Source organism: Apodemus sylvaticus, chromosome 5, assembly GCF_947179515.1.
Source record: "Apodemus sylvaticus chromosome 5, mApoSyl1.1, whole genome shotgun sequence".
Lineage (NCBI taxonomy): Eukaryota > Metazoa > Chordata > Mammalia > Rodentia > Muridae > Apodemus > Apodemus sylvaticus.
This window is the reverse complement of record NC_067476.1, coordinates 144139890-144269487: the sequence shown is the minus strand read 5'-3', so window position 1 is coordinate 144269487 and position 129598 is coordinate 144139890. Positions and strand designations below refer to the sequence as shown.

General features: G+C 49.3%; 2 protein-coding genes across 5 annotated transcripts; both read right to left on the bottom strand.

The window, feature by feature from the left end:
• Positions 1-8188: 8188 nt before the first annotated feature.
• On the bottom strand, positions 8189-27570 carry Fam83d (family with sequence similarity 83 member D). The gene is made up of 4 exons (XM_052184166.1): positions 27034-27570; positions 15627-15794; positions 11761-11885; positions 8189-9529 (listed from the first exon to the last, which is right to left on the bottom strand). Exons 1-4 carry the CDS (start codon positions 27505-27507, stop codon positions 8539-8541), a joined length of 1758 nt encoding a protein of 585 aa, XP_052040126.1. The 5' UTR covers positions 27508-27570; the 3' UTR covers positions 8189-8538.
• Positions 27571-29273: 1703 nt separating this feature from the next.
• Ppp1r16b (protein phosphatase 1 regulatory subunit 16B) lies at positions 29274-128072 on the bottom strand. 4 transcript variants are annotated; one of them, XM_052184163.1, is made up of 11 exons: positions 127964-128072; positions 98698-99046; positions 54448-54518; positions 48522-48667; positions 46143-46246; positions 44218-44342; positions 40215-40340; positions 39594-39669; positions 38319-38448; positions 38061-38229; positions 29274-34034 (listed from the first exon to the last, which is right to left on the bottom strand). In XM_052184163.1, exons 2-11 carry the CDS (start codon positions 98945-98947, stop codon positions 33522-33524), a joined length of 1710 nt encoding a protein of 569 aa, XP_052040123.1. In that variant the 5' UTR covers positions 98948-99046; positions 127964-128072; the 3' UTR covers positions 29274-33521. The 4 variants fall into 4 exon arrangements, with proteins under 4 accessions (XP_052040123.1, XP_052040122.1, XP_052040124.1 ...); XM_052184162.1 differs by lacking the exon at positions 127964-128072 and adding an exon at positions 127542-127654; XM_052184164.1 differs by lacking the exon at positions 127964-128072 and adding an exon at positions 126577-126739.
• Between the last annotated feature and the right edge of the window lie 1526 nt (positions 128073-129598).

Here is a 129598-nt window from a genome sequence, read left to right as displayed (position 1 = left end):
CGCTTCCCTGGCGAACTGAGATCCTCGTGTTTACACGCTGTCACAGCTGCGTCTCTTTTAGTCTCCTTATTTTCATACTGAGAGATAATAGTGGTAACGACCTCCTGCGTCTGATGATTCAGTTAATACTGCTGTGTTCCCTGGAACTGTAGCTTCTTGTTTCCCAGGCGAGGGTGGGGCTGGGTAAACTGTAAATGAACAAACGCTGGATAAACAGAATGATGCTTATTATCTGCAAGTACAACCGAAATGATAACAGGCAACTTGTGATCTTCGGAGAAATGTCGGGAAATGAGAACGCAGGAGCATATTGGGCTGGAAACTGAGACTAGAAATCAAATCAGGCCAGTGCATTCACCCAGCATTCTCTCCAAGTCAGCCGTTCATAAATCAAATGCTTTTTTCCTATCTTCTCCCCAACCCCCGACCCCACCCCACCCCCGCACGTCAAGTCATTCCAGGACTAGATGTATCCTCTCCCACTGAGGCAGCCCAGTTAGGGGAACAGGATCTACAGACAGGCAAGAGATTCTGGGACAGCACCTGCACCAATTACTGGAGGACCCGCAAGAAGACCAGGCTACACCAGATAGAGCAGTATGGTTGGTGGTTCAGTTTCTGGGAGCCCCCAAGGGTCCAGATTAGTTGATTCTGTTGGTCTTCCTATGGAGTCCCTGTCCTCTTCTGGGTCCTCAGTCCTTCCCCCAACTCTTCCACAAGACTTCCCTCCCCACCGCACCCCCATGCTCCATGTAATATTTGCTGTGGGTCTCTGCATCTGTTTCCATTGGCTGCTGGGTGGAACCTCTCAGAGCACAGTTATGCTGGCTCAAGGATGCCACAAATCAAGAGGCTTTAGAATCTATACATCTTTAGAGATCTGAAGAAAATGCTCCATTCTTTGAGGGAAATGGCAAATTATGGAAAGCTTTGGAAACAAGTAACCCTGATTCAGAATCCTTACTTAGCTTGACCATCACCTGACTGACATTTAATCTCAGCTGTAAACTGAACTTTAAAGCAGTGTTAAATGAGATGAGGTAGACTGCCTAACAAAATAGAAGACATTGCATGCACTAGGTCCATATTGGCTCTCACTAGCTTGACTCCTAGGGGAAATACACCACGCTAGCAAACTGAGTTTATGTCACATTCATTTCTAGATTTGATTCGTTTCCTTAATAATTAAATGAAGTTCAACACATGCTAATCCTTCTGTGGAGAATGCTTCACCCCTGCTTTAAAGCCTCCCAGTCTTTGAAGGAGCATCTCTAGGCTCTCTACTTCCACTATCAAACATTCCCCCTTAGAGAGCTAATCTTACCCTAAGACTTGTTTAATTGAACTAAAGTTAATCTGCCTCTTTTTATGCTAGGAATTCTTATGTATATGAGTGCCTACATGTATGTGTCTCTGCACCAAGTGTGTGCCTGATGCCCATGAAGCCCAGAAGAGGGCACTGGATCCCCTGGAACTGGAGCTACAGGCAGTTATGAGTCACCAGTGGGTGCTGGGAATCGGACTTAGATCCTCTGGAAGAGCGATGCTCTTAACCTGTGAAACAACTCTCCAGTCCAGTGCTGAGAACTTCCTGAGGGCAGGGTCTTGTCATATTTTGCTCTGTGTCACCAATTGCTGAAAGTGACTATTGAGCAAGTCCGTATTTTGAACACTATGTTTCTAAATTGTTCTAGCAATGTTGGCAGTCTAACCCAGAGCTCCATGCCTGCTAGGCCCTCTACTATTGAGCTATAATTCCAACATGGATTCTTCTTTTATTTTTTCCCCCCAAAACAGTGTTTTTTTTAAAAGATGTATTTATTTTATTTATATGAGTACACTGTAGCAGTTGAACTTCATTTAATTATTAAGGAAACAAATCAAATCTGGAAATGAAGATGAGATAAACTCAGATTTTGAGACACCCCAGAAGAGGGCATCAGATCCCATTACAGATGATTGTGAGCCACCATGTGGTTGCTGGGAATTGAACTCAGGACCTTTGGAAGAGCAGTCAGTTCCCTTAACCACTGAACCATCTCTCCAGTCAATTCTTCTTTTTTTAATTTATATTTTCATTAAAGTTCTTCATATAGAAAATAACATTTATATATGAAAGATGCCTTTGTAGACATTATAGATGCAAGTGGTAGAAAACCAAATTCAGGTCAGTAGAAATGCTATGTGCAGCAGGTGTGGTGGCTTGCACCTGTAATCCTAGCACTTGAAAGGCTAAGGCAGGAGGATCCCTAAGAGTTTATGACCAGGTTGGGCTACATGGTGAGATCCAAGCCAGCATGGGCTACAGGGTGAGACCAGAATAATGAATAAAAGTAGTTCATAGATTTTCAAAAGTCCACAAGTATCTGACCTAAAGACATCAGGACATGTGACATAGCCAGAACTCCGTGTTCTGCCACCTTCTTTCTCAGATGTAATGGGGGTGACAAGATAGCCAAATCAATGTCTCAAATCTTTTAAGCATCAGGCATTTCAAAAGAAAATTCCCTGGCAAATCTCAATCTCTCTCTCTCTCTCTCTCTCTCTCTCTCTCTCTGACCTGTGTGTCCATCCCTGAATCAATCAGTGGGGTCAGAGACTATGATGGACTAATTTGCTTAGGACTAGATCACATGTCCCAGCCCCAGGGCCAAGTCCAGCCAGCCTCACTAGAACCATGAAGGGCGCTGGGGACCGGATGGCTCCTCACAAATCTTGTTGTCTAAGGCTTAATGGATGAAGCTAAAATAATCTAGCACACCGAACCGTGTATCCTTGCACTATGGCGGCTAGCTCCTAAAGACATCAGACCAGACAGATGTCCCCTAAAGACCTGGTTCATAGCGTTGTTTTACACAATCGTGCTATGCCGGGATTTCCTGCTGAGCCTCTAAGGGGGTGTCTTCTGCAGTTGTGGCCCCATATACAAAGGTGCAGGGTCTCTTAGCTTTGTACACCAGGGATGATGCTCGCATTCACATTACCATAAGCACGTGTTCACCCACTTTAGGGATCTGAGTGCCGAGTGGTGGAGAGAACCACGGGAACCAGGAACGGCACTCAGCTAGCAACCCCAGGGGACTGCATTGTGCTGTGTGCTGGCTAGTCATGCGCCAACTCAACACGAGCTAGAGAGAGAACTTCAGTTGAGAGAATGCCTCAATAACAGGCATTTTTTAATTACTGATGGATGGGGAGGGCCCCGCCCATTGTGGGTGGTACCACACCTGGGCTGGTGGTTCTGGATTTTATAAGAAAGCCAGGAGGAACAAGCCAGTAAGCAGCACTCCTCCATGGCCTCTGCATCAGCTCCTGCCTCCGGGTTCCTGCCCTGCTTGAGTTTCTGTCCTGACTTCCTTTGATGATGAACAGTAATATGGAAGTGTAAGACAAATAAACCCTCTCTTCCCCACGTTGCTTTGGTGTCTCATTACAGCAAGAGAAATCCTAAGTCATGATGGCTTCGGTAACCTGTGATTCAGGGGAGCTGGATGGGTTGGGAAGGCCTCCTTAGGCCTGCAAGATACTTTCTGACTAGCCTCAAAACTGGGACAACACTCCTGGAAGGGAGTGTTACAGAGATGGGACCTGGGGATAAGAGGCGAACAGGCAGTGCCAGGCAAACTGGGGCACCTATCTAGGTTTGTAGCCCAGTGAAACCAGGTTTACCTGAATGCACTCAGTACAAAGTTCATTCATACAGAACCCTTCTGGGTACATTTACCTCATGGCTTCGCAAAATGACCCCTTTGGAGTTCAGAACTAACGTTTTTGTTTGATTTTGAGATGGGATTTCATGTAGCTCAGGCTGGCCTCCAGCTCACTATGTAGCCAAGGATGGTCCTGAACTCACTATCCTTCTTCCCTCACCTCCCAAGTACTAACATGACAGTGTGTACCACCACACTGGATTTATAGGGAATCAAACCCTGTTTTTCACGTGTGTTACATGAGTGTTCTACCAACTGAACATCTCCAGCCCTCCACAGCAATGTTTTAATGAGAAGATCCTTGTAAGAAATGTGTATTCCTTCAATAGCAGGAATAACTGTTTTCCTTCATCTTGTAGGCACTGAGTGGTATCTCTAAGCCAGGTTCCTATGGCTTGGCTAATGGAAAATTTAAATTTACATGTTTCCCTCCATGACTCTGGAGAGCTTCAAGCATGACTCTTAGCTTCAAGCATGACTCTGTTTTGTATCCCCCTAACCTTGACTCTTTTGTGAAACTTTCGGGTTATAGGAACCTATAGGTTATTTTTAAAATTACTTTTATTTACTGGGAGCAAGCACACTTGTGCCTCGGCATTCCCGCAGATTGTTAAAAGGACAAATTGTAGGAATTGGTGGGCTCCTAGAGTAGAGCTCTGGTAGTCAGACTGGGCAGAAAGCACCTTTATCCACTAGGCCATCTGTGCCACCTAGCCTTGGGTTTTCTTGTTTGCTACTTTAAATCCCTTCGTTAAAAAGCAACTCTAGCCACACTGCCCACAAAGGTGGGGTAGCCATCTTAATGAATTCTTTATTTTATGAGAATATGTCGATCCTGAAGATTGGGTCTAAAAACTAACTCAAGTCATCAGTGAGGAAAAGAAATTATGCTGTACTTAAGCATTGGGTAGCCATTGCAATGGATTCTTTATTTTATGAGACGATATCAATCTTGAAGATTGGATCTAAAAAACTAACTCAAGTCATCAGTAAGGAAAAGAAATTATGCTGTACTTAAGCATTGGTTATTTGACAGAGAAGTTTTATTTGTGTTGGTTAGGGATAATAGTTGTATTGTGGTTGTCTTTTAAAGGTATTATGTGTACTATGTGGGTGCTTATGGAGATCAAGAGATGTTGGATTCCCTAGAACTAGAGTTAAGGATGTTTGTGAACCACAATATGTAACCAAGTCTGGGGTCTCTAGAAGCAACTGATGCTCTAACCCCTGAAGCATCTCTCTGGCCATTTTTTGTTGCTGTTGTTGTTGTGATGTTTGCTTTGTTTTGTTTTGAGGACGTTATCTCTTAGAGCTAAATGCTAGCTGAATATGTAGCTCAGCAGTAGACCATTTGTGTGGCATATGTGACCTCTGGTTTGATCCTAGCACTGGAGGAAAGATTTCAATATAGCCTAAATATTTGCAGCTCAGTCTGTACTGGCTGGGCAGGACATCAGATATATGACAAGAGAAGTCTCACCTTGGTACTTACCCTCCTCTTCTTTGGGACTGAAGCCAATAATCAGCTATTGTGGAGGCGAGCACATGCTGGTTATTGAGCCTAGAGCCTTGCGCATGCTAGACCTATCGTTGAACTATACAGTCACTCCTAAGCACGAGCAGGCTGATGCAGGTAGTTCAGATCGCACTTAGACAGCGTTGGTGGTACTTTCCGGGCTGAAGGCTTGGTGCATCCTGAGACTGAACGATTTTCTTAGGATCCCATCTATCTCTGGTTCCTATATGATTTCTTCTGAGAGAGGACAGTGTGCACAAGTGTGTTTGAGGCCAAGTACTCCCTATCCAGAGAAATTCACTGACACTTATGTAGAGGATTGGCCTAATGCTACTTGTATTCTAATGCTAATTTGGGACTCCTAAGACACTGAGTGACCCTGCCCCAAGTTAATTACGATTGGTAAATAAAGATGCCAACAGATAATATCTGTGCAGAAGAGACATAGATGGGATTGAGGTTTCAGTCAACTTCAGAAGAGAGGACCACAAGTAGAGGAAGGGGAGGAAGCACTTGCCATGGGATAAAGGTCAAGAGGCAGTGGCCCTAAGGGCTGCCCAGTTGGAGCTAAGAGCAGCCCAGAGGAAACATAGTAAGTATAACTTGGGGTTATCTATAGGAATATAGATTCTAACAGCATGGAGGGTAGGTAGCTGCCCAGCTGTTGTGCTACATAAGGCATATTAAAAATATGAAAACTGTGTGTGTGTGTGTGTGTGTGTATGTGTGTGTGTGTGTGTGTGTGTGTGTGTGTTTATCCAGGAACTCAATAACCAAAGGTGGGATAGAAACCCCAGGCCAGGATTTTTAATATTTATTACAACTTACCTCAAATGGATACTCTGAATAAAGAAATTTCTATTGGTTTAGAATTTCTCAAAAAAGTGTGTGTGTGTGTGTGTGTGTGTGTGTGTGTGTGTGTGTGTGTGTATGTGTTTATTTGTATGCAGGTGGGTGTGCACATGTAAGGCACAATCACTGGCTTGGGATTCATCAGGTAAGCTAGGCTAGCCAGTCAGTAAGCCCCAGGACCCAGCTGCCTGCCTCACCAGCACTGGGATGTCATGAGCCCATCATGACATTTCTGTGGGTTCTTGTGGTTGCAAAGCAAGCACTTTAATAACTAACCTATAGCTCATATTTATATGTTATATGTACATGTGCATATTGCTGTGTGTAGATACATCCATGGGAGGGCACACAGGTCAATGTCAGGTTCCTACTTTCTGTTTTTACAATTTTATATTTTCAGTATGTGCCATCGCACACGTGTGTGGAAATCAGGGGCCTTGCAGGAGTCAGGTGCCTCTTCCCGCCACATGGGTCCCAGGGACCAATCTCTGGTGGTCAGGCTTGACAGCAAATGCTTTGATCTGCTCAGCCGCCTTGCCACAGTTCCATGCACGATTGTTAGAGACTGGACCAGCTGACTAGGGTTGGACCAGCTGGCTGTCAAGCCCTGGGACCCGCCTCCTGTCTCTATCTCCCCAGCACTGGGATTCTAGGTGCATGGTGCCATGTCTGGCTTGTCATATAAGTCCTCATGCTTAGGCAGCACTTTAGCAAATATGCCATCTCTGAGCCTATGATGACTTAAATGAACAACCTAATAGAACATGGACTTAAAATGTCAATAGAGTTGAAATGCATGACCACAATCAGGGCTTTGTGCCTGCAAGCAAAGCAAAGAAACATACAACAGAGGATCTGGACACCTGTCTTTTTATGTCATCATATACCAGATATATGATCTTGGGTAGGCTAATTAATTTCAGCCTGTTTCTACATCTGAGAATAGGAATGCCAGCTGTCTAACCTGTAGTCACTGGGCTAGCATGAGATTTAAGGCAGCACATAAAGTGATCTAAGTCTGCACACTGTATACTCAAGGTTTAGCCCAGAGGATTCACAGCCATGCGCCAGTGCCCTGGCATGTACTTGACAGCTGCAGCCTACAGCACTAACCCAGATAACCTTGTCATGAGAGGAGCCCTGGAACACTCATGATCGTCCACAGGGTACGTTCCTGATCTGCACCCGTCAGCATTCTCCCCACAGACAACACCCCACTTATTGTAGACTTCTGGGCTAGCAAGCCAGGAAGAGGAAGCTGAGGTTTCTCTCTTCCTTTTGTTCTGTTTTCATGAATGGGGCTTGACAAAACCAGGATTCCATGGCCGTACCAAGCCTGATTAGCAGGATATAAGAAGCAGTCACATTGCCTGAAACTGGACCAGGAATCTGGGATAATTATCAGTGTCCTTTCTTGCCCCTACTCTGGAATAGCAGCATGGATTGCTAAACCATCAGCAATACGCCCATCTGATGAAACTGGGTCCAGTGGAGCCCCAGAGAGAATGTAAACCCAGCCAGGCCCTCACCTCAGCGGCTCAGGCTCTTCTTTGAAAGGGGCACACACAAAGGCCTGCTGTGCTGGCAAGTTTCCTCAGGCATACACTAATTCACCAAAGCCAAGGATGCTTTGACGCCAGTACCAGCTCAAAGTCATTTAACTTTATCTTTTGGTTTTTAGACAGGGTCTCCCTGAGTAGATCAGGCTGGCCTCAAATTCAGACGTTCTTGCCTCTGTGTAAGTGCTGGGATGGGAGGCGTGGGCCACCACACTTTGCTTTCTTCTAACTTTCTGGTTTTTCGAGACAGGGTTTTTCTGTGTAGTTCTGGTTGTCCTGGAATTCACTCTCTAGACCAGGCTAGCCTCGAACTCAAAGATCCTCCTGTCTTTGCCTCCAGAGTGCTGGAATTAAAGGTGTGCACCACCACCCAGCTTCTGTAGTGAATACATTGCCCCTTTACAATTTGGGTCATCTATTTCCCAAAACTGCTTTTAAAACAAAATGGTACATTTATTTATGACACACACACCCTTAGAGATAAAGATAGGGTTGCCCGAAAGAAGATCAAAATCCAGGCAAACAAAAAGTTATCTATACTTATTTAATAGAACACAGATATTCAAGAGAAAGTCAGTTAAGAAACAATGGTGTTTAAATATGATTCTGATTTTAAAAACAGTGGTTACTCAAAGCATAAGACAGAGAACACACACATACAAAACTATATATCTCAAACCAACCTTAAAACACCTATGTAGTGATAGAATATTAAAATTGTGCAAATGGGAAAAAAGTACCGATAGTGTTTAAACCAACAGATGGTTTCTATAGAACAAAAAGCAAAAATATCAAACAATGCTGCAGACTCAAAGGCAAAGGTGGCCCAGTGTCAGGTGAACGGGGGTAGCTGGGGACATGCGCGTGAGGTTCTCCTGCTGGAGACAGGCTTACCCAGCAGTCACTGGTAGGGAGGATAAAGGGGTATGTCCCTCACGGAAACCAGGTTCGTGGAAGCTCTGGTAAAGCTCCCGGGGCTGTAGCTGAGGTAGTGCTCTGTGAAGAGGGTTCTCCTTGAGAGCACCGTGAGCATCTGGGTGAGGCGGGACCTGATGCCAGTGAAGTGGACCTGCCGCTCTTGACTCAAGTTTCTGAACGAGTCCCTCAGGCACAGATCCAGGTGCGGGGTACCCAGACCCAGGTACTTGGGGTATCCAGGAGTGTGGAGATCAGCAGCCGTCGGGGAAACATGGGAGCTGACTGAGCTTGCCAGTGACCCCTGGGAAGACACAGAAGAGGATGACCTCACACTGGAAGACCTTGACACCGACATCTTGGATGCTGGTGACCCTTCTTTAGACTGGGTACCCTGAGGAAGGAAGCTCTCGTCAGCTTCAGTCTGCGTGGTAGTGGACTTGGACCACACTGAGGCCTGGGAGCTCACGGCCCTGGTGGCAACTGTGGTTTGGGTCCCAACACACATCATGCTGGAACTAGTCTGTGTTCCCGCCTCACTCAGGCTTACTGCAGCCATCTCTTCTCCGGGCTCTGTTTGGGTAGCAGCATCAACTGCCTTGCTATCCTCTAGCTGGTCCTTGTGGCTGTAGAAATAATCTTCATCACTGATGGTGGACGCCTCAGAGTCATGGCGCTTGGCTTTGGCTCTGTCTTTGGGTGGCACCTCTGGGCCCAGGTTGGTCTTCTTGGGAGTACTCGAGAGTCTGGCCAGCCTGATGCGCAACAGATTGCCCAGTGTGGGCTCCTTCGACTGTGGCCTTCGGTCAGCCAGATGGTCAAACTTGCTGTTGATCTGGAAGTTGGACAGGAGTTTGGGGCTGATGGGCTCTGACTGGGCGTACAGGATCCGGAACTCCAGATCAAAGTGCTCAACCACTTGGCCAGACAGAATTACCAAGTTACTGCTGTTTAATTTGCCGTCAGTCCAAGTAAAACTGAAGGATTAAAAACATACAAACTGGTAAAGAGAAGGGATCTCAGTTCCCTTGCTCTCAGTAGCTGCCATGTAAGAGCAACAACTTTGGTGCTAACATGAAATAACAAATACACACTTCAAAAACCAACACACACAAACCCAATCCTCAGGCTCAGCCTTAAACCCCAGCAAGCAGGTATGAACTATTTAGGCCAGCAGCCTCATTTTAAAGCTTAGAGACCAGCTGGAGAGGCCCCGGGGAAGCTAGAGGCGCTCTTCCAGCTTCTCTAGTAGGATACTTACTCCACCAATGATGCCAGTGCCCAGCACATTTTATAGCTGACTCATAAACCTGGTCTCCTCGCCAATCCAGCATCCCTTCCTCTTCCTCTGGAAACAGAACCCACACCTATCTCTACCCACAAAAGCTTTCATGCTCACACCCTCTCTAGTCTCAATGGGGTGGCCATGTGGTCCATGTCTGACCCCTGGAATTCATCAATGTGCATATGTGACCCTCCCAGGGCCAGGTGAGTCCTCAGAGATGTGTTCCCGCTTCAAGAGTCTCTCTCCATTTGGGAAACAGCTGCTACAGGCTGGGTAAGTAAACGAGGGTCTTTGCCCTCAAAGGAAGAGGCTAGGAGAATAAAGAGCAGGGCAGAGTGGGAGACAGTGTTCTAATAAACCCCCCAGCACCCCAGGCCCAGGGAGCTACAGTCAGATGCTCCTTCCCACCCTAGCACTCTCCGGGACCTGCGGCCTCCCTCTGTGCTGTCTGAGTGAGCCTCCTGACACTGAGTGGTGGACGGGAAGCAGGCAGTTTTAATGGGAGACCCTGAAACTCATTTTAAACTATTTCTTGCAACTAAGAACCATGACTTCAGGTAGTGAGTGGCGCACGCCTTTAATCCCAGCATCTGGGAGGCAGCAGGTAGATCTCTGAATCTGAGGTCAACCTGGTCTACAGATCCAAGTTCCAGGGCCCTGTCTAGAGAAAACAACAAACCGGAACTATGACTAATAGCACATGCTGCCCAGGGACTGCTGGGAGCCCGAGAGTCTTCGGACTACCCACAAAGGGGAAACAGAAACAAAGGGCCTACCTGACCCCAGGCTGCAGTGCACTTCAACACATCGGCGGAATATCAGTCAGCGCTTTGTAGAGGGCAGTTTTTATACTACAGATTTTTTTTGGGGGGGAGGGAGGTTCTGATACAGGGTTTCTCTGTATAGCCCTGGCTGTCCTGGAATTCACTTTGACCACCAGGCTGGCCTCGAACTCAGAAATCTACCTGCTTCTGCCTCCCAAGTGCTGGGATTATAGGCATGCGCCACTACTGCCTGGCTATTTACAGATTTTTAAATAGCCAAACACCACTCAGTCAAGTTTCATCAATATAGATAAATACTAAATCCCCTTGGTACTTATAAGTGCCGAATAAAAGGAAGCCTCAAGAACATGTACTCAGTCTGAACAATGGTGCTACTGGTTGGGAAGAAAGGAACCTAGCTGCTTATCACAGTACTTCACCGGCCACAAATCCCATGGCTGGCACAAAACCAAGGGATGTGCTCTTCAAAAACAAGTTCTTCTTTGCAAACTCTGTACTTCACGTACCATTGGACAATGTAGTAGAGAAAAAGCCAAGCACACAGCACAATAAGGCATGATTAAGAATGCTGTAACTTCCAGGGATTAGCATCACCCACTGTGACCTCAACCCTGCACTCGAAGCTTCCTCTCCACACAAAGATGCGATTGGCAGAGTAGACTTCCAAAGTGGGCCTGGAATATGCCCAGTGCTTTCTAGACTAAAGTACCCATTGCAAGAACTGTAGCCACCTATTAGCTAAGTATAAATGAGCAGCTTCAGTCTTCTAGAACATTTGCAATGTCCTTACATTCAAGTAAGCAGGGTAGGTGTGGTCCAACTCCCCAGGGAACCAGGCTATAAGGCCAATTACCCTCCAGTTTTTCCCCAAAGACCCAGGCCAGTACTTGAATGCAGGACTCTGACTATGGGGATCTCAAGCTTAGTTTAACTTGTGCTTTAGTTTTGAGGACCACAGGGAAAAGAAAGTGGCTCTTGCCCCGTCTACATCCAACAAAAGAGGACTTTTATGAACCGATTCACACACACAGGTGCGAACTCCTAGGGGACTCTGTCACAGGGCTCTGACTGGCAGGAGCAAGCATAGATTCCTCTAAAGGGTTTGGACTAACTGCTGAGGCACCCATTCAGAACATACCTGTAAGAGCCTGTTGCCACCCGAATTCCATCAATCAGTGTGAACTTTTCATGAACCTTCCCAACAACCTTTGTTCCTGACCTTGCATAGTAGATATTTCCTGTAATGGTCCGCACCGTCATCAGCTGTTGGAGAAGGCGTGGGAAAAATGAAGGTCAATGGCCAGCTCAGTGGGCTGGGCTTACTGTTCCCAAACATATGCATCTGCAGTGGCTTAGGGTATGGCCGCCATTGAGTGACAGCACACATGATACACTAGACAGATACTGCTCAAATAATGTAACTTCTGCATCCAGTCCATGGCTTCATAGGAAGGGAAGAGGCCTGACTTACCTGACTGCCCAGGCTGGCCTTGGAGTCGCACTTCCCTAGCCCCAGCCTCCCACGTGCTAGGCTCACAGCCTGCACCACTACATCTGGCTTGTATTTCAAATGTAGTATATAGGAATATAAAGGAATCTTTGCTTTTTGGAGGAAACGAATAGAATCAAGAAATGATTTTGAAATAAAACATGGAAGATAAAATAATCAGAGAAAGAATGTTAGGAATGAATAACATTTGGTGCCGGGCAGCAGTGGTGGCACATGCCTTTAATCCCAGCACTTGGGAGGCAGAGGCAGGCAGATTTCTGAGTTCGAGGCCAGCCTGGCCTACAGAGTGAGTTCCAGGACAGCCAGGGCTACCCTGAGCCAGAGAAACCCTGTCTCAAAAAAAAAAAAAAAAACAATAAAAAACAAACAAACAAACAAACAAACAAACTTTTGGCAAGGGCTGAAAACCAGAGCCGGCACTGCTCCTGTTTTTCTGTCCACTGTATCAGTTAGGAATGACAGCCGGCTTCACCCCACCCTGGAAGGGGTTTGAAGTGTAATCAGAGGGCAGGCCTCCAACACACCACATGGGAATTAATCAGCCAGTTCACATCTCCCACAGATACACAGTAACCAAAAGGGTGCGCTGTATACACTTGGATGGACAATTATTCCCATGATGACACACACAAACGCATACATAATGTCTTCTGTTTAAACCCTTTAAAAATAATTTAAAAAAAATTTAAATTGTGAGTATCTGCGTGTGAGTATGTGCATGTGAGTGTGTTAGACACCCTGGAGCTAAAATTATATGTGTTTGTAAACACATGTTAGGAACCTTAGGAACCAAACTCGGATATCCATCTCTATAACCCTTTATAAATCTTAATTTCAAGGTAAAGATTTTCTTTAAGGAAAAAAAAGATAGGAAGGAAGGAAGGAAGGAAGGAAGGAAGGAAGGAAGGAAGGAAGGAAGGAAGGAAGGAAGGAGGAATATTTCACAGATGAGCGTATGGAACTGGCAGGATAGAGGAGGTAATGATTGCCGAACAAGTCAACACAAGATTACCATAGAAACACGGCCAGTGGGTTAGGGATAACTCTGTGTCCTTCCTGTTAACACACATCTGAACATCTGGAAGCCTGTAACTGTGGACACAGCAGTCTGCACACCTGCCTGTGCATATGCAGGCAAATTCTTGCAGACAGGGTAATTGGATATTCTGAAGCAGTCAGGGGCAGGCCAGGGATGCCTCTGTGAAAGGCTCAGACCCACAGCACAAGCAAGTCTAGGAGGAGCCAGTGGCTACAGAGGAGGGAGATAACCACGGTAAAGACAAACCGTCTCTAGACTTCCTGCGGAGGCCCTGGACCACCATGAAGGCAGCAGCCACCAAGTCAGCAGTCTCTGCCTTGTTGACGAAGCAGAGGGAAAGGCTTTGGGAGCACCAGTTCTGTCGGGGTTTTCTGCTGCTGAGACTCAGCCTAATTACCCAAGAGCATCTTGAAATTATACCCCGACACCGTGCACACTTCCACAAAGCAGCTGTGGCCTAGATACCTGGCTCAATACAGTGCCCTCTCCATGCCCAAGTGGCATTTTCCTTGAGTCCTAGACTCACTGACTGCTAGAGCACAAGGCTGTTTCAATTCAGTCTGGAAGGTCCAATCCTACCACTATCATGAATTTGCTTTGTGGCACAAAAGACCAGGTGGTAAATCATCTAATTCAGCCCAATCCTTAGTTTGCTCAAAAAACAGCCAGCAAACACTCTGAAGAGAGACCAGTGAGATGAAATTCCGGAAAACACACTGCCTGTTTACAAGGTACCTCTCATGCAGAGGCCTGAGTTGCAGGAAGCCTGGCTCCTGCTCACGGTGCCACTCCTCATGCCAAGTGCCTGGAAGCATGAGGTAAGGCAGGGACCGGCTTCATAAGTTGCTCTGTTCTTTAAACATGAATTCTGTGACAAATGTCTCTCTTACCTCATTCCCAAAGAGACTAAGCTAACTCTGGTCTTGCACAAAGATACCTGAATTATTGTCATGCCTAGAGAAAGACATAAAGTCGGGTTCTGTCCCGAGAAGGAAGCAGCAGTAGGTAACACGACTGCACACAGGAGATAGCGACGGAGAGACAGACAGACGGAGTCAAGCAGGGCGTGTTGGAGTTGTGGACTGCGAGGCTTTCCATCTCACCATTTCCTGATCCAAAGCATCAGGACCACTCTGACAGGGCCACCATGAGAGTTAGCGATGTTGCATTTGTCAGAGCAGTAGGCAGTACCAGGGACAGAACAAGAGCTCCAAAATGGCCACTGTAGCAAAAAGTGGAGGCCCCTGGAGCCATGATGGCATCAGGCACCAAGTGTTGGCTTAGCCAAGGGCAGGTCTGTATGCACTGCTGAGAAGCCTGGCAGCCATTTTGCCTTTTCTCATTGATGGCTTTCATATACCACATAATTCACCTGCTTAAAGTACAAATTTGCACCATTTAATGATTTACAGAACCATTTGCATAATTGTAGAACTTTCTCATCACCTCAAAGACAAATAAGCAAACAAAGAGCCTGAACCCTTTAGTGACAAACCCTTTAGTGACAAACCATCCCCCTATCACACGCTCGCAGACCTGACACTAATCTACCTCCCTCTACAGCTGGCCCTGCTGTGGCTTCCACGTATACAGGATCAGACTGCATACAATCATTTGTATATGACTTCCCACGCTTATCACAGTGTTTTCAGGGTCACCCTTGTGGTAGCCTATGTCTGAACTTTAGTCCTTTTGAAGAGTGAATAATAGTCTATTGTTCTGAACAGACAGTGAATCCACTTATTAGCTGATGAAACGTCCACCATCTATAAGCAGGCAGTGCTTTCATTCCTCTGGGTAATTACCTAGGATAGAACTGCAAGTTCATAGGTGGAGGTCACCTTCTGGGAGACTTCAGTTTCCTCACTTGTTAGTGGGGAGGGAGCCCATCACCAACCAGCACCAACATCAGCCCCAGCACCAGCATCAGCCCCAGCACCAACATCAGCCCCAGCACCAGCATCAGCACCAGCACCAACATCAACCCCAGCACCAACATCAGCCCCAGCACCAGCATCAGCACCAGCACCAACATCAACCCCAGCACCAACATCAGCCCCAGCACCAGCATCAGCACCAGCACCAACATCAACCCCAGCACCAACATCAGCACCAGCACCAACATCAGCACCAGCACCAACATCAGCCCCAGCACCAACATCAGCCCCAGCACCAACACCAACATCAGCCCCAGCACCAACATCAGTACCAGCACCAGCAGCAGCCCCAGCACCAACACCAACCCCAGCACCAACATCAGCACCAGCACCAGCACCAGCATCAGCCCCAGCACCAACATCAGCCCCAGCACCAACATCAGCACCAGCACCAGCAGCAGCCCCAGCACCAGCAGCAGCCCCAGCACCAACATCAGCACCAGCTCCAGCAGCAGCACATACATGGGTACTCTGCCACGTTACCGACAGTGGGGAGACAGAAATGGTGTCCCACAAACCTTTTCCTGCTCAGGGTGAACTTTCAGATCCATGCACATGTCCAAAAAGTGGGAGAGCAGAGCCCGGTCCAGAAGGATGTACACAGCCACCCCGCGCTTCCTACAGATCTCCTGCAGGTCTCGGAAGATGTCGATGTCTGAGAAAACGTCCATTACCACGGCAATCACCTATGAGGTAAGGCAGAAGGAAAAGTAAGGAACGCTAAATCCCATCTTCAAAGACATGCTCTTCTGCAGCATGCCCCCGCCATTAGCTCTTTGCCACCTCCAAAGACACCTGGGCATCCGTGTCTGACAAGTCCTGGCCTGGCCCGGCTAACTCACCCTCGCCACTGTCTTCCAGCCAATGCCAACCCATTCCACATTGGCAAGCTTCTCGTTTAACTTCCGGGCCACCGCTGAACCCTTCCTTCCGGGGTCAGTTAGGACCAGCAAGCTGTCTGGGTTCTTGGACCAACACACTGAAACCTCAGCCACACTGCTTTCCCAGTCTGGCTTCAGTCTATAAAGTTGATAAATAAAATCTTGGGGCTAGCAAGATAGTTCAGCTAGTAAAGGACTTGCTACCAACCAGCTAACGTATTCAATCCCCAGAACTCACATGGTAGAAGGAGAAAACCAACTCCTGCAAGCTGTCCCTCTGACCTCCACATGTATGTCATAGCACATATGTACCACACATAAATAAATACACTTACGAAGACCTTCTCAGATTCTCTCTGAAGCCTCCTTTGGCTACTATTATTCAAGGCCACAGTTTTTTGAGTATTGTCAGGTTCTGGATTGTGGTCTGAGTATTTTCACCCTGTTTTAGAAAGACCCCATCCATTACCAGTTCAGTGCTTGAACTGATCAGACGAGGCTCACAGTGGCCCCGCCCCATCCTCTGTTCCCAACATCACGCATTCCCTACCAGTCAGGACAAGAACATGGAAACATCACCTCAAGATTATGCTCTTCAGCTCAGCTCTGTTCTTTCTTCTCCCCAGCAACGTGTGCCCCTGATGCAAACTGATTTTCTACACCCAGCCCAGACCACAGCTAAAAGCCAATGTTCCCCCATGCGTCCATGGGCAAAGTATCACCATTTTGAATGTCTGCTTCCTAAGCTACAAGAATGGGCCTGCAGTGAAACCTAAACAACTACATAGGGTCCAAGAGACCACTGATGTCTGCCCAACCGCCCCATCGCTTGTGTGGGGCTGCAGCTGCCCAACAGTCCCTCACGGGGAGATACTGACAGTCCCAGCTTCCTTCCATTGTTTATAGAGGCGATTACAGCTGGCAGCAGAGCCTGGTCGCCTGCTTCAAGGGCCCTCAGAAATTCCAGGCAGGGGGGCAGGGCTATAAAAACACCCAGGCTTAGAACAAGTCCCTACAGATCAAGTCAGGAAGCCAGCATTTGGGAGCTGTTTAGTAATTGGGAGTGGTCAGGGCTTCTTCATCTCCCAACTTCAACAGTAGAAAATCCCTTGTCTCTGAATCACATTAACCCCTCTGCTGAGACCACAGCTGCTTCTCAGTCTTGACGCCCTTCCTTCTACTGCAGCAGAGCCCTCCAATGGAAGGATTCATCTCCATGGTGGAGACCTGAGACAGTAACAGACAGGCTTGAACCCCCTAAGCGTCTGTAGGGTTAAAAAGAAATCCTGAAGCCAGCTACAGGTTGGCAGCTTGAGAAGCTCAGAGGCCCTGATAGCTTTCGCACACTGTTTTGAGAGTTGTGTCTACCCCGTTCACTTGAGGCCTGTGACAGGGTTTACAGGCAAAGGCAGGACAGGAGTTCAGCACAGCCCTTGCTAGCTGTGTGGCCTGGTGCTTGGTCTCTCCCGGCCTTGGTTCCCTTCCCCTCCAGAAGGCGGGACTCTGAGATGGTGGAGGGAGAGCGAGTCTGGCGTGGGCTCGGCTCAGTCAGGCAGCTGGCGCCTCTGGGTCCAAGGCAGGCTGACCTACACTGGGCAGAGATGGCTACCCAGGCCTGACAGCACCAGGATGAGGAAAGCAAAACAAGGCATGTTCTGCAAGGAGGCAACAGAGTCTCTCAGAGAGGAGGGAGGCTTCTTGGAGAGGTAAACAAGAGAGTTGAACCACAAATAGATAAGATAAGAAGCCAGGCCGACGACACAGATTTGTAATCTTAGCTCCCTGGGACAAGACGCCGAGGGAGAAGTGAAGGGCCCTCTGACAGGAAACCACATGATGACAAACAGGAGAGGCTGGGAAGGACAGGGTGCATAGCAGTGTGGCGGGAAAGGGAGCCGCGGGAGAGACTGGTAAAGAGGGATGTATGAGATGGTGGAAGGCTACGGAGTCCATGTCAGCCCTTCTTGCCCACCATGCCTGCACAGGGAGAACATACAAGAAAGACGACGCTGCTGCAGGGAGACCTGAACCTACTTCCTCTAACCCGGGACTGAGCCCCTCTGGGTCAGCAATCCACTGGGGGATGGGCTAACAGACTTCTGCAGATATTTTGGAGGACTAGGGAATGAAAGAGGAAAAGTCCCAGCCAGGAGCTATGAGGCCACAGGGGAGCAAACGGAGCCATGGGAGAGCCCAGCAGTGGGCACAGGGCCACAGAAATACACATAAGCTGGTGAGAGACCTTCGGGCCCGGCTCTCCAGAGTGCACCTGAGAACTGGAAGAGAGCTCCTGGAGGAAGGGGAGAGACACCCGTGCAGACCTGCTGGTTTCTCCCATGGTCGGCAGAACCCCTGTGAGCTACACAGCTAGCTGATGTGTAGGTAGTCAAAGGAGAAAGGAGAAGCCAAGAGCAGCAGAATGATGGGCAATGAACACACCCTAGGGGCTACTCAGACAGAGACTAGGAGCCCAGCCCAGTTGGCGGAGTTGAAGAAAGCTACCAGAGGCAGAGTGGGAGCAGGGCCCAGAGCACAAAGGCCTGCCAACGAGCTCTGATTGCCCAATTAATAAAACAGGTGTACGAACAGCACCTGTGGCAGCCGATGGGTAGTAACTTGCAGTTTGGTTCCTGTTTCCTTGATTTTAAAGCCTCAACCCTCCACAGGCTAAATATGAAGGTATACTCATGGTATCTGAGGGAGAAGGAATGTTTTACTTTCCTGATTCTCCTGCCTCCAGCACACTCTATCTTACTAAAGTAGGGCCCTCAGAAGACTTATCTATCTGGAAACCAGCGCAGGAAGGCTCTCCTTCCCTCAGGGCCTGCCCTCCCTAGACCCTTATGCCTACCTCCTCAGCCCTGCCCTCAGCTATCCAAGCCCTACAGAGCTGGAGCAGGCCTGCAGCTTGTCGCCTCTCAGGAAGAACAGTCCTTTATGGACCTGGCTGGCCTAGCCTCGGTTTCACCAAGCCATCCCTGCTTTCCAGGTGGACACATCCACTTAGTGTCAGGTTGGTGTGGCGGGTTCTAGCAGACCAGCAGCGTGGCACAACGCCTCCCTTGGCTAAAGAGCTCTTGCTGCAGACTGCTGAGCCACAGAAGACCCGGACTAGAAAGGCAGCACAGACCACTGAGCCTACCGTCCCTGAGCCTACAGTCACTCTCCCTTTAGGGGCACCAACTCCACAAAGTGTCCACAGCTACCCTAGGCACCGCCTTCTCTCACTCTGAGCTGCATGGAGCTGGCCCATTCTTTCCAGGTTAGAAGTATGGTAACTGTAGAGTCTATTATTACAAGGTCAGACTTATCTGCCAGACACCCATGAAGGATGCATCCAGCGGCCAGAAGCTGGGGGAGGGGCTCCATACCACACTACCTGTGTTTCTTCAAGCTGTACCTGGATGGGCCACCCATGTGCCCAGTCCCCCATGTTAGCCTGAGTGACAAACCTAAGCCTATCATCGGCCCCTTACTAGACCCCCTTGCTGTTTACAACAGTCTAAGGAACAGAGAGCACAGGTCGCTCACTGTCTCCCTACAGCAGAGTGGAGAGCCTCGTTTACACTACTCATCAGCAGAACTGGAATCTCTGCCCCTGCCACTTAGCCCAAACGCTCAAAAAGACCACTAGAGCTTTTAAAACCCCATTACCCATCATGCTCAGATTACAGGCTTGGAAGGGTTAGACAGTGGGGGTCAAGGGACACACCTAAGTAAGGGGCTGGAATGCCAGCCTGTGTCTGTACCTCCAAAGCCCACATTAGAAGCACAATGAGCTAAATATTGTTATGGAAAAGTCTAATGTGGGTCTCACAATCACTAAGAACTCGCAGTAGCCCTGGAGGACCAGAAGAGTATCCCACAAAGCACATGGGTTCAAGGCCACCATAAAGGACATCTCATAACCATGACGACTGTCTGTCAAGGAATCTCACAACTCCCCAGCATGCTGGCACCCTCTCTCCTGCAGTTCTGCTGACAGAGCCAGAGCCAGACTGATCGGGGCCTTGTGAAGCTCTGCTGTCAGGTGATCGGACTGCAGAGCCAACCTGGACTCCTCCTCTCTGCAGAACCGGGTACGCTGTCACAGGTTAGGTTGTACTGGCTTCTAGAATGCACACATCATAGCCCACCTCATACCCTTTGGTGAGTCAGCCAATGAGAAAGCCCTCAGTAGCAGCTACTGTATTCTGAGTCTCGACTCTGCCACTATCCCTGGACGAGACACCTAACCTGAGGTTTGGTGTCCTTGAAACAAGGCCTTCCTGCTGCCACACAGCCCTGTGACCAGGCACACGCATGGCCTGAAGGGGCCACTCGAAGCCAGTTGTTCCTGTTCTCATTCTACCAGGAAGCACATGTCAATCACCCCTTTCCTGTGTGCCTCCATTTCCCTCCCTTCCTACCCAGAGTCATAAAGGCAAATCCGGTGTACAGAATGCTTGGAATTCTGCCAAAGCCTTGTGTGAGGTGTCAGCCTGGAAGGCTGGCCACTGCACCCCGTGCAGAGCACGTAGTCATCAATCACCTAGACCCCATTACCCTTGCGAAACCCATCAAATGTACCATTTACCCCAGGGTGTTTCACGGGTTTGTTTTTATTTTTGTTTTTGTTTTTTCTTTGAGATAGGTCTTGGGTATTAGCCCAGGCTAATCGAAGTCCCAAATTGAAGATATTCCTGCTTCAGTCTCCAAAATGCTAATTACAGTCAGGAGCCACCACTTGTTACATATTTTAATGGGAATAAAATTGACCATTGAGACTTCTTTGAAAAAAAATTCTTTAAAACTACATTGATATAGTCTTCTGAACAAGAGAATGTAAACTACCAGAGCAAAATTAAACTTTTTAGCAGCTTCTCACTATTGCCCCAGCAGGAAGAGCAGTGGGAAAAATCATGCAGCCTTTCTGGGGGGAGGAGGGGGAGTTTTAAGTGTTTAACTATGCAAAGCATTCTCCTGTTCCAAAATACAATCTATAAAACCAGGTATGTCCCCTCCTGTTTTCATGCCAATAATAAATCACTCCAATAATAAATCACTCCAATGGTTTGGCTTTGGATTATTCTTCTGCTGTTAGGATAAACAAGTACATGTGGGAATACACAGTATCACATGTTCACATCTATGCAGCATCATATGTTCACATCCATGCAGCATCATATGTTCACATCCATGCAGTATATGTTCACATCCATGCAGCATATGTTCACATCTATGCAGTATCATACATTCAAATCTATGCAATATCATACATTCACATCTATGCAGCATCATATGTCCACATCTATGCAGCATTATACATTCACGTCTATGCAGTATCGTATGTTCTCATCTATGTAGTATCATACGTTCACATCCATCCGTAGATAAAAGGCTGGACAATAACACACTCTGGACAGTGTTGCCCATGAGAACCTTCTGAGATGACAGAGGAATTAAGATTTCAATTTAGCTTTAATTTATACAAACTTAAATGACCACATGTACTTATGCCTTGGCCTGTGCTATTCTGGACACTGAATCAGAGCTTGTCCTCATATGTCTTGAGAGTCGTGCGGTCCTCCATGGCACACACATGCTGATTTCCTCCCCAGTCCCCTACTATGACATGAGTTCTTTCTGGGCCTTTGGTAGGAGCTACAAGTATCAGTATGCCTCCAGTCCTGTGTTTGCCAGTGTTTCTGTGGAGCAGACAGAAGTGTTACAACTAGGTCAATGGAGAGAATCCAGAAGAAACTCTCCCTCTAGATGCTGGTGCCATTTATGCCAGGACCTCGTTAGTTTGTTTATTCAAGACAAGTTCCTACTGCATAGCTCAGGCTAACCTCCAGTTCTGGATCCTGCCGTCTCAGTTCCTCCAGAGCTAGGATAACAGGCATGTACCACTAGACCCAGCACATCCACGCCATTTAAAGCCAGCACACCCACTGCATTCTGATTGTTTGGCCGTAGCTTTTTTTCTTTGAAAAATGAACTCGCATGTATGAATGTCTCAGAGAATGATCCTGCAACTTCCTTACTGCCTGATACTTACTGAAAACAATAAGGAAACTTATTGTGGCACACAGGAGGGAAGTGGATTTCTGTGGGTTCAAGTCCAGCCTGGTCTATGTGACAAGTTCCAGGTTAGTCAGGGCTACATAGTAAGTCCCTGTCTCAAAAAACCCTCCCAGAATTAATAAGAATAACAGATGAAATGGCAGATAGAAGAATGGAGGGGACTGTGCAGGTGCTGTTTAGTGGTGGCATCCAATACATCCAGTGTTGTCCAACCATCGCTACCTCTCCAAGCTTTTCCCCCGGGCAGAGTAGAAATTCTGACTACTAAGCAGTAGCTCCTTGTTGTCCCCTCTGTAGACGAGTTTTGAAGGTCATAACTACTTGAAGGAGGTAAGTGCTAAGAGTGTGTAGTATGTGGGGACAGAGATCTCAGAGTCTCCCAGTGAATAGTACAGTGTCCTCAGGACAAAGAACCATCCATTCCAAACGCCAACGATGGCGAGGTTGAGAAACCCTGTCAGGCTGATGCCGGCATCTGGAACAGGAACTGATCCCATAGCACAGATTCTATCCTAACACAGGGGAGGGTGAGCAAGCGCGGGAGAGCCCAGTCCTTCCGAGCATCCTCATTCATGCCAGGGGCCTCCTCAGACTCCTCAGCTACTATTCCTCCCGGCGGGACTCTTCCATGATGCAAAGAGAGGCACCACCAACACCCTGGTCATCAGAAGGATGCCCAAAGATGTACTCACCACACAAGTGGCCTCTTTGGAACAAAAGCATATAAGGAACAGCAGCTGGTAAGAACAAGTGTGACAAGTGTGAGATCTCCAGGCAGAGCGAGCTTGGCCTATCAGCTCCCACCCAGAAGCCGAGATATCTGGGTACCATAGTGTCTCACTGCAAGGGAGGCTGAGGCAGAAGGATCTCAAGCTCAACTCAACTGTACATCAAAACAATCTCAAAATGAGGGACTTGGGGAGAGAAAGCAGGGAGGGGTAAGAACAACAACCAGCACCCTGGGACAAGCAACATCAGAAGCACCTGACCAGGGGGCACTTCCAGGCAGGGCCACAGCTCCGCCAAGTACTAGGTGGCAGAAAGAATCACCTAAACTACTTAGTTTCTCTTCCTACCTCTCCATTCTCCCTCCCCCCCCCCCAAACACGAGGCTGAATGAAAAGGACATGACAAGTCTCCACAAAAAATACTGAGCACCTACTATGTGTCAGCTGCCCAGGGAGGTTTCACACAGCCAGAGCTGCTGGAAAAACCCACCCAGAGCCACCCATTCAGAAAGATAATCCTGACCCTTGACCCCTGGCAAACACCCCGGTATCCTATGCCTGTGGTGATGTGGAGCCTGGGTATCTAGGCTCCTTCCAGATCCACCACAGAGTCTAGGCTGGTACACAGGTCTCCTCACTGAGGGCAAGTAAAGCTACAGGGATAAGCAGCTAGATCTGACCCCACTCCAACGCAGCCTGGTCCACAGCTCTGGGCTGACTACATGGGACAGTCTCCGCCCCACTGCAGGGAACTCAGGTTTCCTTCAGTCACCCTCTAGATTTCTTTATTTGTTTCAGAAACTAGAAATAGCTGGTCTGTCTTACCCAAGCCAGGCAAAATACATGGTAATTTATAAAATCTAAGCACCTACGTTGTCTTGAGGTCATAAACCAATTTCTGCACTTAAAGGTCTCTGTTCCTTTGATTCTTCTTCTTAAAACAGGCCATCCTATTCTCTTTATAATTAAAAAAAAAAAAAGCCAAGCAAGCATTTATTGATTGACTGACTGATAAATTGATTGACTGACTGATTGATTGATATGTAGCACACTCACAGCAACACTACTCACAGTAGAAGCAAGCACCTACTGAAGTGTCTCCTCAGCCCAGGCAGCTCTTGCTATCATCACTGTTTTTCTGTTTATAAGATATGCAGCACGGGAATCCAACGTCCAAATCTTTGGGAAACTGTTTAAAACCTTCAGCTGGCTACTGGGAAGCAGGGAGGCTGTGGAGAGGAAGACTGACTGTGGGCCCTCTGTCTGGCACGGGGGCACATTCCAGCCCTCAAGAATCTGAGGAAGAAGGATAGTGGGTTCCATGAAAAACCAAGCAAGCCAGCACAGTGCTGGCCCCGGAGGCAGACACACGCTCCGGCCTGAGCCCAGCTCTGCCTCGAAATGCTCAACAAGCTACCTGACCTCCATGCCTCTGCTATGTTCTTAAGTGTGGCTTCTTCTGGCCAATGGGAGGTAATCTGGGTAAAGAACTCAATTAGAGCCCCAAATGTTTGACATCACACATACAGATCAGGCATCTGGAAACACCTGACATATGAACTGTCACCTTCTTCCCTGTCACGAGCGATGCACTTCAAAGGACATGGCCAGAGTGACACAGCCACACCCAGATACCCATGCACATCTTTACAGGTGGCAGCATTTGACAGCCAGCAAATTAGTCCTCTAATCCCTCTGAGTAGCTAGTCCTCTTCTACCTGGGGACAGGACACTTCTCCCCACAGGGCTCACATAGTTAGTGGGGATTCTTAGAGTCTGCCTTGGGTGGAGTCCTGGCTCCATCATTCCCTAGAGACAGCCTAGCTTCTCTGTGCTTCAGTTCATCCTCTGTAAAGTGGACAGAATAGTCACAACAAATTCAAGACTACTGAAAATACTGTGTGGCAAAGAGAAAGCATTGTTTGTTTGTTTCTTTTGAGACAAGCCCTTCCCCCCACTCCCCTCATGTAGCTTTTGTTGGCCTGGAACTTGCAATTTAGACTAAGCTAGCCTCAAACTCCTAGAGATCTGCCTGTGTCTGCCTGCTGAGATTAAAGGCGGTGAGAAAACAATTTTTATTGACTCATTTTTTTCTCTTAAAGCAAGAGATGGTCTCATGCCTCAAATTAAACCTAATTCATATACACAACATTCCTTGGCCATCTTATTCCTTATTTTCCTTCCTGTATTCCGGTGTGGTCGCTTCACTGCCTACACAGGCTGGCAAGTCTCCGCCTTGGCCAGCTTGGCGGCACTCGAAGGCACAGCCTGGCTCTTCTCTCTGGGAACTGAGGAGGCAGAGCGATGAACCTCTTTCACTTGTCTCCTTTTCCCCTTTCCCCCCTCTGCGTGTGCTCGAACCCAGGACCTCCAGCGTGTTAAGGTCCGTCCTGCTACAGAGCCACACCTCCAGCCTTCGAGCTTCCTCCCTGTTCATATACCTCCTCCCCCCATCTTTCCAATCCAGTTCATCGTGTCTCAAATGCAAGGAACTCGGCCTAAAACTGTCTTCCTGCCCACCTTAATCCAGACTGGATTAAACCTCTTAATCCAGTCTCTTTCTTCTCACAAAGATGTGTCTGACCTCATAAACCTAAACTCCTTCACGTCAGACTTGCTGCTAGAGACACCACTCTGATCATGTTTCCCACTTCTGGTCCCTGTCCTCTCCACAGTTCCATCCTTTCCTTCTGGGTCCAACTCGGTCACCGCCACTCCAGATTGTCTTCTAGCCCCTTCCTTATTACCTGTGGCGGATCTTCTCATCCTCAGTCCCTCCCAAACTAACAACGAGAACCACACCCCCCTCTCCTGTGGCCCCAGCCCTGGCAAGTGTGACAACTGGGAGGCTCTGTGTAAGAATGCAGTTTGCCATATACGCTAAAAATGCTCATTGGATTTAAAGGAACATAAACTGTAGGAAGGCCCAGCTTCCAGTTACAGGGATGTAGGAGAAATGTAAAGTAGGTTCAGAGGAAAGCAGGAGGCCCCAGCCACTGATGTTTTTCAGATTGCAAGAAAGATAGGGAGTCTCTGCTGCGGCCATGATCCCTTTTAAGGCAAGCTTTTCTTCTGACCTCCAGCTCTAGTGCCCTTCACCCAAACTGAGCAAAAGGTTCGAGCAACCCACATCCCCGCCCTGCCTGGAGACCAGTTCTTTCCTTTTCAAGGTGTCCCGACTGCTCAAGTTCTCCTCCCAGAGCGGAGCTTTGGGCATGCACCCTTTTAGGTATCAAACGGACCCTCAGCCCACCCAAAGCTCCACAGGACTAACACGACCATACCGTTCCCTGAAGAGCAAAACGCTTGGTCACCTACACACAAAATCCTGCCAGTCAAGTACAGAACCAGTACCGGAACATTGGCTTCAGCACTAGGAAGGCAGAGGCAAGATGATTGCCTGAAATTGAAACTAGTGAGTTCTGGGTAAGCCTGGGCTACAGTGACCTTGTCTTGAAGAGAGGAAAACAGAAAACAAAAGACAAAAACAGAACACAAGCTTGCTCCTAGACTCAACCTGATCCTCACCCTAACATATGGAGGTAAAAGGCCTACTAAGTCTTGACATACTCTGAGGCTTTGCCTGTCACTGTCACGTTCAGGGCACAGCCATAAAATTCACCAGCATGCAAACTTGTAGCCACACCCTCCCAAGTGTAGCCCTCCTTCTCCCTGATCCCACTGCTGTGGTTTCTCTCTGGCAGGCCAGACTCTTTACCCTACACCAGGTCACACGGGCAGTCCGACACTAGATAAGATAAAAACCCGTGGTAAACAGTGGTCTATCTAATGCACAAGTATTTGCATTTTTGGTCAACGTTACCTAGAACAGTCCCAGGCACTGCAAGTTAAAAATATCTCCCACCAGACTCACACACAGAAGGGCAAGAGTTGAACTGACTGCTCGAATGTATCTGTCTACAACAATAAGAGGTGTGGCAAAGTGGCTATTACAGATCTCCCAATGGTCTCCAGGTATCATCTTTTGGGTAAAAGCTAAGCTTTTACTTAAAAGCTTCTGAAAGTGGGATCTAGTGTCAGCTAACGTCCCTGGAATTCTGCAATCCACTCTGAACTAACAGTCGCCCTGCTCCTGCCCTGCCCTCCTTCCCAATAACAGGAGTTGGAACTACGACACGACTTAATTTTCAGAAGGCCGATGCTCCTCCCTTACTCGCTGCCAAGGTGGCCAGGGAGCCAGTGCTGAGTTGCTACAAAGCCGAGTGGGGGACTCCGGGGGGTCCGCTCACCTCTCGGGCGGAGCGCAGCTGCTGGCGCAGCGCATCCTTGCAGCCGTACGGGCCTCCGGCACCCGCGCCGCGGGGCTGGAAATGAGCCTCGACGCGCGTGGCACCGCGGTAGGCACCCCTGTAGAAGGAGGGCCAGCCGAGCTCCAATGCCGGCGGTTCCAGATCCGATTGCTCCGGAAAGTAGGTGCCGGACGAGCAGTCGTGAGAGGAGCCGAACGAGTCCTCGGCCACCGCCGTGCCATCCTCGCCCGGCCGCTCGGCGGAGCCCAGAACCTCGCGCACCTCGTCGGCGTTGAGGAAGCGGCCCAGCCGCTCGCGCCGTAGGAAGGCTGCCCAGGCGTCGGGGCCGCTGGCCAGCAGTTGTTCGAGAGCCAGGCGCCGCGCCTCGCTGAATAGTTCCGTGGGGTTGGGCGGTCCGCACGGAGACAGGCAGGCCGCGGGAAGGTCGTCCAACAGCTCGCCGCGAACAGCCATGGCAGTGCCCAGAACCGATCCACTTAACTGTGGTGGTCGCCTGAGATTTTTATAGGCACCTTTGAATCAAACCAGCCCGCGCTATTGGCTCGCCGCCCCGCCCCGCCAATCCTATTGGCTGGCTGTCTCCCATGCATGCCAAAGGCTCTGCCCCCTCATTGCTATTGGTTGCTCCTGAGACAGGACCCGCCCACCCTCTGCTCTCACTGCGGGGTGGTTGAGCGGAATTTAAATCTGACTTTACCCCGCCCTAGCGGCTCCAGAACCTTCCCAACCGCGGACTGAGCCCCGCACTGTCCGAGCACGCCCCCTGCCGGCTGCCCCACAACGTGGTGCTTCAAGGCCCCGGACTAGGGGTAGAAGATGCTCCTGGAAATACTTATTTTGGTGTGGTCAACCTCAGATGCCAGTGCCTAGATGCCACCCTGCATCTAATCATTAATTTATTCCTCAAAACAGAGAGGGGGAAGAGGGAGAAAGAGGAGGAGAGGAGAGGGGAAAAGAGGGGAGAGGAGGGGGAGAGACAAAGAGACAGAGAGAGAGCCTGCAGCAATGGTTCAGCAGTTAAGAGCACTTCCAGAGGATCTGGGCTTAGTGCTGTTTCGCTTGGCAGCCCCTAACTGTCTATAATGATTCCGGGAATTTGATGCCCTGTCTGGCATCCACGGATACTGTATGCACATGTGGTGTGGTGTGCAAACATACACATTAAATAAATAAAAATGAATAAATATCTTTTTTTCCAGTGGTGCAGAGCCAGGGGTGGTGGCACACTTCTAGTACATGAGAGGTTAGGGTAGGAGAATCTGAGTTCAAAGCCATCTTATGCTGTGTAGCCAATTCAAGCCAATCCTAGTTTACAGAAGCCCTTGCAAACATATACATATCTATATACATATACACATACATATATGCATATACATACACATCTATATACTAATCCACTGTGGTACCCACTCCTTCACAAAGTGCTCTCTCTCTCTCTCTCTCTCTCTCTCTCTCTCTCTCTCTCTCTCTCTCCCTTTCTCACATCTTATAGCCAAGGATGACCTTGACTTTCTAATCCCCTGACTCCACCTCTGTAAACTTAAAACAAATCAGTACTGCTGTGAGGACTCCTCTCCCTCTCTATCCTTTCCTGGTCCCAGCCTACACAGGGAAGTTACTGAAGCCCAAAGGCAAGATCTTTGTGTGTCCACACTCTTGCATCCAGTATGCAGAAGACAACCTTCCTCTATCAAGACCAGTTCTTGCACGTAATAGGGCCAGGGGCCTGGCCTGGGGCTGTGCAGCCACACAGTGTGTCTTTGCCTCTCTTCCCTGGGTTAAAAGTGAGGTTAATCAGAGTTTTACGTAGGGTCCCATTGAATGACGGTAGAGCATTGCTCTCCACTATAAGCTAAATGAAAAAGCCCAGAGAGGAACACGGGTCCGGGACAAGCCAGGGTGTTCCAAGTGCAGAACAGAGGAGGGGGCACCCTTGTAACATATAAATATGTCACCAAACTGTTGCTGTAGAATATCACGTGATTTCAAAGGGACTATCTGACAGACTAGAGCCTGACACTAACCACCTATCTTTCCTTAAATTCGTAAGTTTTCACCACTATTATGAATTCCCCAAAGCTCCCCCTGCCTTAGGGACCTCCTAGGAGAGCCTTCTGTGTGCGATCATGTCTGGGGGCCTCCCTGGCATGATCTCTTGTGAAACTCAAGCCAGCCCCATGCAGACGAGGGCACAGCAGTAACTACAGCCGACCAACAGGTGTTATTAAAAGGAATTTAATAATCTTAATTAAAAATCCATAACAGCGAATTCTGTCACAGGCCTTGGCAGCTGGAGGAAAGTCCAGAGGCCCAGGCCCCTGGGTGATATGGTCAGACCCCACCTCGGAGGTGTGGAGCTGCTTCAGTACAATATCAAAGATCCATGAGAATATTGTTTTTTAAAAAAGTTTTAAATATATTAGACTCTTTTGATTGCCATTTTTTACACAAAGCTGCTGATACAGTATACAGAGTTTTAACTTTTTTCACATAAAATACATTTTTTTTTCTTAAGTGTTCTCTGTACATCAGTGGCTTCTGGTCTGGTGAATTATTGCGGAGGGCTGGGTGTCTGCAGACTTTTCCTGGGTGTGCAGAGCCAGGACCCGCATGGTGGCATTTGAAGTGCCCATGAGAAGCAGGCCCTCTGGTCAACCAGGGAGAGGTCTCAGGCTTTCTAGAAAAGTGGTGGGTCACTTCAGTGGAGCTGTCGTCCCTGGCCGTATGACCCTTGGCTTCTCTGGGCCCTGGGGAAGAAGGGGATATCACCAGGCTACAAACAGACAGTTCCGACATCACATAAGGATGGCCCCTCTGGAAAATATCTCGGTATACTGCTTTGGGAGAGCAGGTGGGAGATAACACCCAGGACCAGAGAGTATCAAACACAGAACCAAGAGTCTCACATTGTTACAAAGCCAGACTATTAACCCAACCCAGAGGCCATATTTTATTTACTTACTTATTTATTTATTTATTTAATTTATTTTGGGTTTTTTTGTTTTTTGTTTTTTTGAGACAGGGTTTCTCCGTGTAGCCCTGGCTGGCCTGGAACTCAGAAATATGCCACATTCCATGCCTCTGCCTCGTTTGTGCTGGGATTAAAGGTGTGTTCCACTACACCTGGCTGAGGGCCACACTCTGCCAAGCTTTCCAAACATCTAAAAGTTAATCAAACAGTGCAGAAAGGCTTCATTAATGCTGCATATTTGATAAAGAATTATATCCCCCAAGTCTTCAGTAGACCTGGGTTTAGGAGTCATTCCAATTCCCTGAGCTACTGGCCAGAAATTCACAATCTGGTGATAGCTACCAATTTCTAATAGTTTGGGGAACATGAGGTGGGTGCAAGAAACCACAGCTCACAGGGAACTGCAGGGCACCTGGTTTGGAAATAGATGTCTTCAGTAGGAGTGAGCCATCTGGTCAACCTCACCAGGCTTCCCCTAGCCCTTGGATCCACACCTTCCAGGGAGAGGCTGACACACATGGGAATGTTTAATTTGAAGAGAAGTAGTTGTTCTCCCTCCCAACATCCATTGGTGGTGTAGGAGAGAAGACTGTATGATTCATAAGCAAAAACAAGCAGGAGAGGACTGTAAATGTTAGGGATGTATTTGACAGCAAATTGCAAACTTCTGGTTCTTCCAGACACTAACTGGGTTATATTGTTCTCCACATGGATGCTGGCCTGAGGGCTACCTCTGAAGACTCTAGATTGACCAGCATAGTGTCTGCCTGGTACCTGAGATCTAGCCTCTGCACTTAGTGACAAATGCTATTTAGGTGTGGCCAGAAAGCTTTGTCCCAGCTAAAGAGATTCACACTCTAAAAACTGCAGGTGCTGCAGAGAAACGGGACACTGGTCTGGGATGGAGGCACTCTGATTAAAATAATGGCTGAGTCTGGGGATGCCCACAGTCCTCAGGAGATCAAAGTCTTCACTGCCTGGCTAGTCCATTACCTGCCGGAAACTAACAGCAGATCCAGTGTGTCTCAGCACCTCAATAGATCACATGAGTGAACGGGTGGGTGGCCCTGGCTCATGCACTGGAGACTGTTCCTCATTGTGGCTCTCAATATTCCAAAGAGTCACAAAGTGCCCTGGGGACTTGGAGCCTGAACAGGGAACATTTGTTTATCCCTGGTGGAAAACATGAACAAAAGCCCATGAATCCGCACTGTCTGGGACCAGTTCCCATGGAGGAGGCAGCTGAGTTTCCCACCCGTCAGGTAGAGAAACATGGCCCAGGAGGCAGGAAGAAGCTCTGGGTGTGAAGGAGAGACAGCCTGCAAGGCTCGGAGAAGGCAGGAAATGCCTTCATTCTGTGGCCCCTGAGCGAAGAGCTCAGAAACCCTGGGCAGCTGATTCCTAGGAGTATGTGGCTGACTGCCCGCCTTGTGGCTAAAATCATCTCCAGAGGCATTTCTGTGTCTGTCAGAGCTAAATGTTTAAAGCCACAGGTGTGTGTTTTGATCATCTCCTCTTTCGGCAAGATGGGCTACAAAGTATGGCTGAAGCCCCAAGGATTCAAGAAACTGTCTTTAGTCTCTTCTGCTATTCCACCATGCCAGAGTCTGTCTGTCCGGGAGTTGGGGTAGGGGTCACCCACTGTTGCTCACCTCCTTCTGCATCCAGCAGCCTTCTGGGTGCTCTCTGGCCCACACTCCTGGTTCTAATAAAGCATCTGCCCAATCTAGTCAGGTCCCGATTCATCTCTAGTCTACTGAGGTCCTAAAGCCACAGTGGAGACAGAGACCAACACGTGGCAAGCCTAACTACTAAGGATGTGGCACAGGGGGTGGGGCATAAAGAAGTGGGTATCTGTCCCATACATCCGAATGACATAGGGACCCTCTGGGGGGCTCTAAGGAGGTAGGTAGTTTGAGGACAAATAAAAAGAGCACAGAGCAAGGAACAAACTCATAGCTTGCCAGTTACACCAGAGGGTTTTGGTGGAGCCAGTGTGTCGCACTCAAGGTATGGAGCACAATTTCAGTGGGTTTGTGGGAAAGTGTGGTGGCGATGCGGCGCGGGCTTCCTTCCCCAGCATCAAGAGGACAATGGCAGCAAAGCTGCACAGCTGGACTGACGGCCAACTCCAGCCACGCCACGCTCTCCTGAATGCAGCCCAGGACAGTGGCCACGGGCACCTCAGTTTGCAGCTTTGGGCATCACCACTCCAGGAAAAGCAGGCTGGGAGCCTTAAGACCTCCCAGCAAGAGGCGACAAGTGGCGCTTGGCAAACATGTCTTAAGGAAGCATTACAGAAAAGGCAAGGCTTGGAGGGCACGGGCCTGAGCATTCACTCTGCAGACTCAACTGTGTACGAAGGGAGGGTGGAGTGTGAGGAAGCCTCAGCTGCTCAGTGGAGTGGCTCAGGCTGAGAAGGGCTGGGCCAAACCAGCATGAAACCCGCAGAGACCAGCGAGGGTGCTGTGCTATCTCAATGCTAACCTCGGTGTTCTCCGCAATGCGTTCACCTTTTCCCTGGGAGCCCCACCCCCACCCCCACAGAAGCGCCTGATGAAATTCATTTCTCAAATACCAGACAATAAAACCCAACTGTGACACTATCTTGGGAGAAGGCAAATTCAGTTACCTCCCACCTGGAATCTTGGAGCCTCAAAGAACGCTTTTACCAAAAGCAATTTGGAAAATAAAGATGTGCTGTGCCCCACCCAACGCCTGTGCATCCACGGAAGACCAAAGCAAGATTTGGTTTCTCCTAAGCATGGATGGCCAGGCTTCCCAGCTTGACCCTTGAACTGTCCTCTGCCTTCTCAGGAAGGTTGTGGGGAGCAGGCCTGGACACACTAACCTGATCCATATGGATTCCTGGCTTCCCTGAACCCATCGGACTTCTTGTCTCTGCTAGGTGTGATAGTGACCCAGCCTGGTATGACTTCCGAGCTCTGGGTCTCAGCTGAGCAGACCTCTCCCCATGAAAGCCAGTTGGCTGTGGAGCCAAGACTGTCTTGAACTCATTCTTCTGGGGATAACCCATCTCAGCCCCATCTGCTTCCCAAGAGGTCAGTTGTAGCATTCTCACACACTAAATGTAGAGTGTGTGTGTGTGTGTGTGTGTGTGTGCGCGTGTGCGTGTGCGTGTGCGTGTGCGTGTGTGTGTGTGTGTGTGTGTGTGTGTGTATTGTTATTCCTGGTCCTAAGAAGCCTTTACTAAGTAGAGAACTGAGATCCCAAGCCCACCCTTCCCGAATCAGACTGCAGAGCGAGTCGGCCCACTATACATCAGATGCAGGCGTTGAGTGAGGCAAGAAAGCAGTACAGAAGGGAGTGGAGATGCTGCGGGCAGCCGGGCATGAGGTAAGATCAGCATTCCCCCGGAAAGCAGCTCCCACCTCTCCCCGGCTGCCCCGACACCTCCCCAGCCAGGGCTGTTGGACTGGCTTTGGATTCCAGGGGCCCCTCTCTGAGGCAGCCTTCTTCCTCCAGTTCACAGACACTAAGAGATCCGGCAGCAGCCGTGAACTTTCTCCTCCATCTCCTCCATGGGGGCCTTGAACTTCAAGAGCGGGGGATCCCCGCTGGTGACCGTATAATACACCGAGGTGGTCCCGTTGCTGCTGTATGGGGAAGTTCTGCCTCCAATCAAGGGGGCCTTGCCTTCGCTGCTGCTCTCCCCCGACCTGGTCACGCCGCTGCCCAGGTGGGTGCTTAGGAACGGGTGGCTGAGTAGCTTGGCCGCTGCCCTCTGCCTCTTCAGCTCCAGGAGCGTTTGGGGACTCTGCTCCTTGAAGCCGCTCCAGGGTGGGGGGACATCGGCCACGCCGGGGTTGCCATAGGCCATGCTGTAGTCAGGCATCTCGTGCATCTTCCATATGTCCCCATTGGCCAGTGCATACTGGTAGGTGCTGACAGGAGCCCGGAGGCCGTTCTCCACAGGCCCGTCCAGTTCTCCCCGTGAGATCTTGGTAGAGAATTCAGAGAGTAGCACAGGCTTCTCCAGTCTGGGGTTCTGGGGGAGGGGAGGACAGCATCAGTATCGCCCTTCAGCTAGAGGGTGTGTACCTAGCTACCTGAACCTCTGCTGAGGGACTTGAGTGCTGACACCCAGTCTCTGTTTCTCTACTTCCATGTAGCTCTGGGGCATAGGGCTGACAAATGCCCACCCCACCCCCAGGGCTGAAGTAGGACCCCAGACTTGGCTGATGAGCATATTTTATTGCCAGCACCTTGGAAGGAATTCATAGAAATGGAATCAGTGGAACTCAACTTTGCTACTGCAGCTAGGACAACTGGGAGGATGTTTCTAGAAGAACTGCAATTGGTAAAGATGTCGTAAGCTGTGCCCCGGGGAAGCACAGGGTCAAAGGTGCTTTCTCTGCCTGTAATTGAAGCTGACATCAAGGTAGGCTGGACACAGGAAGACTGACCTCATGGTGTATTCTAAACTCCTATTTCCTGCTGGGCCCAGACCTTTTCAGTTAGAAGAGCCAATAAATTCCCCTTTTGTGTGTGTGTGTATGTGTGTGTGTGTGTGTGTGTGTGTGTGTGTAAGTCAGTTTTAGTTAGCCTGCCCTCCAGGCAATTGTAACCCCTCCCCCTCTATTCCCACCACATCTCTACTGCACAATAATAGAGTATCACACCCAGGGATCCTATACACTTCAACGGTCCTTGGATAATAAGAGCTTGAAAGAGAGCTAACGTCCAGAAACTATAAACAAAAGCATAGAAACAGTTGGTATCAGCAAAGATGGAAGCCATTGCAAAGTCACCATGAACAAAGTCATGAGACACATATCTTCAAAAAATCTGGAAAATCATTGACAACACATATGACAAGAAAGAGAATAACTTCCTAAATGTAAAAGAATCAGTTTCAAGGGTTGTAGAGATAGCTCACGCATGGAGGCACAGACCTGTAATCCCAGGATTTAGAAGGCTAAGGCAGGAGGATTATGGGATCAAGACTTGTATTACAGAGGAGCAAAGCTGTGTCTTAACACTAACACACACACACATACACACACACACACACACACACAAGAGGGGGAAGGAGGAGAAGGGTTGAGGGGGAGGGGAAGCAGACAGACACAGGGAGAGGGAGACAAAGACAGACAATGACAGAATATTTCACATACAAAACTGTTTCTGTGAATAGATTTTTCTCCCTTCTCAGCCTTTATATGGCACTGGGTGTTAGAAGTCATCTGTTAAAAGCAATAGAAGTATGTGTAGATTATACATAGATAGCACCCCATTTTACAGGAACTTAAACATCTGAAGATTTTGGTGTCTGAGGAAAGCTAGGTCCTAAAACCAAGTCCCCATGAATATAACTGCAGGTAATGCCACTTTAAAAGGCTACAAATTAGACAACTTCAACTCCACGACCTTCCAAAAAAACTCTGGAAGCATAAGATCATTAACAACACAACACACACACACACACACACACATACACACACACACTCCCCTAAGGGAAAGAAAGTTGCCCTCAGATTCTATTTTGCTGCCATTTTGGTCTGGGGCAGTGAAAGCCCCTTGCATGATATTGTAACAGTGGAGACTACAGACGTCCAACACAGAGTGAAGTCTATTGTGATGTGTCCATCAGTCCTGGCTCATCAGCACATGTAACACACAAATAAACGGCTATGAAATAGAAGCAGAGGGCAATCTTCCACCTATTTAATTATGTATGTTTGTAGGTGTACATGCATATGTGTGCATGTGTACATATGTATGTGTGTGTCTGTATGTGTGTGTGTATTGAGACCCGAGGTTGGTCTGTCTGTCTGTCTGTGTGTATTGAAACCAAAGGTGTGTGTATGTACATGTGTGTGTACATGTGAGACCAGAAGGGTGTGTGTGTGTGTGTGTGTGTTGAGACCAGAGGTCTCTCCTTGAACCTAAAGCTCACCAATTCAGCTATACTGAATAACCAGAAAGCCCCAGGGCCTCTCCTGTCTCCATCTCCTAGCCTTTAGGATTACAGAAATGTGTATCATTGAGTCTCACTTTTTTCTTTTTCTTTTTTTTTTTTTGAGACAGGGTCTCACCATGATGCTCTGGCTATCCTGTAACTCACTATACAGATCAGGCTGGCCTTGAACTCACAGAGATCCACCTGACTGTGCCTTCTTAATGCTGAGATTGAAGGCATGCATCATCACACCTGGTTGGCTTTTTTTTTTCAATGTGTGTGTTGGGAACCACATTCATGTCCTCATATTTGCATGGCAAACACTTGACATCTCCTGAAGCACTCCACTTATTTTTCTATAAACATAAAACTGCTTCAGATCTCAAGGTCTATTACTGAGAGAGGAAAGAGCACATATTCAATATCTGAGTCCAGTGATTTTCTTTGTAACTGTAACTAAATTAGGATAAGGGCTTTTCCCCTGTTGCTGTTGGGGAAGTAGATGCTTTGTGAGTTCAAGATTCAGCCTATCCCTAATCCATCACCACAGCCAGGCTTGAAGAGGTTCCTGGCTGGGGGTGTAACAGATGTCAATGCTAGAGGTGTTGAAGGCCCCTCTGGACCACAATAGCCCAACCTGTGGAATTCAAGAAGCTGCTAAAGTCTTGGACAAGCTCCCAGTCCATCCCTGTGGACTGGGGTAAGCTCACACAGATAAGCATGTGGAGCTACTGGTACTGAGCACTGGATCAACCTAGCTAAGGCTGATGACAAGGAGAAACTAGAGAGGTGGGCATGCCTGTGCAAAACTGATCCGGATGGGAAGCCCTGTGAAGTGGCTGGCTGTAGTTATGCAGTGATGTTGTGGTTAGAGACTAGGAAATAGAATCAGCACAAGGATGTCACTGGAGAGTGCTTCATATGCAGGCAATGAACAATTATCTGGCTCAAAACATTATGAAATTATATTAGATTGGGATGGGCACTGATCTGATGCCTGGGGCCCTTATAAGAAAACCGAGAGGCCAGAAAGATTGCTTGATTGGTAAAGGCCTGCCATGTAAGAGTTAACACTGAGTTTGGACTCCCAGTTTCTACCAAAAGAGATGGGTGTGGCCATTAGTGGACTCCCAGCATCTACTAAAAAGCAGCATGTGGCCATTTGCACCTGCAAGCAGAGACAGGTGGAGCTCACTGGACTAGCTGATCAATGAGCATCAAATTCTATGAGAGACCCAGTCTCAAAAGAAATGGTGGAGAATGACTGAAGGATATACCAGACATTGACCTGTGGCCTCCACAGGCATGAGCGCGCCAGTGTATATGCACACACCTGTAATAACTACACACACACACACACACACACACACACAAATACCCCTTAAATGAAAAGAAATGCACACTCACACACACACACTTGTGTACACACACAGAAGAAGGCTTATGAAGACAGAGACAAAAATTAAAGCCATGCTAGAGGTGAAGGGATCGCCAAACACAGACCTCGCATTCAGAAGCATCAAAAGGAACCAACCCTGTCAGCATCTTTAAACTTCAGACCCACGAGTGTCTGCCATTTTAGCCCCCAGCTTGACCTTCTTCACAACTGAAGAAGATCTCACCATCTTCCAAAACCACCCAGGGCCCCTGGCTGCTGCTGGAGCAGCTTCTCGGAGACTGTCCCACGCCCTGTTACATTTTCCAGAACACCTCCTTGAACCAGATGGCATCTTGAGAAACACCATTCTCAAACCTTACATCCCAGAAACGAAGGTCTCAGCCCTTAGCTCCTAGGGTAACTAATCTGCCAGGCCTCTCTTCTGGAGAACTCAAACCCAGATCTACTGGGGCGCAAAGAAAGCCTAGGGCAGTCTCTCTGTCTCTGCCACTTAGGAGGCCATCCCATGTGAAAAGGTGTCAGTTCTAACTAATGCACCCAAGGATCACTTTCTTAACATTAGCCACCACCATGAGACAGGAGCTAGCTGCTTAAGGGAACTGCCCAGCTTCTTCCTTTCCAATGCTTCCCAGATGAGGAGGGAGGACCAAACCAGGGCCTCTTCTCTTCCCAAGGCAGTGGCCAACACTGAGGCAGGGCAGGAGGTGCCTCACCGGGTCCTTGTTCTCCTGGTCTGTCCTGGTCTCCCTGATGTCTCCATTGTAGGTAGAAGTACGCTGGTCTTCAGCTGCACTCCGCTGCTGCCACAAGATGGCCTCTCCCTCGTATTCTTTCCGGTATAGGTTGGTTCTGTCTGATAGGCTGGCTCGACGCACCACCTTCCTGAGGAGGACAGAGGTGGTGCTGGGAAGTTGTGCCCAGGAGCCACAGGCAGGCATGTGCAGGGGACCCTGGCTGCCTGTCCCACTCACCCACGGCTGCCTGCGCTGGATGTCCTCCGGCTCAGGGACGACTTGTGCCTCAGCTGTGACTTCATGATGACATCATGCTTGTGTTTCAGCTCCAACAGCAGGACCTTGAATTCCTCCTCCTCACACAGGTCTGAGGGAGTACAAGAAACAGCTGCAGAAGGCAGGGCAGGGGCTCCATACCACAGGGGCCACCAGTGTAAACACACCAGAAGCTCTGAGAAGCTTCTGGGGCACAGAGGGAGGGAGGAAAGCAATCCCTGCTTATTTCCTTTGGGGAATGGGAGAATGGGAGACTTGGGCTCCCAACTCCTGAAGTTCCCAGCTAAGACTGAGGGGCTCAGCTGGTAGGTTTTGTCAACTTGACACAAACCTGGGAGTATCTGGGAAGAGGGAATCTCAATTGAGGGACTATCTCTATCAGAGTGCCCTTTGAGCAAATCTATGGGGGGGGGGTCATTTTCTTGATTAACCCTTTCTTTCCCAAGTTGCTTTTGGGTGGTGTTTTATCACAGCAACACAAAAGCTAACTCGGACACATACCCTTGATAGTTTCTGGGAGAGTCAGCAAGTCTCCCTGATCTGAGCATTGGGAGAAAAGAGCAGATCCCTCAAGCAGGAAACGAAGTGATGCTGGGAAATCCCCATTGACTTGTGGGGTTGTTCACCAGTCAATCCACTGAATCCCTCTATCCATCTGTCCATCTACTGGCTAACCTGGTCATCCGTCCACCCATCCCTAGCCCACCCATCTACTTATGTATCCACCCACCTACACATCCATCATCCATCCTTCAATATATCCCACATCACATTTCCTGTCTATCCTATCCACCCATCTATCCATCTATCCATCTATCTATCCATCTATCAATCTATCCATCCATCTATCCATCTATCTATCCATCTATCCATCCATCCATCCATCCATCATCCATCCACCCATCCCCAGCCCACCCATCTACTTATATATCATCCTATACATCCATCATCCATCCTTCAATATATCCCACATCACATTTCCTGTCTATCCTATCCACCCATCTATCCATCTATCCATCTATCTATCCATCTATCCATCCATCCATCCATCATCCATCCATCTATCCATCATTCTAACCATCTATCTATTCTATCTATCTATCTATCTATCTATCTATCTATCTATCTATCTATCTATATCTACCTACCTATCTATGTAGTCACATGTTTAACCAATGTCTACTCACCATCGAAACACTGGTGAGTATGTTCACACAAAGTATTAAGCTGTCTTACCTATTGGCATCTCATCCATGGATGTCCTGGCACTGAGGCTAGCTCCATGGGACACTAACAGCTCTGCCATTGGCATCTGCAACACAGGAAGAAGTTCATGTTCCCCATACTCAGGAATCAGGAAGCCCAGGAGTTAGAGAGAGTGCCCCAGGCTTCTTAGAACGTGACCCAAAGAATGGTGGAGGAAAGGTTCCCAGGGAAGGCCCTGGGCCCTGGAGCTGTGAGAGCATCCTGTCAGATGTGATGGACTTGGTACCTCCTCCCAGCATGCCTGGGTTACTACAAGGAGGAGAAGCATCAGGAGAGTCAGTTATAATTGCTTAGCTATTGGGTGTGTATGGATGGCTGCACAGGCTGAAATCACATCTGGGAAATACTCTAGAGAAGCCGTGCAAGGCAGAAATCAAGGGGGTTTTCTACTGGACAGATTTGATTCTCATCCTGTTAGGATGCAATTGACCACTGTGTCGGCAAGCACCCCTGAGCCTTCTGATCTCCTACATATTCTTTGAAGTCAGTGGCTTAGTGGGTCCTAGATCTCTTGCACCATCTGCCAGTCCAAGGACTTGGTATCAGCAGCTTTGCCTTGTGCCTGGCTACTCTACAGAGGGTGGGAAGTACCTGTCCCCAGAAGGCTGCTGCATGCAGAGGCTCCCAGCCATCCCAGTCCTTCACATCCACACGCACTCCGTGGTCCAGGAGGAGCTCGGCTGCCCGCAGGTATCCATTGGCTCCAGCTATGTGTAGCTGGAAGAGAGGAAAGAAGTCGGAATTCCTAAGATGGCTGGCTCCATAGCATCCTTGAGACCAAAGAATGGGACAAAACTAGGTAGCAACACCAGCCAGGAAGGTTGCAGGGGATTGCTATAAGTGAAGTAAAGAAGTAGAGGGTGAAGAGAGACAGGCTCTCCACCTAGCCCTGAAGAACAGGGCTCAGGGGTCCAAAATGGTCATTTGAAAATGTACCTACTTATTCTTTGACATATCTTTCTTTTACACATGGGATGTGGTTGCTCTGCCTTTGAATGTATATCGGATTGAGTGACTCACTTCTAACCACGAGGATGTTACAAAGTTTTTTGACTGGTCAATAAAGAGCCAGCAGCCAATGGCTGGGCAGGGGACAGAGGCAGGACTTTTAGGATTCCTGGGCAAGAAACACAGGAGAGGGAGAAGGGAGTCGGCCATGAGAGGGGCCTAGGATGGACCGTGCAGTAAAGGAGAAAGAGGGTGAAATGGCCGAAATGTAGGTGCAAAGGGAAAGCAGCCCTATGGGGGGTGGGGTGGGGCTGCCCAGAAGGAAACAGGGCAGCAAAGATAAAATATAAATTTAAAAAGTGTTGCCTCAGGAGTAACAGAGGGGAGTGTGTGCTAGCCGTGGGGAGGTCTGGAAGTGTCCAGGCATTGAGCTAGTTAAGACATATCAGATATAAAGGTTGAGAGTGCATGTCTTTCATTTGTGAATCCAGAGTTCTTGGACCTCTGTAGAGCTGTGCATGCACCTGCCGGGAGCTTAGAGCAGACTTAAAAATTTGCTGCTACATGTTTACTATAAAGAATCTACCCTGTAGGGCTGATCGTCATGCAGCAACAGATAATTGATAAGATTCACACTGCCTATGCTGAGGTTCCAGCTAGTTCATTCATTCATTCATTCATTCAGTCAGTCATTCATTCAGTTAATGAGAAAAGGTCTTATTCTGTAGTCCAACATTGTCTCATCTTGCACCAGTTCTCCCACCTAAGCTTGTACAAGTACTGGGATTACAGGCATGAGCCACCTCTGAGGCTGAGGCCTTAACTCTGCTATTTGGCACCATTCAAGGCTGCCTGTCATGGCTGCCCCCAGAAGACCTCAGTTGTTCCAATTGTTCAATCCCTCAGAACGGAAAGTGCTTAGCACTGCATGGTGGTGGTGAGCATAGAAGCAGGGTATGTCCTGAGAATGAGGGTAGGAGGGAGAAGGAGGTGGGACGAAAGAGAAACCACTGTTCAGCCACAGAGGGGAACAGAAGGGACAGTCTAGAGAGGCCAGCGGAAGACTGGGAACGATCCAGAGGATGGGAAGGGTTTGGAGGGTCTGTGATGGAAGTCACTGGGAAACCTAAGTCAGAGCTCAGGTTAGGATGTGGCCCTGATGGTCACGTGTTTCCTCCATGGAGATGTTGTTCTGAGGTCCTCATGAGGGCAGGCTTTCCTTTTTTTTTAATTTTCAGAATAAATCTATGGTATGATGTCTAATTTATATGCCTGATGCTTGCCAGTTGTGGAGACTAGAATCTGCTGGCCAGCCAGATACCTCAGAGCACGGGACTATAGCAGGTACTTAGCCAGGAAACAAAAAGTATGATCCATCTAGGGATATTGCTAATGAGGAGGAGGGTTGCTGGAGGCAGCAGGGTGGCACTTGTCTGGAGTCCCATCACGTCGAAGGCAGAGGCAAAAGAATCATGGGCTCAATGTCAGATTGGGCTGTATATTAAGACCCTATCTCAAAAATGAATAAATAAGGGCTGAGGATATACTTCAGAAGTACAGCATTTGTCTAATGTACATGAAGAGATACAGAAACAGAGACAGAGATAGAGATAGGAAGGAAATTGTTATCTGTATATACTGTCTTCAGATCATGCTCAACACTTGCTGAATGTCATCCAGTCCTCCCAGCTATCCCGTGAGGAAGACACTATTACTTCCAGTGTCGCAGGATATTTGATCACACTGTGAGCCCTGAGATTATGTTATTTTCTGCAAAAACCTGTTTTGAGTTGTGGCACGGCTCAGCCCTTAGTACATTAATCCCAAACAATGAAGGCAAAGTATATTTGTAGAAATAAGCACTCATGTTTGAAAGGTGATGCCTGATTGAGTGGCAGACAAAGGGACGAATCAGAGAAAGATCTGACAGAATAGAATAGGCCCAACTCTCACAAGAACAGACAGAGGAAGGAGAGGCCACTTAGGAGAGCGATGCAGGGAGGATGGTTGAACAGAGACAGTGTGCAGACAGAGAATGAGCCAGATACAGGTGAGGACAGAACAAGGCAGAGAAGGAGACAGAAATTAGAACAGAGTGCCAGAGTTGGTTTGAGACCAAGCAGAGCAAAAAGTCAGAGGCTGAGAGAGAAGCCAGATTGAATCAGTCAGCTTGGAGAGGAGCTTGAGGTAGAACAGCGGAGTTGAACCAGCCAGCCAGAGTCCAGTATCAACAAGGAAGGGGTGCGCTTACTCAGCAGCAAGTCTCAGAGGCTGAAAACATTCTAGGCCTAGATAGGATTGTACAGAGGCTAGAAGTTTCCAGGAACGCCTAGGTGAGCAGACAGGGGCAGTAAGCCTTGGTTGGAGACAACAATTCCTTCAAGCGAATAAAAGATACTTTTACACTCCAGTTTACTAGAAAGATTTAGCACATGCTTGGGTCAGTGACTGGGGTCATTGTGAAGTCGAAAGCATTTACTATCACTATCTGACCCCATTCTTCAGCCCTGAGCTCAGCAGGAGATCTGAGCTGAGACTTTTCTAACAGTAGTGGACAGGAAGCAGGGGTTAGAGCTCAGGGGTAAGTGAAGGAAGCCCATCAACAAACCTGAGGCTCCAAGTCAGCTCTAGGTGCAGGGAGATCAGCCTATTAGTGCCGAGCCCTATCTACTGAACTAGAACCCCTGGGCTCCCAGATGCCCGTGACCTGCCTAAGCCTAGGACAGTGACCAGACATTGAAGTGGGGGTGGGTCTCCATAGCCCTGTTTCAGTTTCCCGCTTAGAGACAGCAGAGCAGACCCTCCCCAGTACTGAGCTTTCACTGTTGAGGGCCTGAGGACAAGGACAAGATCCTCTCAAGCTGCTGACAGTAAGAGCTGGTTTATAAGGATCGGTGGGGCTAACTAGCTGGCTCTGAGAGAGAGAGAGAGAGAGAGAGAGAGAGAGAGAGAGAGAGAGAGAGAGAGAGAGAGAGAAACAGAGACAGAGACAGAGAGAGAGAGAGAGAGAGACAGAGAAAGAGATGGAGGGAGGGAGGGAAGGAGGGAAGGAGGGAGGGAGGGAGGGAGGGAGGGAGGGAGGGAGGGAGGGAGGAGGGAAGAGGGGGGAAGCTCTGTCCATGTATCTCTACAAGGATTAGTAAAGTCTGTGGCACAGAGGAGGTTCTTCTAATATGTGGTGACTGGAAAGACTGACTGATGGATGGATAAATGGGCAGACACATAGATGAAGGGATGGATGGATGGATGGATGGAGTGATGGAGTGATAGGTAGAATCTGTTACAGTGACCTCAGTGAACGGTGAATGAGAAGGGTCGTGGTTTTAGGGGGTACAGGAGGCATGATACAAAATAAGGCCGTGTCTGTAAGTAGGCAAACGGCAGTCCTTGAGGAGAGGGTAGGCATTGCCATGAAGACAATGCAGGTGGAGGTCAGAGCCAAGCCACAGAGCTCCTGATGCCCTGCCCCAGGTGAGACCGGCTGGACCCCGAGCCTTAATCTTCTACATTCCAGGGGCAGCAGGGGGCCTGGAGCAGGCCTGAGGCCTCAAGTGTAAGGTTCACCTTACCAGGAGGCAGACACAATTCAGCCCCAGAAGCTCTTGGTTCTGGTACTGAACCCACCCTGCTTAGCCCGTCCCCTCACCAGTGTGGCTCCCTGGCCATCTATCCAGTCGAGATCCTGGCCCGCTGCTATCATGCAGTGGATGTCTGAAATCATCTTCTGCTCAGGGGCTGCTCGCATCTCGTTGATCTTCTCCTGCGTGATGCCTGCATGGAGGTGAGAGGTTTACTTAACAGTGTCGCATCTGGGTCCCAGGCAGGGAGGAAGGGGCGCACAGGGAGGGCACAGCTCCTGCTTCCCCCCCCCCCCAGTCGGCCAGTCACCGCAGTGCACAACTATGCCCAAGATCTTTGTCCCCAGGTCTGTTGAACACAAACACTGTGGGTTAACTCACAGTCAAGGCCCAGTCCTTCCTGGCACCTAGTAGGTCTCTTACCACCGTCACTCACTTTATGCCTGGTGTTGTACCTGCTAAGTTGGAGCACCTGCCCGCTCGCCTCCAGTTGCCCCAACTGCTGCTCTGCCTCATTCTTTCGGAGCTGACCTGTGTCACCTCCCCAGGAGGTGCCCACTGGCCAACCTTTTTGTCAAGGGTCTTTTGCTTTCCTTTCTGTCATAAACACACTGTGTTTTCAGCACCATACATAATAGACAATGTATTCTTTTTTTTTTTATAAGAATGACTAAATCAGTGAAGATACTAATTTCAAATAGAAACTTGGAGAAGAGCTTGAAGGACCCAGGAAGACTTTTGCTTTTTGTTTTCTGAGACAGGATCTCACTTTGTAGCCCAGGCTGGCCGCACTCTCAGGACAATTGCCTCTGCCTCCTACATGCTAGAATTAGAGGCATGAGACATTCCGGCCCCAGGGAGACCTGTTATAGCCCAAATCTCTGGCTAACAAGAGTGTGCCTGTTACTGGTGGCTATTGCCTTAAGGAGAGAACACAATGGCCCATTAAAAACAACAACAACAAAAGTAAGCCTCGGGGCCAAGTTCCCTTGGGTAGAATTTGGGACAATCTGTAACTTTGAAGGGATTAAAAAAAGTTACATGCCTATTTCGACTAACCTTTACATAAGTTAGTATTTCCTACCATCAGAACAAGTAGCAGCACCCATGAGCCTATGGCCAGGAGAAACTCAGGGTAAGTTCTTACCACATCATGAAACCCTTGAAAGAATCAATGGCTTCCATGTAAGCACATTTTAAAATATTTTGGTAGCTCTGTTGAAAGATGACCCGGTCAACTTCTGTTAGATTCCAATGGCTTTATAACTTCGTTGTGGAATCCGCAGTTTCACCACGAAAGTTATTTTAAAACTTTCTACAGGAAATTAATAGGGGAAATGCAGGTGCCAGGGAGTAAGGGAGCCAAGTGGTTAGTGACCACAGAGATCTGAAGAGAACGGCGGCGGCAAGAGGACCAGGCAGGACCTCAGGCCACACCTACAGGTCTGGATTTAAGACCTTTTGCACAAGAGGGCACTTTGCAGGCATGCACGCATGCACGCAGGGAGCTGGGCCTGGCAGGTATCACTGTTACATGCACTTCCCTCTAGAGCTCACTAAGAGCCAAGAACAGCCCACATCTTGTTTATCTGGGCCCCTGGCAGCCAGCTGGGCGCCTGGCACTGAGTAGCACCCCCAAATGTTCTTGACTTCTCCCCATGTTCCCAAATGGGGACACGTCTTTATGGTGAGTGTTGACTGAATTGATTGTCACAGCTGACAAACAGGAGAGGAGGCCAGCTGAGGCCGCCCGCGTGTGTGGGTGATAGGGAGAACAATATCTCCCTCCGCACGGCGTGTGCTCCAAGGCCCTCTCATGTCCCTGTCTTTAACCATACAAATGACAATAATAACAAGGACCTGTCCCAGTTATTGGGAGCTGGGCACGAGGCTGGCAGGTACCGAGCCAGCTAGTGTGCTGTTCCCATCCATTGGAGCCATGCTCACAGCAGGACCTCACTGTGCCCATGGCATAACATACTGCTCCCCTTGCCTTGGTACGCCATGCAGGTCTCGATGACATCCAGGGTGGGCTCATCCTCGCAGAGGTCATATGGCATGTTTCCATCAGAGTTGACAGCAAGCAAGTCAGCCCCACTGCAGAGAAAGGGTGGAGTGAGAGCTAAGGAGGGGTGTCTGGGCTGGGCTGGCTGCTCCCGTCATCATCTGGCTTCTCATTCACAGCCCCACTACACTCCCCGGCAGCCATGACCCACCAGGGCGTACCCCCACTAAGTGATGCCCTTCCCTTCCCATCACATATCCCGGGAAGGCAGTGTTTCCGAATCCCAGGGTCGCAGCAGGAAAGCACCAAGGTCTCAGATGAGCCCCATCAGCAGAAAGGTACTTCCAGACAGATGGCAAAGCCCTCTTTCATAACAATAATTGAAATTATATAAACAGGAACAGGACTCTCACCCACTACCTCTTCAAACCAGGCTCGCTGTAAGTCCCTTGCACACACTGTTGTAAGGAGTCTCCCTGGTGGGGAGGGGGCTACTGTGTGGTTCACCTCATTCAAGAGGAGTAGTGACTCAGAAAGGCTCAGTCATGTGTCTCAGGCCACACAGCTTGAATATGATAGGGTCAAGATGCAAACCCAGGTCTCTCATGGGTCAGACATGCCCTATGTTCTGTGTCGTGTGCTATTCCATGTTCTATGCCAACCTTTGCCAGTATGCATATAACCTCCTCTTTGAATCCCTTTACCCAAAGAGCTGACCAAGACATGGGCAGAGCAAAGCCCAGGGGACCCTGGAAGAACTGCCCCCTTCAGACCAATGGTGCCTGTGATGGGTAATCGGATATAACCTAGAAACCACCTGGACAGAGTCTCAATGAAGCGGGGTCTAGATCAGGTTGGCCCGTGGGCATGTCTATGAGGGACTGCCTCAATTGCTTTAATTGACATTGGAAGACTCAGCCCCAAAGTGAGCAGCTTCCACCCTGGGTTTTGGGCCCTGGCCTGTGTAGAGAATGCCAACTCAGAGTGCTGGCCTGGGTTCGAACTCTAAGAGTGCTAAGCAACCTGTGCAGTCCCTTCTCTCTGCCCTTGAGCATTCTGACTAGCTGCTTTGAGTTCCTGCCTTGATTTCCCTCAAGGAGGGACTGTAACCTGGAGGCCACTGCATAGATCCGTTCTCCCCTAAGTTATGTTCTGCCAGAGTATTTATCCGAGCAACGGAGATGAGTGGTACCCAGGTATGGCTGTAGGGCTCTCTAGGGCAGAAATCCTGGATAGCCATGAACACAATATGCAGCTCCATGGATTTTCTCTACCACCCTGAAAAAACTCAGGAGGCTGGAAATGTGTATTTTACACTTGTGCCTCAGGTGGTTCCAATACAGACCAGCAGGAAAGTATATAGAGCTGTCATTTCCCCTGACCTCAGGGACCTCCCCGGAGGCAGCTGATGGGTCTCTGATGCTCTGCCAAGACCTGTTCGATGGTCACCTGCTCTCCATCCCTCATCCCAGAACTTAGATGCTGTCAGTCTCTAGGACCCCAGCCACTGGCCCCCGCCTTCCTAGCCCTCATGCCCAGTGCCTGGCACAGGACCTCAGGATATAAAATGGGTAACTAGGAAGATAATAGAAAAATCCCTTTAAAATTTTAAAAATAGTTATCACAGAGCCCAGCAACCCCACATCTGGGTGTATTTCCAAAGGAGTGGGAAGCAGAGTCTTATCCACAGCACCACTGTGCACCACAGCCAAAGGCTCACAGCAGCCAGCGTCCATCCATGGACCAATGGATAAACCAGCGTCCATTGATGGACCAATGGATACACAGTCTGTCTCTGAGCCCTCTGCAGCATGGATGAACCTTGAGGACATTGTGCTAAGTGCGATAATCCATTCATGAAAAGATAAGCATTGATTGCACTTAAATGAGCTGCTGGTACAGAGGGGGGAGGGGGAGAATAGTAGTCTGGGGGTGAGGGCAGGGTGGGCAAAGACAGCGGTGGGAGGAGTCATCCTGGTCAATAGTTGTGGGCTGTGCAAGGCGAAGTGAGTTTCAGAGATGGATGGTGGTGACATTTTTCAACAAGGGGACAGCATGGGCTGCAACCCCTGAAAATGGCCAGAAGTGTAACGCGTACGCCATTGGCACTGCAGCACAAAAACCACAAAGAAGAGTAAAAGTTGTAAAAGAAAGAGCGTAGAAAAGTTTGAGCGGTCGGGAGTGATGGAGAGAGAGAGAGAGAAAGCAGTAAAGACACAGAGATAGAGAAGGGGAGTTTGAGGGAGGAAGATAGAGCCAAGAAAGTGAGGGTCAGGGAGGAAATGGAGGGAGGTTGGAAGATTGGGAAGGAGGGCAAGGAGAAGGACTAATGCGCATGGAAATGCCACAGGAGGGGCGGGCACGTACTACTGCACGAGGATCTTCACCAGGTTGATGTGCCCGCAGGTGGCCGCAGCGTGCAAGGGCGTCCACAGCTCCTTGTCCTTGGCGTTCACGTTTGCACCGTGGGAGAGCAGCAGCTTGACAATCTCTTCAAAGTTGTCAATGCAGCACTGGGAGGGACATGGAGACAGAGCGAGGTCAGGCGCGGCCATGCCCTGGCGGGACGTATCTCACACACTCCCCACAAGACAGCAGAGCATGAGAGTTTGAACCCAGCTGTACTGCTTCCCCATTGTAAGTTCTGCCCAGAACTTTGAGCAAGGTACTTTACCGCTTAGAGAAGTTAATAATGAGAAAGACAAAAATAGCCTCAGCAAATGACCCAGTCAGCTATAAAGTGTTTTTTATGAGTGTTATCGGGGCTGTATACAATTTGAATGAGCTTTTAAAACCCCAGACAGCTTTCTCTAGGCGACATCTTAAGGGGACTCTTAACTCATCCTTTAGTTCAAGCAGGATTGCTCAGGTGTGTTTGGGGTCTCTGCCCACATCCTCCTTTGGGGTGGCAGTCTCCAAGGTATGGCCCTGCATCCCTGTTTGAGATCTGGGAATGCAAATCTCACAGAAGTCCCCAAGTGATTGAGATTCCTCCCAGTGGGTTCTGGGGGCTCTGGCAAGACACTTCACAGAGATAGCTTGTTTGTTCTAGGACCTGGATGGAGCTGTGGGCATAAGTGGATGAGCCCCAGTTAGGTGGGAGTGTCCAGTCCTGCAGCTCCCCCAAGGGAACAGCGGTTCCAGGGACAGGGAGTGAAAGGTTCACCACGGGACACAGCCTCATCCAGGGACAACAGAGGTGGGGAGGGGGGAGGGGGCCCCCCCTCGGGGTCAGTGGCCGCTCTGCAGGTATATCAAGGGATGTGAGCTCACCCCTGCTGTCCAGATAAGATAGGTTTGGTTTTCAGGGTAACATGAAGGAGTGTGTGTGTGTGTGTGTGTGATGTGCATCCAAGTACACATGGTTGTGCAACGGTACATACCCACATTGAGAGGGACAGAGAGAGGCTATGTTGAAGTCATCTAGTTAAGGGATAGTGTTGGCCTGGCCAACATATATATATATATATATATATATATATATATATATATATATACTCTTATATATATATATATATAAGAGTAGGATGCCAACAGAAAGATCAGGGGCTCCTGTTCCCATTGACCCCAGGTAGGTATGGGTGGGGGACACTACCACAGCCCCAAGTATTTCCCCAGCCAGCCAGAACTCTGTACCAGAAGAAAACGCAGGAAAGGAGCAGCCACGTGCACAGACGGTGCCACAGAGCCAGTTCTTTCTACCAGCTGGTCTAGCATGGCTAGGTCTGAAGGTGCTTTGTGCTTTTCTAGACAGACAGGGAAAGATCATCCCATTAGGGTTTTTATTGCCTCCTGGGGCAGGAGAACTACGTAGTAGCACAATATAACCAGTAGAGGGAGACACAGGCACTGGAGTCAGGCATCGGTAGAAAGGAAGTAAGTAGTCCCTGGTAGTAAGGAGACAGGACCAGGGGACTGCATACCCAGAGCCCTGGAGGCTTATGGGAGTGATCCCAGGACTGGTGCAGGGGTGTCTATAAGGACAAGTGGTATGTGTGTGGGGGAAGGGAGAGCAGGCCCTGTAGTCACCATGGAACCGCGGTGAGAAATGGCACCTGCAGTTGGCTGATTTCTCCTGCCTCTCCACTTCCCACAGCCAATAGAGAGCCAGCGGAGTGTTTGCTCCGAGGTGTCTGTCTCCCTGCTGCTGCTCAGCGCTGCATCACCTGTACCTCCAGATGCCCTCTGCTTTACTGTACCTCCAGATGCCCTCTGCTTTACTGTATCTACTCTTGCAGCGTGACCTCTGCACATCTCAGACGGTTCCCCTTGTCCAAGAGAAGCAGTCCTGAGCTGCCTGGCTAGCCTTCGGAGGCTCTGCAGGTATATCCCTGCCGTTCCTGTTGTATGTAGCATACACACAGCTGGGAAGTCTTCGTTATCAACAGTAAAGGCTGATGCTTTTGGAAGACCTACAGAGCCAGGCGCTAGGCAGTGTTCTGGCCATCCACTGCTGCATTTAAGCCTCAAAACAAGCGGGGGTGGGGGGGCTCTCCCCCCCCACTGGCCCAAAGAAGCACAAAGTCACTCACATAGTGAGAAATAGATTCATTCAAAATTACATCATCGACATCTCAGTACTAGGGAGGTAAGGGGGTAGGATCATAGTTCAAGGCTAGCCTACAGGGCTAGCAAGATCATACAAAAGTTAATCAAATAAGAAAGAAAGAAAGAAAGAAAGAAAGAAAGAAAGAAAGAAAGAAAGAAAGAAAGAAAGAAAGAAAGAAAGAAAGAAAGAAAGAAAGAAAGAAAGAAAGAAAGAAAGAAAGAAAGAAAGAAAGAAGAAGGAAGGAAGGAAGGAAGGAAGGAAGGAAGGAAGGAAGGAAGGAAAGAGAGAGAGAGAAAGAAAGAAAGAAAGAAAGAAAGAAAGAAAGAAAGAAAGAAAGAAAGAAAGAAAGAAAGAAAGAAAGGGAAGGGAGGGAGAGAGAGGGGGAGGGAGGAAGGGAGGGAGAAAGACAGACAGACAGACAGACACACACACACACACACACACACACAGGGTACTGCACAATAACAGAATTAATCTATAAAGTCCAAACAGCCTGACTCCGAAGGTCCCATTCCCAACCTGGCCAGTCCCGCTTCCTCTACGCCTCTAATTACTGCCTTACACTCAAACTTGCAAGGCTGAGCAGCCTTCTCAAGCCTCTGTGGGTGTTCTCTCTGCTCTAAATGCTGTTCCTTTTCTTCCTGACACACTCTTACTCACATGCATACAATGCTCAGACTCCTCGTAAGCTCTTACTTCAAGTCCCAGCTCAGGCGTCCTTCCTCTTGGAAGCTTGTGTCACCTCTCCTTTGAGGCAAGCCACCAGCTTCGAGCTTCAAGCTGCGCAGAGACCCCTGCTTCCACCGTGTAAATGCTGACTGAGCACACGGCGTCACCCCAGCTGATATTTCTAGGCCTCTGGTCTCATCACACCATACAGTCTGTAAGCAGGGCCGCTTCCTAACTCCCCATCTCTAACCTGACACAAGAGCGGGTGAGCGAAAGGGACTGTTGAATGACTGAGACTGAGAGCCGGTCGGCCATCGTGGGCAGATGCCACCTAAGGACCAAAGTGGAGCCCAAGGTAAGTGTGGCGGGGGTGGCATTAGGGGAGAATTCTACATAGCTAAGCTCAGACTCTGGGCAGTTCCCTCTCCTTGTGTGTTCCCAGAGGCTCAGTGCTCCCACCCCCCAAGAAAAGCCGGGCCTGTGGAAGCCATCTGTGAAAAGCAAGGAGGTAGGGTCGTGAGGAATGGAAGGAACCCCAAACTCAAGAGAGGGCCCCCAAAAGTTCAGGAAGGCAAAGACAGCACCTAGAGAGAGCCCTGAGACTCTTCTAACCATGCTTCCAGACAGTCAAGGCTACGGCTCTGAGCCCTGACTCTGCCATGATTCACGGTTTGACCTAGAACCCAGAGATTTCACATCCAAAATGGCCCATCTGCCTTTAAATTCACTAAAATTAAATAAGAGTTAGAATCCAGTTCTTGTGACATTAACCACAGAACTCTGTGGCTACTGTGCTGGTTCATACAGACACACGGAACACTTCTTCCCATCTCTGTGAAAAGGTCTACAGAATACAGTTGCCCCCAGCCTCAGTTTCTTGAGACGTAAGACAGAATAACAGTGTTTCTGAGGGCGGCTATGAAGATCAAAATGAGATATACCACTGAAGTGCTTTGTGAAGCAGGCACATGATAAACTGCAATCACAAATGTTTTTTAAAAAGATTTATGTATTTACTATGTATATATGATAAACTGCAATCATAACTTAAATATTTTTTTAAAGATTTATGGATTTACTATGTATATACTGTTCTATCTAGATGTATGCCTGCAACCAGAAGAGGGCACCAGATCTCATTACTGATAGTATGAACCACCATGTGGTTGCTGGGAATTGAACTCAACCTCTGGAAGAGCAGCCAGTGCTCTTAACCTCTGAGCCGTATCTCCAGCCTCATAATTCAAGTCTTTTCAAAGAAGATTATTAAAAAACCTTTAATTATGCGTGTATGTTTGTTTGTGTGTAAGTAGGCATATACATGTATGTGTGCAGGTGCTCATGGAGGCCAGCAGAGGGCGCCAGAGCCCCTGGCGCTGGCATTACAGGTTGTTGTGAGCCTAACACAGGAGCTAGGAACTAAACTCTGGTCCTCTGCCAGAGCAGTACGTGCTGTTAGCTGCAAAGCCTTCTCTCCAGCCTGATTATGGCATAGCTTCTGGTGAGTGTTGCTTAAGGTTTTACAGCTGCTCACTCAATCCTCTCTGCAACCGAAGGAGCTAGAGACTATTTCTCTTTCACAGGAGAGGAAACTGAGGCACAGAGAGCTTAAAGAACTTGTCCAAGGAATTTGTCCAAGTGCATGACAGTTCCAGGCCTCAGATCTAATTCTACCCTTACGGCTATTCTATCACTAGGCCTCTGGCTAGTGAATACTACCCAGCCTCAGTGGTTGTCTTTTAGGTCTCAAATCCAGGGTAGACTGAAGATCTTTGCTCTGGAGCATCCTCTGAAGTTAGAATTTTTTTGGGTGGTGGGAGGGTTTCCTTGGGTAAGACCCAGTGAGGTTACTGAGGCAGTTGCCTAAGTGTGGGAGCCTGAGGCCCTGGAGGACAGTAAGGGCCAAGAGTGCATGCAGACAGCCCTCAGGCTCAGAGCTGAACGTTGTGGGCGGGGCTTTGTCCCAGCGCCTTATGGGTAGATCTGTGTGGCTTGTCTCTGTCCGTGGGGTTCCAGCTGCCTGGTCTCTCCCCACCAGGCTACCCTCAAGTCTGTCTGCTCAGAAACTCAGGCGATGGGCACAGGGAAGGGTCATGTGGGGCCTTTCACCGATTCAGTGTGCACCTGTTGAGTGCCTCCTGTTTGCAAGCATGGGGAAAGATGCTGGAACACAATGATGAACAGAAGATGCAGGCTGCGATGTGGTGAGGCTCAGCTTCTGGGATGAGGCCATCTCAGAGTGTCGCACTAGTGCTGGACACAGGAGAGGACGGGTCGCTTGGAGGAAGACAGTGCCTCTGTCACTGCCCAAGCTCTCAAGCTGTTGCTGGGGACGGGAGCTACTGAGTGAGCACACGGACAACGGAAAATGATAGGGAGGAGCCCACTGTGGAGGACCTGAAAGGCAGGGACCAGGCCTAGGGGCTGGGGAGGACAGGTCCGGGGTCTTGTGCAGAACAGCTGAGATTTATTCTTTACCCTCAACATCAGGAAGGAGACACAACAGAGCTTTGAACTAGAGCAAACTTTCAGCCTTTGGAGAAAGAATTCCGGCAGGACTGACCCTTGGAGGCTACAGGCTCGCTGTGGAAGACAAAGCTTCCATGTGGGCGGTGACAGCCAAGGCTGTCCCCGGGCAGGGAGGGATGTCACCACACTCCCTCGGAAAGGACACGTGTTTGAGAGCACCCACTTCATGGCCGTAGGTCTTGGCCATGTGACCTCAGACAACAAAACAGTCAATCGGCTTTGTCCTCAGGGCGAGTGGGATGTCCTGGTGGCTGTGAATACTCTGTCAATTCTCAGCTTCTACACGAATCTTCTCAGCTGCCTGTGAGGACACAGGAACAAAGAGTCCCTGTCCTCAGAGCCTGTTGCTGTGTGTGTGTGTGTGTGTGTGTTTGCACCCGGGAGCTCTGAGGGCCAGCCTGTGACAGACACAGGCATCTCCAAAGGACAAAAGCCTTTCAGCTGGGCTCTCTGTGCCCCTGTCTCATAGCCCCTCTTCCCTGAGGGTTTGGGGGACGAGTTATCAGGGAGCAGAGAGGCCAGGGGGCCCCAGAGTGGCCTGCTTACCTGGTGCAAGGCCGTGAGTCCATCCTCGTTGCACAAATCAGGGCTGACCTTGTTCTTCAGGAAGTAGCGCACTGCAAGGGGAAAGGACAGGGGTGAGGTTCCTGTCACTCACTTGTGGGAACCCAGAAAGACCCACCCTCCTCCAGACCCCGGACCCCACCGTGAACGCTCTTACTTATTCCCAACAGAAGGGTGATGAGGGGTTAACAGCATCCCCCATTTCACAGATGAGGAAGCTAAGGCACAGAGTGGGTGACACTGTCCTGTCTTCCTCAGTGCCAGTCAGTGACCTGAGCACTGTGGGGCTTTGTTTTTGGCAGTGCTGGGGATGACAACTTGCGCATGCCAGGCAAGTGCCCTACTGCTGAGTTACAGCTCTGCCCATTTTTATTTTGCGAGAAAGTCTTCCTAAGTAGCCCAGGCTAGACTGGAACTAGCTATGTAGCCCAAGAAGATCTCAAATGTACAATTCTCCTGCTTCAGCTTCACTCCAGAAGAACTGACTCACCAGAGGCGCTACTACTCATGGCTGAGCTGAGAAATTGGTATGAGTTGTCAACTATGAAGTACTTTTTTTTTTGTCCCTAAAACCTATACCCTGGAGTCTTAATGACAGGGCAATCATGATCGACACACATCCCTTTCGCTGCCTCAGTTTCCTCATCTGTAAAATGGGAATGTTGACTCTACCTCATATGGGATCATAATATCAAGTTCATCCATGTCAGGGGCTCAGCATCAGGTCTGTGCTCAGTGCATGGCTCTGCAGGTGTCTCTGGCTTTAATGCCTGTCATGCCTGCCTTTAATAGCATAGCTGTATCCTGCACACATGATGGCTTACCAGTGGGTGTCAAATGCCTTCTTTGGATTTACTGAGCCTTTAGGAAGTGGGATAGAGGTTTTACTACCACCTGTCCTAGACTTTAGATGCCCACATGCCCATCACACACATGTATGTGTGTGGGTGTGTGTGTGTATGTGTGCTTGCGTGAGTGCACGCATGTGCGTGCCTGTGTATACATGTGTTCAGAGGTAGTGGGTAGATACAGGAAGTGAGAAAACCAGAGCGTACAAATAGCATTAGAGAGCCCCCTTCGCATCCCCTCAGTGTCCTTTCTCCTCACCCTGTCCCATCCAGCGTACCAATGTCAGCTAGAAGCCATGTGCAAAGTGTGAAAAAAAAAATAACAAGAAGCTGGCCTGTCTGTCAGCCTGCAAGGCCCCACCCTGCTCAGCACAGAGGGATTCCCTCTGTCCTTCTCCATGGAGGGAGCTACCACAGGGCCGACAGCAGGGTCCACTGGAGCTCACAGCTCTCTCTCTGGACCATCTTCTGTCTCGTGGGCACTAGGAAGGCTGCTCTGGCTCCAGCTTTCCTACTGAACACTGAGTAGGCAAGTGGAATTCTGGGCCAGAGGACCGGATGAAGGGCGATTGCCTGAGGACAGGTAGACAAGTCAGATATACAAGCTGCTTTGTAGGAAGGGCCATGGTCACGGTGCTGATGAAGAGAGGCATGGGACCCTGCAAGTGGGAGGGGCAGGCTGACCATGTTCTGTTGAGCCATCTCACACCCCACTCCCATGAGCCAAGGTCACATGCCAAACACCAAGGTAGCCACTGTTTCCTGCCGGTAACTCACATAGCCAGGCAGTGCTGAGAAAGTCTCCTCAGTAATGTGTCACTGGTGAAGGGAGTAGGTTAGGAGGGAGCTGTGGTACGCTGCAGGACAGTTGTCAATCAACAGCCTCAAAGGTGCTGGGGGGGGGGGGAAGACAGGGATGGACCCTGGGACAGCCTTCAAGTGTCAGGGGGAGGGGTTGGCATAGCTGCTCAATTCCATCTTCACAGACCCTTCCCCTAGGCCACAGCCCACTGCACCTTGGCCTTAGCATGGACAGAAACCTGTGTGGAGGGGAAGTTGAGGCCTCACCTCGGCAAGAAAATGTCTCCAGTAGATTTGCCCAAGACACTGCTACCTTAGCATGTGTGACAGGACTTTGACCAGTCCCAGCCAGATCCTTCAGCTGATTGTCTCCTATGGAGCCACATCTGGCTGCCGTGGCTATTTAAATCAGAATTAATACTCAGGTAAAACCTTGTGCCCACCATTCTGCTCAGAAGCCAGATGTGGTACAAAGCAGAAAGCATGGAAGTTACGCGTGCCTAGCTTCACAGGGATTTCTAGGGGACAGTACAGCTTTCGGGCATTGCAAATGGAAATCGGCCTCATCACAGAATGCTCAAGCCCTTCCCTGCTTCCCCACTACCCAGAGAACAGCATCCCCCACCCTTGCCTTCCATTTGAGGTTTTGCATGATACAGTCCCACGGCTTGCAGGTCACTGTCTTGCTCAATTCCACCGAGCGCCATTCATGTTGTGGCTTGGAGTCTTGAAGCTGTGCAGTGAGGGGCTTGTGAGCTAATCCTGTCTGTCTGTCTGCCTCTCCACTTTCATTTCCTAAGCTCCTAACATCGTCTGCAACTGTCATTTGTGTCAACTACAAGAGTCACACTTCCTCTGACCTCTGAGCTTCTGTAGAGCAGATTCTCATCACATGGAAGACTCAGTTATCTATCCATCCATCCACATGTCCAGCAAGCCAAGCATCCATCCACCCACCCAGCCATCTATGCACCACCATCCAGGCACTCTCCCTAACAGGTCTCTAAGCATCTCACAAGTTAGCAGCAGGCATGCTACACACATACGTGTGCACACACATGTGTCCCGCTCCTCATCCTTTAGGGGTGAGGACTCCCTGGCCTCTTCATGCTATGCACACTCATGGATCTCAGCATGTCATGGACAGCCATCCCCCACCTCCACCCACATAACTGGGTAAGTAGAGTTTCTGTATCTTTCTGCTGAACTCTAGCCCAAGCAGTAGGGAATGTAGCCCGGTATTTGTGACTTTATTCCTAAGGCCTGATACACAATGAATCCTTAGGAACTCCTCCCTCCATGACCTTGACATCCTTGGCAGTTCCCTAGCTCAATTCAAAGACACAACCATGGGGCTGGAGAGATGGTTCTGTGGTAAAACAAACAAACAAACAAACAAACATGTACTGATCTTGCAGAGGACCCTGGTTCGGTTCCCAGTAGCAATGTGGCAGCTCACAACTGTCTGTAATTCCAGGGGATCCAAGGCTCTCTTTTAACCTTCTTGGGCGAAGGACATGCATGTGGTACATAGATTACATGTAGGCAAAATACCACATACACAAAATACAAATAAATAAATATTAAGAAAATACACACAGGTGATCCATCTTAGACCACTGCAGACCGCTAACCCAGGTAGACAGACATCTGTAACTTTAATATTTTCAGATCCTATTTTTAATGACGGTTCTTAAACACTTTAACCTCCCTTGTAGCCCACCATCCACCAGAGGTAGTGGAAAAGGTTATAGGGGAAGTGGACCTGTTTAGAAAGGTTCTTTGGAGCAAGTCCTGTCTGTATTGTCAGGACATAAGCAGTTCAGTTCACAGGTAGACAGTAGCTCAATCCACTCACTAGCACGTCACAGTCCAGTTTGGTAGAGTCGGGTTAGCAACAGTGGCGACACGACCTAGCAGAGACAGCCAGGCTTCAGCCTTTGCTCAAGTCAGCAGGAGGGACCAACGGGAACACTAGGAGATGTTCTCAGCTGTAACTCTCTCAGTGAAGCAAAGATCAGTAAAGACTCCAGGCCCACAGGCATGGCACAGCTAGCTGTACCAACAAGCCAAGCTCTGTCTCCATCACTCCATCAAGTCCTATTTATACCCTCCAAACATCATGTGTCTTGCACATGCCTTGCCTCAGCCCATGCATGCATCCAATCAGCCCAAGTTCTCGAAGTCCCGACAATGGAGCTCAACTACACAATGTAAGGCGGACCAATACATGAATGCTGTTAGCCAAGAATCCTTCACCACGTGTCCTTTCACATGCTTGCTTTAGCAGAACATCCTCTCTCCTGTGTCTGCTTTAATGAAATGTTCCTTCGCGAGTCTACCTGAGTCCTTCACCTGTGTTCACTTCAGGAAAACACTCCTTCACATGTTTACCCCAGCAAAACACCATCCAACACAATGGACCCCAAGGAAGCCTTAAGTTTGCACTTCAGACATCTCTACAACAGGAGGCTCTGCCCACACGCAGAGGCCTCCTATAGAGTTTGGTAACTTGGTAGGTGGGTTACTTGAGGAGATGATGGTAAAGCCACTGAGGTAATTAATCTCTATTGTTGGCTGGATTTGGAATCGAAGTGGAAGCACACCTCTGGTCTAGGAGGACATGTCCAGAGATGTTTGACTGAGTGGGGAAGACCCACTCTGAATGTGAATGGCACTATCTCATAGGCTGGGGTCCTGGGCTGAATAAAGCAGAAAAAAGAGCTAATAACCAGCATCCATCACTCTCAGCTTCCTGACTGGGGATACAACATGACCTGTCACCGTTCTCTCCTACCATCACGATCTCCCTTCCGAGGCAAACTGTACCCTGGAACGGCAAGCCAGCCTCTCCCTTCCCTAAGTTGCTTTTGTCAGGTGTTCTTGTCACAGGGATCAGTAGTTACTAATACAGCCACTCACTACCCCAGGTGCAGCTTGTATCTGGGCTGGCAATGGTGTCCCGGGCCTGACAGATGGTTCTGGGGTGAGAGAATTAGCCATCATGAACCTGTCCAGAAAGTGTTTCTAGAAGGTTCTGTTCACATGAGCAGATTTGCATTGTCTAGAACGGATGATGGCCCGGGGCTTCCTGTCCAGGAGACTCTGAGGCAGAAAATAAGCATCAGCTGCCAGCAGTAGCATCCACACAGTAATTATCGGGGGGCTCTCTGCACTGTGTGGGAGCCCAAGCCATGTAATTACCCTGAAATCGGGCAGTTATTTTCATCCCCAGAAGTGGGACAGATCATCTCCAGCTCTACGAAACCCTTAAGACCTACAAGCCAAGGCTGTCTCAGCGGCTCTCACTAGGAGACCAGAGCCTGGCTCAGAGCCCAGCTCCCCGGAGCCAAGCCCCACCACCCAGCACACTGCCAGCTTCCCTTTCTCTGGGCTCAGCAAGAAGAGGGACTCTGTGCTTGTCTGTCCAATGTCTTTTTGTCTTTTGAGGTGCTGGGACCCAGAAGCCAAGGTTCTATGACTCAGCTCCATGAGCCAGGCTGACGGCTGACACCAGGAGCCAGGGGATGTTCCTAAGGCTGGCTGAACATCAGATGACCTCGGGTCTCCACACAGGCAGAAGAGCTCCAGGCCCCACATGCAGGACAGAAGAAACACAGCCTGGTGATGGGTCACTTACAGTGTTCATCCCAGGGCGTCAGAGCTGAGTGTCGCCATAGACTGTGTAGCACCCACTGCCTGTATCACACCCCTTGAGGCAAGGTCTGTAGTTGCTTGGTTTTTTGTTTTTTTCCCCCCAAGGCCCTGCAGCTTGCGGCCCCCATAGGGCCACCCTCTCATCCGACTCAGGCCAGATTATTGTCATCATAGTCTATGTTAAAGGAGTGCTTACAAGTTTCACATGGCTTGCTCAGCCAAACTAAGATCCTGCATTTACCCTCCCAGGCTCATGTCTTACTCCATGAGCATCCTGAACAACCTGGGGAGGAAACTTGGGGTCTAAGGCTTGACAGCGGCTCAGGACCCACAAAGAGAAAGGGGACATGCTCTCTCCTCTAGCCGGCAGCCCTGGTCTCTCTCCTGGTTGCTGCTCTTGAGGCTGCTCCCTGCCCACCCAGGCCCAGGCTTCCAGGCTTAGCCATCAGTTCATCAGAGTGAACCCTCTGTTCTCAGGTATGCGGTTAGCTGTGGCCTTCGGCCTTCAGGCTCTTAGCTATAAACTGGGGATCAAATAAGGACTTTGTTTTTAGGGTGCTGTGAGGATTCAGGAAGAGAAGGTCTAGGTGCCACTATTACCAGTTACCAAGAGAATGGACACTGAGGCTGACTGATGAGCTTGCACCTGGGTCCTACCTGGGCTGGGCACTGGGTGCGGCCGCTGTTTCCATGGGCACTGAAAGTCACCCACAAGCTTTCAAGCAGGTCCTCACAGATGGGCGTGGCTTCTCTCCAAGGGGCTCTGACAAGTGCAAGTTAAAGACCACAGAGAGGCCCCGGAGGGCACCCCTGCTCCCCAATAGGCAGAACAGCATGGAGATGGCATGAGGTGGCTCTGCTCCCCTCCCCCACATGTCTTGCTCCTCTCTCTCTCTCTCTCTCTCTCTCTCTCTCTCTCTCTCTCTGTCTCATACACACACACACACACACACACACACACACACACACACACACCTCCCAGGCAATCTGGCTGGCATCTGGGCCAGCAAGGCCATCTGCTCTCTGCCTTTCCGGCTGCAATGTTGGGCTGCACGGGGGCCTTCTCTGGAGAAAGCTGGCAGCAGCTGTCTTCACAGGCTGACATCACCACTGACAAGACTGTTCTCCTTTGACATTTTACCTATCTTGTTCCCCAGAAGACACTGCTTGACCAAGGGCTGGCGAGTGACATGCAAGCTCAGGAGTGGGTCCTGCCTCTGCACCCCAGAACTGAGGCAAGGAGGCTGCAGGGTCGGCCCACAGCAGGCCCTCAGCAGGTGGACCTTGAGCAAGATGCATCTCCCCAAGGGCCACCTGCTGGTACCTACCCAGATGACTTGGCAGGTGTGCTCATGAGCAGCAATCACCATTTCCTCTCCCCTGTGTCATCTCTTCTGCTGCCCCAGAGTGCCGCGTGGACCAGTCCTCACCTGACTCTCCGAGTCCTACCTGTTCCCTCCCCCAAGCCCCAGCCTCCACACGCGATCACCTGCATCTGAAACCTTCTTTCTTTCCACCCCTGGCCAGCAAATTCTTCTTCATCCTCCAGCTTGCAACCAAATGCCCCCTCTCTGTGTGCCCTTCCACACTGCAGGAGCCTCTCCTTCATGCCCCACACAGCTACTTGCCCCCAAGCCTTGGGCATCATCTCTCATGCTGTCTTACAGACACATTCACGCAGGGTGACACCATGACCAAAAAGCATCAGTAAGGGAGAGATGTCTCACAGAGTTGTCCTTTGACCTCCATATGCACACTGTGGTGTATATATGCCCCCTCCATCTCTCTCTCTCTCTCTCTCTCTCTCTCTCTCTCTCTCTCTCACACACACACACACACACACACACACACACACATGTACAAGAGAGAGCAGGGAGCAAGTGTCCTCCCCTGGCATCCGTTAGCCACGTGAAAAGACCTGGAGGCTGGTCTCAGGAATCATTAGTCCCACCTCACTTGGCCTCCGCTCGGGGATGGCACCAAGTTGCCATCTTGTCTACTCCATAACACAATGCTCTTTCCTCTATCTGATTCTGGGCCCTCACTTACTCCTTCTGTAGCCCAGTACCCACTGTGCAGAACCCTGTGCTCACTGGGAGTTTTCCAGACATCTCATCAACAAGTCCTCACAACCCAGTTGGGAGGATTTGAGACCCAGGGCTACTACTGTACCTATACAGATGGAAAACTGAGACTGGGATTTTGGGGTGTGAGATGACTTGCCCAAGTGTAGCAGGGAAGTGGGAGAGGCTTGATATTGAAAATAATTTTTTTATTGAAAAGATTGTTTTCTTCATCTTCATCATCACCATCATCATAATCAGCATTATTATTGTGGGTGTCTGTATATGTATGCGTGTGTTTGTGTACATGTGTGTGTGCATGTGCATGTGTGTATCTGTGTGTGTCTGTGTGTGTTTGTACATGTGTATGTGCATGTGTGTATCTGTGTGTCTGTGTGTCTCTGTACACGTGTCTGTCTGTGTATGAGAGAGAGAGAGAGAGAGAGAGAGAGAGAGAGAGAGAGAGAGAGAGCTAGAGGGGCTAAATGCACCAGAGCGTGCATATGGAGGTCAAAAGACAACTCTGTGAGTCAGTTCTCTCCTTCTACCTTTACAGGGGTCCCAGGGATCAAACCCAGGTTGTTAGGTTTGTGCAGCAGTCACCTCTACCCACTGAGCCATCTCGTCATCCCAAGGCTTGGATTTGAACCCAGGCTCAGTCAGCTCCAAAGCCTGCCCACCGAACCCCTCTGCCAAAACATTGCCAAGTAAAAACCACGGAAGAGATGGCAAAGGGTGCACGATAAGGTCAGAACTGCTGCCGGCAGAGCTCGGTGTTCTAGAACATCACGAGGAAAGACGACAGACGATGACAGCAGTCACTGCTACAGCCTTGTTATTACCGTTTGCAAATGAGGTCCCCAGGTACGGAGGCTGACATTTAGCCTGAAGTCATGTGGCAAAAGGAGTGGCAGCTTTGCAAAGAGCTCCAACCCTCAGTGCATCTTCCTGCCACCTCTCCATCCTGGGCAGACCCCATGCCACCCTGAATTCCAAGCAACTTGGTTTCCTCTCTCCAGCTGTCACTTGCCACCTATGGGAACTACACCTCCTGCCTGGAAAATCCTACCCACAGTAATCTGGTTTCCCCTCCTCAATGTGCTAACGGGGTTGCAGTGGGTCCAACCCTCAGCCCAGCACATTCTGAAAGCAATGGTACCCTGGTCCTCACTCGACTGTGCTTCCAAACTCGCTCCACTCAGCAACTTCAACTTTCCACCCACCACTGCTTGTCCCTGGAGCAGAAATTGCCAGAAATAGTTGCTTCCAGGGAATCGTGGCTTCCTGGGGCTGGGGGCAGAGGCTCAGTCAAGTGGAATGGTGCTTTCTCAGTGACGGATTCATTAGAGACTCTTCCAACAGTTTCCTAGGTTTCTGAGCTATGAGTCAGCCATGATGAAGCCCAGCCCAGAAAGATGCTGGCTTCTCTCAAAGTCACATCCTCAGGCCCAGGACCTAGCCCCTCTTCTCCCCTGGGCATTAACTGTTCTAAAAGAGGAGGAACCAAAGCACAGTTATCAGTGATCATATGGGGTAGCTACAGCTCCCACCCACTGTTCATAGGATATGAGAGGATGCAGCTGCTTTGGAATAAATATCAAGTGACCATGTGATCATATGATCCAGCAATTTGGCACAAGGGGCTGAGCCTGTGTGTCCACACAGAAACTCAAAGACATGGGCAGGAGGATGAGGTAGTATATTCCAGTAACCCCAGCATTCGAGAAGACCATGATTTCCAGGTCAACCAGAAGTACATATTGAAATCCTATCTCAAAAATCTGAACAAAACAAGCTTATACACTCCCGGTTACAGTAGCATTGCTCTTAATAATCCCAAAGTATGAACAGCCTATGAGTCCATCAACTAATGGATGGATACATGGGATTCGGGGCAATGGAATATTATTCTGTCATCAAAAGAATCTGAAAGCATTGTGGTTGGCCATAAGAGCTAGATAAAAAGACCTCATGTTACATGATCCTGTGTGCATGCCGGGAAATGTCCAGAATACACAGGTGCACTGGGGTGTGGCAGGGTTGAGGGTCAAGCAGGCACAATGAAGTGTTGCTAGAGGCCAGAGTTTCCCTTAGAAATGATGTGCAAGTACCAGAATCAGGCAGTAATGTGAGCTGCAGAGACCTTGTACTAGAGCCACAGAAGCCGATCTCAGAAACTGCATTCAATGGTAGGTGAGCCACGCATCAGCTTGAAGAGAAGAGGGCTTCAATCATGCTTGAGAGTTCTGTGAAATCTCAGTAGCATCTATTCCCCTCATTACTGTACCCAGGAGGCCAAAGCAGGCCCAGTACACAATACACAGAAATATACAAGACACTTGGTCTTCAATGAGCTTCCATGATATGGCCTCTACCTACATCGCCTGGCACCATCCCTCAAAACACCATAGGTTCCTTTCAGGGCCATCCAAGTCCCAGCATCTCTGCACCTCTGGGCCTTCAAGTCATGTGCTGTTCCTTCAATTTGCCTTTCTTAACCTCCTCAACCTGTTAGTCATCACTTAGCCTTCAGGCTCCATCTTAAATATCACTGTGTCTGTGAGGACTCCCCTACTGCCACTTCCCAACCCCTAGCTTCCAGGCTGGCCAGGTACCTTTCCAGTGTGCTGTTTCTGTCCAGTCCTGAGAACACAATGCTAGAACAGAAGTGTGTGTATGGGTCCCTGTCTTTGCTAGGCTGTCAGGTCTGGGGGTGGATGGTGTACGGGAGCTTTGGAAGCAGGGGGCAGGGGCAAGCCACTCTTTGCTACTGTAATGAAGTTCAGGCTCCCAGTCAATAACTGAATCTGCAAGGGAAAAGGTCCATGCAGCCTCTGCCCATGTCTCAGCACTGACTGTAGCCTCTGGTCATGAGCTCCTCCACCTTCCCCAGGTAAGGCCCCAGACTCTTCCATCTCCAAGAGAAGGTTCATCTGACCTGTGCCAAGAGGCCTGTTTCTCTCTTAGCATCTCTAATACCCTCAATATAATCAGAAGACAGCCAGGGCCACCCCGGGCACATAGCTACGATCTACTCTCCAGAATTTGTGTGACCAGGATATGTGGATATACTGGACAAAACCTGTTGGCAGACATTAATATTGGCTACCAAATGCCTCTGGCAATGTGTAACTTTTACCTAGTGTCAAGGTTATGCAGGGAAAGGGACTGAATCCCCCTTAGAAGGTAATCTTGTTTGTCTTCTGCTATTGATTGATTGGTTGATTGATTGATTGATTTAAACAGACTCTTACATTATATCGCAGACTAGATTTGAATTCATTTTGTAACCCAAGCTGGCTGGTTTTGAACTATTAAGCCCCGAACCCAAGTGCTTAGATAACAGTTGTGCACTATGGCGCCTAGCTTTCTTGTCTGAAGAACCAGATTGTGGGGTTCTCAGAAGTCTCTCAGGAACACTTGTTGAGTTAAGCAAATACACAAACTTAATTTCTTTCTCTTCTAAAAAGCACACATGAAGATTCACCATGAGCAGAGTGCAAGGTTTGCAGTTCATCCTTCTTGGAAATGTAAGTTCTCTTTGAAGTACAGGGCAGGGCAGAAGGGGAACCGCTAACATGTGAGGGAGCCTGCACCAGATCTAGTGTGAGCAAGCCACATCCACAAACACAGCAGGCATGAAGAACAGAGCTTCAAGTATAACCCGTGAACCTGTCCGTCCCCTCTGTCCCTCCCCTACACCCCCACTTCCCCTTAGGTATCTTGCTCCCTCCAGCATTCAGTCTCCAAGTCTGACAGGGGGACCATGTAGTCCTCCAACACAAAACCAAGGCTTTTCCCATCCCCATTGGGAACACAGATGACCCCAACATCACCAGCTCCCAAATTCCTCACTGGCTCCATCCCCAGATGCCACCCACATCCCCTAGAAGCTGCTCAGCAGAAACTGTCTTTCTACTCCACACCCTCTGCAGAACCTCTAGCTGGCTGCTTGGGAACTCTCCAAGGTTCTGCACTGCCTCTCCATCCCGTCTCCCAGAGTCCCCCACTTTCAATCCTCTTTCCCTGCCTCCATTTGCTCCCTCAGTCCCTCTCTCTGAACACATGTCTCTTTCCATTTCTTCTGGGTTTTTAAAATAGTCCAATTATTTCATATCTCCAGGCAAGGACTACACAAAAATACTCCCAACCTTCCAGGTATGAGATATAGACAAATAGACCCTGTGATGGCCTCACGGACACCATAACAGCTAACACAGGTTGATTACCCTCCAAGCAAGTGACACCACGCTAAGATATTATTTCCCCAGTCATTCTGTAGAGAGACCCTATAACTTGGGGCTGCAATCAGCCCATTCAACAGAGAACTGGCATGAGCTTGTTTTGTTAGGAAGTATTGAGAGTCATTTTAGCCTGGCTGATTCCATGTGTAACTGGTGCCAATCCCCAAAACCTAAGAGGTAAAGCCAGGAGCTGGGACTATGAGATTGGTCTACTTCCAGAGAGCTCAAGTTGAGCTCCCAGCACCCATTATAGAGCTGCTCACAACTGCCTGTAACTCTGTCTCTGGGAGATCTGAAGAAACTTGTGCACATGTGCTTGTGCACATGTGCACACACACACACAATTTTAATTTTTAAAAAAGCCAGGCACAGTGGCATATACTTGTTATCCCGAAATTTAAGAAGTAGAGATAAGTAGCTCTCTGGTGAATATTAGCCTGTCAGCCCAGTCAAATTGGTGATCCCCAGACCAGTGATGGACCTTGTTGCAAAAACAAGGTGGATTGGGGCTGGAGAAATGGCTCAGTAGTTAAGAGCACTTGTTCTTTCAGAGAACAGGAGTTCAATTTCCCAGGACCCACATGGTCATGATGGTCAGGGATCTGACACCTTCTTCTAGTTCCTGTAGGCACCAGGCATGCACATGCATGGTGCATATATATAAATGCAGGCAAGACATTCATACACACAATAAATTTAAAACAAACAAACAAACAACCATGGTGGCCATCTCCTGAAGAACAAGGCCTTAGGTTGCCCTCTGACCTCTGCATGCAAGTGTGTGCCCATGTGCACATATGCACACACTCACAGACACACCATAAATCTCACTGAAGTCACATAAAGAAAGAAGAAACAATGAAACTCAAGTACATGAAAGCGTGGGACAAGGTGACTCCAAGCCAGATGTCTACACTAGCACAAATGCTTTCCTCCCCTCTACTCTAAAGATTTGCTCTGCTAAGAAAGAAAAATGCTCAGTGTATGATGGTAACAAGGAGCACTGGTATAAACACGACAACAGAGAAGCTAAAAATAAAGGAATGCTCCAGTCTAAAACCAGCAGATGCAAACACGGAGAAAGAGGGGGCAGCGACATTACTATGATGCAGAATGGAATTCTGGGAAAATAAGGAGGCAACAAACTCAAGGTTGATCAAAACAGACACTACAGGACAACAGGGTCTCTCCTGGTGCTTTATGGAGGCAAAGTTAAGTTCAAACCAGAAAGTAGAGAAATGGTGGCCTAGGGCCAGGGATGGGGACATCAGTTCTATCAGTTAAGGGACTCTGAAATGCAGTCAGTCAGGAGAGTAAAACCCAGCAAGGCAGGAACTGTTAGAAGTCAAAAGCATGGCTATGTTAGGAGCCCTCAGCAGACACACACTCTGAAGAAAAGATTCAAGAATGGGACTGGAGAGATGGCCTGGTTATTAATAGCAGAGGACCTGAGTTTAGTTCTTAGCCTCCACATCAGGGAGCTCACAGCCACCTATAACTCCAGCTGTAGGGCATCTCATGCCCTCTTCTGTACTCTGCAAGCATCTGTACATGTGAACACACCTATAGCCAAACACGCACAAATACATGGAATTAAAAATAAAAATAAAACCAGGCGGTGGTGGCGCACGCCTGTAATCCCAGTACTTGGGAGGCAGAGGCAGGTGGATTTCTGAGTTCAAGGCCAGCCTGGTCTACAGAGTGAGTTCCAGGATAGCCAGGGCTACACAGAGACACCCTGTCTTGAAAAACCAAATGAATGAATGAATGAATGAATGAATGAGTAAGTAAGTAAATAAATAAATAAATAAAATAAAATAAAAATAAGATCTGTTAAAAAAAAAAGTAGGGCTGGAGAGATGGCTTAGTGGTTAAGAGCACTGACTACTCTTCCAAAGGTCCTGAGAGAGGGAAGGAGGGAGGGAGGGAGGAAGGGAAGGAGGGAAGGAGGGAGGATATTCTTATACATGAAAGAAAGAAAGAAAGAAAGAAGACTAGAGAATAGGCAGATATGGGGACAGTGGGATGACTCAATGGCTGAGGGGACTTGCCACCAAGCCTGATGGCTCATTTGATTCTGGGACCCACGTGGTGGAAGGAGAGAGCTGATTCAATAGTGTTGTGCTCTGACTGCGACAGGTCCACAGCATATTTACACACACCCCACACACAATGAATAAATACATCAATATCAAAAGATATAAAAAGAAAGAAAGCCGCCAGAGGTGGGCAGAGCAGTCTTCCCACAGCAGTGCTGGTTGCCCACACTGTTTCTGATCAATGCCCCGCAGAAGCGATCCACATGACTAAACAACCGGACATTTATGCCACAGAGCATCATCTGGCGGGAGATTCTGAGCTGGTGTCTGAGAGGCTTTCAATGGTCTAGGAATACGTTGACACGTGACAGGATGGTAATGGAATGGGAGATCTCGCCAACACACATGGCGAGGTCTTGGCTGGAAAAGAGAGCAGCTTGTGGTTCACACATCCACACACTCATCGCTGGGAAAAATGAAGACAGGAAGTTCACCTGTGAGTGTATGCTATGGCTGCCAGTGGGTTGGTTTTTTGTGGGGGGGGGGTTGTTGTTTTTTTTTTTTTAACATTTTGAGATCTGTGGGTTCAGCCATTAGAGTCAGAAATTTTCATTTTCACTAAATGATGAGAACCCTCCATGGGATAGACAAGTACTAAGGCTTATTGCTGTTACACATTGCTAGAGTAGAAATGGCATTTGTGCCAGTCCCTCAAAGGACAAGGCAGAGATGAGACTTCTGTGTTGGACAGGAAACTCAATAGCAATGAGTTGAAACAAAAAAGAATGAAAGAAAAGAGAGAGAGAGAGAGAGAGAGAGAGAGAGAGAGAGAGAGAGAAGAAAGAAAGAAAGAAAGAAAGAAAGAAAGAAAGAAAGAAAGAAAGAAAGAAAGAAAGAAAGAAAGAAAGGAGGGAGGGAGGGAAGGAGGGGGGAAAGGGAGGGAGGGAGGGAAAGGGAGGGAGGGGAGGGAGGGAGGGAAAGGGAGGGAGGGGAGGGAGGGAGGGAAGGAGAGGGGAAAGGGAGGGAGGGAGGGAAAGGGAGGGAGGGGAGGGAGGGAAGGAGGGAAGGAAGGAAGGAAGGAAGGAAGGAAGGTAGGAAGGAAGGAAGGAAGAAAAGAAGACTAATATGTTTGTATAGTCCGCTTGTTTTTGCAAGCTCAAACCAGGGCTGCAAACTTATGCTTGTACCAACTGAAAGTTAAGAATGAGGACCCCGTCCTAGAGGGTTTAGTTGAACACTCAAGAGTCTGGGGTAGAGGATTAGAAGTTGAAGGCCAGCCTAGGCTACATAGTAACTTCAAGACCAGTGAACCCTGTCTGAAATAGAACGAAAAACAAAGAATGATCTTTTCCCCTCCTTTCCTCCCTCCCTCTCTCTGTCTCTCTCTCTCTCTCTCTGTGTGTGTGTGTGTGTGTGTGTCTGTCTGTCTGTCTGTCTGTCTGTCTGCCTGCGCATGTGTGGTAGCCAGAGAATGCCTCAACTGTCCCTCCTCAGGAGTTGTCCCTTTTGTTTTCTTGAGACAGGGACTGGCCTGGGACTCTCTTGTTAAGCTAGGCTCTCTGGCCACAGAGTCCTGAGAATCTGTCTGTCTTTGCCAACGCCAAGATTATAAGTGCATGCTGCCATGGCCAGCTTTCTAAAAGGGGCTCTGTCGATAAAATCCGGGTTCTCCCTGTCTGCAAGGCAAATGCTTTACTGACTGAGCTATCTGCCTAGTTCCAGGTTGCTACTTTTGAAGTGGCTGAAAAACCATCAAAGACAGAGTACTCTGTGATACGTGAACCATGGAGAGAGTCCCTGCCGTGAGCTAACTGGAGCTAGCGCTCCGGCCTCCCCCTGCCTTCTGTGGCTTCTCCATCTCAGCAGCAGGGCTCAGGTGTGAGAGACTGCACGGCACACACAGCCTAAAATATTTTTACATGATCCTTTAGAAGCGCTTTGTTGATTCCAAGAGCCAGGCTTTGCAACTAACAAAATAAATTCAAAGCCACGGTCTAATCTCTCACATACAATAATGGTCTCCTGGTTCCGAGAAGGTGGAGAGGAATCGGTTGTCTGTCCCAGATGAACCTAAGATGGAGGTCAAGCAGGCAGAGGTGGCCCAGCCTTGTTTCTTCACCTGCAACGGACTGCTGGGTTCAAGGGTCTCTGTTTCCATTTGCCTTTGTCACCCATGTCTCTACCCCAGGTCCCCTCACCGGTTTCTCCTCTCGGCAGCAGCTGTGTTTCCTGTCAAGAGAAGGGTTTTCTGAGAGCTAGATAGCTCAGCTGCAGCTGCAGAGGACAGTATTTTTATCCAGCCTCTGCTTCCTGTTTGCTGGCTGGGGGTGGGGGTGGGGGTGGTTGTTCGCTGGGGTTAGGTTTAGCCATTTCTGATAAAGACCGGGCTTTCTTGTCACATCAGAACCCAGAAGTTGCCCTCCTGATGGAATCTGTTGCCAGCTCTGTAGGTCCCTGGCCCACGCACATATCTCCTCTTCTGCCACAACCTCCTGTGGCTCTAAGACAGCCATCTCAGCCTGTGCAGGAGTAGAAACCAGGGCAGCTGGTGGGCAGAGGGGAAACCGGGGCATCTCTGCTGCAGGAAGTGGAAAAATCCACTCTTATCAGACAGGAACAGCTAAAGAGACACTGCAGCCTGGGGGTGTGGGAAGCAGCCGCTGGGATCTAGTGGGATCTAGAGCTGCTGGATCCCACAGTCCTCAGCCCACCCTGGCTCAGAGACACCAGGGACCGGATACAGGCCCAGTCAAGTCTTGGCTATGGAACCTGGAAGATCATTTGGATGTTCCCGGGAACAGACAAAGATGGCAGAATCCTCGGTCTTTATGTCCTCACAGCTGGACAGACGGGGAGACGCACCGGGGACTAACAAGATCCCACATTTATTAAGTGCTTGTTGCATGCCCCAGCCCTGCCCAGCACATGGAGAGATGGTCCCATTTAGTCCCCTTTAACAACCCCACCCAGGAGCAAAGTGGGCTTTGGATGTGCTCCTATTTCTAAGCAGGGAAACTAAGGCACAGGGAATTTCATTCACTGATTCCAATCTACTATCCATCAGGAAACTCCAGCACCCCAACAGGGCTCAGACACCCCAGCCCCTGTCTTTCTCCTTGCCAAATCTCCCTTAAGTGGGGAAACACTTCTGTGAAGCCTCCAGCTGACCCAGGGTTTGTTTCCAGTCACAGTGCTGCCAGTCCACACGCATCACTTTGCACCTGTGTCTTTCTGGTTCCAGCAGGATGGCTCAGGCTTCCCTGCCAGGTGAAGATGGAGCCCTCCAGGTCACCCTGGCCTGGCACGAAAGCAGCTGTCAGCAGCTCCAAAGAGTTTCTGAAATCACAAGCCTGGCACATTTCTGTCCTGTCTGAAAACCTCTCATAGTGTGGTGGGGGTGGGCAGGGGAGATGTCTCAGTGAATAAAGGCCCTTTCTGCCAAACCTGACACTCTGGGTCCCCAGGACCCACATGGTGGAAAAGAGAACTGACTTCTAAAAGTCCTGATCTCCACAGACTAGCCATAGCATACAAACACACACACACAGATACTAAAGAAAAAAACACTCCCAACTGCCTTTCCCTGAAACTGGAATTACACTGTTAGCCCCAGTGTAGGTGCTAGGACTCAAACCTGGGTCCTTTGCAAGGGCAGTAAGTGCTTTCAATGGCTGAGTCATCTCTCTAGGCTCTAGCCTGGTTGTTCTTTTTGTTTGTTTGTTTGGTTGTTTTGTTTTTTGAGACAGAGTTTCTCTGTGTAGCCCTGGCTGCCCTGGAACTCACTCTGTAGATCAGGCTGGCCTCGAATAGCCTGGCTGTTCTTAAAACACAGTCTTTGGACCAACAACAGCAGCAGCAGCAACAGGAAGAGGAGGAGGAGGTGGAGGAAGAGGAGGAGGAGGACGATGATGACCTGGGAATTTCTTAGAAGTAAAAAAAAAGCTACATCAAAAAAAACTACATCCCACCCCAAACCATAACTCAGGAGCACCCAGGGTGGGTCTACACTCCAGGTAGAGCCCTGAGTGAGCTCAGGCCATCAAGTTTGAGAACAATGGCTCTGCCTCTGCACTGACCAGTCCCCTCTGGGGCCCCTCCTTCTCTCCACCCAGAAAGACCCTTCCCCACTCCTACAGCAGTGCAGCCATTTAATCCACAGCCACTGAATATTAGATAAGCAAATGAATAAATGAATGGGCGCTCTCTCTCTCTCTCTCTCTCACATACACACACGCACACACACACACACACATACACACACACACACACACACACCTTACAGTAACACTCCCTTGATCCTGACCCAGCACCCTCAGCAGGCGGTGTGTGGCTCTGCCAGCACCTGTCATCACCTTCCACAGCATCCCCAGAGCCTGTGGGGCCACAGTAGGCAGGTTAAGCATGATCCCCACAGAGATGGGCCAGAGTATATCACGCCCACACCGGACTTTGAAGATTTGCTACCAAAATAAATCAGTGTACCCTGTGTCATTGCAAATTGTTCTCTGGTTTCGTCCTTGCGTTAATGTATTCAGGTTCCCACACCAGCTCCTCCCCACCCTACCCCACCCCCACAGTGCAGCTAAGGCGAGGTTTAGCAGTCCTTAAGAGGATGCTACTTTTCTATTGGCCAGAGCAGACCTAGATGGTCACGTGACTTTGGGCACAACTGCAGCCTGGGTGAGGCTTCTCTAGCCTTCACCTGTCCCTTCCTTCACGTTTCCTTTGCTCCCTCCTTTATTCTTTCTCTTCTTCCCTTCCCTCCCTCTTCCTTTCTTCCCGTTCCCTCTCCTTCCTGCAAACCTCCACTGGGCATTTACGCATGAACCCAGCAGCAGGTTGGACACGGAGTAGATGCCAGCAGCGTTTGGTGAATGAACCAACCACCGCCCAGAATGCGGGCTGACCCAGAAGTGACCTGAAGGCACCGCCCTCCGCTCCAGTTCCACCTGCTTGCCTGTTTGGGCGTCCTTTTCCCATATCAGCTCAAAACGAGCCAAGTTCCAAAGACACCTTATGTAACTCAGGAGTGGGGTCACTTTTCTTCCTGTGCCCTGGGTCAGGTGCACTCGTGTCCTCGGGCCAGGGCTCTGCCGTAGAACACTTTGTTCTCTCCGAGCCAGGAGGGTGGCCAGGACACTAACCTGGACTTCCAGGCCTTGAGGCTAAGCTCTGCGGTAAGGAGGGGACACCAGGCCAAGCCTGGGAAGAAGAGGCTCCAAGGATAATGGAAGCAGGCATCACAGCGTGCCTTAGTGTAGGCCAGGAGTCATGCTGTGCCCTGTCCTCTCCGAGGCACCTGACCCTGACCCACTCCCCAGTCCCAGCCCTGGGATGGGATAGGATGGAGCTAGACGCTGCCCCGTGCTGGCCTGGCTCTCCATCACAGCTGGAAAGGCAACAAGGAAGTCGGTCTGGCACCCATAGCTCCCTGCCCACTGGAGTCGTGCCTCCCAGGCTAGCACAGAATCACCAGGGATTCTCTCTGCCCCTGACCCCTGCTTGGCCATTTACCTCTATGTCTAGACCCTTCTCCCTGCAGGGGATCTGCCCTAAGAACCTTTGTCATTTAGTCATCATCATCATCATCATTATTATTAATGTCAAGCTAGGGATCAAACTCAGAGCCTCCTGAGTGCTGGGCAGGTGCTCGCCACTGAGCCCACCCTCATGTCCAGTCAGTCACCTTCCAGTAGGTCACAGGCTATCAGCTATCCTACGGGTGATCAGCCCCACTAGGCAGGGGTCCTGGCTGTCTGCCGTTCACTAAAGCATCCTGGCACAAGGCTCACAGGTGTCTATGAAGAAAGGTGAACAGGCTCATCTACAAGCAGGGGTGTGCGGGAGTGGGGGGATGGGGAGCAGGGAGATGGGAGTGGGGGATGCGGAGCAGGAAGATGAGGAGTAGGGGCAGGGATGGCATAAGAGCTGCCACCTTCAGAAAGGATCCTCTCCTCCACAGGCCATGAGATGGTTTGTTTGAAGCCCTTAAACCAGTACTTCCCTCAAGCTAAGTAAAGGAGCCTTGGGAGCCATACCATACAATAGCCTTTGCACAAGCATCTAGAAGAAACAAAAGTGACTGAGTGCACACCCACAAAATCTGTTAGTCGCTTTAGGGAAACGAGTCAAGCATTGTAACACAAGCACACCATCCCAGCACTAAGGAGGTAGAGGCGGGAAGATCAGGAGTTCAAGGTCACTAGCTATGTAGTAGGTTTGAGGCCATCCTGGGCTACATAAGAACCTTGAACTTGAAAAAGAGGGAGAAGAAGGGAGAGTAAGAGAGAGACAGAACAGAGAGTCAGAAACAGGGACACACAGAGATAGGCAAAGACAGAGGGATAGAGACAGACAAAAACAGACATAGACAGACAGACAGACTGACTGACTGACTGACTGACTGACTGACTGACAGAGGGGACAGAGAGAGAATATGAATCACAAGTGCTGGTGAGGATGTGAGGAAAACAGGAACTTCACATCTGGGTAAGTAACATGGTGTGGTGTTTCCCCAGAAGGTTAACAGGAAAGCCACCACAGATGAAGGCTAGGGGCCCAGGCAAACACCTGTGTACCCAACCTCAGCCCTGCACAGCCACCAAAGACAGAGACAACCCGAGTCCCACAGTGACCACAGCCTGCGTAAGACTGGCACATGGTGAGGCAGACACAGGCCCAATTTTAAAGGGAAATGCCAACTGACAACAGGTGATGACATAATCCGGAAATTGTCTCTGTGCCAAAAATTACTCTAGAACAGGGCCTCACTCAAGCAACGGAGAAACTGAGGAACAGAATGATCTTTCTAAGGTCACTGGGTGGAGCTGGGATTGGAGCCCAAATGGTCTCGCTCCAGAGCCCAGGATCTGAACCATGTACCTTGGTGAGTCCTGGCTGGACACCACAGGAAGCTGGTCTTCAGTACAGGGGTAGATCTTTAACCAACCCCTCCCCTGGGACCACACCCCACCTCAGCCTCGTCAGCCGTGTATCTCCACATTAATGGCTGCAGAAGCCAAAGAAGCCAAGTGCAGTGCCCTTTAGAAATATCACTTTAAACTGAATAGACATTTCTCAAAACAGAAGTGCAGAGCCAAAAGTAGCTAGCGGTGCACACAATTTATCCCAGCACTCAGGAGGCAGAGGCAAGCGGATCTTTGTGAGTTCCAGGCTAGCCTGGTCCACATAGAAAGTTCCAGTCTAGCAAGTTATCAATTGTGAAACCCTGTCTCAAAAAAAGAAACCAAAAAGTAGATGCTCCATCCCTGAGAGAATGTGGCACGGTGAGCCCAGGATGCCCCTCGTCCAACCCTCCACTTCTAGGGTGAGAAAAAAACTGTAGGCATGCAGCATGTAGGCCACTCCCACTGTGGCCAAGACACCGTGGCCGCTCACCTTCTGTGGCATCCCAATCACCCCTCCTGTGCTCCCAGGATCCCAGGTCTACAGCTAAACGGAAAAGGCTCAGAGAGATGGAATCCATTGCTGAGAGTCACACAGCAGGCAGGCAAGCCGCAGGGCCCACGAGTGCGCATTCTACTGAAAGGACGGCCCTTTCAGATTTGAGAGTCCTCTCTGATCCACAGTGGGCCACAGACTACAATCAGCCCCCCTCTGAAACCAGGAGCAAAAATCGAACTTTACAGACTTCTGAAAACCAGGCAAGACTTGATATCCTCACAAGAGAAGCAAGTGGAAATTGGGCCAGGAGCCAGGAACCACTCGCTCTGTCACTTGTGGTCTGGGGACTGTCAGTAGCTTAGGACTATGATGCTTAGGCTATGATGCTGCGTTACAATGCCAGGTGACACACGGACAAGGTGCGGGCTTGCTCTGTGCCAGACTCTGGGCTGGGGCCCTGCACGCAGAGGTGGAACCTCCGAGTGGGTCCTTCACAGCCCAGGGCCATTTCACGCTTGCCTTGCTCTGCCCTAAGTTTCCTGAGTAGGGAAGAGGGTAAAGCTGGCTTCCGGCTCCACACGGAAACTCAAGCCATTCCGAATAGTGGCCCCACAAAGAGGACAGGGCCCAAGGGGCAGGCAATCCCTGGAGCCAGGAGCTGGGGCCACTGGCATGATTGCAGGGTGACCCAGCCCACTTAACGGTGCAGTCCAGGCCGGAAGAAGCAGGCCACACTAATTAAGTGGAAACCATCTTTCTGCAAACCAATTTCTGTAACCCTCAAACTGGGTCAGAAGTGTCATCAGGACACACCCACTTCTGGTCTACCAGAAGTGCCTAACTTCCTCCTGGTTCGCCTTCCCAAGAGGAGGGGGACTAACAGCTCTTCTGGGTTGAGGAAGTCTTGTTGTCCCTTCGGCTGTGCCCAAAGTCTGACTTCTAGCTGTGGCTGTGGGTGACTCGCTTGCCTGCAAAGCATTGTGGGACATAGATAGTTTTTTCTCTCTGCGCTTGCTTACAGCAAGGTGTATAACCAGTCACTCTTCATTTTCTTTCCCTCCCTAGGTAACTGCTAATTTATTTTGTTTGTTTATTTGTTTGTTTTCGAGATAGGGTTTCTCTGCATAGCCCTGGCTGTCCTGGAACTCTGTAGACCAGGCTGGCCTCAAACTTACAGAGATCTGTCTATTTCTCTGCCTTGTGAGTGCTGGGATTAAATGCATGGGCTACCATCATCCTATTTCCTGATATGCATATTTTTGAAATATGTAAATTCAAATATAATCATATAACATGTGACCTTTCTTGTCTGACTTTTGTCATTAAGCCGGGCTCAAACACACTGTGGCGTGTGTCATACTTTACTCTTTACATGGTAGAATAATATTCCATTGTATTGATATGCCACATTTAATACCTCCGTTCATCAGCTGATGAGCAGTTGGATCAGAGTTATCATAAAAATGCAGATGAGTTTCTATGTGAACATAAGTTGTGGAAATGGCTGGCATTAGGACTGTTGATTCTGTATGCATTTGGTTAATGGAAGCTCTGCATCCCATCCCTCTGAGGCTACCCTTGCTGTTGGCTCGTCCCTGTTCGTCAAAGCGGCTATAATGGATGCCATCGCTGTCCCCACAAAAACGCTGAGGTCCTGGGAGGCAAAGCTGATGCACAGAGGTATCAAGACACAAGCCAGCAAAGGTCCCTCTTCTTTCTGTCATCCCCACAAAGTCAAAGGGGCAGGGATACAGCCAGGGCTAGGAGAGGGAACGGAACTATGGGAAACCCTAGTTTCCTAGTCCTCCCTCACTCTCATAGCAAGGACTCATCTCTGCTCACAGTCACATGGGAGTTTAACCTGCGACAGGAACGTTGGAAGGAGAAGACATGACCTACAAAGGTCACGATTGGTAAATAGGAGGGGAGGTCAGAGGTGCCAATGGTCAGACAGGGAGATCTCATCCCCTGCAAGCCACTGCTGGTGTCACCTCCATTTTTACATCTTTGCCTCTCTAAGATGGATATGCAGAGAAGCAGCTAGCACCAGGATACGCGCTGACAGCTGGGCAGTGTGCCTCTGAGGGTCACCATGACAGGGAGGCTCCGGTCCTCAGCTGGTGGAGCACAGCAAGGCTCTCTGCTCCAAGCCCTAGGGCACTGAGGCAAGCCTCAGGATCTTTCCACATTGAAACTCGATCATCTCAGAGGCCAGAAGGCCCCTGCTTGTCTCCTGCACATCTGAGCATCAGCATGTGTGTAGGGACGGAAGGCTGGGCCTGGGTGAATGGCAGCTGGAGGATCCCTCAGGATGCCTGGGGGAGTAGCAGAAAGAAGGAAGCCCTGCACTCTCCACTCTGAAGCCAGACATACAGCCGGCCTGGCCACAGCCACTCGGCCCTTCCTAGTTCCCTCCTTATTAGGTTGACCTTTCTTTCCTGAGGTTTGCTTTATCACGCCTAGACCCAGAAGAAACCTTCGAGGCGTCTAAAGATGGTCGGGGTCAGCCATGGTGCTATACAGTCTTCTGCACAAAGGGGTCGGCCATGCTCCAGCCTTGTAAGGCTCTTCCCTGTGCCTCCCAGCTCCAGCTCCACTCTCTGTGCCAGCTGTCAGTGTGTCCTTCCACTCTCTGCAGGGTGCTGCTGGGCTGCGCCGCAGTTATGAACACAGACTTGGTAGTGTTCAGACTTTGGGCCCAAGTCCAACTCCCAAGTCCAAGAAGCCCCAGGTAGGTCTCCGAGTCTTCCTCTGCCCCGACTGCCTCCGCAGGATCCCGGCATCACCGTTTCTGCCTCATATCTCCTTCCCACAGTGTCCACCCAGCTCCATGTCCAAGCCACCAATGCTGTTCTTATCCCCCATTCATCTGCGTGGGGCCTTTGGCTGAGGGCTAGTGGTCGCCTGACCTCCACTATCCACTCCTCATATAACTTTTCTCATGCTCAGGCTCTCAGACAAGCTCACTTGGGCCTGACGGAGGCAGGAGAGCAAGGCAGCTAAGGTGAGGCCCTGCCCAACCACAGGCTGCATTTGGGCTTTCCTGCAGGAACCCAACAACAGGGAGAGATTGGACTGCAGAGGGCTGAGAGTGGGTTGTCAGAGCAGGGGACAACCTGATTCCATCCCCTACCTTGAAGAGTCTCTTCCAACTTATACAACATTATAAAGAACCACAGCCAGGGGTCATGGAGGAGGCCAGTGTTTGGCCCAACAGGCTCAGTACAACTGGTATTGGCCTTCTCCGGTCCAGTAGGGGGCCTGGAGTATAGAGGCAGGGGTGGGCAGAAGGAGACCAGAGGCCACTGTCCTGTGTTAGGTGGACAATGACTGTCAAGCATGGGGGGTAAAGCACAGGTCCTCACAGGGGACAAGGACAAGCTAGGCTTCTTCCAGACAAACCCCAGAGTTAGGCCGTTATCCAAGGCAGACCCTGGCTCTCCAGTGGAATGGAGTCATTGCACTGGAGACATTAGGATACGGGGGCGACACTATCCTCACAGTGGGCGTGGTCTAGCCCTCTTCCAGCACCTAGCCAGGTCAGGACTGTCTCAAATAGCAATGGACTTTGGTCTGCAGCTGGGCAGCAATGAAGCAGGCATGGGCTGCCATCCTCCAATGGCTCTGACTATCCCTACAAAGAGGAGGTCGAGGTCCAGAGAGGCCAAGTGACTTGCCCCATGTCACACAGCAGGCAATTAGTAGAACTTAGGCCTGAATCCAAGTCCAAAGCTCTTAACCGCAGGCTCTCCTCCACTCTGGCAGGGAGCGGCAACAGGGAGAGAATGAACTGTAGACAGGCGAGAGGAGGGGGGATTGTCAGAGTAGGTGGCCTGGGGGAAGGGACAAGAATGTCCACCCACATGGGACTACCTGGTGCCACTCCCTACCTTGAAGAGTCTCTTCCAACTTATTCAGCATTATAGGGAACCTCAGGCAGGGGTCATCAAGGAGGCCAGTGCTTGGCCCAACAGCATACCTGCTGAGACCTGTCTCCCCCCAGATCACATGCTCATACCATAGCTCCCAGTATGAGGGTGTTCAGAGGTAGGTCTTTGCAAAGTGTTAAGTTTAGATGAGGCCCAAAGGTGGGACACACACACCTGCTCCCCCCCCCCAGCTGCAGAAAGAGATTCCAGATGCTCTCTTTCTCTCTCTCTCTCTCTCTCTCTCCTGGCCACATGAACACATCACAGATAAGCGATATGACTAGAGGCCTCTCCAGAACCAAGCACCCTGACACCTTGACTGTGAATGTCTGGCCTCCAGAACTGCCAGGAAGACTACACCTCTTACTGTTCTCAGTCTATGGCAGTGTCACCTAGCTCAGACGGAGCCCAGGTGCCTTAATGGGCCCTCAGACCAAAGCCACCCGAAGGTCGATAGGCTCCAACCCCCTGGGGTGCTGCCTCCCCACCAAACCCATCAGCTCTATCCTGAGGACACCCAGGTCAAGGCCATGATCTGCCACCCAGTGCTATGAGTCAGAAGCTAGAGATTAGCTAGAGCACACCAAGACCAGAATATACTTGCCAAAAAGGGAACTTTGAAGCATCTACAGTGTTGTGTGGGCTTCAAGGATGTATTTTCAGCTGTAGAGGCAAGGAGGGTGTGTTCGGCTCATCCCCAAACCTACCTACTGCTCTGTTTACATCCGGTCCAATCCCCTTCCATTAATCAGCGCTTAACCTTAAGACTCCCTTAGAGAAAAACAGTCTAGCCAGTCACCAGATTTCTGGAGTGGATGGCTTAACCCATGAAATAAGGAGTGGATAGGCTCTTCAGGACCCACGTGCAAATCTGTCCTGAATTAGCAGGTTTTTCTAAGGCCTAGAATCGTTCTTATGCAATGATTCCAAATTCCCAGCACCAGATGAGATATTGTTTGGTTTGACACAGGAACTCATGTAGCCCAGGCTAACTATGTAGTCAAGGATACCTTTGAACTTCTGATCCTCCTGCCTCAGCCTGCAGTTTTGAAATTACAGGTCTGAAAGATCACACCAGGTTTATGTAGCCCTGGGGATGGAACCTGGGGCTTCATGCATGCTGGGCAAGTGCTCTACCAACTGAACTACATCCCTGGCAGAAGATGGTTTTTCTGGGGTCCAGGCTAGCTTCCAACTTATGATTCCCTCTGCCATAGTCTCCCCAGGGTTTGGATTATAGCTGTATACCACAAAGCCTGGCTGAAGATGTTGTTGAAACCTTTAGCTGAGTGTGATCTTTGACAGGATACTTGTTTTGATATGCTCAGAAGGACAGTGTCAGACAGACGGGAGACCACCATTTCTCAGATGCCTGGGGGTGATAGAGAGTCACCCAGACTATAAACATCTCTCCATGCAAATGAGGCTGTGACTTTATGTAACTGGCCTCCCTGGAGATGGGTCTGCATCAGTGGGGGTGGGGCCGGGAGCGCGGGGCTTGTTCCTCTGGCTCCTGGCTCAGGCAGGAGGATCACCCTGAGTTCTAGCCTAGACCTTGCTGAGTGAAGTGACCTAGAGAGGAGGGAGACTGGGATATAAGGAGAGGTGACTGTCCCTTGCATGTGTGACCCAGACTGCAGCATCAGGCTCAGCACACAGGACCCTACTGGACTTCTCCCAGCCTCAGTTTGCCCATCTGGGAATCGGGGATGCTCAAGAGGCTCTGGAGCACCCAACAGACATTGTCTCAGGGGACTGGGATGTAGTTTAAGGGTAGGGTGCTTGCCCAGGGTTCTATCACTCCAATATCACCTTGGAATCCAGACACAGTGATGGACACCTTGAATCCTAGATGGAGGCAGGAAGAACAGAAATTGAAGATCATCCTCGACTACATAGAGTTTCAAGGCCAGCCTGAGGTGATACACTGTTTTTATTTCAACAAACAAATGAATAAATAAATAGGGCCAGGTGTGGTGGCGGCAGCACACCTTGAATCCCAGCAGGAGATTCAGGAGACAGAGGCAGGCTCTGTCTTGTTTTTAAGGGTTGTCTGTGATTTTAAGGACAGCTTGGTATAGACAGTGAATTCTAGGCCAGCCAGGGCTATAGACTGACCAATGCCCCAATGCCTAAATAAATAAATAAATAAATAAATAAATAAATAAATAAATAAATAAATGAGGAAGGGAGGATCTGAGGGACAGAAAGAGGGGTCAGGGGATGCTGGTGAAATGTATGTGATGGCGAGGAGAGGTGGAGCTGTGGTGGTACCAGGCCCTCAGAGCACCTTCTCGAAGGCGAAGGTGAGAGCCTCACCTAGCCGCAGCACACGCCCTTGCCACAGTGACAACGTAGCCTGATCCAGGAGAGCTGTACCTCACAGGTATACAGCAGGCTGGGTCCTGGGCACCAGCTTTGACGCAGCCACCAGCCCCTACAGAAGGGGGCGTACACAAGGCAGAGCAGCCTCTCCCAGTTGGGCTATCCTCAGCCACCACAGCCCACACTTACCCACTCGGGAGCTATTCCCATCTTCCTAGCCATTCCCTCACCTTGCAGTGTCTGCTCCATTAGCGTTAGCGGCCAGCACTCTCACCCACCCACGCTGTCACTAATCAGCTACTCTATCCTTCCCAGCTTCTCTTATCTAGGGCAGTTACCTTCTAGTTGAATGCCACTTTGGAAACAAACGAGTGAATCCTGGCTTCAGTGGGGACAAACATGTCCTATTCTCTCCTTATCTGGAAAATATTGGCTCCTCCAGCCTGAGCAGCTGCTGTGGAGGGGACACCGTGTCCTGCCTGCTGTCTTTGAGGCCTTCAAGCGAGGTTACAGGGTATGGACCTCACGTGGCACAGGCCACAAAGCACCTACAGGCCATGGGGCCTCACTCAGAGCTGTATCCATGCGGGACTGGCAGGGCTCCAACTGGGATGCTGGGGGCTGGGGGCTGGGAGCGGGGCGGGGCGAGGCTCCACCCCCTTGTCATGCCCCTCCCCTACACAGCCCTCTGGCTCTAGAGGATTCCTCTAGAGAGCTGAAAGAGCTTTGCCATGGCTCTAATTAAATCAGAAGGAATCTCATTTCAGGCTTGCCAGAAGACAAGTTATTTTCAGTAGCGTAGGCAGCAAATGGAGAAGGAAGCCATGAGCCGGAAGGAGTGACTGCAGACACGGAGCCCATCCAGGCGAAGGGTGGCCGCCATGTCGTCTTGACAAAGAGCTAGGTTCCAGGCAACTTGGAAAAGTTTTAACAAAATCATCCAGGGTTGCGGGTCCTTTTAATAACCAGAGAGCAGATTGCATTGGCTCCAAGAGGTTAAAGAGAGTGATTTGCAGATGCTAATTAGGAGCCTGCCAAAGAGGTTTTGTAATTAAGATACACACACTGAGGGAGCCAACCCAAACACACAGTCCCACTAGCTCAGTAGATCAGAAAAGGTCTATGGTATCAGTCAGAGGAAGTTAAGGGGCAGGTCTTTTTGTTACAGAGACTCTGAAAGGCCTCCCTGAGGTAAGTGCCCTTTAAGTGACACATTCCTGAGGGGTGGGAGGTGCAGGAGGTGTGTGTGAAGCTTTTCACTTCCTTTGTGTTCGCAATGTTGTTTTACAGGGTTTCCCTGTGTAGCCCAGGCTGGCCTTGAACTCACAGATCTGCCTGCCTCTGCCTCCCAAGTACTGGGTTTAAAAGCGTGCACCACGGCCCTGCTCATGACAAATCAAAACAGAATGCTGTCTCTTTCCCAATAAAGCGAAGGTGACTACAGTAAGAACACTCTGGACATGACTGACACATGACAGGCTAATATAGAGCACTAGAGTAGATACAGCTAGAAGGTGAGCAGCAAAAGGAAGACCAGAAAGAGATGCTAACTTCACTTCTGGCCTTTGGTGACAGCAACCAAGAGCAAATAACAGTAGTGTTTACCTTGGCTCTGCTCAGTTTCCAGTTTTCAGCTCTGAATGTTACAGTTTCCCGAGGCACCTTGAGTCCAGAAGGGGTGAAGTAATTTGCCCAGGGCTACAGAATAGAGGCTAAAACTTAGATTCCCATGATTCCGTGCTCCGAGCCTTCATGGCTACCAGGACATTGCCCTCTCTCACCCACAGACCCTTCCGAGTCCACTTTCCCTTGAAAGCTGTTGTTTTTTGTTTTGTTTTTTTTTTATCACCATGTGAACAGCATCCGTGAACTAATAACTCACTCCATCTGGCTGTGGATTACAGCTTGGTCCTGCCTCTGTTTCACACTGACACAGCCTTTGACACCAGATGTTGTGTGCGCAGTAAAATATTATGAGATCACATGAATCACTGTCCTGCTCTGAAGCTAATAAGCAAGAAACGCCATTGTAAGCACAAGCCCACGCCCAGCACCGAGTCCTGACTGCCTCGCCATCTTGGAATCCATGGCTGTGGATTTTCCAGGAGATCTGGGAATTTCGGAGGCGTCTGCATCTGATCACGAGGTTCAGCCAACATGACTGCCAGGAGCCACCAGATCACGTTGTGAGGATTTCAGTCTAAAGAAAAGGCGCCAGCCCCATTCAGGCTTTTAGCCTGGCAGACACACCGTGGGGATTCCTTAGCCACAAGATGAATAAAGGTGACTGACAGAGCAGGCGAGAGCACTTGTGGCTCTTACACAGGACCGGAGGAGACCAGTTCTCCGCACCCGTGTTAGGTTACTCACGACTGTCTGCAACTCCAATCCCTGGGGATGCAACACCTTCTTCTGGCTTCTATGGGCGCCTACCCACATCTACCTGTACACATACACTGACACACACAGGCACACAAAAAGCAAATAAGTAAATGAACCTTTTAAAAATAATTTAAGCTGGGTGCAGTGGTGGTGTCCGCCTTTAATCCCAGCACTTGGGAAGCAGAGGCAGGAGGATTTCTAAGTTCGGGACCAGCCTGGTCTACAGAGTGAGTTCCAGGACAGCCAGGGCTATACAGAGAAACCCTGTCTGGAAAAACACCAAAATTAATTTTAATTAATTAATTAAAAGTAATTCAAACATTTGAAACAGAAGAAGAAAGTTACAGTGTTTGCAGGAAAATGGGCTGAATTAGAAGAATATCATGTCAGGCAAAACAAACCAGACCCAGAAAAACAAAATAGCACATTTTCTCTCACATGTGAAACCCATGTCTATATACACACACACACACACACACACACACACACATACATACATTTACATATACACATCTTGGAATATTATTTATTATATATTTATGACAAGAAAATATAAGAGGAACTATTTGAGAAGATGGAGAAAGGGAGATAGCGGATGGAGACCGGGGAAGGGGGCAGGGCAAGAATACTGTCAAAGTACATTTGCACAAAATATCATTATGAAACCCATCCCTTTGTATAGCAAATATACACTAATAACATTTTTTAAGTCTGGAATGAATTTGAATGGTTGATTATAATAACAGTGGCCACCCATGAACGATGCCTTTTAACACATGTGAGATATACAGACTTCTCCCACATTGGCGCTGAGCTTGGCCGTATGATGCATTCTACCCAATGATACATCAGTAGGCACGATACAGACAAAGGCTGGGTAGACACTCGTGCACTGGCATTTGGCTTCTTAAAACCCTAAGAGCACTGTGCTTGATGAAAATGACATGGAAGAAGAGGCCAAGTCACCCTAGCTGAGCCCAGAACGCAACAGTCCTGCAGCTTACTACAGCTAAGACAAGAGTCAACATTCCATTCCTGTGAAAAAAAAATACCCAAGGAAAACAACTTAAAGAGGAAAGGGGCTAGCAAGATGGTTCAGTGTACAAAGCCTGGTGACCTGAGTTTTATCCCTGGAACCCACATGGTAGAGGGAGAAAATTAGCTCCTATAAGTTATTCTCTGACCTCCTACATGCACAAATACATATTCTCACACCCACACACCCACACACTAAATATGAATGTAATAATTTTTTAACAAATGAACAAAGATTGGCCTTAACTCATGGGTCTGTGCTTGGCTGCTTCCATTGTGCCTGGGCCTATAGTGAGGCAGAACATCATGACAGAAGAGTGTGCTGGAGCCAAGCTGCATGCCTGGTGGCTTCCAGAGAGCATCAAGAGGGGAAGAACAGATGAGTTTGTTGCACAGAGGGTCAAGACAGATGCTATAAGAGTTCACTCCCAATAACCTACTTCCTTCAACAAGACTCTCCACTGCTTCTGAGAAGTGCATTCAACTATCTGTGAATCAGCAAGAACAGAAACCTCACGATCCAGTTACTTCCCCAAAGCCCCATCTCTAAACCATCTTGAGGACCAAGCCTTCAGCACACGACATTTGGGGGACATGCCAAATCAAACCATATCACAAGACCACCAGGACAGCTCAAGGAGTAATGGAGCATCAATAAACAGACTTGGGGGAGGGCTGACTCACCTGTAGGACTGCCATTGTTACCTTTGTGGGGTCCAGGGTACTTATGGCACCTCAGTCAAAATGCCTGTGTTTGGAGTTTCTTTTGAGGTACTAGAGCCCTGTCCATCAGGGTGTGGGGTTTGATCGCAGGTTTTCTGGGTCTGTGGGAAAGTGCAGTTTCCCTCCCTTACTCCCTCCCTCTCTCCCTCTCTCCCTCTCTCCCTCCCTCTCTCCTGAGCCATTTTCTTCTATATCCTTTCTCAGTCCTCATCACAGCTCTGGATGCAACTGTATTAGCCAGACAGGGACAAGTGAGGGACCTGCTCTGCTGACACACAAGTAAGATGGTTGTGCTCATGCAGGAATACTTGGGGAAGAATCTGGACTATTCTTCTGCTTTTCAAACCCCAGGCTTTCCCCCACAGGAACTGTTTGATGACTGGGCAGTTGAGAGAACGGCTTATGGTTTGCTCATTTTTAAAGCCTATAATGGTCTTAGTGGTGGGCTAAATCAGCAGTCTCCTCTACTGGTCATTTCAGCATGAAGCAATGGGCCACACAGACCCGAAGCAGAAGAGCCAACTGACCGTAGATGGAAATCTCTGAAACCAGGGCCCAAAAGCAAACCGTTCCTCCTTTCAACCTGACTGTTTAAGGTATTTTATCATGGCGATGGAAAGCCAACATAGGGACTATCTGGATTTTGTGGACATGTGACAAGCCTTACACATGTGTCCTAAGGGCTAATACCTGGGAGCAGATATTGGTTTGGGCTCATGGTGGTTTGAGTTTGAAACAGTGTCAAGGAGACTCCCCAAAGATCTGAGACATCATCTTGGTCACTGGCCACTGTTAGCCAGATCACTGAAAGTGATTTCTTTCCCCAAGAATAGTCTCCTACTCTCAGAGATAGGAAGCCAGCCACACCGAAGCACAAGGCCAGCGTCACGGGCAGGTGGGAATGGCCTTGCGTGCAAGACTTCACTTAGGCATGAACAACCCACTCTGTGTGTGGGCAGACCTGGCCAGGGAAACAAATCATAATCAGAAGGTTGCAGGGAGGCACATGAGTACCTTCATGTAGTGGCACAAAGCCAAGAGCGGCGGAAGGCTCCTTTCTCCAGTGAGATTGTGCTTAGCAACAGGATGGACGTCTTCAAAGGTGCTGGTCACAGTGCCCTCTCCTCTGGAAAGCATGCAGATGGTACCATTCATGCAGGGCCTGCTAGCTTCCTTTTCCTGATGTTTGTTCCTGACAAGGTCCTCTTTATAACACCTCCGTCCTCAGGAAAGCAGGTGGGTGCTTCGTTCTGTTCAAGGTGACTCTGCTAGATGCTTAGCTCCAAGGGCGGGCATAGCTCACTGTTCGCTCACTACCAAACCGGCAGAGGCAGGGGGTGGGAGCCACAGAGTTCTCTGCTTCTAATCTGATGCTGCCAGTTTGCTGAGCCCCTGGAGAAACCATGCCTGAGCTTTTGTAGGGAAGGATGGCTCTTTTCAAAGCAGAGCCTCTTGCTTCCTTTTCCACAGATCAGTTGCCAGTTACATGCCATACATTGCCACCACTACAAACTGCTTGAGCTGTCAGGTCACTTTCCTAACCAACATGGGTTGTAAGTCACATTAAGCCCTCATTCCCTTAAGTTTTGTCGGTCAGGTACTCCATCTGAGAAAAGTAACAAATGCGGTATAGAGCTATGGCCTGGCTGGAATCCATGTTCCTTGCTTCCAGACACAGCATCGCATTTTCTTGGTTTAGACAAACCATAGCCTGGCCGTTGGTCCATGGACAGGAGGAACGGATGCCATGCTTGGGCATATGTTTTGGATAGGACCAATTGCTTCCCGGATCTAACCACTGTGATTGACCTAAAGATGGTCCATAGGCCATCTTTGCCAGAGATTTGGCTCTGGGATTTGCTGAGCCCTGGGACAGTGTGATTACTGAATGGACAAGATCTACCCTTCACAGGCTGCTGGGCTCAGTGACATTGATGTTTAGTAATTTCCTTTCTCCACGTGGCCTAAAACTGTGATCTTCCTGTGCTTTTTGGTGATGCCAGCCTGTTCTGCTGCGGTTGAGTTCAGCTTTTGTCACTGGAGTCTCGAAAGTCTTAATTTATCATTCAAGAATCCCAAATTGTCTGAGCAGGTGGATAATGGGCTCAGAACTCAACAAGATAAATTTAGAGTCTTGACTTCAATGTCAGAAGTGAGGTGCATGCAGGAAGGACTCCGGGTACGGTGACATTCGATTTCCTGGGAGGGGGTGCTGGTGGCGGGACGCTCAGCACACGGAGCCACAACCAGCTCATGCTTGCTTCCTAAACAAAGAGGCTCGCTCACAGCTGGTCCTTAGAAAATCCAGACAGGAAGATGCTCAACTAATGGGAAACTAACTTGGGAGATTATTTTCTTAAAATCTGTAAGTCAATAGTAGCTATGAAGGAAGTAAGGAGTGAAGTAAGGAGGAGAGAAAGAGGAGAGAGGAAAGGGGAAGAGAGAGAGAGAGGGAGGGTAAAGGGAAGGGAGGGAGGGACAGAGAGACCAGGGAGGGACTTAGGTAGGGCAGTCCTGGTGGCTCAGCCCATGTAGTCTCAATTATTAGAGAGGCTGAGGAAGGGTCTCTGCAAATTCAAGGCCAGCCTGGGCATCACAGTGAGTTCAGGGCCAGATTGAGCAATTAAGTAGGACTTGGTCTCAAAATAAAAAAGTGAAAAGAGGGCTAGTGACAAAGGGGTAAAGAACTTTTCTAGCATATGTGAGCCAAAGGTTCACCACACATGCCTGCACGCACGCACGCACGCACGCACGCACGCACACACTTGTCTATCAGTCACTCCAAGGCCAGCCAGATTAGATTCTGAGGAGAACACAGTCCATAGAGGATGTTCACCCATCTCGAAGCCTCATGTCACTAAATACATGTGAATGTCCATATTTACTTGAATATATTTACCATATAGACACAGTAGGAGGAGCAGAAGGCTGAAGAGAAGAGGCAGCCGGGGGAGCACGGAGCAGGCTGATTCCCTCCTGGTCAAACAGGATGATCAAACAAGCTTTTGGCAAAGGCTGTTCTTTTCTATATAGAAAACCCTGAAAGAACCTGCTGAAAACTCAAGATAGGTGACTTGATGTGACACTGGTAGACAAAGCCTATCGGCTTTCCTCTCAAGAAGAAAAATGGCACATTAACAGAAAAAAAGACACACACACACACACACCAGCATCCCTAAAGAACATGAAATGTCCCCAGGAGAAATGTAGACTCACTTTCTACCCACCACACCACAGACCTACTTAGAAAAAGCTCGTCGTGGCAAAGATGGCAGTCTGGTCCAAATTAAATTTATGGGTTACTATAGCACCAATCGTTACCTCTAAATGTTCAGAGAGAGACTTCACCAAGGCTTAAATATTACATAAATTCCCGATAACAATCAAGACATTTTGAGAAAGAAGACAAGGAGAAGGACTAACGTGGCTGTTGGGCAAGTCCTCTGAGTCCTGTTTACAGAAACCGAAAGCAAAGAATAAAATAAATGAGAGGACGCGAGGCAAGCGTTCTCAGGTTTGTCACATAGAAATTAAGACTTCAAAGCATGAAGAAAATCTCCACCATAACTATGGCTTGGGCTGTGGCTCAGTGGTAGAGCCTTTTCCTGGCATGCACAGACCTCTGGGTTCCAGTTCCAGCATCCTAAGAATTGAACTGTACAATTAACACAATTTTCAACCAAGCATCCCGCCACCATGTGAACCCGAGTCTTGAGTAATGAGCTTGACAGGTTGCCATATTTGCAGAGGAGGCCCTGGGGCCTAAAAGCAGTGTTCAAGTCCTTATGGAAAGCAAGGGGTGTTGAGAAGCTGATAGTTCTTGGAGAAGAAAATAGAGACAGACCTTCATTTACTACTTCACACTAAAATGAACTCCAGCGGGATTACATATTTGATTTAGTTAAACAAGGTCACGGAGACCTAGAAGAAAACGCAAATGAATAGGTATTTCAAGATGAGAAAATGCTTTAAACTTGATTGGTATTTTCTCCCACGGTCAAGACAGTGAGTAAATACTCTCATCTTTGTCAGCTATGTGGTTTCTGCTACAAACTCAACTGCATGACTGCTGTCACCAATAATACACAAATGAACACAACTGCATGACTGCTGTCACCAGTGACACACAACTGAGCAGCCACAGCTCTGCTCCAAGGAAACATTGTCACACAACAGTCAGTGGGGAGCGCTGGCTTTCAGTTTTGAATTTTCCAAACCTCCACTGTCTTTTAAAGGTTCCTCTATTTTAGGCTTTATGCGTATGAGTATTTTGCCTGCACTATGTGCATGTGCATATATATTCACCATGTGTGTGTCTGATGCTCAGACAGTGTTGGATCCTCTAGAACTGGTGTCACAGATGGTCATAAGTCCCCTCGTGGATGCTAGGAACCAAACTAGGGTCCTCTGGAAGAGCAACAAGTTTTCATAACTGCTAAGCCAACTCTCTTGTCCCAAAATCTTGTAATCTTTAAGGGTATAAAAGAAAATAATGAAACAATAAGAGAATGGGGCAAGCAGTCATAGATTTTTATTACATGAAGCTAAGAACTTCAAGGCATAAACAAAATCTTTACCACAACCATAGCCTGGGGTGCGGCTCACTGGTAGAGCCCTTACCTAGCATGCACAAATCCCTGGCTTCAAGCTGTGAAAATCAACTAAGCTGTTAACACAGCTTTAAAGCAAGCACAAAAATGCACATACTATAGAAAATGCATGATCCATGACTGACGGCAGAGGTTTGACCCGCCCCTTACTGTTCCCACCCATCTTCCTTTATCAAACATGAGCGTCATTAACCCCAATTTAAAACAAACAAACAAACAAACAAAAAAAGATAGTATAAAATATGGACCAAAAAACCCAGGTAACTCAGAAAGCAAGCAATAGATTAGGGAGAGTTTCTCAGCCTTAAATACATTTTACAAAATGATGAGAAGATCCCTACAGGTGGATGTGGGTGTCTTGCTTTTCTATTGCTATGAAGAGATGCCAGGGCCAAGGCAACTTATAGAAGACACAGTTTATTGAGGAATACAGTTTCAGAGGGAATGTGGCAGCTGGAAGCAGTAGCTGAGAGCTCACACAGCGATTGACAAGCACAGACAGAGAGAGCTAACTGAAAAATGTTATAGGCTTTGGAAGCCTTGAAGCCTGCACTCAGTGATACCTCTAATACACACACACACACACACACACACACACACACACCAAGAACACAACTTCTAATCCCTCCCAAACAGTTCCACCAAATGGGGACCAAGCATTCAGAAATATGAGTCTATAGGAGCCATTCTTATTCAAACCACCAGTGTGTTTGGTGGCTATCCAGTGAGGATTTGCAAAGCAAGGGCAGCGCAGGCCTGACAGAGCGTGGCAGTCAAGCCTGACTGGAGACACTAACTGGAAACTTCACAGGCTTTTATATCCTCACATGCAACAAATCTCTAAGAATCCACCCTAATTAATAATCCAAGTTGTGGCAAAATTCCTCCATATATTGATAGCATGCAGAGATAGTTTACATTAGGAAAATTAGCATGGGGTTTAGCTCAGAGTGCAGTAATAAGACAAACTTCACAGATGATGGTACGTTCAGACTTCCATACAGAGGTTGGCATTCAAAATCTATATGCTAGAGGATGTGATCAAAATACACTGTGTGTGTATAAAAGGAAAACCCCAACTCTATAGCTGAGAGAAGCTGGTCAGCTTCTTTTATGTTGAACATAAAAAAACCAACAATCTATTAAAATCTGATTTCAAAGACTCTATAAAGACAAGACACAATATCTGACCACATTACTCAAGAGCATTTGTCATGTGGATCCTCCAGTCTCACGGGAACCTCAAAGTGGCCACCTCCTAATAGTGATCCCAGCTGCAACAGCCCAGCCAAGCTGGCCCTGCCTCCCACGGAAGATAGAAACATTTGTTTTAGGCCGGCAATGAGTTCCTATTGTGGGAAAGAAACATAAAAACCAACAGGGTACACCTCTGACTTAATGACCAGAGAAAATGTACCCCTGGATTTTGATTTCTTCACTTGCTTCATATTTAATTTTTATTTTTTTAATTATGTACGTGTGTCTGTGAGGGTATGTGCGTGTGAATGTAGGTGTTCAAAGAATCCCAGAAGGGAGTGTTGGGTCCCATGGAGTTGTGAGTCACTTGACATGGGCGCTAAGAGCTAAACTCAGTTCCTCTTCGAGAGCAGTCAGTACTCCGTAACTGCTCAGCCCTCTCTCCTGCTCATCTATTTTGGAGACAGGGTCTCATTATATAGCCCAGGCTGACTTCGAACTCACAATCCTTCAGGCCCAGACTCTGCACACTAGGATTTCGGGTATATAATGCAGTAGATACTCATAACAGACCTCCCCCAGCTAAACAGAAGCTTTCCAGGTTCTCGGCGGTTAAGTAAACAACCCCTCTTCATTAACGCTCCTTCACGCACCCCACGGGAAAGCACCAGGTACTTCCCAGATAAAGAGGAAAATGTTACCCGAGGCTGTTGGTAGTCTTCATCGTACATGAGGGCTTTATCTTCTCCGTGCTTCCCTTTCCTATGGCTTTGGAATATTCTACAAGGACGCATTATTTTTAGAATGAGAGGAAAAGAAAATTTCCTGTTCAAACATCATCAAAAATGAAAGTCAGAGCCATTTCCTTCAGATTAGCCAGGGCTGAGCGGATGAGGATCCCACACCTCCCGCTAGCCTGTGGCCGGCAGCCTTTTTATTATTGTTGTTGTTACACTGTGTGTGTGTGTGTGTGTGTGTGTGTGTGTGTGTGTGTGATGGCACACACATGGCGGTCAGCTTGTGGGAGTTGGCTCTTTCCTTCCACCACGTGAGTTCTGAAGATCAAACTCAGGCCATAGGCTTCGTGGCGAGTGCCGTTGCCCTCTGAGCCATTTTGCCAGGTCGGAGCAGATCCTTAGAACTGCTTTACATATTTAATTTCTGCCGTGTTTCATCAAGTAAGCTTCCTTGCCATGGTGAGTGGGAAACACTTGAGTCGCGCCCATATAGTGAGGCACCACCAGGCTGAAGCCAAAAAGCAAACACACACATAAGCTACAACCTCAGAGGTTTTCTAAAGCAGAGGCACCACTGTTACCATCTCAGGTCCACTCACAGGGCCAATTTGGAAGCTTAGAGAAGCTAAGTCATATGCAGGGCTCTGTGGGACTTACACATCAGAGCCAGGACTCAAGTACATCTCGAAAACCCTCCCCTTTAGCTGATCTGAACCTCCTGCTTTCGCTTTTTCCTGTAAAAAAAAAAAAAAACAAAAACAACAACAACAACAAAACCCTCATCTGTGGTTGTGATTTGTGCCCTTTTGGGTTGTGTGGACCCTGGTGTTTCTGCTGGCCATAGGCTCTTGGCTTTTGGGGTAGCTAGACCTCTTACTCCCAGCTGTGGTGGTCTCACCTGCTCTACAACCCTTAGAAAACCATTAGTCTGGTTCTTAGTAAGTTCCATCGACATGAGCCATGCGACCCAGCAACTCTTTCCCACACAAAATGTTCCACACAAAAATGATGCATAAATGTCCACATAAAGATTTGGACACCACGTTCCTAGCATGCATTGATCATCAATCCAAAATGGCGAAGATCCGCATGTTCAGCCATTGTTGAGTGGAATCGACTGCGGTATATCCATACAATGGAGCACTATAAGGTTGAAACAAAGGAACAAACGCGCATGTGCACTACAACTTGGCCAAGCTCAAAACTACAAGACCATACGGCAGGATTCGTGGCTGCCTCGGACTGGGAGCGGGACCTGGGGATGATTGTCCAGGAGCAGGAGGTGATGAGCAAGTCCTAAAGCTAGCTTGGTGACGAGTGCTGGGGCGTCATGGGAAACCCCTGAGCTGAACAGTTGAAAATGGGCAGCGCATCTTACGATATGCAAATGAGACCCCGAGTTACTTTTCCAAAATAGGGTTTGACTACCCCAGCTTCTGAGATCTGCCTCGAGGATTATGAGAGGTGGTGCATGAAAAGCAGCCTGGTGCACAGTACCTGATAAATAATCATGAAGGTGAGAGTCAGAATATGTAACAAGGAGCGCTTTCGCAAATGTGGAATAATAGATACCACAGAAATAACAGCCTCTGCCGCTTCCCCACGTCTTACCACACCTCCTCAGCCTTTTCCAACTCGAGTCATCCCCTCGACTTCACGTGGCAGGTGCATTATTAACAAGCTCAAGTGAAGAAACTGAGGCCTGGAGAAGTTAGTTTACCGCTCCTGAAATGCAGCAGTAGAGCTGAGATCTAATTCTAACTCCCTGGCTCTCCCCTGCCTCTAGGAAACAGCTAGGTACAGGGCTTCTATGGTAATGATGGCTAGGGTGCCCAAGGGCTTGTGGGTAACTCTCCTTCTGGACCTAAAGAGTTAAGGAGGTTGGTCCAAGAAAGTGCATCAGGTGAGGGAACCCCCACATCCAGAGGTGATGATGAGGGGGCAAAAGAACTCCAAAGGAAATACGAAGGGAGCCTGGTGGAGGAATGGAAGATACTGGAAATGGGAAGGATGGAGCTCAAACCGGTCCAAGGTCAAGGACATTAGGCAGAGAAGGAGTCCTTTCCTGGGGGTGGGGGGTGGGGGGGAACAACTGACACACCCCCACTGCAGGTGGGGACGTTGACTCAGGGTGCTCTGAGCTCAAGGGAGCGGGGAGCTGCCATCCTGTGCTCCCACGCCAATGTGAACTAACACCCAGCAGCCTCCCAAACACCAGCTCAGCCAGCCAGCCAGGCACCGTGGGCTCTGTCAGGCTGCCAGGAAGTTGGGCTGAGCTCAGCAAGTACAAGACTGACTGATGTCCACCTCAAACACATCCACCCGTGGACCCCAGGGTCCCTGTCATGCAAGCCCCTACCACATTCCACTCGCCATAGTGACACCGATCCAAAAGATCCGTTCTCCATTCAGATTTAATGACTTCGATCCAGTGCTCACACATTCATACTTCCACATCCCTCCAAGACAAATCCTTCAGACACCTGCTCAAAAGTTCAGTGTGCACAGATAAAACTACTAGGGCCATTAAGGATTCTGGTGAAGCCAGCTGCAAAATGGTACACAGTGAACAGTTGGGATCTGCTGCTGCGGTTTGTCTGGCAGACATAACTCTAAGATGTCATATGGCGGGTGGGGTAAAAACTAGAGTCACATGACAAGGATTCCAGCATGTATATAAAAGCTTATGGAGATAAGGAGGTCTATGAGCCACCTGGTCCACAGATAAAGGAGAAAAACCTAGTAGAAAGAAACAGGAAGGAAGGAAGGAAGGAAGGAAGGAAGGAAGGAAGGAAGGAAGGAAGGAAGGAAGGAAGGAAGGAAGGAAGAAAAAATAAAGGAAAGAAAGAGGGGAGGGAATATATTGCTCTGCACATCTCTGTATGTTTAATTTTTAATAAGAATTCATTTGTATGAATTTGATATTTTTTTAAGCATTAAAGTCTTTTAACCTGAAGAACCACTTTAATTATTGCTGTTCTGACACAGGGTTCCAGGAAATTTTCAAAGGTCACAGATGTTCAGTGGCTGGTTCTTTTGAGATGGGGTCACAGGTAGCCTGGGCTGGGGCCTTGAACTCAGTATCTAGCTGAGGATGACAGAATTTCTGACCTTCCTGCCTCTGGTATGGGGATCACAGGTGTGTGATACGGTCCTGAAGACCAAACATAAGACCTCACACTCGCTAGGCAAGCCGGCCAGCAGCTGAAGGACATACATCTTGAACTGTTTCTAATCCCTGCCACACTTTCTCGAAGCCAAGCCCTTGGCACTTTGTGACACAGATTTTAAAAATTGAAACCGGAAAGGGACAACAAATTGTTCAAGGTCATAGACTAGGTAGGAATGGGGTGGAGGGGTGTCCTTGAACTCAGACCCTTGTTTCTTCTAAGCAGGGCACCTGACTGTCAAGAAGGAATGATATTTGGGTAGGTGCCATCTCCACGTCTGAAACATACGTCCAACTCCCAAAGCCTCTGCAGAGGTCCCTTGGGAGGGAAAACGGGACGTTCCAGAGAAGGGGATAACTGACAAGTTGGGAGAGAGGAGTCGGAGAACTGACACCCCTACCAAAAATTAGACCTTGTCATGAAGCAGCCACCCCCTGAGTGGGATGGGGGCGCCACGTCATCCAGCAAACCAAACCGCATGTGGGAAGGAGCCATGTCTCCAGCCTGAGCCATCCTGCTTCTCAGGGGGCTAACCCCAGCTCCCACCTGAGCAGCTGGAAGTCGGTGGGTCGGGACCCTGTCCCTGCTCATGCCTTATAGGTTCTGTGTTAGCAGGATCAAAACAAACGGCGCTTTCAGAGTGTTCTAGAACTCAAAGGGTTAGGCGAGCACAGGCTGGTTTGACGTTCTTTGAATGCGCAGGATGATATCCTAAGGACAGGACCCAAGTCAACATACATTCGCTCTGTTTCCTAGATCCTTGCCACAAGCAATCTGGGTGTAATTTCTAGCCTACCTGCGCTTGACAACCCACCCCAAGAGGTCAGGTGTGTTAGTTTCTATGTGCGACATCATGTCGGCACCCAAAATGTTTCCAGTTTCCATGGTTAAGGATGCTCAGCCTGTGAGAGTCCACATTCTCAGGGCCACCAGCCCTCAGCTCTTCCAGTGACTGCTTTAGTATCTAACACCAGGAAAGGGAGCAGACGAGTCCAGCAGACACAGACAGACCTCTCCCGGGGTAAGGCAGTGATGCTGAGTGGTCAAAGGACCAATGCACAGACTTCAACTATGAAGAGCAAGCATGTGCCCAATGCACAGAAAAGGAGGCCTGACCAAAGCGTGAGTGCTCCGACCAGCCTGGCAGTGGGAAGCAAGCCTGAGAAGCCAGAGTAGAATCCTAGGGGGTTTTTGTACTGTTAGACCATCTGGATCAAGGTTCTAAATCTCTCTGACTCCAGCATCCCGATCTGTAAAATGGGAATTATTAAATGTAACCAGTACAGGGTAAGTTTGTGAGCTCGCATTGATTGTGATATTCGCACAGCTTAGAGAGTGAAGTTAACCTGGACAACGGGGTGTGTACTGGTCTCTGCTTCCGGACTTATGTAAAGTCCACAACAATATAAACCATACACTCAACAAAATAAAAGATAACAATATGGTTGAGTGTGGCGGCTCGCATCTTTAATCAGGAGGCAGAGGTAGGCGGATGAATCTGAGGTCTGCCTGCTCTACAATGTGAGTTCTAGGACAGCCAAAGCCACACAGAGAGACTTTGTCTCGAAAATATATATACTATAATATAAGCAAACATATCAATAAGCCTACATGTGAGTTCATACCTACAAATTTAGCATTTAAGAGGCAGGAGGATCAAGAATTCATGGTCATCTTCAGATACAAGCCTGGTACAAACCTGGGCTACCTGAGAGCCTGCCTCCCAGCTCAACATTTCAAGATATTCACAGCCGCATACTTAACACGAAGGACCATGTGCAAGATACTTCATGGGTGTTACCCAACTGAACGCTCACAAGGCCTTCACGAGGATGCTTCTGTTTCCCCCCATTTTATTCAAGTAGAGTCTAAGGACAGACAGTTAAAGGACTTCTCTGTGCCAGGGTCACATAGGGACCTGCACAACCAGTTTTGGACTGGGGATGTCTACCTTCAGGGCCTAGTTACATTTTAAAATGTTTATTATTTTTATTTTATGTGGGTGGGTGTTTATCTGCACAAATGTCTGTGTGCTACCTATGTCTAGTGCTAGGGAGGTCAGAGGCATGCCAGATCCCCTAGCTAGTTGTGAGCTGCTACGTGGGTTCTGGGAATAGAGCCTAGGTCCTCCGGAAGGGCAGTCAGTGTTCTGAACCTCTGTGCCATCTCATCAGCTCGGGGGTCTAGCGCTTTTTTTCCCCCTCAAGACAGGGTTTCTCTGTGTAGCCCTGGCTGTCCTGGAACTCACTCTGTAGACCACGCTGGTCTCAAACTCAGAAATCTGCCTGCCTCTGCCTCCTAAGTGCATGTGCCAGTGGGCGGGGCGGGGAAGAGGGGAGAGGCGAGGGAGGGATGGAGGGTGGGGCGTCTAGCTCTTAATCACCCTCCAGCATGAACACAGCAATGGAAAGGGAATCAAGAACAGCATCATAGACGTGACCCTGTCTGTGACAGAGCGCTGCCTTGTTCTGTAAGATCCTGGGCTCCTTGTCAGTGTGGAAAAGAAGACACCAAAACAGCATGCCAGGGGCCAAGTGAGGACCATGAGAAGAAGAACTTGGAGAAACGCAACATCCTGGCATCCTGGAGTATCCGGCTGAGGGTGGGGGCAGGGCTGGATGGGACACCACGTGCTCATTATTCTGAGTGCGGAGTGCCAGTGCTGCAGGAAGCAGGCTGTCAGTAAATATTTGTGGGAGGGAAGGGAAATTGTTATTGTATTCATTAGCCAAAAGCTGGACTCATTGTCTCCAAGAATGAAAATAGCTAAGATAAAGCTGAAGTAGGGGTGGGGATGGGGATGGGGATGGGGTGGGGTGGGGGTGGGAAGGCACAGGCCTGCAATCCCAGCTTTGGAGAATCAGAAGTTCAAGGTCATATTCCTGTTGCATTACAAGTTGGAGGCCAGCCTGGGCTACATGAGACTGTCTCATAAGTTTGGGAGAGGTCTTTCCTAGGGCCATCCCCTTCCTGATGTGGACTGATGGGATGGCCCACGTTGGACCCGCTGTGTTTGAGGTTTTGCCCGCTCCTGCGCGCTCCGTGTCCTGAAGAGCAGGGGACCTTACCTTCTTCGGCGTCATTCCTCAGTGAGGCCTCCAGCAAGGCTACACTGGCCTCGAAGGACACCTTCTTGCGACGGCCACCCGTGCTGCGCTTCCGCTCATGCTTGCGCTTGCGATGAAGCAGGTCCTGCTCATACTGTGCCCACTTCTTCAGCTGCTGAGCCCGGCGCTTCTGGGCTGCGCGCAGGCGCTCCAGGGTAGGCACCTTCTCCAGCAGCTGCAGCTCTGTGAGCAGGTCCACGTGGCTGGCCATGGCCCCGCGCCTGCCCTTGCTCTGCCTGGGGCTAGCACGGTGAGCCCGGGGCCAGGGGAGCACAGGGGCTCCCAAGGGGCTGGAGCCTCATGGTGGGGCCTGCAGGGGGGAGACAGACACAGAGACAGGACGGTCAGCCCCGAGAACACACATCGCATAGTATACAAAGTCACCTGACTTCCCGCAACTGAGTTCAAAGCTGCTTTGAGGTTTTCTATTTGTGCTGAAAGCAAAAGGGCAGATTCTTAGAGTGGAGTCCCAGAAAGGCTGTGAGCTGAGCCCGTGGTGGCCACTCACACTGAATCAGTTATAGCAAATAAAGTCCAATCTCACTGACACCTCCAAGTGCAGACTTCCTAGTGGTCTCTATGTCGGCTACCCAGATAGAGGCCATCCCATTATTCCAGAAAGTTCTGCTGCATATGGTGCTGCTTGCTTGCCTCTCAAGCCACAGTCAACTAACAAGAGCCTGATCTTGGCAGCGTTATTGTACAAAGGAATCCTAGTTCAAGAAATAAGTTATGTGACAGAGTACGGTGGAGCCCAGGACACCATGGGGACTGCCGAACCCAGAAAACCCCAGGCTGTGCAGCGTGCAAAGAGAAGCCTTTGGGGCTGGGAAAGGGGTTCTTCAGGTAGAGCACTTGCCTGGCAGGAACCAAGCTAGGGTGCCATCCCCAGCACCACATAAATAGGGTGTGGAAGTGAATGCCTGTGATCCCAGCCCTAAGGAAGTAAAGGCAGGAGGATCAAAAGTTTAGGGTCATCCTTGGCTACATTGTAAGTTTGAGGCTAGTCTGAACAACTTGAGACCCAGCCTTAAAAAAAAAAAAAACAGCAAATAGAAGCCAAGTCGTCACAGACATGGCGCCAGGCACTTCAGCTTCTGCTCTTTTGCTCGCTGTGGTGCACGCTGTAGTGAGGATGGACAGGAAGATGTAGGGAAGGTGTAGCTGCCATGGTTCTCGAAGAACGGCCTGGGCACCCCATGGGGAACCCCCCCCCCCTTTCAAGGCTTCCACAAAGCCAAAACTATTCGCTAACCTTTTCCATTCACGTTCTGTCCCTGGTGTGTAAGGGTCCTCATGCTGCCCAGCAGGAGACTTGTGCTAGAATAACAGACACGCTGTGACACTCACATGTAAAGCCCAGCCTAGAGAGATGTGCAAAATGTAAATCTCTCTCTCTCTCTCTCTCTCTCTCTCTCTCTCTCTCTCTCTCTCTCTCTCTCTCTCTCACTATTTTTGGTTGGTTGGTTTAGGACAGTTACTTTTTTCATCAAAATGCCCATCATGGTTATAACCACATGATAGGTTTATATTTTTTTTTACATTTTCTTCATTTTGTGTATGTGTACATGCACATACACATATGTGTCTATGTGCGTGTGCACAGCACTATGATATGCATGTGGAGGTCAGAGGATAACCCTCGGGAGTCGGTTCTTTCTTTCCGTCATGAGGACTCTAGGGACCAAACCCAGGTCATCAGGCTTGGTGACAAGCACATTTACCAACCGAGCCATCTTGCCAGCGCCCTCGGTTTGGAACTGGGAGGCTGTCTCATAAAATCAAAAACATTAAAAATAAACAATTTGTATAAACAAAAGATCTTTAGGATCCTGAATTTCAACGATTAAAGTGCTACCAACCCCAACAGTCTGCTAACGATTGGACCTGGAAACGTTTAACTGAAGTCCCCCCAAGAACACACCCCTTGGAGAGCTTTCCAAAGAAAACAACACTATATGCCTTTAGAGGTTGAGGCTGACTGGGTGTTACATCAGCACAGACCTGTGGGTTCTCTGAGGCAAAGGAACAAGGTCTTTGGATAATCACTTGAAGCCTCTTGAAGACTGAATTCCCATCTGCAAAATGCTCTATCCCCTCCCAGAATTCCAGAGCAGTCAAGGGAAAAGAAGCTGGCCACAGTTGTATGTCTGCTACCAAAGAGAATGGAACTCAGAGGAAGAGATGGAGCCGTAAAGGCAGAACTCCCTCGACCCACCAGGCAAGACTGTCTCAGGCTGCTGGGAGACATGGAAAGATGGGCGGGTCCACATGTGTGGGATGCAAAACTGCCACCTTCTCAGGAATCAAACGAGAGGAGCCTGGATTTTTAACTTTGAGAACAATGACAAGACCCACCACCTGCAATCCATACTCTCCAGGGTTATAGATTCTTACTTGTATATGTGTCCTCTAAAGTAATTTCACCAGCCGAGTGTGGTGGCACACGCCTTTAATCCCAGCACTTGGGAGGCAGAGGCAGGCGGATTTCTGAGTTCGAGGCCAGCCTGGTCTACAGAGTGAGTTCCAGGACAGCCAGGGCAGAGAAACCCTGTCTTGAACAAAAACAAAAGTAATTTCACCAGCACACACCACCACAGTAAAATACCAACAGCTCCTCTGCACTAAGCACCCTCGAGAACCACCTAACATCTCTCCTAAGTGCCCCCAAACCCACTGACATTCTAGCCCGTGGCGCTAATCTGTTGCCCGTCTCTAGAAGTAGGGAGCAAGTAATATCGGACGGCTGGCTGTTTTGACCCCACGTCATTCCTTTGAGGGTCACCCAAATTATCATACATATCAACAGTCCATTCCTTTTTTTTTTTTATTGCTATCTAGTATTCCACTGCACATTAGTTTGTTTCCCCATCCAGCCACTGGAAAAGATCTGGGCTGTATCCAGTTTGTGGCTGCTGTTAGATTGATGAGCAGGATTTTGTGAAGCAAAACCTTGCTTCCTTTAAGTTTTCCTTTCTTGTGGACGAATGCCCTCATTCTGCAATTGTCAGGGGCCCTGGTAATTGCCCCAGTTAGTTTTAAAGAAATTGCCACTGTCTTCTCCTGAGGGCTTGGGCATGAATGAGCAGAGCTCGCTGGCAGCTCTCCACGCCCTCCCTGCTCTCTGCCTCAGCTGCTGGGGTGGCTGCTGTGGCTGGCGTTTTTGAGCATATGGGACTGAAAAGAATGCACCAACACACGGTGTCATGGTGACATTGGGCCCTGCGAGCTGGAGGACCAGATGCTAATTTTGCCTCTCTTTCTTCAACTGAACACCTGCCCCGAGGACTAGCATGATTCAGAGACAGATGGGGGACCAGCTCTGCATTCTGGGAGGTTCCTGCCTGTCAGTCTACCTATGAATCCACCTAATCCTCTCAGCCACTTAAAGAAGTAGGCACCATCAATACTGTCTCCCAGATAAAGAAAACAGAAAGATGAAGTCATTTGCCCAACATCACACAGCTAGAAACTAGAGGATCTAGAGATGTCCTTCGGTTGTTGGCCTGCTTCCTAACACACATGAAGCCCTGGAGACAGGGATGCCCGGACCAAAGAGATCAAGGAAGTTTGAGGTCTGTGAGATGCACTTTCTGACTACAGGGCAGACTTAACCAGCAAACCTCCTGTGGCCTATTCATGTTTATCCATCTGTTTGGGTTTAGCCCACACCATCCTCAACATCTCAATTAATTGTTCATATTTAATACTTGGAGTTTTTATATCTAACCTCAGACTTTTAGTTTTTAGAATACTTCCACATCTGTCCATGTGGGCTTACATAGCAGCCACCAAAAGGTACAGAGAAAGTCTGTGCCCTCTGATGAAACACCTTCTAATTTACCCCAGTCCCTACCACCATCCTATGCCACCTGACCTCACATTAATTGCCCCGATCACTAGCTCCTATCGTCACTGAGTCTGAAGCTGTGTGTTGGGCAGAGGGATGCAGCAGCCTCCAAATATCAGAGATCTACTCAGCACAGAAAAGGGACGGCCATCTTGGAATCTCCACAACACCAACCAGGGAGCAGCTATTTACACCTAAAGGCATGAACAGGCCTGCAGAGCTGTCCAGCAAACAGTCAGCCAAGGTGTTTAGGATTCTAGGGGCTGAGAACAGACAGCGCTTACGCCTACGTCACTCCCTGAAGGAGAGTTTCCACTGGTGTTGAACTCGCCTAAGTATTCCGCTAGGTGTCTTACAGCGCTATAACTTCACACACATCCACCTCTTCATTATCAACACTGATCACACACTGGGTAGGAGAGCCCCAAAGAATGCCAACTGACGGTAGGAATAAGCCATGCCATGCAACTGCATACCAAAACGCCTTCCTCTTCTCAAATGCCATCCTAGCTGGGTATAGAAGCACATGCCTGTGATCCAGCACTCAAGAGGCTGAGACCAGCCTGGGCTATCTAGTAAGTTCCAAGATAGCCTGAGCTACTAGCATGAGACCATGTATTCAAAAAATAAACAAATTGCCGGGCAGTGGTGGTGCACGCCTGTAATCCCAGCACTCCGGGAGGCAGAGGCAGGCGGATTTCTGAGTTCGAGGCCAGCCTGGTCTACCAAGTGAGTTCCAGGACAGCCAGGGCTATACAGAGAAACCCTGTCTCGAAAAAACCAAAATAAATAAATAAATAAATAAATAAATAAAATAAACAAATAAAGTAGTTAAAAAAGAAACCTTCCTCAGCCATCATTTCAACTGGGAGTTCTAAACATAGAAAGAGAGCAGACACCAATGAAAGCCACTGTTTTATATATTTAATACATATATTAATAATAATAAAAACTACTGAAACCAAACCTGGTAGTATAGGCCTGTAATCTCCCCTCCCCTCCTCTCCTTTTCTCTCCACAGGAGCCTGAGATGGGAGAACGAACAGCAAGTTCAATACCAGCCTGAACAAATTTACAAGACTCTGTCTCAAAAGAAAAAAAAAAAATCTGACGACATAGCTCATTGGTAGGGGCTTGCAGCATGGGCCTTTGCAGACAACAAAATATACCCTTTCCACATCTTTCAAAAAAAATCTTCAAAGGTTTCTGAAGAAAAAAGTGTCATTCTGGTGCTCATAGGCGGTGACATCTTTAGAGCCAGGCCAGTCTCTCCCCCTGAGGTTCCCTGCCTGGAGGAGGGGTACAGCAATGGTATTTAAGAAGAAATGTAAAAGCATCATTTGGTTTTCTGTGGACATTTTCACAGCTACTGTTTATTTATGGAAGTGACATGAAATTTCCTTTATATATATTTCAATTACAACTCCATTTCAATTACAACTAGTGACTTGGTAGTAAAGAAAAATGAAATAGTGTCAGAATTCAGTGTTGGCAGGGTATGTAAGATACTGACATTTGGGGAAGCCACTTTCACAACGACAACTGGTTCTCATGACAACAGTCTTAGAGGAGAACGACTCACATGGGTTTGGGGGCGTGTTCTGTGGTTTAGTTACAGTGCTGGGGGGGCGGGGAACCAAGGCCTTCAGCTGAGTTGCAGCCTCGGTCCTAGAAGCACCCATATGTATCCAGCAAATCCTTTTCAAGCACTTGCCACACACCAGGACTGTGCTGAGATGAGGCTATAGCCAGTGAAAGTCTGCCGTGGTCCCTGTCTACCTGATGTATGACAAAGCAGTAAGGGAGCCGTACAGAACGAACAGCAGCCGGTGGAAGGGGCCTGACCCCCCCCCATGATGCTCCCTCCACAAGCTACAAACAATCAGAAAGGGTTTACTGCATTGCCCTGTTTGCTCTGGGCCAAGAAATTAAGGACAGTCGACCAGCCCCCTGGAGAAAGGTAGGGACAGCATCTCCCAAGAGCAATAAAAGGGGCCAGGGCATATTTTCTGTGACTTCGCCCCTCCCACCTTACCCTTTGGGTTCCCTTGCAGCAGGGCCCCAGGACAGTTCCCTCCTGACTGCTAGTTTTCAGGTGACCTAGTTTCCCCCAATAGACCCACACACCTCCTCCGCCCCCATCCGAGAAAACCCTGCTCTGGCTAATTAAAGAATTGCCTGGTGCAGGCCAAGAGCAGCCAGGCAGCTGCACTCCCTGCAGCCTCCCCACCCCACCCCACCCCCACCCCACCCCCAAGGGCTCTGTCCTGGGTGCTGGGAGATCCCTGAAATCCAGGGCTCCATTGAGCTTGGAAGTGGCTTCCAGAAACTCTTGCATCTCAATCCATACTTGGACAATAGAAACAGTGCAGGGTATCTGGCCCTGGGAGAACAATAGTCTCAATATTTTATAAGGATCCTCATGGAGGCCAGGCTTGGAGGTAAATCAGTGGAATAGCAGTATTTTAAGCTTGGTGCATGGTAAAGTATCAATGAACTATCACACAGACCTATGGGACCTCAGTTCATAAAGAGTCTGGGCTGGGGGTATGCTATGGGGGTCTGCGCAGGCAATGAGGTCATCAGGAAGTGTGTGTGAGTGTGAGAAGACTGAGTCCAGGGGAAGTAGGGTGGGGTACTGCCTTTTCCCAACATCTGGGCCACATACCAAAATAGCTTAATTGTGACCAACAGGAAGTTTAAGGCCAAGTCACTGGGCCCCGCAAGAAGCAGAAACAGGCCACCAAGGTGTTGTCACCTTGTCTCCCAGACCTTGAACCTGCCAGCTGGCTGAGTCTAAACTTGGTCTTTATCCATGCAGACTCTTCCTTGCTGCCTTGAGGAAAAGGGACCAGGGTACACATCTCGGCTCCCACAGACTGGGCACCGGGAGACTGGTCCTTAAGGGAAAGGGCAAGAAAGTTGACTAGGGTCCTCTGGGGAAGTGGAGCCACAGGATAAGAGGACCACAACAGATAAAAAGCTATTGGTGGGGTGCCGCTGGGAATGAGTGTACTTCTGCAGAAGAACACAGTAATGAGGGAGGGTCTCAAAACTCTTTCATTATCCTGGGCCCTGATTGGTCAGAGGTCTTGGCAAAGGCCTGAGCCCGGACAGGGATTGGTTCTAGGGTTGGCATATATCTTAGGTTGGCCCAACGAGAAGCTTTCTCTTCCCTGTGTCGAAGGAGCCAGAAGTGAAGATTCTCTGAAGGCAGTCTCTAGATGAAGCCAATGCTTGGGTGGTACAGGAGAGGAAGGAAGGGGTCCTTTGCACACTGAGATGCTGGACTCCAGCTGGTCAAACCAACACACTCCATGTATTATGTAACCCAGTTCCTTATAGCCCAGAATATCTTAACATGCAGCAAGGATGCTTTTAAAGATGCAGGTCTAAGGACCCCAGGAAGGGCTGTGGCCTCTTGCAGAAGACTATTATCAATATGTGGACTTTCCCCTACAAAGGCCATTTCTGACTCAACAGGTCTAAGTGGAAGGTCAACCTTAAGGAAGGGCAAAAGGTCAAGGTTGGATGCCAACAGTAGTCATGTCTGTTGACTTGGAAGAAAGAACACATATGTGTGCACACAAGCACACACACACATGTTCACACACACAAATGCACACTCACACACGCACATGCACACTCATGCACTCAGGCACATGCACACACACACATGCTCACACACACAAATGCACACTCGTGCACGCAGGCACACACACACATGCACACACACATGCTCACACACACAAATGTACACTCACACACGCACATGCACACACACACATGCACACTCGTGCACGCTGGCACACACATACACGAGGGAGCAGCTGATTGACACGTCTATGGAATCAAGCCTACCAGTTTGAGAAAAACAACATGAGGGAAGGTGAATTCGAATTGAAGAGACTTTCGAACATGAGTCAGAGAGAGAGAGAGTTTCAAAGTTCACACTGTTAAAATGTTCAGCTTTTTCTCCCCGGTTCCTGGGCTATTCTTCTCCACCGTCTTGGCAGGCGCCAGAGGAAGGGCCACGAGTGTTTTTCTCCTCATGTTTCCTGCGCTGCTGAGCATGAGGGGAAAAGGGAAACCAAACAAACAGCCCGGGCGGCGGTGCCTCCTCCCTCCCAGCTCTCACTCACTCGGGACCTGCTTTTTCTCTAAAAGGATGCACACCCCCGCCCTCCCACAATTCAACTGAATAACATCATCCTCAGTACGGAGGCTCGAGATGCTCCACTCGAGCAGGGAGACTTGCTCCAGATATCCGAATTAGAAATCACCCTGTCCCTCCGGCCCCTCAGGGGACTCGGTGCACTGATTGCCCTACTCCTGCAGGAGTGGCCCTTTTAGACTCTGCGCACAATCACCGTACACCGGCCTCCTGGTTCTAAATCTGATGGAGGACCAGGGTCCCCAAGGAACTGCTCCTCAACTCTATTTCACCCAGACATGTTACTTCATTCAGATCTCTTCATGGTGGACCTGACCTTTTACCTGAAGCCCATTTACAGGGTTTCAAAATTATAGTCAAGAGAAGAGGGGCAGAATTCATAAGTCACAGGAACAAAGAGTGACCAGATAACCCATGACCTGGGCTCTCCCTGGAGATGAATCATGGTCAGCTCTGGGGAACCAATGACCTTCACTTGGATGAGTTCAGGACACCGCTTGCTCCAGCCTCAGGTAGAGTCAGGCTTGTGGGCAGGTAATACAGAGGTGCCATCAGCCTGGCCTGAGGAAAAAGAAACCTTCTAATGCAAAATTAGAGGCCAGTCCTGGAACAATGTTGGGGTCCCCCAGAACCCAATAACCACCCACCACGCTGCAAAGAGACAAGAACCAGTGGCATGGCGGACAGCTTTCCCAGGAGCCCCAGTGCTAGTTGGACTCTGAAAGCATCCAACCAAGGTAAGGATTCTGAGGAGCATGTCTGGAGCTTCACACCCGACAACACAACCTGTCAGGTCCATTTCAAGCAGATGATTGGTTGATATTTGGGGTTGACTCTGCATGTAAAGGCAAGAGGGTCTCCTTAGGCTTCCAAGAGATGGATTTCAAAGGGGTCAATGGTTCAGCGGACACAGGAAGCCCATGAACACATCAGTCATCCACACTGAGCTTCCCACTAGACACATAAACCCAGAGAAGCCGGGCCACTTGTAGGTTAGAATGACAGTGTGGGGAACGGCCCAGGGGACAGATACAAAGGCCAGGGACATGCAAACCTGATATAATATCTGTAAACGTCCCATGTGGTCCCATCAATCACAGTCACCCATTTCCCAAAGAAGCTGATATAGCAGCTAGGTAGAGGGAAATGGGAGTCATATTACAAACACAGCTCCTCCAAGATGGGGGGCAGGGTGGAACAGAAAAAAAAAAAAACTTCCTCCAAAGCTAGAGGATCATTTTCAAAGCAGGCCACCTGTGGCCACAGAATACCCTCCTAGATCACAGGTCATTGAACAAGGGACAGCTGTTAGGAGTGTCTAACTCATCCCCTCTGCACCCCTCCCTGCTGCCTGGCATTCCTGACCAAGCTTTCCTCCCTTGTGACAATTCTTAGGTTGCTGAAGTCCATTTCGGGCAGGATGAGGAGAGAGATTATCAATGGAAGTGATCAGCGATGTCTACTATGGCCAAAGAAGCGGGCAGGGACTATGAACACAGCAACTACAATTCTGGTCTACAGCATGCTTGCCTGGACTTAGAGTTCAGTACCTGCCTTTTGCCCCCTTGATTAAGATTCTAGCCCTCGGTATGGGGATATGGCGTAGTGATAAAACTCTCTGCTCAAACACAACGACCAGTGTTCTGATCCCTAGAACTCCACAAACAGTGCTCTGGAGGGCCAGCCAGGGGGGCCTAGATGAACTGGAAAGCTCTAAGTGAGAGGCTCTGTCTCAGTATATAAGGTAGAAAGTGATAGAGGGACGGGCAGTGGTGGCGCACGCCTTTAATCCTAGCACTCGGGAGGCAGAGGCAGGCAGATTTCTGAGTTCAAGGCCAGCCTGGTCTACAAAGTGAGTTCCAGGATAGCCAGGGCTACACAGAGAAACCCTGTCTCAAAAAACTGAAAGAGAGAGAGAAAGAGAGAGAGAGAGAGAGAGAGAGAGAGAGAAGATGACCAACATCAACCTTGTACTGGCTGCTTTTGGGTGTCAACTTGACACAAGCTAAAGTCATCAGACAGGAAGGAGCCTCCCTTGAGGAAATGCCTCCATGAGAACCAGCTATAAGACATTTTCTCAATTAGTGATCAATAGAGAAGGGCCCAGCCCACTGTGGGTGGGGCCATCCCTAGGCTGGGTTCTGGATTCTATAAGAAAGCAGGCTGAGCAAGCCATGGGAAGCAGACCAGTAAGAACCCCTCCATGGCCTCTGCATCAGCTCCTGCCTTCAAGTTTCTGCCCTGCTTGAGTGCCTGACCTGACGGCCTCCAATGATGGATTATGATTTGGATATATAAACTGAATAAATCCTTTCCTCCCCAACTTGATTCTTTTTTTTTTTTTTTTTTTGGTTTTTTTCGATACAGGGTTTCTCTGTGCAACCTTGGCTGTCCTGGAACTCACTCTGTAGACCAGGTTGGCCTCGAACTCAGAAATCAGCCAGCCTCTGTCTCCCAAGTGCTGGGATTACAGGCGTGCGCCACCATCACCCGGCTCCCAACTTGATTCTTGATTATTGTGTTTTCATCATAGCAACAGAAACTCTAACTAAGACAAACCTCTAGCTTCTACATGTGCCCACATACACATTAATATACACATGCACGCATGCTCACACACATACACACACACACACACACACACACAAAGCCAGTTTAATCTTCTAGTCTTAAAGATCTAGAATGTTATAAACCAGTTGGAAGACCTCTAGGATCCCAGGACACTATTTGAACAACACACAATTGGCTGTCACTGCAGAGGTGGACAAGATCCTAACTTGCTTTTGTGGGCAGAATGACCTCAGTTCCATCCTGCTAAGGAGAGCTAAGGGCCAGGTTCTAGAAACTGACATCCTGAACCAACTACAGCAAAATGGCGCCATGTGCAGCTAGCGGCCCCCTCTCCCAGGACTGTCCCCGAAGCACAGAAACACAGCATGCTGTGGAGGTTCCATCCTTAAAGGATGGGAGAGCTGAGACACTGATATCAACTAACGCCCCTCTCAATCCGGAGAGCGCCCACTTGTCCATCCCCAGCACTGTGGGATGCACAGCCTTTCCAATAAAGAGAAAGCACTGTGGTCCAATCACTAGCAAAAGTCCTCTCTCCACTGCAGCTCTCCACACAAGCCTGGAGAGCTGTCACCCCTACACCCACACCCCACCCATACCCCATCCACACCCTTTCCTTTCTGCCCCTGCAACCAGGGGCATGCTTAGCCAGTTGCAAAATTGCTGGGATGAGGATTTTACAAGACTTCTCATATGAACTATTTGCTGAGGTGTGTGAAATGATGCCAGAGAAGCGGTTAAGTGTGGAGATGGTCCTACCTGGAGGACAGGAGGAGAGAGGGAGGAGGAGTCAGAGTGACTCAGAGTTGGTGGCAGCTCTCTGCCAGTCAGTGGCTGATCTGGGATCCAAATGCAAAGTCTGTGCACAAAAACAACAGCAGGAGAGACTCCCAAAGCACCGTACGTGTTTTAAAAGATCTTACACGTGAAGTACAAGATTTCTGAGTCTGCAGCATTAGCAGCCAGACAACTAAGAAGACATATTGGTTCAGTAAGCAGACAGACCAATTCACGCGAGAGAAAACTGTCAAGATCGTTATAGAGCAAAACACTCGCTTAGCTCAGCTAAAGGGAAGCCTTTCAGGGCCTGCTATCTGTGCCCATGAAATGAACCCAGGGAGAGAGAATGCCAGGAAACAGCAGCAGCTCCTCCAGTTAGCACCCCTTCCCCCATCAAGGTCCACAGGAACACCTCTTGGGAATACTGCATTAATTCTGAAGATCCAGGTATTGTCTCCATTCCAAAGAGGAGAAGACCAGGCTGAGGCTTTAGCTCAGTTGGGAGGGTCCTTGCCTAGCATTCACAAGGCCCTGAGTTCAATCCCCAGCACCTCATAAACTAAGTATAGTGATAAACATCTGCAGCCCTAGCATACTAGAGGGAAAAGCAGGTGGATTAGGAGCTCAAAGCTATCCTTGGCTACATATCAACTTTGAGACCAGCTTGGGATATATATAAGACTGTTGAAAACAAAAACAAAAACAGAAGGCAGACTCGGAAAGGTTAGGGCTCTTGCAAATAGAGCTAGGTTCCAGCTTTTCCGTGTTGGCATCTCTTCTTTATCAGTCTGCCATTTGTTTGATGGGCCCGTGCCCAGGCCGTGTGCTTGGGATGTTTAATATCTCCCCTACTTGAAAATAAAAGGAAAAAATAAAACTCAGGCAAAGATGATCTCAGAAGTCTGACTGGCAGAGGAAGTGTTCTTACTTTGTTTCTTGGTTTGTATTTTATTCTGTTGTTGTTGTTTTGTTTTTTTTTTTTCATTTCGTTTTGAGTCAAACTCTCATGTAGTCCAGGCTAACCCGGAACTCAGTTTGTGGTCAAAGATGATCTTGAACTCTTAATTCTCCAGTCTCTAGTCCCTGAGCACTGGAATCTCAGCTCTGAGCTATAATGCTTGGCTAAAAGAGGGATTCTTTTCTCTCTCTCTCTCTCTCTCTCTCTCTCTCTCTCTCTCTCAAAGAAGGATTCTTAAGGGAAATAAATAAAATCCACGTAGAGTGTTTTTTTTTTAAATGCTGATTCAAGTCAGAATTTCACTTACTATAGGAACTGACTACATGTGTAGGCTTGGGCAGGAAATGGATACACCAATTCCAAGCTTCATCTCCTGGCCTCTGAAGACTCCAGGAGCTTGGGCTCTGTGACTACGTAGACCCTTTCTGGGGAGTGAGTTTTCATCCTCATTTCACGTAGAACAACTCCCAGACCAAATTCTCAAAAGTGGCCGTCTGGTCCTCTCTTGCCTGGAACATAAAATAGGAAGTTTCCAGATCCTCTCTAGTTTGACTAATTTTTACCTCCCCAAATGCAGGTTTTGAAGTTTCCTGGAGACTGCACCTGTGACCTCCTGGGTTACTGTGCAGGGATGCATGCTGTGGCCCACGGCTTCAGTCACACCCCTGCGATCTGCAGCCAGAGTTCCTCCCTTTGATTCCCTCCTGGGCGTGCAGAACTCTGAGCAGACCTAGCTTCCCTATTCCCTTTGAACCTGAAAGTCCCAATGCAGGAAGCCCTTGTTACTATAGCAATAGAATTCAGCTTCCTGCGTCAAAACCCCAGGCTCACTCTATTAACCATGGTGCTTTGCACTCAGATGTCTGAGACACTCTCTTTTCCTCTCAAATGAGGCCTTCTCTCTCTAGCTCAAATCTCAGGTCATTAGCAAGTCCCTAGTTTGGAGAGGTTCTTTTTAGCTGGGTGTGTGTATATGTTTGTGTATGCACATACACATGCAGATGCATAGGGGAAGGTCAGAGGTCACGGGCTGATTCTGTATCTTCCTCCATCACTTTTCACCTTGTTGTTTGAGACTCAGTCTTTCGATAGACCTGAAATGTACTGATTGGCTAGACTGGTTGGGCTAAGCAGTGAATTCCTGGGGTCCACTGCCTTTACCTCCCCAGCAGTGGGGCTTCAGGTGTGTGTGAGTATGTGTGTGACACGCGCACACATGTTCACGCATACGAGCTACCCTGACTTTCACACCTCAGGGTCTCACACTTGTGTGCAAGCGCTTTACAAAAGGGCTTCCATCTCTTTGGCCCTAATTTGGGGTTTTTTGCTGGCTAGTACTCTACGGTTCAGTTCTCTTTTCAGTGTTTACTTGCTTAGTCAACAGATGAGTGCGGATTGTCCCTGCTGCACCAAAAGCAGGAAGGTGGGTGGTTCTGCGGGCTCCTGAATGGACAGTGCTGTTGGTCAGCAAGATTCTACAGCTAGCAAGGGCAGAGCGTTCCTGCTGGGCCAGCCTTCCAGCCTACACACAACTGTGGACTCTAGACACTATCCATTCACTTTCCAACAAAGGCAGAAAACACCAAAAATCAGGCAGAACCTGGAAGGGACTCAACATTTTTTAAAAAAATGTGAGGGAATTTCCCTGCATAAGACCTGTGTGTGGTGGCAAATCTCTGGGTAAAGATTTCTCTCTCGTGACTTAATGAGAAGGCAAAATTCGATCTGTGACAGCTGGAAGTGAAGGAAGGTACCCCTCCCCCAAAAAGATAAAGCCACAGTAGCCCTAACCACTGAGCCGTATTTCCACAGCTCGACATGTGGTAGCATACACCTGGGGAGGGTCGCAGGAGTGTGAGGCCATCCTCAGCTCACAGTGATTTGACCCCAGTGAAGGCTCCATGACCTCCAGTCAAGATAGAAAGGGGGTGGGGAAAGAAACGGGATGGGAGGCTGTTCCCAGCTCTGCCTGGATGCTATGTGCTCCGGGAAAATGCCAAGCAGTGCAAATCAGGCTCCAAGAAGTGACCGAGATCCCAGCTGTTGCCTACTGTGCTGGCTCCTTTTATGTCAACTTGACACAGGCTAGAGTCATTGGAGATAAAGGAGCATCAATTCAGAAGATGTCCCCATTAAGACTGGGCTGTAGGCAAACCATAGAGCATCTTCTTAATTGGTGACTGATCTGGGAGGGCTTAGCTCATCGTGGGTAGTGCCATCCCTGGGCTGGTGGTCCAGGGTGCTATAAGAAAGCAGGCTGAGCAAGCCATGAGAAGCAAGTCAGTAAAGCAGCCTTCCTCCATAGCTGCTGAGTCAGCTCCTGCCTCCAGGTTCCCGCCCCGTGTGAGTGACTGCCTCTGCTTCCCTCAATGGACGGTGACTTTGGGTAAGCCAAATAAACTCTTTCCTCCCCAAGTTGCTTTTGGTCATCATGTTTTATCACAGCAGCAGTTGTCCTGACTAGGGCACCTGCCCAGGGGATGCTATTGGAGGTTGGAGGTAGGATGAACAGCTATTTAAAATCTTTCATTTCTGAGAAGCACGGCAGAATCCAGACTCTCTCCAAATCTTTACAACACCCAGGACGCAAGCTGAAATTACTCTAAACAGGCTAGAGAGGTGACTCAGCTGTTAACTGCACTTACCATTCTTCCAGAAGCCCCAGGTTTGATTCTCAGCATGCACAGGGAGACACACAGCCATAGTAACACTAGTTCCAGAGGCTCTGACACCCTCTTCTGGTCTCTATGGACACCAGGCATGTACACAGTGCACATATGTACACGCAGACAGAATCCTTATATGTGTCTATATAAAACATTTTTCCCCCGAGACAAGTTCTCACTATGTAGCTCAGGATGGCCTGGAATTCACTAAACACATGGGCCTCACACTCAGAGGCGCCACCTACCTCTGTTTCCCAAGGGCTCTAGTGAAGGCATATACCACCACACCTTGCCAAGAACTCTTTAAAAAATAAATAAAAATAAAGTAAAAGTACTATAAAAAATTAAAAATTGTTAACAAAAAAAACAACTAGGAAATATAACCCAAACTTAAGAGGAAAAGGCAATGAATGAATGAATGAATGAATGAATGAATGGTGGTGCTTTCTCAAAACGAAACAGACACCGAAATCAACAGGGTTTGGGATCTTAAAGCAAATACGGTGGCTTTGCTCAAGGATGTAGAAGAAGTTAATGCTTGTAATGAACAAACAGATCAGAAATCTTAGGTATGCTAAGTAGGCAGTGGTAGCGCATGCCTGACATTCTAGTATTCAGGAGGCAGAAGCAGGATTTTGAGTTAAAGATCATTCTTGGTTAGATAATGAGGCCCTGCCTCAAGAGAGAAAGAAAAAGGGGGTGGGGGAAGGGGGGAAAGAATGGTGATGAAGAGGAGGAAGATTCAAAAAAACAAAAAACAAAATAAAGCAAAACTAAACTAACACCATTCACCTACCCAGTCCCATTGTCCTTCGCAGCTGAGACAATTACATGCCTCTGGTATTTACTTTAACTATCTTTTCCAGGATCTTCCTAATGCCTAGTTCCAGGCAAGCTTTGAAGAGCAAAACTACAGCATAACCCTCAATCCAGATCAGCTCTGATAGTATCCAGGCATGCTACAAGTTACCTATAGTTTCCCCATTCCACTCAGGCCTTGGATACAAAGAGACTCAAGTCTTCCCAGGCCACTCCCCAAAACTCCAGTGTTCCAACTCAACCTCCGGAACCATGAGCCACGTGTCCCCTGCCCCAAAGCACAAACCTGAACAATTCCTTCCTCGGCAAAACACCCTCCTCTGCAGAGCACCAGGCCGGGTCCTTAACAGGCTCCTGCCACAGACATTCATGAGACCCTTCCTCATTCCCACTGACACTTCCCAAGAAAGAGCAGCTCTGCCTCAGAGATGCCTGGAGAGGGTGGGATACACACCAAACCCACAGGGATGACCACCGAGTCCAGCAATGGCTCCGTGTGGATTCTCATGTCCCGGGTGGGATACACAGTGGTCCAGATGCCTTCTTAAAACACCCAGCGATATTCTATAAACGTGGGTAAAAACACTGCTTAATCCCGCAATTTCATCCCTAGAACAGACCCAACAGAAGGTCCTAATGGGCAGTCGCTAAAGAGTGAGTGCGCGCACACACACACACACACACACACACACACAAACACACACACACACACACACACACACACACACACACACACGGCAGCTCAATGGGTAAAGATACTTGCCACACAAGCCCGGTGACCCGATTCCAATCCCAGGGTCCCAGACAAAGGAGAGAAGCCACTCCACAGAGTTGTGTTTTTTCTGCACGGCTTCTTTTCACAGTAAGTCATTACAACTTTAAGAAGAACACTGATGTGCAAGAGCGCCATGTTGGCACGTTCTACTCTAATGGCTCTGAGGTACAGCCAGGATGTTTAAAAGTTCCCCAGGTGGATGTGATGTGCCTCCAACAACCACCACAGCAGGCCTTGGCAACCGTCCCTGTTGTTTCTTGGAGCAGCAAGTGCTGCTTCCACAGAAGGTCTAAAGCAAGATGCTGCTGCAGAACACGAGGCACATCAGAAGATGCTAATGTGCCCCACCCAGAAAACAGACCGCATGATGAAATCATGCCTTTGTCCATTGGAATGAACTCGGACTGCATTCCTGACGCCAAGCTGAGTGCTTTATCTACCCTATCGAAAACGTACTATATACCGTTTGACACGGAGTAGCCTGCTTCCGAACTGTCTACCACGCTCACTTGAGACAGACTCTCTCACTGATCCTAAAGCCAGGCCACACCCAGGAAGCGCCAACAATCCTGGCTTTGCCCCTCACAGGGCTGGGTTTACAGTGTGCAGAGCCATGCCTGGCTGGGAATTTGAACTCAAGACCTCATGCTTGCAGTCAATACTCTTACCATTGTGACATCTTCCTGGCCTTTATAGCCATTCATTCATTCATTCTTATTTGTTTTTCTCACATGGTCTCGCTATTTAGCCCTGGCTGGCCTGAAACTTGCCAGGTTTAACACGATGGCCTCAAATCCATAGAGATCTATCTACCTGAGTGCCCCCCCCCACCCAAGTGCTAACTTTAAAAGTGTGTGCCACCTCTCCAAATCAAAACCTTCATTTATAACCCCTACTCCAGCTGCCTCTGCAGCCAGGGATTGGCTGCAGAACTCAACAGAGCCAGGGCCTCATCCTCCTTATCCACTGCGCTCTACAGTGAGCTGTGCTTAAGGGACCAGGCACTGTCACAGACTAACAAGTAGGTGCACTCTACAACCCCTTTCAGTTGATATCCTCAACTGCTCCTCGCCTCGAGCTATCTATCCCCAACTGAGTGAATAGACACCTCAGTGACAGACTGGGTGAGGCCCCCATGTAGATGGGCCTCTTTGCATTAGGAGTCCCCTCAGCAAACCACTGGGAGAACTCTAATGCTCGCTTCCTTACTGAAAACTGCTCTGTGTGCATCCCGCCTACAGCCAAGCGTCCAGCCCACAGCCAAGCGTCCAGCCCACAGCCTTATTTATTTATTTATTTATTTATTTATTTTATTTATTTATTTTGACTTCCCAAAGTGCAGAGTTTTCAAATAAAGCCTGTGGTCTCTCAATCTCTGTCTTTCTGGACTAGCAAATAGCTCCTCCCACATAGGGAGGGATCAGAAATCATTTCAGGCTTCCGATTTACCTGAGGGCTCTGCAAAACCTTTCTCAAATGAACCCCATCAGTAAACTCGGAAACCACCATAAAGCCTAACTATAACTGACCCTTCCTAACTTCCCGCCCCTTCCGCTGCTCCCCAGGTAGCTGCATCATTTTTTTCTGATTCTCATCAAGAGCTCCCGCCCCCTTCACCACCACCACCCCCCCACCCCCACCCCCCACCCCCCATCCCCAACCCCGCACGCATGCGCATGCGCCTTGAACTCGCGATCCTTTTGAAGTGCTGGGATTTACAGGCACACACCACCATAGTTGACTTCAAGTTGTTTTCTTCTAAGAAACCACCTCATTCCAGGATACAGTTCATGTTGTTTCTGATGAGCTGATGGTGTGGTGCCGACCATGAAGCTAGGTTTGATCAGTGCCATGCACCTCTGGGGTACTACGCTGTTTCTTTCTTGTTTTATTCAACCACTTGTCTTACAACCCTAGGAGATAAGATCAATTTAAGGGTGGATGCTGGCTTAATTTAACTTTATATTTAACGTGACGTGTAAGGCCAAGCAGAATGTAGCTCCTGGGTATTTAATAATCTTTATAAAGACACCATCAAATGTTCAAAAAAATCTAATTTATTGCAAAACCTGGTTCAGGCTATTTTACAGGGTAAGCAACCAAATATCCAAAATCCAAAATACTCCAAGAGCCAACGCTTTTTGTCTGATCGGCTGTGAAGCCACCCTGACCAGTGGCAGACCACAGTCACACCCAGCACACTGAACAGGATGATGATAAATCACCTTCAGGCTTTGTAGACAGTGTTTATTTAAACAAACAAACAAACAAACATGACACCAGGCAAGACAGCACAGGCCTGCCCTCCCAACCACTCAGGAGGCTGAGGCAAAAGAAGTTCAAAATCATCTAGGCTACTTAAACCCCGTCTCAAAATAAAAATCTTAAAAGGGGGGTTACTCAGGGGCTGAGGATGACTTAGTCAGTAAAGAGCTGGCTGCCCGAGCGTGAGGACCTGAGTTCGATCTCCAGCACCTGTGTAAAAGCTGACATGGTGAAATGGGCCTATAAGCCTAGCATGAGGAGGCAGAGACAAGAGGATCCCCAAGGCTTCTGACCGAACATCTGACACAGTTGGTGAGCCCCAGCTGAGTGACAGACCTTGTCACAAAAGTAGGGTGAAGAGTGACAGAGGAGCAGCATGCCTCTGGCTTCCACATGCATGTGCACACACACACACAGACGCACTCACGTATGCACACTCGCATATGCACACTCGCACATGCACACACACACACACACACACACAAGGGGTGGGTTATATTATAGTAGTAACGTGCTGGCCTATGTTCATGAGCCCTAGATTCAATCTCAGTAAAGAGAAAGGAGGAGGAGAAAGAGGGGGAGGGGAAGCCAGGAAGATGAGAAAGAGGAGGAAGAGACGACAAATGAATTCTTGTTTGGACCTGGGTCCCATCTGTGAGGCATGTATGTCACTGTGTGTCTGAAAGTATTCCAAAATCGGAGTAGGGGGAGCGGTTGGGGGGAGAGATGTAAAACACTTCTGACCCCCCAGCATCCCAGTACAGGCTCCTCAGTCAGTGCCCATCAAAGTGCTTAACATGGGCGTGGAGGAAAGCAGGGGCAGCATCGGCAGCAGAGAAAACAAGTCACCGAGAGCTGACCCAGTTCAAACTGCAACGACATTTGCTTATGGGTGAGCTCCGAGCGGTGCACGAAGATAAAATCTGTAGAAACCAAGATGGCCCATTATACTCTTGCTGCAACAAGATGCGGTTTTTAAAGATATGCATGTATTCATGTCTGTCGCAGTGCGTGAATGTATGCTGAGTGTGTGCCACGTGTGTGGGGATGGATGCCTAGGGGAGCCAGAGTGTCTAGTCCCCTGGAGCTGGAAGTTATGAGCCACCATATGGAAGCCGGGACTCAAACCCAGGTCCTGAAGAGCAGTAGGCACTGTGAGCCAATGAGCTGTCTCTCCAGTCCCTAAAAGGAACAACAGAATAAATATGTGTGGGTTTTTATCAGTGAGATCCCCATAACCTTAAAGACCCAGATATACGCATATGTGCTGACGTGGGCTCAGAGAAGCTAGTGGAAAATCTCAGAGGAGAGTGGCCTAGAAGAGAAATAAGATAAACATATAAATGAGTATGAGTTTGAGTTTGAGTCTGCATCGAAAATGAACAGAAAGACCGCATGGGATTCCTTCTGGAGAAGGGGATGAGAGTCCAGGGAAGACAGTGGGGAAAATTTTACTTCACATTTTCTACATCTCTGTACTGTTGGAGTTTTATGATGTGTTTGTATCCTTTTTATAGTAAAAAGCATAAAACACAGCAATAAGGGGAAAAAAGCTTACTATTATATGTCAATGGAAAAACCAAATGAAATCTTATTGAAAATCATTCTTATTTCATGATTAAATAAGAGGCTGCAACCATCACTCGACATTAGCTCTCTGGCTTGTCCATAGGACAGCTGAGGACGTTAGTAATTCTAGAGCAACCAAGAAGAGCCAGACACTGAGCGTTAGTATGCGTTGCTTTTTCTTGCAATTGGCTGACAAGAAACAGAGCCATCTCTGTTGGAGACACTGAACTGGGAGCTCACTAGGCTGCCTCAGACACTGGAGCCTCACCAATACAAGAAGCAGGGGCTACGGATTCTGAAGGAAGCCATATCAGCCACCCAGTGGAGACCATGTATGACCCAATCCCTGGGACTTAACGACACAGCACTTGCCCTCAGTCTCTCTGCTCTAGAGCCATCCGGGACACACAGAAGCCCACGTCAACGGCAGGACGGCAGGAACAGTTTCTTCCTATCCATACATCCTGTTGCTTTTCAGACTCGGTATTGAACCATCTGCATCACATAGTATGGATGTGCTTTTCTTACACATAGGGAAACTGGGGCTCAGCTATCCAAGACAAACAAGTAACATGCTCAGGACTGCAGGAGGTGGTAGAGAGGGATGTATCTCCTAAAGCCAGCCAAGGTCACTGCCAGCCTCTCCTGTCTGAAGGAAAGGCCAGAGGACACCCACCCTAGTGGGAAGTCCCCATGGGGAGAAGAAAGCATTTTTGCCCCGGGGGTGGGGGGGGGAGGGGAAGGAAGGGGGCAGGGCGGTAGTGGCTCCAGTATTTACCACACAAGTGTGAGTTTGGATCCCTAGAACCCATAGAAAAATGAGCATTGGTATTGAGTGTCTGAAATCCCAGCAATCCTGCCTAGAGATAAGGGGCAGACAAGAAAATCCTCCTCAGAGGCTCCCCTGCCAGCTAGCCTGGAGCACGCGCTGGCAAGAAACTCGAGATCCAGTCTCCTGCAAAGTAAAGGGTGAGAACCAACACCTGAGGTGCTCGGGATCTCCTCATTCTCTCTCTCTCTCTCTCTCTCTCTCTCTCTCTCTCTCTCTCTCTCTCTCTCTCTCTCTCTCTCTCACACACACACACACACACACACACACCACTGAGACAGAGAAAGAGAGACAGAGAGAGAGAGATTTAAGTCAGCACATGTGACAATGATTCAAATCCTAATTGCCATTTACCAGTAGTGTGACCTTGGGGGTGTCATTGAACGTCTCTAGGCTTCACATTCCTGAGCAGCAGAGTCTGGGTAAGTAATACTGCCGCCGCCACTCTGAGCTGATGGAGGACCAAAGAGTTAGAGGCATGCTCCAAAGCACCACGTGTTGATGACCGGTCAGGAAGAGTTGTCCTTCCCTATGGGCAGAGGCAACCCTACAGGATGCAGGGCTTGGCAAGCAAGCACAAGCTAGATTTAAGTTCCCCTTTTAGCCAGGTGCCTCTGGGCTGTACACAACCCTGCAACAGGATCCAAGCCCTGCCGGACAACTAACTTACACAAACCAGTCCCCTACCCCCACCCCCCACCCCCCTACCCTCACTCCCAGCTGTGAATCAGAATCTCTTGGCACATTAAAAAAAAATACAGATGCCCAGAAGCCCACCTGGACAGACTGGGACACAGGTTGGACAGGCTAGGACCCAGGGATCTGTGGTTTTGAAAAACCCCAGGTGACCAGATGGCACAGGAATAGCCCATCTCTTGGCAAGTGCTTTTGGATGCACTGTCAACTCGGTCTCACCAGTTCTGGCTACTTGAGCTGTTCCCTGAGCCCAAGCATCCTGTCACTCGCATCTGGTCCCAGGCCTGGGCACACTTAACATCTGTGACTCTGAAAGCCGCCAGCAGACCAGATGGCTATGCAAACAGGCACAGGCTAAACTGTCTTTTGTGCTTGAGCGGTCCACACCAGAAACCCTCATCTGTATGAGGGGGTTCCCCAGATGCTTGCTACTCGGGAAAGTTTCAAACCAGTGGGGTGGCACACCCCCATTTCCCACAAGTCTGTTAAAGACACAGTTGCTGAAGTGTAAGCCCTAGCAAACCAGACTCTATAACCCAACCAGCTTGAGGCACATATCCCGCAACCCTCTGCCTACCTGAATTCTTCTACCTGAGGCAGAGATGGGGGCCTGGGGATGGCTGGGTATCCCTGCTATGGTCCAGGTTCCTACTCATCAATCTGCCTGAATCAAAGTGAATTTTTGCTTTAACAAGCTGGTTATTTTGAAGTCCACATTAAAAGAAGCAAGCCTTCCCAGTAAATTAGAAAAAGAGGCTTCGCAATCCCAGGGCATAAAGCACACCCTTCTTTTGAGCAGTTATAACCCCTGCTTCCTGCCCAAAGCCATCCAGAAACATCAAACAGCCCAAAGAAAACGGAGCATGTCTTCCTGCTGGCTGGGTTCCAAGTAATCGGGCAGATTTCACACTGTAGCTTGACCTCATTAATCCAAGGCCTATCACATTGCTGTAAATGTCAGTGGAAAAACAGCCATTCAGTGGGTTTCCTTCATTCCACCAGAAAGGGAAAAAACAGGAAGCTGACAGCAGCTGCGCCCCAGCCTCGCAGGTCCCAGGGGCTCAGCTGACAGGGCGTTCCTTGTTGGCACCTATGGCCCCTTTTCCCAGCCCACTTGAGGATCTAGATGGGCCTTGTGCCTGGCATAATGCAGCAGTAAAACAGCCATGATCCAGGTGATTCAGGCCCCTATTCATCTGCCCAAAGGAAAATAGCATACGCATCAGAAAGCCCTTGGTCTGAATTACCTAGTGGCTGCTCGTCATGCAGACTCATCTAAATCTCCTTCCCATTCAAAAAACATCCCGTAAGCCAAACCCCTGGGACTCCAGGGTGCATGAGGCCTTCCAAGTCCTCATTCATTCTTTTAATGTATATATATGGATTGTCTCCCTGGCTCTGAACATCACACCGGGACACAGCTGAATGAATTAGATACAGTCACTGACCCCCGAGGACACAGGGTCTAATGGAGCCAATCTCAGCCTTAATGCTATTAACATTTGGAAACCAGCAACATTTTGTTGTGAGGGACTGTGCTATGCATTGCAGAATATCCTATAGCCTTCCTGGTCTCTAGGCACTAGATGCCAATCACTTCTCCACATCCCACCCAGCTGGTTCTGACTGACAGAGATATCTCTAGACGCTGGCCAAAACTGTTCAAAATTGAGAACTATGGGTCGAGTGGATAAAACAGAAGACTAGGAGGCTGCAACGACAGCTTAGCTGTTGAGGCTGCTGTTTGCTGTGAAAGAGAATCCAGGTTTGATTCCCAGCACCCACATGCTAGCTCACAGCCATCTGTAACTCCAGTTCCAGGGGATCCAATGCCCCCCCCTTCTGTCTTCTGCTAGCACCAGGCATACAAGTGGTGCACACATATAAGCAGGCAAACACTCATGCATGTAAAATCAAGTAAGTAAATCCAAAATGAAAAAGAACTAAATAATTTAAAAAGAAAATGAAAAGAACGGTGATTATTATGTAACTCAGTGTATGGCACAAGCAGAGTCATGGAAGAAAATTCAGTAGACATTCTGCCAAGATCATGGACAGCTTAGAAGCTACATCACGCAGAGGGGTGCACCCCTATAACCCCAAAACCCAGGTTGAAATAGGACAAGTGAGAGTTCAAGGCCAGCCTCAGAACATAGTGAGACCTCCCCACAAAAAAAAAAAAAAAGCTTAGAAACCCATCACTTTACATGGGATCCAAATCCTTAGGAGAACTCAGAATGCCTTATGTATGTGTTATATATACATTATATATGGTTTCCAGATGAAGAAATTGGGGGCCTAAGGAAACAGAACCATTGCCCAAGGTCCAAAAACTCGTGGAAAGCAGGATCAGGATTCAAACCCCGAACTTAAACTGCGATCATGGAAAAGGAACAGTTAAGCATGTGTTTGAATGTCTTCTGTCTACAGGCAGGATCTATAGTCACATGGTATTCTGAGCAGCCATCCTAAAAGATGGCTCATTCCTCCCTGGGGCCACCTTGGGGCTTGGTCACCACCTGTCCCATCAATCACACTACAAACTGCCCGCATCGAAGCACATCTGTGGGACTCCAGTGGAATGCCATTCTGGATGCTGAGCCGTCCAGGAACACCTCCCCCCACAGTCACCTGCACTCAGGAATTTCCCAAAAGGCCAGGGCAGGTTCTGAGAGCATACTGTAGGGCGAGCCACCTCTAAGGAGCCCACTGCTCAGCCCCGAGGGGCACACAAGGTCAGAGAAACCAAACACTGTGCACAGCCAGCTTAGATACTTACAAAAAGCATACAGGGAAACACACAATATCTTTTTTCCTTGTCCTTCAAGGTCTCACCATGTAGCCCAGGCTGTCCCTAAATTTGCTATCCTCCTGCCTCAACCTCCTGAGTACTAAGATTAAATACGTATCCAGCTATGGCCAGCTGGCATAGAGCATTTTTGAAGACTTTGGCATAGGGGACCATGTCAGGCAGAGAAAAGGAGCGAACACTTTATGCTTGCTGGAAGAGACCAAGAAGGAATAGAGAGAATCCTTCAGTATAAAAGCAGGCCCTCTCTTCCTCCCGTGCAGAAATTAATCCTGCTCTCTCTTGATTACTGCAGTCAGGCAAGCTTTTGCAGAGAGCCTCCTGACAAGGCTACGGAGTGCCGGAGTGCCGCTTCGGGTCAACGAGCGTTTAACCATGCACAGCCCCTGGCAGGATGACCTCTGACTCCTTCCCTGGCCTTCCTACCGGGACCTGCATCACCCTGCCCACTGGGTTCCAGCAGCAACTCCCACCCACAGCTCACCGAAGCCGTAGCTGTTGTCGCCCAGAGCTCTCCAGCCTGTACACACGCAGTTCTCCGTGCCCGGGTGCCCACCCCTCCATTACCCACCACCTGGAAAATTACCAGTGAAGAGATCAAATGTGCTCCCACAATCCGTGTAGCCCACCTGTTATTGGTAATAATAGACTAATAATAATAGCAACTAACATCTGTGAACACTTATTCATCCAGGGACAGCCCTGAGCTTAGATCCTTACCCACAGTATCTATTCTGCTCACTTTACCACCCGCAGGCAGCTTACCTGCCAGTGAGGGAAAAGATCCCGTAGGCACTGTGTGCTGGTTCAAACCTGGGGCCTCCTGCGCTCTCGGTTCTCATTTGTTATTGTGGAAGCTTTGATGGCACCAGACCCTCTGTCTGCAGACCTGCCTCTCCCGAGATAAGAACCCCCAGAGCTGCCTTGGTTACCGCAACCCCTTGCTAAGCACAAGGTATGTACAAAGGACCCTGGAGAAAAGAGTCCTGAAGAAGCCTGATTCCCAGGACATCGCCCAGGCGACAGGCTAAGAGGCTTTCTCTACCCCAAGAGCAGAAGGCAGAAGAAGCATTAATTCCCTGTAGCAGGGGAGGAGGCAGGATCTACAAGAGCCCAAGGAAGGAAAGAAACAGAGGGGTTACTAACAAGAGTCACTTCCTGCCTACCTTCCAGCACCCCCACTAAGCACGTCTGCGTTCTATGGTCTCACGAGATCCTTAGAGGCCAGTGAAGATGACCGTGGTGGGATTCTTATTATCCAGAAGAGAAGGGGGGAGGGGCTGGAAAGAGCTTTTACACAGAGTCCCAAGGCTTTGCAGCTTAGAGCTGTCATTTCAACTAGACTCATACTGTTTCCTCAGGTTTTGGTACTTTTGGCCTTGATGGGCTTGTGCATGTTTTGCCCCTCCCCCAAAGGCTGATCTCTAAGATGTGTTGAGACAGGGGCTGTCTTGGTCTGGAATGTCCGTTGGGACCCACTGTTTACCATGGCATACCAAGCACGCCATGGAGGGTGGGAACACCGGGTGCTGGCACGGGAGAGGGGTCAGGTCAGCAAGAGAGGGTGTCTCAGGGGATCGAAAGCCATCACTTGAATCCAGGCCGCCTGGGCAATCTGCTGCCCTGTGTCCACTTGGTTGCTATTGGTTCGAACAAGTTCTCTGGGGCTCTAGAACTGGGTTTTCACAAGACAGGACAAGTAGTTGACTCAAAGGTGCTCTATAGGAAACTTCTAGCCTTAAAGAAAACCACTTCCCTGCCTCAGCTTCCCCTGGCTCTGCGACTCGGGCTCATGAAAACACCAAACAGCAAGATTAGAATTTAACCTCTGTTTCTCAGCTACTCTGGCTCCCGGACTCCATGAACTCAGAGTACAAAGTCTGGGTGGGCACCAAATACTGGCCTTACTTACCAGGTTACCTTCTAACCAGGAAGTCTAGACTTGGCTGAATTGTCCCATCGCAAGGGGACTCCCCAAGGGGTCTGTGGCCCTTAAGCCACTAGTGAGGATCAGCTTGAAACTGAAAGAAGTTTTCTTAAAGGAAGCCATTCTAAAGGCTTCGAATTGCTGGGGCGAGGGAGCTGAGAAACAATGGTAGGTAGACTCCACTTGCCAGAGTGCTCTGTTGGCATCTTGCCCACAGCATCCCAGGGACCAGGGCAGAGAAGAAGGGATTTGGGTGACAGGTGGGAGAGAAGGTGGTGAGACCGTGAGTGGGAAAGGCCTTGCAAGCAGGCAGCACGCGCTGCGCGGGAAGGAGTCACCAGTCCCTACCGCCTCCTACAAGCTGGCTCTTTGTGACATAACTGAATGAGGGAGGAAAAGTGGAACCCCACACCCCAGCCCCTGCAGAACCACCTACCAGGGCTCCACTTCTGCACCTGGCTAGCGGACACGCCCCGCTCAAACCCTCACTGAAGGCGGGTTTGCCTAGCAGGGTCATCCGTGATAATCCAATGCACCAAATGCTTCACGTAAGGCCTCTCTCCGTTACCCTACAGCGAACATTCACCCCACTTCTTAGAGATCGGTGGTGATGGGGAAACGGGCGCAGGGCCCGCAGGCAGACAGCAAGTCTTCAGCTGAGTTGTGCGGAGCTCAGCCTGGAAGGAAAGCTCTCTCTCCCCCTCCCCACGGAGGTCGTTTCTCCTCCGGTACCTTACTGGCTGCAGGAAATGGCAGGATAAGGCTCACAGAGAAGTCCCCCCACCCAACCCCTGAGGGCCCAGGGCGACCGCCAACCCCTTCCCCAGATAGCCTGGAGGGAACCGGCGCCTGGCACTATCGGGCTCCGGGTCCTCCACAGAGGGCGATTCACAGGCCGCACCTGGTGCTCCCGGTCGGTCGCCAGGAGCTGGTGGGCGCCTCTGACAGCAAGAACAGGAGCCCTTTATGAGCAGTGTAATCACATGGGCGCGCAAGCACCGGCTTTCCGTTCTGGGAAGCTCTGTGCAGCCTCATCTCTGTCCCCTCCCCACCCCCCAACTCTTCAGATTCCAGGGGAGCAAAGGCTCCCAGGCCTGGCCAGTGGTGGTGGCGCCCCGCTGGCTTGCAGAGAGGGCCGTAGTCACAGCTCACCTAGACCCAATTATCCGCCCGGGACTGGAAGCTGCATCAGCAGCATCTTCCGTAAAGCTGGAGGCAGGGCTGGGAGGGGAACGCAGAGGAAGAGAGTCCGCATCCGCCACAGAGGCGGGTAGGAGCGCCTCCTGTTCCTCTCTCCCACTCGGGGCGATCAGGGCGCTCCGCGTGACCTTGTGGGAGACCCCTCAGTCGACCTCTGGGGTAGGGCCGCGCCGTTTCTGCACGTCTTGGGCGCTCGGGGGCGCTGCTTCCCGCGGGAGCGGATGCGCGGGACTCGCGAGGAGTGGAGCGCTCCAGGCGCGGGGACCCGCAGCTCGCGCCCAAGGCGGCGGGAGGAGAGGCCGAGAGCATCTTTTCTGGGGAACCGCCACGCCGAGGGCTACCGGGACCTACAGACACGCTCCAGGGGTGGAGATCCCGCACTGGGTCAGGTTTGCCCGCAGGGACGCCTGCCCCTGGGACTTTTCCCACCCCGGGAGCAGCGCTCTCGGCGCGCTGCCGCTGCCTGCCCAGACCAAGCGCAGCCACGCGAGGGGGCGGCGCCCCCATGCCGGGCTCGTAGACAGCGTGCCCAGGGCGTCTGGTGTTCTGTGGTTTCACCACCCAGCCTTGGAACCCGGGAAGACAGTAGCCCAGACAGACCACGGACCTCATATCGCACGCACACCCCGCCTCCCAATTCAGCTATCGTAGCCCTAGCCAACAACCTGCCAAAGCACCCTCTACACCAGCCTCCCCAACCGAGAGCGAGACGTGGGAGGCTGTGGCCCAACTCCCGGCTCTGTACCCTCGGTACCTTTCCAGCACATCCCACCGCCACCGCCCCCTCCTCCCCAATTATCTTAAGCCACCCTCCCTTGGCCAAGACACCCCTCTCCACCAGCTAGACTGGAAAGGGCCGAGACACCTGCCCGCGGATCTGCAGAGTTCGGAGAGGAATGTGGCGCCGCTCAACTCACCCGCTCTCTCGAGCCCTGCCCCGGGCGGCTCCCGGCCCCGGCTCGATCCGCAGGTCCCAGAGCCGCAGCTGGTGGTGCGGCGACAGAGCCAGCTCGGCAGGGTAGCAAGCCACCGCGCCGCCTCTTGACTCCTCCCCTTAGGCGGAGCCTAAGCTCCCGGGGAAGGGGGTGGGTCCTCGCAACCCCAAGGGGCTTGTCACCGCGCAACGAGAAGGTCTAGGTCTTAACGCCCTCGGGATGAAGATCCCTTTTCTGAGCTGCAGGAATTTGGAAGCAGCTGAGATGCAGCCAGGCTTCGGAATAGTTCTCCTTGACTGTGCCCCACCCCTAACAACCAGTACCGACAGGGATAAACCAGGGTGGTATTTTATTCCCATTTGACAGATAGGCCTAGTGAGGCCCAGAAAGGGATAATAACCTACCTATGCCACAAAGTAGCACAGAATAGAGTCAGTTCCCGAAAGACAACTTCCCACGTTAAGCTTGAGTCTGAAGGCTCTACTAAACATCACGAACTTGGCCAGGCCTTATCTAGAAGACAGGGTTATATAGATAGGTCTTTTAGCTGAGAAAAGGCAACAGACCGTGGCCTGTGACGTGGACTACACTCACTCGTTCGTTCTGGAAAGAGCGGAGGTGAAGAGAAGGAGGAAGGAAGTGGTCATGCCCGGGCTGAAGTCTGTCACCGGCTGAGACGCAGAGGATCTCGACACAGCTGCTTCCTTGAGGTTCCCGGCCAAGAACAAGACCCAGACACCCTGGGTTTCTGTCATGTACCCTAGACAGCTGCTGGGCAGAAGACCCGGCAGTGAGTGCCTTCCCTTGAGGGCAATGGGCTTAACTCTGTTTAATTTAATTTTAAAAGTTGCTCCTTTAAATTGCTCCCCCTCCCCCAAGGGAGGGGGGGGAGAAAGTGGACAAAGAGAAAAACCCCCATCCCAAACATTCTCTGGAATCCGCATTCCCTGAAAGCCGGCTTTAGAACAATGGGGTTCTCTTCTGCACAAAGGGCTTTGTCTCCTGCACTTTCACAGCCTCCAGATTAGAGCCAGAGGCACCCAGCGCTAGCCAGCTGGGGAGGCAGACAAGATTCACAGTTTAGATTTCAAGGATCCTCTGTAATCCTGTTTGAAACTCTCAGGGGTAGAACTCATAAAGCCAGGAGCACTGCCTATGTGTATTGATTTCTTTTTTATTTTATTTTATTTTATTTTATTTTATTTTATTTTAAGACTCACTAAGCAGCTCTGGCTGGCTCAGAACTCACTATATAGATCAGTCTAGCCTTAAATGCAAGAGATCCAGTGGCCTCTACCCCCTCAGTGTTGGGATTAAAGGCATGTTGGAATTAGAGGCAGGGCCAGGACACCTACCTGATTTGCTGAATACACTCAGTTACTTTTCTTGGAAGAGCAAAAAACCTCTTGCCCTGGAGGTTGCGTAAGAAAATATAGTTCAGTGGATAGAGTGCTTGCCTAGCAGGCACAAAAAACTCTGGGCTAAATCCCCAGTACCCTGTGTGTGCACTAGTACCAGGTGTGGTAGCAAACACATGTAATTCTAGCTCTCAGGCATAAGCATACTTATGAATTTGAGGCCAGCCTGGGACACCTGAGACCTTGTCTCAAAACAACAACAACACCAGGTGGTGGTGGCTCACGCCTGTAATCCCAGCACTCTGGGAGGCAGAGGCAGGCGGATTTCTGAGTTCGAGGCGAGCCTGATCTACAGAGTGAGTTCCAGGACAACCAGGGCTACACAGAGAAACCCTGTTGGGGGGGTTGGGGGGACCACCACCACCACCAACAACAACAACAACAACAACAACAAAACCCACCTCAGGTTGGGTCCTTGGAAGCCTTCCCCGAGTCTGAAGTCCCCTTTCATATGCCTGAGGCTCCCCCTCAGTTCATTAATAATCCAGTTGTGAATGACACTGTTTCTGGAGCAATTAGAGGCAGCAGAGCAGGTGGAGTTTAAAGTAACAGTGAAGTTTAAAATAACTCTGGGGGGGGGGGACATTGTTCTCGACAGAATGTTTCCATCAAGAGCTGTGG

What these genes read in the sequence shown, in the direction of transcription:
- Ppp1r16b (XM_052184163.1), bottom strand. Translation starts at nt 98,947, where the DNA reads ATGGCCAGCCACGTGGACCTGCTCACAGAGCTGCAGCTGCTGGAGAAG. An exon ending in GAGGAATGACGCCGAAGAAG is followed by an intron (nt 54,519 to 98,697) that starts GTAAGGTCCCCT and finishes TTCCCCTTGCAG; the next exon opens with TGCGCTACTTCCTGAAGAAC. An exon ending in GTGAAGATCCTCGTGCAGTA is followed by an intron (nt 46,247 to 48,521) that starts GTACGTGCCCGC and finishes CTTTCTCTGCAG; the next exon opens with TGGGGCTGACTTGCTTGCTG.
- Fam83d (XM_052184166.1), bottom strand. Translation starts at nt 27,507, where the DNA reads ATGGCTGTTCGCGGCGAGCTGTTGGACGACCTTCCCGCGGCCTGCCTG. An exon ending in TTCACCCTGAGCAGGAAAAG is followed by an intron (nt 11,886 to 15,626) that starts GTTTGTGGGACA and finishes CTTCTCCAACAG; the next exon opens with CTGATGACGGTGCGGACCAT. An exon ending in GTGGCAACAGGCTCTTACAG is followed by an intron (nt 9,530 to 11,760) that starts GTATGTTCTGAA and finishes TTAATCCTTCAG; the next exon opens with TTTTACTTGGACTGACGGCA.